This window comes from Symphalangus syndactylus, chromosome 12, assembly GCF_028878055.3.
Source record: "Symphalangus syndactylus isolate Jambi chromosome 12, NHGRI_mSymSyn1-v2.1_pri, whole genome shotgun sequence".
In the NCBI taxonomy this organism is placed as follows: Eukaryota; Metazoa; Chordata; class Mammalia; order Primates; family Hylobatidae; genus Symphalangus; species Symphalangus syndactylus.
The window spans coordinates 54842410-54986588 of record NC_072441.2 but is presented as its reverse complement, the minus strand read 5'-3'; the positions used below and the strand labels follow the sequence as shown (position 1 = coordinate 54986588).

At 39.3% G+C, this 144179-nt stretch overlaps 1 long non-coding RNA gene across 1 annotated transcript; it reads right to left on the bottom strand.

Moving 5' to 3' along the window:
- Positions 1–55079: 55079 nt before the first annotated feature.
- LOC134733751 (uncharacterized) lies at positions 55080–117891 on the bottom strand. Its single transcript, XR_010117362.1, has 6 exons — positions 117460–117891; positions 102691–102974; positions 93246–93398; positions 90215–90330; positions 66099–66230; positions 55080–55175 (listed from the first exon to the last, which is right to left on the bottom strand). It is a non-coding gene; the product is annotated as an uncharacterized lncRNA (long non-coding RNA).
- Between the last annotated feature and the right edge of the window lie 26288 nt (positions 117892–144179).

The window sequence follows — 144179 nt, the reverse complement described above, 5'->3', positions numbered from 1 at the left end:
ATTTTTAAGAGTCAATATCAGCTACTTAACAGTGATAGCAGCAAAGCCATTACTGTTGACTCTACTATCATTACTCAAAAGTATTGCTTTGCTATTAAACTATAGCTTTAGGGGATATTTAGACCTTTTACCCCTAAGCATCTCTCATAATTAATTCCATCTGAAAGATTTGCATCAAGCATAATTTAAAATCTGCAGGCTCTATTCTCTCCTGGTGCAGAAGCATAACTCCCATTAGCGCTAATGAAAGCTATCTGTACATCTCAAGCAGTGTACCTCACTAAGTGTTTAAGAACCAAAATGTTTTATGCCCTGTGAGAAAAGCAACATCACAGAGAATCTGTACAATTCAACACAGTTAAAATGCAAAGTGTGCATTGTATTCCAAATGACAGTGTTTCTTAAAAAGTGTGTCAATTTTCCATCAAAAAAAAGAGCAGAGCTCTCATACACCCACTGGAAAAAAAGAATTTCCAACTTTGAACATACAGAAAAGACAAGACATATCTCTATTTCCAAAAAGAAAGTTTAGAGCCTGTGATTGTTATCTTGCTTTTTTTGTGAGGGGAGAGAGGAGTATTTATGTTTTAAGTGTATTTGTATACTACTTTATGTATAGTAACTCTTTCGCCTAAATTCAGAAACTCATCAAGTCTTAATGCAAGCTCTATACCTCCTTTAGTTTATTAGAAGGTTGGATTTGTGTGTGTGTGTAAATTCATCACTAAAAGCCAGTCATTGTCCATCTCATTTGCACTTAACTGCTACTTTTATTTTTGTTTTTTCTGGACAGTATGCTGCTGGGTTTCTCCACAGAATATCCCCAGATCAAACTCCCAGCAGCCTGCAGCTGTTCTTCTAATGGCATCACCTTGGAACCTCCTTCTACACATTTTTCTGTCTAGTTTGTGAGTTTGTTTGGAATATCAAAATCCCTGGATTGCTGTAAGAATAAATCTGTTCAGTCTCCCATACCCCTCCATTAATGAAACAAAGGAGCTATTTAATGTTTTCCTGAAAACACAGAAATAATCCTGAGGAAGATTAAAGGATTTCATCATATTTTGGAATCAAAGGGTTGTTCCAAAAACCGGGATAGTTTCCAAGTTTTGATGTGGGAAAATTTGGTTATCACAACATTATCACTAAGGCTGTATGCTGAAAAAACATTGATATAAAGCAACATCACTGCTGATTAAACACTATTAGCATATTCAGTTGGAAACACAAATGTAAACAGATTTTTCAATGTTTGCATCAAGTACAATTACAATATTCATCTTTACACAGGAGTGAGTAGGGACTCAAAGACAGCAGAAAAGATAGCATGCACATCAAAAAATGTGTAAATGAATGTTTAAAGTGGCTTAGAAGGTCTTATCTTTAAAATAAACAACTAGTTAAGTCCTTTTGTTTCGTTTTGTTTTGTTTTGTTAACAGCTTGTAGCTATTATGCGCTTGTGATCTTGCCAAATGGAATGTGGCTGGGAGCATATGTTTAATAAAAATGAGTGTGAGCACACCCACAAACACACACACACACAAAACATTAAAGCAACACCACGGTTTACTTTTAAAATGACAAGATGCACGGCGCTTTGGGAACTGAGGCAGCTCTCTATTTTAACTCTCCACATTATGTTCAGGCACTTGGAGCCTGAGTACATCTCAGCAAAGGAAAATAAGGATGCCTTATTTAAGAACTGACAAGCAGGCCAAAGCAGTTACTTTTGTTTGTCCAGAAGTTTTTTCCTTGTCTTTTTCCCAGCTTTTAATTTCATACATTTTCAGGATGCCAGAAACTCAAGTAAGTTGTGTTTAATTGGTCTTCCCTGCACTGACCCTACCAAGCTCAGATCCATTTATAATTCACTTTTGCAACCATTCAGACCCTACTATAGATATTCTGTGCCTACAGCTTCATCTTAATCTTCCCTCCCCTAAATTCCTAATTTGTTTACTATAATTTCATTATATTTATTGTTGTAAGCCACCTCACTTTTTTATGAAGTAAGATTGGCTATAAATAAATAAATTTCGGCCAGGCACCATGGCTCACGCCTGTAATTCAACACTTTGGGAGGCCAAGGCGGGCAGATCACTTGAGGTCAGGAATTTGAGACCAGCCTGGCCAACATGGTGAAACCCCATTTCTACTAAAAATACAAAAATTAGCTGGGCGTGGTGGTGCACACCTGTAATCCCAGCTACTTGGGAGGCTGAGGCAGAAGAATCACTTGAACCCAGGAGGCAGAGGTTGCAGATTGCTCCATAGCACTTCAGCCTAGGCAGCAGAGCGAGACTCCATCTCAAATAAATAAATAAATAAATTTCCAGTATGCATTTAAGTTTATGGAGAAAGATATTAAGATAATGTTAAAGTCCATGTTTACATTAGACTGAAGTTATTCTTTATCCTATGTTCTGTGGGCATCAAGGATGGAGCACCAGAATGAGAAAGAGCCTGGGAGTCAGAAATCTGAATTCATAACCAAATTTTCTTTATGAGAAAAGAAAAACAGCCCAGAGCAGTTAGAGTACCTGAGGTAAGCAAAATTTATCAGTCCCAGACAGACAAGAGTGTGTGACTTCAGTCATGTGAGAGGAAGGGGGTGGCCACCATGCCCTGGGGCAATTGTTTATAGACATTTTGTTCTTGAGTAGCTGCTTTACCCATTATCTTCATGCTCTTGGAATTTGTGATACAAAGAGCAATATGTATATAGCCAGTCAATAGCCTATGTTATTTTAATATAAATTCTTGGTAAAAAACTTAGGAGTTGCCACTTTTTTTTTACCTTTTGCTTACCTCAGGCTGCAGGTTGGACAAGCTTGTTCTAGGCCTTTTCTGGATCTAGGAGAGATTAAATGAGAGCCTGACATCTTTTAAGATCTGAAAAGAGACACCATTTATTCTCTCTGAGGACTGCTGCTTTTGAGGCTTCATCTCTACAACAAGATCCATTGCCTCCACAACCTCCTTATCTTAACTCAGGCTTTCCTTTCTACTGACTTCAAGTCTTGACACAATAGCTTAACTTTCTCCACCAACTGTTGACTAAAGAACCTCTAAAACCCACCTTGGACTTGTAAGCCCCCTCTTGGAGATGTCCCACCTTTCCAGACCAAACCAATGCATACCTCCCACATGTTGACTTATGATTTTATCTGCAATTTCTGTCTCCCTGAAATAAACTGTAACCCAACTTCCTCAGACAACTTTTTCAGGACCACTTGAGATTGTGTAACCCCAAGCCTCAGTCACTTATATTGGCTCAGAATAAACCTCTTTAAATATCTTTTGGTAGAAGTTGTTTTTTTCCATCATCAGGTGTTTCTCTGAGTTCTGTGAGCTACTTTTGCAAATTAATCAAACCTGAGGAGGGGATCGTGGTAACCCTGATTTGCAGCTGATCAGAAGCACAGGCCACATTCTGGGTCTTGTGATTGACATCTGAAGTGGGGGACAATTTTATGGGACTGAGCCCTCAACCTGTGGAATCCAACTCTATTTCCAAGCAGGTAGTGTCAGAATTGGATTGAATTAGAGGACACCCAGTGGGGTGTCCCGCAGTCTGCTAGAGAATTACTTGGTCTGTGAGGAAATACTTCCACCCATCTGGTGTTAGAAGTGTATTGAGTGACTATGTAAGAGAGAGGAAAAAACACCTTGTTTTTTTCCTTCATCAAGTTGGTGTGAGAGTAGAGAGTAGAAAAAAAATTGGCTTTTCCAATATATCTTACTCTCTTCCATGAACCCTGAAAGTTCTGAGGAATACTATTGAAAACCTGTAAAAATATATAATCTCAATAGAATCACTTTGATGGAAATTATTTTATTCTAAGTATATTTAGAACAGGGGTGGTAGTCAAATCATTTAGCATAGTAATATTTGCACCAACCAGTTAGAACAGAGTTCAGCTAAAACCAACCAGTAACCTATGCCCCCATCCACCAGGTTAAAATTAGTGAAGAGAGAGGCAAGACACCCTAGGGTGTTTCAGGGCATACTGGAGTCATGCCATCCCCATTAACAGAGGACAATGTGATTTTTGTGGGGAGATATTGAAACTACAAGAAATGTAGGACCTATCTGATATTAACCTATCATACCCCAAACTCATGTTATATAAGAAAATATTTATGTAAGATAGTATTAAGCAATAATACACAACGGGAGAGAACAAAAATCATCTGGCTTCATTGTATGGCAAATGATTATGGAGAGCAGCTTGTACATAATTACTGCCCTAGATATTAGATATTCCACAGATTATTTGGACAGTACTTAACACCACAATTCATTGGGAGGCAATTGTGTTGGGAAATACTGTCTATAACACTAAGTAATTTCAATCAAATGTCGGTTGATGGTTGATATATTCTCTACCCACAATGAACAAGGCCTGGGGTACACCAAAGCAGGACTTTGAAAGGTGACCTTGCTATTGTTTTTCATAATCTGATATGGAGTATTCCTCTTGTTGACTGCTTGTGGGTTTGTCTTCTTTATAAATTATCATGCTTCATCTTGTCAGTGATTATGTCCCAGACTTCTTGAGATATGAGGCTAAGCATGCCCCGGGGAACAAACTAGAATGAAAAATCTGGTGGCTGGGTGTGATGCTTAATTTTATGTGACAACTTGACTGGGCCACAATGTGCCCAGACATTTGATCAATATTATTCCGGTTGTATCTGTAAGGGTGTTTCTGGATGAGATTAACATTTTAATCAGTAGACTGAATAAAGCATGTTGCTCTCCCCAATGTAAGTGAGGAGAGCAATCTATTGCAAACCTAAATAGATTAAAAGGCAGAGTAAGAAAGGATTCTTTTTCTGTGCTTGACCATCTTCAAGCTGGGACATTGGTCTTCTCCTGCCTTTAGACTCAGATGCACACTGGAACTTATACCATCATCTCCCCTTGCTCTGGACTTCTCAGCCTCCATCATGATGTGAACCAACTCCTTATAATATATATAAAATATAGTACAGAGGTATACATTCATTAATAATGTGTTATTAATGATTATCAATATATTATAGCACATAATATAATATGCAATATCAAATTTTATATTATTTTAGATTTTACATAAATGTTTCATATAAATAATATTTATAAAATATGTTATATTATATACATTATATATTTTAAATTACATTATTTTATATAATATAAACAGATACATACACATCTTATTGGTTCTGCTTCTCTGGAGTATCCCAACAAATACACTGAGGTTATTTACAATTGCACTCTGGATTTTTCAGCTAAACTTGTACTAGGGGTTCTAAAAAAGGAAGCTTTGTCTTTTTATTCATTGGGTCTCAGACATTCAGGATGTTTGTCTTGAGATCATTTATATGAAAATGCTTAGTAAACTACATCCTTTGTCAACACCATTATTTTTTATGTATCCTTAATAGGGATTTCTTTTAAAAATTCTAATGAGGAATTAAAAAAAAACTTTTCTAATGAAGAAAATAGTAGCTAAAAATTAAGACTAGATAGCTTTTCTAATATAAGATGATGAATATTTTACATAAAAACTCACCCAAATTATTGTGACTACACTAATCAATTAGCTGAAGAGTTATCAAGCCTCCAGCATAGTTTATGACATATAAACAAGGCCTGAGTTGTAGGGGATGGAGAAGACACCTAAAACTAAAATACTTGGTACTCTCAGCTAACTTGTACTTAGCCTATTTCCCAAGAAATATTGGGAATATTTGGGGCGCCAAAATTTGGTCCATTCAAGGCCAAGAAAATTATGAACAAAACACGAGGAAATCTCAGGACACTAACAATACTTGTGGTAATTTTAAAAATATGTTTACACATTCTTTGATATTCTTCCCTTCAAGAAGGACAGCCTAATTTTCTTCCCATTGAATGTGGGTAGACTTAGTAATGTGTCTAATGAATAGAATATAGCTGAAATAATGGTATATCACTGCTAAAATTAGTTTTAAAAAGACTGAAGCTTTTTATAATTTGAATCAGTCTCTCTCTCTCTCTCTCTCTCTCTCTTTCTGTCTCTCATATATCACTCACTATGGGTGAAGCTAGCTGCCATGTTGCTTGAACTACTCCAGAGAAAGAGATGCACATAGTGAAGAACTGACGTCTCCTGACAACAACCATGTGAGTGAGCCTGGAAGTGGATTCTTCAATCCCTTCAAATGGCTACAACTCCAGCTAACATCTTGACTGCAACCACATGGGAGACAGTAAGTCAGAAGTTACTACCTATGACACTCTGATTCCTGACCTTCAGAACTGTGTGAGATAATAAATGTTTATTGTTCCAAGATACTAATTTTGAGGATTATTTATTGCATGGCAATAGATAACTAATACAATTATTTGAGTCATCAGCTGCTCCTAGATTTGGGCAAAATATTTCAGGTTTAATAAATTTCCCATCACATTTAAAATATCTTTATTCTCACAAAATCAAATAGTTTAAAAATGAACTCTTATTTTAAGATTTTACCTATTTCTAATTTCTTTGAATTAATAGGTACAGAAAAATATTCCTAGTCCCGTTAAGACTTAACACATGGGCAGGAAGTATTCTTAACCACAATATAACCTAACACAGGAAGAGGATATTATTGGCAGGTTTCAATTCTCAGCCCCTGGAGTGAACAAACTATAAGGTGGGCCTCATGACCCCCAATTCCTGATATTCATGCCTTGTGACCCATGACTTGCTCTTAACCGGTTGAATAATGCAAAGGTGATGGGATAAGAATATAATATTCCTCTTGCTAAACTTTGTCCCTTGTTAACTTTAAGGAAGAAAACACCTTGGTTGAGTGGCAAGACACTATAGTCTCCAGCTGATAGCCAGCAAGAAACTGAAGTCCTCAGTCCAGCTACCCACTAGGAATGAATGCTGCCAGTAATCCTGTGCACTTAGAAGCAGATCGTTCTGCAATTGGACATCGGGTGAGACTGTAGCCTCAACCAAAATTGTGATTATAATACTGTGAGACCCTGAAGCAGGGGACCCAGTTAAGCCACTCCTAGATTTCCTAGATCCCACAGAAAGCATGAGGTAACAAATGTGTGTTATTTTAAGCCCCCAAATTTGTGGTAATACTGGTACACAGCAGCAGAAAACTAACACAGTAACCCATTAGATCATGCATCTTCCTAAGATGAAAGATAGGGCATTATCTGTGCATTCAGTTCCATACTGCTGGATGACTTGTTTTAGTTGTGTGTGGACCTTCTGATGGTAATTATTCCAACACCAAAAAGGGTCAGATTTGCTTATTCTTTTGGTGGAAAATGCATTTATTGGATCATTTGATGGGACGGTGACCCCCCCACACACACAGCATTTAAGCCTCTAAATACCGTATATTTGATCACTGAAAAATGGAAATACTAACTGAAGGATAGTCATCAAACCTTGTAGTCCATTCATGATAAGGAAGTCAAGGCTATCCAAATTTAACCAAGAGAAAAGAGCTCATTCCCAAACTAAACCAATGAGCCTGCAATACCAGATACGGGGGTATAAGACAAGTAACCTAATTGCATCATTTCTTTTTGTTGTTGTTGTTTCCTGGATATTTTAGTTGTATGAGAGATTCTGGAGAGGTCTGTAGGAATGTAAGTACAATAGTCTTCTAGGACAGCATGCAATCGATCTCATATGCCAGTATCCTAAGCATTTGGTACCACCACCTGTCTAATTTCAGGATGCTCTCCTGCAAGTCTCACAGGCTCAATGGCATTGTCTAGCTGTCCTTATATACTTTGAACCATTTATTGTAGGATTTTCTAGTTTTGGGGCTTTTGTAAAGTATAAATTGAAGAAGCTTGGTGGCAGAGGAAAGCTGTCCAAAATTCTCTTTCAATGGTTAACAGTTTGAAAGAAGTTTTTTAAATTGAGACCAGTTTTTCTCATTCTTAAGTTAAATTAATCTAAATACGTGTTTTCTTCTGAGAATAAAAATTAAAGGACCAAACTGGACCTTGTGTGATTTCAGGGACTATTCCAAAGGCAGCCATTAAACTACCAAGACAAGATATCTCTAAAAAATTGACAGATATAGTCAATAAGCTTTTGTGTTACAAGCCCAATACCTACCAATGATTTGTAATAACCTACCAATGATTTATTTTTGGCTGCTATACCCAAAGGCGTTGTCATACAGAATGGCAGTGTCTTAATACCACTCATCCAGAATGGTCCTGTGCCAGGTGATGAAATTTGTCATATAGCAATCATCAGGTAGATCTAAAGCAAAAAACTTAGGTTTGTATAAGTGGCACGCTTTTCTTATAAGATCTGAAACAGCGAAACAGCCTCTGAACATATATCATCTGTTCTCTAGCTCTTTTTCAACCTATAACTCTAGGAAAGTTCTATGGCAAAGTCTAGCTTCTGTGAAGGGTCCCAGTTGTAGTCTCTTTGGGGAAAAGAACCTGCATTTGTAGGTATAATGGACATAGGGACTGTTAACAGCAATTACCTCTACAAAGTCAGACCAGATGAGAGAAAACAGTACAGTCAAGAAAACTTTTCTAATATGCTCATATCTGCATCATTTATGATATGATATTTTGGCTGAAACAAATTAAGAAACCAGTAAGTGTAAGATATTACATCTTTAAAATGTGACATTTCCTTATTTATGACTAAGTAAAACTATACCTTATAGGTGACTTGTTTTTTCTTCATTTCCTATCCCTATTCTAGTCAATAGAGTCTGTTTATATGTGTATGCAGATCACAGTGGCTCTTCAACTAAAACATTGAAGTAATGGAGGAAAAGATGTTTTCTAAGCTTAAAATAAGCATGTAATTATTCAATTCCACTACTCAATTTTCAAGTATAGACACATATTGGAAGCTCAATTTTCACCAAGAATTTTTTTTTCTGTTGAAGCTCTTTCTGGACGTGTTTAGTCTTCTGCTCTCTAAACATGAATATTCAAAGAAAACACTTTTGTGTTGTCACAGCTTTTTATGGAAAATGACTGGTCTTCAATTATCACAGAGCAAAACCCTGTAGACACTTAATAATAACATACTTAAGATAGTAGGTTTTAAATCCAACAACAACAACTGTTTAAAAATAAGGGACTACTCTTCAAGCACATTTAGACAGAGGTGTGTGAAGTCCAGATAAGAGATAGGAACTCTAGCGCCATCTAGCAAATATGCTGGGGAACATCACCAACTTTCTCTACTAAGACCTAACAGCGAGGTTAAGTGTCCTTCAGTTCTATGTTGATGGTTGGCCTTGGAAATCCCATGTAAGCATTCCTTAGCCTTTCCAGAATTCTGAACTTGCTATATAGTTCTTTAAAAGGCAAAGGAGAAAACAGTTTACAACTGCATCAGGCCTGGTAAAGAAATGTGTCTTAGCAAATAAACACGAGCTAACTATAAATCTGATAATACATAAATGTTTTCACCCTCGTAAAAGTGGTGGTATCATTCCATTTCTTGACAAAGACATAATTATGCTAAATTTGCTAATTTGTAATCTAAGCTATTTTTAGTAATTAAAGTAACGAAGAAAAGAAACATTTTCCTTTGCCAGCTTCCCATACAGCACACACACACACACACACACACACGCACACTTTCATATTTTTAATACATACTCATATGTATTGTTTGTCAAGCTAGCCAAATCTCAACTACACAGTAATTTCCAAGCAAAAGTATGTATTTAAGTACAAGTCTGAACAAAATGAGCTGAACTCAGAAATCTCTTGACCTTCACCTTCCAAAACCTTAATGTCTAAATAAATGTCATCAAGCATATGAAATGTAGAACCTGATACTTTACTGCTAAAATTTCTAGAGCAGGAGGGTGTAAACACGTTTTAATGATGAAATTCCAAGTGTCATAATCCCCAATAGAGTTCAATAACAACATAAAAAGTGTCACTTTATAATAGACAAGACATGAATGAATGAATGAATGAATGAATGAATGAATAGAAGAATTAATAAATAAAATTTCCATCCACCTGTTATCAGCCACAGAAAAGATTCCAAAAATGAGATTAACTTGTTGCTTTCTGCTTATAAAGGGCTGCTTCAAAAAATTCACTGTGCTTGGAGCCTTCGAAAAGCTTGTATGATGTTGCTTTCACTGTCACTGCTTACCAGAAGCAAGAAAAATACGGGTAAATAATACTACCTTCTGGGACCAGAACATATATCCTTTCACATCCTCAAATAGAGATGTGGAAGATGCTTCTACATTATAGATGTGCAAAATTAGATGCCATTTGTGTCAGTCAGGATGTGATCAAGGAAGAAGAATTTGAACAGAAAATGTTTAATATAAATGTTACTAACTTCAACAGGAGATTGGCTAGGAAGAAGCAAATGAAACTCTAAGGAATACAGAAAGACTATGTAAAAGAAGCAGCTGTGACTCTTACGACAGAGCTAGTACCCCTAAGGAAGAATCTCCCTCTAGTAGAGCTGAGATCCAGACCCCACTGGAGAGGGTGAAGTTGTGGCTCATTGGATGGCAGAGAAGTTGCTGAGGTGCTGTACCAGGAGAACTTGCTAGAAAGCTGCCCTCTGGGTTGCTGAGGAAACCATCCATAGAGTGAAACCTTGCTGGTGGCTCTACTATGAAGCCACCTGAAGGAGTGCCAGGAGAAGCTGCTGGCCACTGGGTGTCAGAGAAGCCATTCATGCTATAGGAGCTTAGTACTACAGAAGTTGCACATGTGACAAGAGCCAAACCTTGGAAAATCCACTTGTGCCACAAAGATCTGGAAAGAGGAGCACACGGGAGGCAGCAAGAGAAACTCCTTTCTTCTTTAGTGTCCCTCCAGCACCCTTCACTGACAAATCTCAACATTGTGCCAACTGGCAAACAGGGCCCAGCTTCACTATCACAGAGCAGGCATTGAAGGGTAGACTTGGAGCTGAGAGGCAATGAATTGGTACCTAGCACACCATTCTTTGTGTGTACCTGGTGTCACACATCGTGCTTTAAAAATTGCTTATTCTCTGCTAACTGGTTTCCTCAAACTTAATTTTCACAAGAGGTTTCTCAATGTTTAGCTTAGTCTCCACTTTTCAATCTGTAGGCCACCACCAGATTAATTTCCCTAAACCACCATTTCACCTTGTCCTTATGCTGCTCAAAAGCTAAAAATACAAAAAAATTGGCCGGGTGTGGTGGGGGGCGCCTGTAGTCCCAGCTACTCAGAGAGGCTGAGGCAGGAGAATGGCGTGAACCTGGGAGGCGGAGCTTGCAGTGAGCCGAGATTTTGCCACTGCACTCCAGCCTGGGCAACAGAGCGAGACTCCATCTCAAAAAAAAAAAAAAATAAAAAAAGCCTTCAATAGATTCATACTGCCTGGAGTAGTGACCCCAAACTTCTTGAGTATAAAAACCCCTTTGCAATATCAACGATTTTGTATAGCCCACCACATAATAGCAGGTTTACTATTAGAACACTTTAATTAAAAAAATAAATCTTAAAAGTGCTATAATAAATTTCGAAATATGCAATTAATCTGTATTCTGCTAAGTCACATTATCAACAGGTAACAATAGACAGTAGCTCACATATGTATAGAACATATCAATTTAATCTCTGGGCTATGCTTGGTATTCCCGTGGATCAGAGTTCCTTACAATATTAACTCCAGGGTACCCAGAGATCCGAGGCCCACAAGTTGGGAAGTCACTGAACTAAAATCAATTCCAAACCTCTCAGCTCAGTATTGAGCTTTTCACACTCTGGTCCAATCTACTTTTCTAACCATATCATTCACTGACTTCTCACATCACTCCAGTTAAATTACTATAATCACTGCCCTGACCACATGTAGGGCTACCCTAAGCCTAAAATATACTTCTTTATCCTTCCTCTTTATCTATCCAATTCTTACCTTTCTTCAAAGCCCACGTTATACCCCTCTTCCAGGTGATTTTTCTTGGCCACTGTACCAGATGTGTCCGATTCTCAGACTCTCACTGAACATCTAAATTATCTCCTGTGTGGAAGAGGATGAAATCCTGAAAATGATACTTTCCAGGCTTTCCTCAGCAGGGCATTATTGTAATCTATCATTTATTCATATTGCTTTATGCACACTTATTCAAGAACTGAAATCAGAGGCAAGCAAGCCATTTTCCCCTGGCAGACCTGTAGGTAGATAAATGGGCACTTTCAGCTGGTAAATATGGGGTTTGGCCTACAGCATTCCCTTCTCTATGCACCATTTGCACTTTGCACATAACTCTATCACATCACTTATCACATTGTATTTTAATTATTAGTTTATCTGGTTATTCTCCTTACCAGACTGAGAACTCAACAAGAGTAAAAATGATCCTCCTGAATGGCTACTATCAAAAAGAAACAACATAACAAATATTGGTGAGGAGGTGAAAAAATTGTGCAACATTTCAAAATTGTAAAATTGTGCAAGTGTGCATGGTTGATAGAAATGCAAAATAGTGCTGCTGCTGTGGAAAACAATATGTTAGTTAAAATATAATTACTATATGATTCAACAATTCTACTTCTAGGTATATACCCAAAAGAATTGAAAGCAGGTTCTGGTAGAGATATATGTACACTCATGTTCCTAGTAATATTATTCAAAATAACTAAAATATGGAAGCAAGCCAAGTGTCTGTGAACAGGTGAATAAGTAAAATGTGGTATATAGATACAGCGAAATATTATACAGGAAGGAATTATTATTCCAGAAGGAAATTCTGGCATAAGCTACCACATGGATGAGCCACATGGATGAGGACATTATGTTAAGTGAATCAAGTTAGTCACAAAAAGATAAACATTGTATGATCCCAATTATACCAGGTAAGAGCAATCAAAATCATGGGATCAGACAGTAGAATGATGGTTACAAGGGGTTGAGGGAAGCAGGGAATGAAGAGTTACTGTTACATAGGTGAGAGTTTCAATTTTACAAGATGAAAGGGTTAGGAAGATGTATGGTGGTGGTGTTGCATATTATGAACATATTTAGTATTATTGACCTGAACACATGAAAGTGGCTAAGTTGGTAAACTTTGCTGTTTGTGTGTGTGTGTGTGTTTCTTTGTTTGTTTGTTTTGATGGAGTCTTGCTCTGTCGCCAGGCTGGAGTACAGTGGCGCGATCTTGGCTCACTGCAACCTCCACCTCCTGGGTTCAAGCGATTCCCCTGCCTCAGCCTCCCAAGTAGCTGGGATTACAGGCACGCACCACCACGCCCAGCTAATTTTTTGTATTTTAGTAGAGACAGGGTTTCACCGTGTTAGCCAGGATGGTCTCAATCTCCTGACCTTGTGATCCACCCACCTCAGCATCCCAAAGTGCTGGGATTACAGGTGTGAGCCACCACACCCAGCTGTTATTTGTATTTTACCACAGTAAAATCACAATAAATTTTTTAAAAGTGTTAAGAAAAAGTCAGCCGCTATTTTTAAATTTCAACTTTTATTTTAGATTCAGAAGGTATATGTGCCGGTTTGTTACCTGAGTATATTGATGGGTATATTGTGTGATGCTGAGGTTTGAGATATGAATGATCTCATTACTCAGTTAGTGAGTATGCCACACAATAGTTGGTTCTGCAACCCTCTTAAGTTAATTATTTTATATGGTGAAAGGTGGGGATCCAGTCTCATTTTATCCAGTTATCTAAGCACCACTTATTGAATAGAGAGTCCTTTCTCTACTGCATGTATTTGTCAACTTTGTTGATTACATGTCCATAGGTGTGCAGCTTTATTTCTGGGTTCTCTATTCTTTTCTATTTGTCTATGTGTCTGTTTAACTATGGGTATCATGCTATTTAGGTTATTGCAGCCTTATTGTATAGTTTGAAGTTGGGTAATGTGATGCCTCTGGCTTTATTCTTTTTGCTTAGAATTGCTTTGGCTATTTAGGCTCTTTTTTGGTTTCATATGAATTTTAGAATGGTTTTTTTCTAATTCTGTGAAAAATGATCTTGGTAGTTTACTAGGAATAGTATTTCATCCATAGATTGTTGTGGACAGTATGGCCATTTTAACGATATTGATTCTTCTAATCCATGAGTACGGAATGTTTTTCCATTTGTTTGTGTAAACTGTAATTTATTTCAACGGTGTTTTATAGTCCTCCTTGTAGAGATCTTTGACACCTTGATTAGATGTATTCCTGGGTATTTTTGTGTGTGTGCGACTATTATAAATGGATTATGTTCTTGATTTAGCTCTTAGCTTGAAGGTTATTTATGTATAGAAGTGCTACTGATTTTTGTACATCGATTTTTTTATCCTGAAACTTTACTAAATTGTTTATCAGTTCCAGGAGACTTTTGGTGGAGTCTTTAGGATTTTCTACATACAGAATCATATTGTCAGTGAAGAGAGATAGTTTGACTTCTTCTTTTCCTATTTGGATGCTTTTACTTTCTCTTGTCTGATTGCTTAAGTGGGCTGATTCTATATTGAGATTATCAGCAGTAGTTTTTCTTTGTTCCCTGCACTTCTAGGTTTCTTAAAAGCCAGTAGCAGCAATACTTACATCCACTCCACATCTCATCCAACATTTCTGTAATCCCATTAAGCTCCTTTCTACTTAAAATATCTATAGTAGCTTTCACTCCTTGGAATTGTGATGCAGAGTTACCAGATAAACAGAGTTGTTTACTGCTTATGTTAGTTATGTTTCCATATGCATTTAGGTTATCTCCACAACTGAACTTCTTAAAGAAAAGACTGTGTTTTATAGTTCTTTATGTGCAGTACAGAATCTTCTCTTGCAAGCGGTTTTTCAACAAATAATTAATGATTTTATTTGATTAAATATAGGTATAAATAAGATTGAGATGAAGGCATACTAGACTGACATCTTAGAAAAAGTTGGGCAAAATTTCAAACTTGCAAGTCAATATTTAGAATTTCAATGGTTTAGGATTTTTTCAACGATCCTTCCCCTTCCCATTCCTCAGTAAACTAATTTACCTATTTTGAATCAAGTTGATGACTTCCATTCTAAGTATTTGTCACCATTTTTGGATGGGCAACTTCAGGTCAACTAAGCCATCACAGCAATTCCTCCTCCACTTTTTGTTCCTAAGCATTTCATATTCTTCCATGTTTAATCTCCTTGCCTCTATTTAATCTCTCGTAACTGCCCTTAAAAGTCTACCTTTCACCCTTTTTTCTTTCTACCATCAGGTATAAAATAATACGAAAAAAATATACTTTTAAAATGTGAAGAAAGATAAAGCTTTTATCCTTAAGCTACAAATATATCTTTTCCTATTTCTGTAAATCTAACTGCAGTGGGTTGAATAGTGACCCCCTCCCCAAATTCATATCTACTTGGAAACTAGAATATGAGCTTGTTTGGAAATAGGGTCTTTGCAGTTATAGTTAATGACCTCAAGATGAAATCATCCTGGATTTGGGGTAGGCCCTCTATCTCATGACTGGTGTCTTTATAAGAAGAGGAGACGATACAGAGAGACAAAGAAGAGAAGGTCATGTGAAGACCAAGGCAGAGATGGGAGTAAGCGTGCCATAAGCCAGTGCCTGGGGCCACCAAAAACTGGAGAGGTGAGGAAGGAGTCCCCCTTAGAACTTTCAGGGGAAGTATGGCTCTGCAAACACCTTGATTTTTTTACTTGAAGCCTTTTGAACTGTGAGACAACAAATGTCTGTTGTTTAAGCCACCCAGTTTGTGACACTTTTTTACAGCAGCCCTAGAAAACTAGTATACTACCATAGCTGTTACTTTTGATGAAAGTCAACATAAGCGTTATAGACATAAATAAATGTATTAAGTTGTAAAGAATTTGACATCATTGTACATGTGGCTAAGTAAGAAATAGTCATCATACATACCCTCTTCTTTTTTTAAGACCACGCTTAAGGATGTTAATAAAGTGTCTCCTGCTGAAAGGACTTACTAGTTTATAGTTTATTAGGAAAGTCAATTTAACATTTAACATTTAGAAGCTGCTTTCAAAGACAAAATTATCTTGGTAAAAATTAAGCCATTTTCTACATTCTAAAGATAAAATTTTAGTAATTATTTTTAAAGCCTGAAAATTTAGTGAAGACATAATTCTTCTTTCCCTTGAGCAATAGAAAAGTTGGGGGGAAGAAAAACATTTTACAACCTATGAGCATGCTCACTTCTCCTCTTGAAAATGTCACGCATTCTGAGGATTATATTCTAAGGGATGCTATAGAACACAAATTTCCAGGCAGAGTTAATCACGCCCTTCCCAGTGCCTCCTGTACTGTGTACTCCATATGCACCTCTACTACATCACTTACCACATTATACTGTTATTATTGGTTACCTGATTGTCCTCCCAATAGACTGAGAACTCCACAAGGGTGGGAGTGTATATAAGTCATCTTCACACTCCCAGGCCCTGGCACCACGCTTGGCAGTGCTTGGTGCTTGATAAATGCTGAACTAATTAAACTTGTTAACCTTGCTCTATTCATAACAGAATAGAAACATTTAAAACATATTGCAAAATTGCAGCTCTGAAATTGAACATTTATCCTCGAAGCAGATGCAGCAGACATTTTTATTTACAAAGTATATTTTATGTACAGCCATTTTCTCAAAAGAAAGCAGCAAGACTAGGCAATTAATAATGCAGACTTAATGAAGGAAATGTTCGCAAGTTCCTGCAGCCTGATATTCATCAGAAAGATATAGCAGCTTGGTGGTAGCAAGTCCAAGACATTTTTCCTCTTCACGTGCCATCCTACCATAAAGCAGTTTTCAAGAACAGTGGTAACGTGTGTGGAAGAGAATGAGTTTTATCTAAAAGTCACACAAGCCAGAGGTTAAATTTTGCAAATTCCCTGGCCTAGAGTCATAACCACATTCCACATCCTCTACATTTAATATTGATAATGTATATGTAAACATTCTAAGGTAATTCTAGAGTTTTTCTAAATAGAGTTTGCTATGTCAAGGGAACACAGACTCTAGCTGGTATGCATACCTCTGAGCTCATATCACCAGTCTAATTTTAGGCTAATGGCTTTAGGGAGCAAAACAATTTCTGTGGGGTGGCGGGGGGGACCCTGAAAAGTGAAGAAATTGGGAAAGTCAGAACAGGAACCCCAATGAAACATATCAACAATTTTGGCTTCAGGAGTTTGACTAGAAGAGATAGGGTTTAAAATAAAGACTTCCCTGGCTTTCCAGTTTGCGGTAGGCAGCCCCTAAAATGGCCCCAATGAGCCCTGACTCCTAGGACCCAAGCCCTTTTGTAGTTGTCTTCCCTTGAGTGTGAACTGGACCTAGTGGTTCTTTTGTAACAAATAAAATACAGCAACAGTGACTGCATGTCACTTCTGAGATTCCGTTATGTCCATCCTGAGCTGCCCTCCCTCGCTCTCTTGCTCACTCACTCCAGAGACATCCAGTGGTCACATTATGCACTGTCCTGCAGAGCATCCCATGTGGCTGGGAACCCAGGCCCTCAGTCCAACAGCCCACCAGGAAATGAATCCAGCCAACAACCAGGTGAGTGAGCTTGGAAGAGTATCCTCTCCTGATTAAACCTTGAGATGACTGCAGCCCTGGCCACCATTTTGATTTCAGCCTTATGACAGACCCTGATCCAGAGGTCCCCAGGGAAGTCACACAAAGACTCCTGACCCACAGACTCTGAGATAATAAATATTAGTTTATTTAAACCATCAAGTCTTGGAGTAACTTGTTACACAGCAGTAGTAACTAATACATACAGCTCAAATCCCATTTCTAATATTAAGGATGGTCTTACTTTTCAAAACACATATTCTGATTTTTCTTTGTGTCAAAAGGCTGCCAGACCCCTTGGATGAGGGTAGAGACCACTGTTTTAGGAGATAAGTACTGTTTTGGATGTGCAAACTCAGAAAGCAAATCATTATAATCAAGATCTAGGCTGTCTCCTTTCCAAAAAGGCCAATCAAAGAGAATGTGGCAAAACTGACCCTCGGACAGTCTCCCCAAGGCCAGAAAAGCCCATCCACTCATCACCTTATGACCAGTAGTGAAAAAAAAAGTATTTTGTTCTTTAAACACCTGTGTGTTTTTGAATTATTTTCAATGCAATGGTTTATATGGGAACTGGAAAGTAATAAGAAGTGCCTCTCTATTGCTTCTGAATCACCAGAGATGCTCTCTACATGCACAAAATTAATACTAAGCATTTATTCTGTGGAGAAACATAATTGCCAGGCTGCTACAAGATAACGTAAAATGTTTCAGCTTCTATTCATTGCTTACTGATTTCCCCAAAAGATTTCCCTTTTGCTCAAACTTTCCTATACAACAGAGTACTTTATTAGATAATGTTTACTAATAAACTGAAGGCAACAGTGACTATTAAAAAAGATAAAGTGTTCAATTAGAATAGCTTAATTAAAATAGGATAGCTTTTAAAATGGGATATCTGATAGCAATGTCAAATGTTCATTCAAAATAAGACATCACACATTTGGTTCTTTCCAGATTTAACTAGATAAGCTGAACAACAAGGCTTATACGTAGATAGATTCTTGGTCTCTAGACCTTCACAAATAATGCTGATAATTTCTGCTTATAATGAGAAATATCATATTAGGATACTCATTCAAAACAAACGTGTTTAGGTCTTTCAACCTGAGGTACCACCGTGGCATTTTTTGTTAATGGTTCTCAAGTAGGGGAAACAAGCAGAACTCATCATTTGTTTCCCGGGGAAACAAACCAATTCCAACACTTTTCAATGTTTAGAGTAAAAAGCGACCTCTACTCGACAGTTTGAAACAGTTTTCAGAGATGTTCTTGGAATTCAGTTTCATTTTACATTTCACTGTTTTGAAATTGTCTCCTATTAAAGAAACTCATTAAAGACATCTCTTTTCTCTGCACTGTGGTTCAAATGAACTCGCTGAAGGTAAAGTTAAAATCTGAAGGAATCTGAAGTGACAGAGACATGTAAGTATTTAACTAGGTAAATACTGTCTTATTCCCTTCCTAAATCAAATAGAATTGGCCAAGTTCAGTTGAGGCCTGCAGGTGCAAACACGGAAAAATGTGAAATCCCTGATGGTATGCCCTGGACTGAGGAAAACTCATGTAATCTAACAGATATCACATCAGTGAACACATTTGATTTGGCTTTTTTATTTTCAGCTTTTATTTTAGATTTAGGGGGTACATGTGCAGGTTTGTTACCTGGATGTATTTTATGATCCTGAGGTTTGGGATACTAATGATCTTGTTACCCAGGTCCTGAGCATAGTACCCAACAGTTTTGTTTTTCAACCCTTGCCTCCCACTGGCCTTCCCCCATCTAGTAGTTCCCCATGTCTATTACTGCCATCTTAATGTCCACAGGTTCTCAATATTTAGCTCCCACATATAAGTGAGAACATGTGGTATTTGGTTTTCTGTTCCTGCATTAATTTGCTTAGGATAAAGGCCTCCAACTGCGTCCATGTTCCTGAAAAGAACATGATTTCATTCTTTTATATGGTTCCATAGTATTCTACATATACCACTTCTTTTTTAAAAATATCCAATCCACAGTTGATGGCCCCCTAGGTTGATTCCATGTCTTTGTTATTGTGAATAGTGCTGCAATAAACATCCAAATACATGTGTGTCTTTTTGGTAGAATTATTTTTTTCTTTCTTTTTTTTTTTTTTTTTTGAGACAGGGTCTTGCCTTGTCACTCAGGCTGGAGTTCAGTGGCACGATCTCAGCTCTGCAACCTCCACCTCCAGGGCTCAAGCGATTCTCGTGCCTCAGACTCCAGAGTAGCTGGGATTATAGGTGTGCACCACCACACCCAGCTAATTTTCGTATTTTTAGTAGAGACGAGGTTTCAGCATGTTGGCCAGGCTGGTCTGAAACTCTTGACCTCAAGTGATCCGCCCACCTCGGCCTCCCAAAGTGCTGGGATTATAGATGTGAGCCACCATGCCTGGCTGAATTTTTTTGTTATTATTTTGCATGTATACCAGCAATGGGATTATTGGGTCAAATGGTAATCCTGTTTTAAATTATTCGAGAAATCTCCAAACTGCTTTCCACAGTGGCTGAGCTAACTTACATTCCCACCAACAGTATCATGTGTTCCCCTTTCTCCACAGCTTGCCAACATCTGTTGTTTTTTGACTTTTTAATAACAGCCATCCTGACTGGTGAGAGATGGAATCTCATTGTGGTTTTGATTTCAGTCCTCTGATAATTAGTGATGTTGAGCATTTTTTCATGTTTGTTGGCTGCTTGTATGTCTTCTTTTGAGAAGTGTCTGTTTATGTCTTTTGTCCATTTTTAATGGGATTATTTGTTTATTTGCTTGTTCAATTTTTGAAGTTCCTGATAGATTCTGGACATTAGATCTTTGTCAGTTGTATAGTTTGTACATATTTTCTGCCATACTCTGTTGATAGTTTCTTCTGCTATGCAGAAGCTCTTTAGTTTAATTAGGTCTGACTTGTCAATTTTTGTTTTCTTTACAATTGCTTTTAAGGACTCGGTCATAAATTCTTCCCCAAGGCCGATGTCCAGAATGGTGTTTCCTACATTTTCTTTTAGGACTTTCACAGTTTGAGGTCTTACATTTAAATCTTTAATCCATCTTGAGTTAACTATTGTATATGATGAAAGATAGGGTTCTGGTTTCATTCTTCTATGTATGGCTAGCCTGCTATCCTGGAACAGCATTTACTAAATAGTGAGTCCTTTCCCCATTGCATATTTTTTTGGTCAACTTTGTCCAAGATTGGATGTTTGTAGGTGTGTAGCTTTATTTCTGGGTTCTCTATTCTTTATTTCTGTCTTTTTTTTTTTTTTTTTTAACCAGTACCATGCTGTTTTAATTACTGTAGCCTTATAGTATAGTTTGAAGTTGGGTAATGTGATACCTCTGGCTTTGTTCTTTTTGCTCAGGATTCCTTTGCCTATTTGGGCTTTTTCTTGGTTCCATACGAATTTTACAATAGCATTTTCTAATTTTGTAAAAAATGATGCTGGTAGTGATAGGAATAGCATCAAATCTGCAGATTGCCTTGGGCAATATGGTGATTTGGCCTATTTTAGAGGAGATCAAGGAGCAATTATCTACAGTGATGCTAGGATCCAAAATCACTCAACCTAGTCTAGAAAGGAAATAAATGCCTACAATAATCCTAGGTAGATCAGAGTTGATGAAACCACATTAGTCTTGTACACCACTGTGTCCTCAGAAGCTTGAGAAGTGCATGGCACATAGTGGATGCTCAGAAATTATTTGTTAAATGAATGGATTAATTGAATGAATGAACCAGAAATATCAGGCAAGTAAATCTTATTGCCCAGACAATACTTAACTATATCTGTTGTTTATGGACCCTCAAGTTAGTTGATTTATTGATTTATTTAGTCAGTGTGTTCATCACCCACATCTTTATACCTCCACCTGCACACCTACATATGTTCCTAACATGAGTTGAAACAGTCTCCCCAGTCTGAATATTCTAATAAACAAATGAGCATTTGGCAGTGGGATTAAACACTGAGGTGACCCTCCTGCCCCTTGAGCCACTTCCAAATATCAGCTCAAGAGAAATCTTTTCTTTTTTTTATATACTGCAATTTTATTTCAATCGCACAAATGAAGTTGAATTATTATATACATTTTCTGTCACATACATGACAGTTGTGTCATTATTAGAGATTTCAGTAATTAAAATGGGAAACAGAAGCTTAAGTTATTTACCTTATCAAAACTATGTTCCTTGGAACCACATTATTATGATGGTTTTTGTGCTCTTGTACATTGGATGTCTTAAGCTAAGACTTAAGGGGATCCTTTAGGGGATCCTTTCTAATTACAGGAAGGTTTAGGGGATCCTTTCTAATTACAGGAAGGTACTACTTTCCTCAACATTGTGATTTGACCTGTGACAAATCTGTACTATACACTATGTAAATGGCAAACAAGTCAATCGCAAACAAACTGAATGTACAAATCTTAGTACTGGTGCTGAAATCTCTTCAGAATAGTCATCATGATTTGAAAGTTTATTAAAAAATTTGCAAGCATCAAGTGTCAATCAAAACTGAAGATGAAACACTAATGAATGTTGAAGAGAAATCTTTTCTAAGGAGCCTTTCCTATCCTCTCCATCCCATAAAACTCATTCCTCCCTTCTTCATATTTCCCCTCTATTCTGCATATACATAAACATTTTTAACTGTAAAATATAACATGCAGAAAAGTATATAAAATATTTCTGTACAGCTTCACAAATTACAGCAATGCACAGCTTAACAAAGTATAACAAATTGCACAGTTTTACAAATTGTAGTTAAGTAGATCCATGTGTAAACCCACTAAGGTTAAAATATGGAGCTTCATCAGCATCACAGTATGCCCCCTCTCTGTCTCTTCCTGATCTCAAACTCCTTCCTGCCCTTGGGGTAACCTCATCCTGACTATTAATGACGATTTGTCCTTGCTTTGCTCTATGTTTTGCCATATGAGCAGGAATCCCTAATCAATGTGTTTTACTTCTGTTTCATCTTGCTTCTTTGTGGAGCACTATGTTTCTGGAATTTGCATATGCTGCATAGAGCTGTAGTGTGTTCATTTTCATTGCTGAATGTATCCTATTACATGAATAAGCAGTTTGTCTATTCATTTTACCGTCAATGGGTGTTTTGGCAGGTTTCCATATAAGGCCATTATGAGCAATACTGCATATTCTTGTCAAGTGTATCAAAGTGCACATAAGTATGCATTTCAATAATAGGGATATCTCTGAGAGAAGAATTTCTGATTGCATTTCTGCACTTTACTAAATAAAGCCAAAACAGTTTCCAATGTTTATGTCAATGTACAATTCCACCAGTTTTTGAAAGCTTTTATCACTCCACATTCTTTCACTGGTATTCTCAAACTTGAAATTTTCTCCAATCCAATATGTATCTAGTGTTTTCTCACTGAGGTTTTGATATGACTTTGATGATTCCCAGTGAGTTCGAACACCATTTTAAATGTACATCCATCATTTTGATTCATTTTTATTTCTTCATTTGTGAAAATTTCTGCGTGTATTCCTATTGGATTTGCAAGATTTTATTTTTTACTAAAATTTTATTGAAATTAAATTAAATCTATAGTTCAATTTAAGAAATAGTGAAATTTTGACCAATTTAAGTTGTAGAATCATCACTATTTTGTATTTCTCCATTTATTCTGTCTCTTTAAATTTATTTTAATGAAGTTTCACAGTTTCTCTAGAGATTCGTTTCTAAGTATTTGTTTTTTCATTCAGTTGCACAGAATGTCTTATTTAAACTTTAGTTTCTGTTTGTTTCTAGGGTTTGCAAACAATTACCTTTGCATATTGGTTTTTAGAGCTACATTGCTGAACTATTTTATTCTTATTATTAATCTGTTGATCATCCTAAATTTTCTATATACAATATTATGTCATTCAAACATAATGAAAATGTCATTTTTTAAGTTTCAAATTTATATAGGCTTTGTTTTGTTGTTGTTGTTGTTGTTGTTGTTGTTTGAGACAGAGTCTCGCTCTGTCTGTCGCCCAGGCTGGAGTGCAGTGGCGCAATCTCGGCTCACTGCAAGCTCCGCCTCCTGGGTTCACGCCATTCTCCTGCCTCAGCCTCTCCGAGTAGCTGGGACTACAGGCGCCCGCCACCACGCCCGGCTAATTTTTTGTATTTTTAGTAGAGACGGGGTTTCACCGTGGTCTCGATCTCCTGACCTTGTGATCAGCCCACCTCGGCCTCCCAAAGTGCTGGGATTACAAGCGTGAGCCACCGCGCCTGGCCTGTTGCTGTTGTTTTGCTGTTGTTTGTTTGCTTTTCCTTACTGTATTGAATAAGATCTCCAGGAAAGAATGTTGTACAGAGGTAGTGGTAGTGAGTAACCTATCTTGACCTCAAATACATGGTAAAATTCAACAAAGCTTCAGCATTAAAAATAATTTAAGCATTAAACATGATGTGCTAGCCTGGTGTGGTGGCTCATACCTGTAATCCCAGCACTTTGGGAGGCTGAGGCAGGCAGATCATTTGAGGTCAGGAGTTTGAGACCAGCCTGGCCAACATGGTGAAACCCTGTCTCTATTAAAAACACAAAAATTAGCCAGGCATGATGGCACAGGCCTGTAATCCCAGCCACTCAGGAGGCTGAGGCATGAGATTCGCTTGAACCCAGCAGGCAGAGGTTGCCGTGAGCCAAGATCTCGCCACTGCACTCCAGCCTGGGCAAGAGAGCGAGACTCAGTTAAAAAAAGAAAGAAAAAAAAAAAAACCTGATGTGCTGTACATATTTACTAACTACTTTTTGTCAAATAAATGAAGTTCCGCTTCACTCTTATTTTGCTGAGTTTTACTTAATTTAGTAAAGATACTGAATTTGAACAAATATCTCTGTTCATCCACTAAAATTAAAATAGGGCTAAACATGGTGACTCACACCTATAATACCAGCACTTGGAGAGGCCACGGCGAGCAGATTGCTTGAGTCCCAGAGTTCAAGACCAGCCTGGGCAACAGGGTGAATCAACTCCATCTCTACAAAAAGTACAAAAATTAGGCAGGCATAGTGGTACATGCCTGTCATCCCAGCTACTCGGGAGGCTGAGGTGGGAGGATCGCTTGAGTCCCTGGATGTTGAGGCTGCAGTGAGCCATGATAGCATCACTCTATTCCAGTCTGGGCAACAGAGAAAGACCCTGTCTCAAAATAAATAAATAAATAAATAAATAAATAAATAAATAAATAAATAAATAAAATAGGATGTTTCCCTCACTCTTACCCTGTAATGCAATGAATTTTATTTATTTATTTATTTATTTATTTAATTTTATTTTTGAGGCAGTCTCGCTCTGCTGCCCAGGCTGGAATGCAATGGTTGCATCTCAGCTCACTGCAGCCTCAACCTCTGCAGGCTCACAAAATCCTCCCACCTCAGCCTCTCAAGTAGCTGGGTTACAGGCATGCACCACCACATCTGGCTAATTTTTTTATTTTTTGTAGAGATGGGGTTTCACCATGTCACCCAGACTGGTCTCAAACTCCCGGGCTCAAGTGATCCACCCTCCTCAGCCTCCCAAAGTGCTAGGATTACAGCTGTGAGCCACCACACACAGCCAAACTTCATTAATCTTCTATATCAGCCTCATGTTCCTTGCATAAATTCAACTTTGTCATAATACATTAGCCCTTTTATGTGCTGCTGTATTAGATTTACTAATATTTTGTTTAGGATATTTTCATCCATGTTTATAGGAGACATTTACCTATACTTTAATTTTCTTATATCCTTCTTGAGATTCGTTATTAAACAAATATATCATTTTATGATAGCCTCATAAAATGAATTGGGGAGACTAATCTTTGGATTCTCTGGACGTTTGTGCAAGATTAGCACTATTTGTATCCCAAAAGCAAGAGAACACAATAATTAATCCATCTAGACATGACATTTTCTCTATGGAAAGTTTTTAAATTATCTTTTCAATTTTTTTAGTAGTTATATGACTTCACATTTTCTATTTCTTATGTCCATTTTAATAAACTGTCATTTTCTAGGAACATGTTCCTTTCATTCAAATTTTCACATTTTTGTCACAAAGGTATTCATAATATAATATCTTATTATTATCTTTTTTGAGACTGCAAGGTATGCAGTAATATCCTATTTTTGATTCCTGATCATTGTTATTCACACTTTATTTTCTATGATTGGTCCTTGGGGGGGAAAGGAAGACAGACAAAGATTGGAATGGAACTTCTTTAATTTGATGTTTTTAACTATATCTAATAAACAGCTACAGCACGTGGTGTATAATGGATTTGGAAGACCTCCATTGTATACTGTGTGCTCCCAGCTTCTGTCATGGTCTCAGCTTACGTGTTAGAGAAATAACTGCTATAATCTTTAACACATAGTTAAAGCTGAAAGACAGCTAGCATTACTCCCTTTCTCTTTTTCTAATTATCTCTTTTCAATTCCTTCTCATACAAAACAGAACTAACACTTTCTTTTCCAGGAAAGCTTGTAGGGCCTCACTGATAAAACAACTTCACTCAAACAAGGAGGCTGAAGCCCTTGACGACTATCTTGTCCACCAGCTAATTGACCCATACCCTATGCCTGTGATATGCATAAAGCCACAGGATGCCAATCAGCAAAGTCAGTGGAAAGCTGGGAAATTATAGGTTAGAACTACGTGAAATTTGTGTGGAAGTAGATGATGATAAGTCCTGCTGTAGCACACAGATGAAGTAATCTGAACATACTTTCCACAGGGGTTTTGTCACTATTGTTTGTGTAAATTGTAAATGTATAACCACTTGTTTTATTATTTTTCATCACTTTAATTTAGAGTAAACTGTATTGGCAGCAATTCATTCAGAAGAATGGAACTGCATGTTTAATGAAAAAGTAATTACTCCATATCTATCTCTGAGAAAGTTAATGATGATTGTGTAACTTGCAAAAAAAAAAAAAAAAGTTTTCAACATTTACCATGCACCATGAAGGCTGTAGTGATATTGCTGAACACATAAAAAGGCACAAATCTGCTGAAGAATTATCAGCATCAATTTTGAAAGTAGCTAAGAAGACTTAGTCAGAAACTATCAATTCAACATGTGCAGCTGCAGAAAGTGCATCTACACAAGACTGTGGGGCATATCTTTTCATTTAAAGTAAATGCCTGTTCTAAATTAATTTTATTCATTTTGATTTCAGGCTTTTTTTTATGAGACAGCATCTCACTCTGTTGCCCAGGCTGGAGTGCAGGGGTGAGATCATAGCCCACTGCAGCCTCCTGGGCTCACGTGATCCTCCCACCTAAGCCTCCCAAAGCATTGAGATTATAGGCATGAGCCACTGCACCTGACCATATTATGAGTATGAAACTCTAAACCTACGAGATATTTTATTATTTTTTTATTTAGCCAATATTAATTCAGATTTACCAAATATTTGCTCTATTGTTTTTATTCTTCTCTTTATCTCTGGCTTTCTATGATTTTTTTCTTCTATTTAGTGAACACTCTTTAGTATTTCCTTTACTGTTGGTCTACTCGTGGCAAACTATCTTGGTTTTGCTTTATTTCAAGATGATTATTCGAAGACATTTTCACTACGTATAGAATTTGAAGTTGGCTACTATCTCAACGCATTAAAGGCATTATTTTAGGATCTTCAAGCTTCCATCAATGCTGTTGAGAGGTCAGTTCTCAGTTGTTTTAAAGGAAAGTTGTCTTTTTTTCCCTGCTAATACAAGTTAAACTTGTTTCTCCTTTTTCTTGATTTTTGGAAGTTTCACTCCGATATGTCTAGGTATGGGTTTCTTTTTATTTAGCATGCTTAATATAAGCATGTTGGGGTTTTGAATCTTTGTATTTCATTAGTTGCAGAAAATTCTCACTCATTGGTTCTTCAGATATTCTATCTGCCACATTTTCTCTCTCTCCTTTCCTGCTTGAAATCCAGTTAAATTTTTCACTGTGTCCTCTATATCAACGACCCAGTCCTCAATATTTTTCACAAATTGCCCGGTCTGTACTTCATCGTAACAAATTTCTTCTGCCACACCATCCAGTGCACTAATCTTCTCATCAGTTCTATCTAATCTACTATTACACTCATTCACTGTGTTCTTTAATTATTGAAATTAGGTCTAGAATTCATACTGTATATGTGCTATTAGTCTTTAGAATGTTCAGTTATCTATCACCATTTTTATACTTGATGCTTATTTCCTGAGTAGTAATCATAGTTGTCTCATAGTCTGTGTCTGATATTTTCAGTACAGGTTGAGTATCCCTTATCTTAAATGCTTGGGATAGGAAGTGTTTTCAATTTTTTACTTGTTGCATTTTAAAATATTTGCATATACATAATGAGATGTCTTGGGGATTTATTTATGTTTCTCACATACCTTAAACATCTATCCTGAAGGTAATTTTATACAATTTTATTTTATTTTTTTGAGAAAGGGTCACACTCTGTCGCCCAGGCTGGAGTGCAGTGGCATGATTATGGTTCACCGCAGCGTCAACCTCCTGGACTCAAGCAATCCTCCTGCCTCCCAAGTAGCTAGGACTACAGGTGCGCCCTACCACACTCAGTTAATTTTTGTATATTTTGTAGAGATGGGGTCTCACTATGTTGCCCAGGCTGGCCTCGAACTCCTGGGCTCAAGCAATCTTCCTGCCTCAGCCTCCCAAAGTGCTGGGATTACAGGCGTGAGCCACCTAGACTGAGAAGGACTTATTTTACAGCTTAGCTAATCACCTCTGCCTTTAAGTTCTAAGGTCATACGGGCTGGATCCACATCTCATAGATCCCTTTGTCCCCCACAGATGGCACATAATAGGTTTTCAATTCATGTTTGCTAAAGTAATGAATTGGGCATTAGCTAAGTCCTGCAGGGCAATCTCCGGGGGCAAAATGGAAATTGAAAGGACAAATAAATGAGTGCGTGTGTTATTATGTTACAGTCCTGCTACCTTAGGCCAACCTTAAAAACTTTCGAAAAAAAGAAGAAACTGTATCTGCCACCAGGGGGCTCAGCTGTACACCTGTTTTGTTTTGCTCTGCCGTGGCAGGTGTACAGCTGGGAGCATGAAGCTGTCAGAATTCCTGACACAGAAGGCATCTGAAGGGTTAATGGTTCAAGAACTATGGATGACATAAAATATCCTGCTGGAGATCAGCTGTTGGGAACTTCTCCTTATAGGAATTGTCTTTAGGAGGAGCAGATGAAGTTTTAGAACAAAGAAGCTTCTTGGAATTATTTTCTCTCCCTCTTTGAGGGAGAAAGTGGTGTGTGCTAACTCACTTCTTAACTGAGAAGGGATAAGATTCTTGGATTTTCCTCAACCTCTCAATGAGTGGGAATAGAGATCCTGAAATGTAGTTCATGCCTAATTTAAATATATAAATGATACTAAAATCACATTCCCAGCTAGGAATATAGCAACCAGGGTAAAAAAGTTGCAGCCATAACCCCCTTTTACATACATTTGAAACTTTCTTGTCCTTGAAACACTTCCTCGGCCAGGCATGGTGGCTCATGCCTCTAATCCAAGCACTTCGGGAGGCTGAGGCAGGCGGATCACTTGAGGTTAAGAGTCCAAGACCAGCCTGGCCAACATGGTGAAACCCTGTCTCTACTAAAAATACAAAAATTAGCTGGGCATGGTGGGGTGCACCTGTAATCCCAGCCATTCAGGAGGTTGAGGCAGGAGAATAGCTTTAACCCCGGAGGAGGAAGTTGCAGTGAGCTGAGATCAGGCCACTGCACTCCAGCCTGGGCAACAGAGCAAGACCTTGTCTTGAAAATAAAAAATAAAAAAACTCTTCCTCATCCACGATTCAACTTTAACTCACAACCTCTCTGACATACTGTTTTACAGAAAAGCAAATGGAGACCCAGAGATAGTGAGTTGTTCTCCATCAGACATTCAGCAAATGAGAGCTGGAACTAGAATCTGCACGTTCTTTCTCTTAGTCCAGCAGCACTTTGCAGGGAAGGAAATAAATCAGAAATTATGTGATACTGAGGAAAGGCAATAGAATGCTTCTTGAAAGATGAGGACTTTGAGGTGAGCTTGAGGGAAAGAATATTCACAAATGTCGGAGGAATAAAGCTTGAGTATGCAAGAAATATAAGATCACTATCACCAAGACGGAATTTCTATTTTTAGCCCCCATCCCACCAGGTGGCATATACGATTAAATTACAGTTTTCTCCTCCTCTTTCCGAGGTTGATTTAATATAGGGAAGGGAAAGCCTACAGGATGTCAAGGCTGTGGGCTGGGGCAGGAAGTGTGTAGAAAGTTGTTCTCATCTCTCCACACTAGCATCTGCTGAGATGCCTTCTTTCCTGTGACTTCAGGAAGAACACCCCTACATATTCTCTCTTTCTCTTCCCTCCCACCTTCTTCTCTCATTTTGTGCATCTCCTGAGGGCATAGAAAACATTTGGCTGCTTCCTACATGGTGCAAAAGAACTCAACAAGCCACCATCTCTCCTACTTCTACACTAAGCCTGCAGTACAAGACTCTGTAAACATGATTAACTTTCCATCTCACCCAGGAAGTAAGGCACAAGCTTTCTCTGCTGTGATCCCCAAACCCATATGGGGATCCATCATTATTCCTCCATTAGGATTCAGCCCCAAGAGGCTGGGAGGAGTGTCGGACCTGTCTCAGAGACACATCGGCAATGTCCTGTGATTCTCTCCTGATTTGTTTTCTCTCTCTCATCCCATAGAATCTTTACCTATCTGAATATCAGAAAACTGCCTCTGATGCACAGCATATTCTTCCAAATCTATCACTTAGGGCCTAAATTCTGTCCACTGCAGGGCTAAGGTCTCTAGTGCCCAAGTCCAAATTTTCACAATTCACAAACCAAGAACTTCACTGTTATTCTCAGAGCTGTGCTCTAAAGATCCTCTCTGGAGCTGAAGAATGACCTTGAGTAAATGTAAGGAAGTCAAGAGTTCAAGGTAATGTAAAGGGAGATAGAGAGACATATGACAAATCAGTCAATATATTTATTGGACTATATTAAGCTTATAGTTAGATACTGTGCTCTGCAGAATCTCAAGAAACAGTTACAGGAGCTTCCTGGGAGCTGAACATGTGGAGGTTCCGGGGGGGGGGGGTGGCATGCCCAGGGAGGGCATGAAAGCTCTTTGCCCTGTTAGCACTAGGGAATGTATCTGAGTCACACGGCACCAAAGTATGTTACTAGCAGCGAATCCTTATGGGTCAATTCTTGCCTCCTCAGAAGAAAGAATTTGATGGAGGAGCAGAAGGCAGAGTGAGAGACCAAGGCAAGTTTTAGAGCAGAAGTGAAAGTTTATTAAAAAGCTTTAGCACAGGAATGAAAGGATGTAAAGTACATTTGGAAGAGGGCCAAGCCGTCGAGTTGAGAGATGAAGTGCGCAGTTTGACCTTTGACTTGGGGTTTTATACGTTGGCATGCTTCCGAGGTCTGCATCTCTTCTCCCGGGATTCTTCTCTTGAGGTAGGCTGTCCACATTCATAGCCTGCCAGCACTTGTGAGGGGCCGCATGCTCTGTGTTTACCGTTTAGAGTTGTGCGCATGTTCCCTTACCAGTCAAATGTCCTAGAAGGTCATTTACCAGTTAAACTCCGCCGTTTTGCCTCTTAGTACACAGGCTTGAGCTCACTCGCCCAACTCCTGATATCTTATCGAGAAGCTGCTGATCACTAATTTCAGATGTTTATATCTATTGGGAGACTGCCTTTCCCTGGCACTGGCTGTGCCAATTATGATTTTAGAGATACAGTTTAACAACTGCCTGACCATCACCTGGTGGTCCCCTGACACTCCTGGTGGAGCGGGAGGGGACCTCTCTTGCCCAGCTTATGTCTGAGTAGCTGCCTACTGTAACAGCCTCTTACCCCATACCTCACCTTACGTGTCTCTTCATATGTATCCTTTGCAATATCCTTTATAATAAACCAAGTAACATAAATGTCTCCCTGAGTTCTGTGAGCTGCTTCAACAAATTAATTGAATCAAAAAGGGGAGTTGTTAGAACCCCAATCTGAAGACAGTTGGTCAGAAATTCCAGAAGCCCAGATTTGTGACTAGTGTGTGTGTTGGGGGCATGCTGTCTTGGGGAGCCCTCAACCTGTGGGATCTGACACTATCTCAGCGTAGATAGTGACAGAACTGAAAGATAGTATCAGAACTGAATTAGAATACTGGTATCAGCTGGTATTCACTGCTTGGCGTGTGGGGGAAATACCCCCACACATTTAGTCACAGAAGTCTTCTTCTGTGTTGATGATTGTTGTGGCATGAGAGTGAAACCACCTTTGCAAAAATTATAACTCAGTGAATTAGTACAGTGAAAGAGATCTGACCCGACTCCATCTTGCTTCTAACCTCCAAGCTGTCCTTGTTCATCCCTGGGCGTAGGCCAAACTAACTTTGGGAGGGAATTAGTTTATAGTTTAATTTTGAAACAAAGATAATAACAATCATTTCCCAAAACAAACCCCCTTCCTGCCTGGGAACTAGACTGCCTTTATGGGACTTACAAATTAGCCACACAATTAGAACTTATGGTTAGGGGTCATGCAGCCGGAAGCTGTAAAATTCTCAACCTCCCCAAATTATTCCTGGGGATAACATCACTATTGTAAAACCTAGCATCACCAGTGCTTGAGATATTTTGCCGACACTGCACTCAATGGATCAGCTGACAACACCCAGATCAATAAATTGTCTCATCTGGCCTTGTGACCCCCACCCAGGAACTGACTCAGCACAAGATGACAGCTTCAACTCCTTATGATTTCATCTCTGACCCAACCAATCAGCACTTCAACTCACTGATCTCCTACCCACCAAATTATCCCCAAGTCTCTGGGAGGCTGATTTCAGAAATAATAAAACTTTGGTCTCCCGTACAGCCAGGGCTGCATGAATTAAACTCTTTCTCTATTGCAATTCCCCTGTCTTGATAAATCAGCTCTGTCTAGGCAGCAAGTAAGGAGAACTCATTGGGCAGTTACAAAAGTAGAGAAAAACATGGTTGGAGATAGTTTTTCCCTAAACAATTGGTGTCAGTGAAGTGGGATTTGCTGGAAAGGCCCTTGTTCACGGAAACATGTGGTTTGAGAAAAGAAAGGACAAAGGGTGGAAGGTGAGGAATTTTTTTTTTAATATACTTTAAGTTCCAGGATACATGTGCACAAAGTGCAGGTTTGATATATAGGTACGCATGTGCCATGTTGGTTTGCTGCACCCATCAACTCGTATTTACATTAGGTATTTCTCCTAATGCTATCCCTCCCCTACTCCCCACCCCACAACAGGCCCTGGTGTGTGATGTTCCCTGCCCTGTCCAAGTTTTATTGTTCAATTCCCACCTATGAGTCAGAAAAATGCGGTGTTTGGTTTTCTGTCTTTGTGATAGTTTGCTGAGAATGATGGTTTCCAGCTTCATTCATGTCCCTACAAAGGACATGAACTCATCCTTTTCATGGCTGCACAGTATTCCATGGTGTATACATGCCACATTTTCTTAATCCATTCTATCATTGATGGACATTTGGGTTGGTTCCAAGTCTTTGCTATTGTGAATAATGCCACAATAAACATACGTGTGTGTGTGTCTTTATAGTAGCATGATTTATAATCCTTCGGGTATATACTCAGTAATGGGATCGCTGGGTCAAATGGTATTTCTAGTTCTAGATCCTTGAGGAATCACCACACTGTCTTCCACAATGGTTGAACTAATTTACACTCCCATCGACAGTGTAAAAGCATTCCTATTTCTCCACATCCGGTGAGGAATTTTTGATTCCTGGGTGGCAGCCTGGTCACCTATGGTATGAAGCCACAGCTGTGTTAAGATCAGTTACTAAAAGTAAAAGTTACCAGTGGAATTTAGAGATGGACTCAATTCCCCAGGAGTTGGTTCATTGGATGCATAAAGAAATGCAAACTAATAAGAAAAAAATCAAAATAATCCCTTGGTTATTATTATCTGTGAGAGCTAAAATGAAATTAAAAGAGACTACTGGGTCAGGTCTTAATGCTACACCAAGGTGAGATTTCAGTCAGCCTGAGCCTCAAAGCTGCCCCTCAAGAGCAGAATTACACAGGGACAACAGAAAGCACCTCTGAGAACTATAGTTCCCAAGAAAGTAGTAAATGTGAAGAAAGGGCAAGATCAAGTAACTACTGAAAAGAGAGGTTACAGTGTGAGGTAATTGTTCCATTATGTAGATCAGCATCATTGTCTTCCTGAGGAACCTTTACTAAAGTAGATTATGAGAGCAATTAATTTTGAGGAAGTATCTTTGGTTTTAAGTGCTGCAGACTGGAAGAGCATATTTGGGTTGATGCAGGACCCACAGCTCACTATTGAACAATCGCAGGTGGGTATCTGTGATCCAGACATACAGGAGGTTATTCCTGAGGGAACAGTCAGCCTGATGGACTGGATACAAGCCACTGTGAAGTCTGTTTACCCTGAAAAGGGGAACTGTCCAACTCCACCTGTAAATGCCAAGTGGAGCACCCAAGATGAAGCAACTGATTTCCTTCATGTGCAAGCCACATGAGACTGGCTTTATGATGACAGGGAGATTCACCCACTAAATATGCCCATTACCAAGGTCATGGTAAATGCTGTGGTTAAGGGGGCCTCTTCTACATGGGGTGCCATGTGACTTTACACTTTCATACTGGAACAGTTCCAGAAGCCTTATCACATTTGCTGCCTCAGCTTCCCCTCATGGGTCTTACAGATGCTAAGAAAAACATTAGGCTAATTAACAAAAGAATAGAAAAAGGCAAAAGAGAGAGTCAAAGGCCTCATCGCAGGAAGGCGAACATGTTTAAATGGTTTTAAAAAATAAGATGAGGCTGGGCGTGGTGGCTCACACCTGTAATCCCAGCATTTTGGGAGGCAGAGGTGGGTGGATCACGAGGTCAGGAGTTCGAGACAAGCCTGACCAACATGGTAAAACCCCATCTCTACTAAAAATACAAAAATTAACTGGGTGTGGTGGCACACGCCTGTAGTCCCAGCTACCTCAGGAGGCTGAGGCAGGAGAATCACTTGAACCCAGGAGGCAGAGGTTACAGTGAGCCGAGATTGCACCATTGCACTCCAGCCTGGGCGACAGAGCAAGACTTCATCTCAAAAAAAAAAAAAAAGAAAACATTGATGGGGTGAAACTAAGAAGAAAAAGAAAGGGGGAGTCATGGGACTTGTCCCAGCAGAGTGGAAATCTTTAGATGACTATTAAGAAATGAAATGAATAAAATGAAAATTGTTGGTGTTAGAACAAAGGTCTTAATACAACACTATAGAAGGTTGAGTAGACCAAGGGAGGTGTTTCTGGTCCCTCAACATTAAAGGGCCCCAAATGAGTTTGCTGTTTCTCTCAGTTTAGAGAAGTTTTAAAAGCTGGAATGCACAGATTGCAATGAAAAAATTGCAGTGAAAAAATCTGACCTGAAAAGGCCCAGGGTCCTTTGGCTCAACTCTTGGCTGTTGATATGGTGATATGGTTTGGCTCTGTGTCACCACCCAAATCTCATCACATTGAGGGAGGGACCTGTAATCCCCATTGTTGAGAGAGAGAGGTGATTGGATCACGGGGGCAGTTTTCCCCATGCTGTTCTCATGATAGTGAGTGAATTCTCATGAGATCTGATGGTTTTTTAAGTGTTTGACAGTTCCTCCTTCACGAGCTCTCTTTCTCCTGCCGCCTTATGAAGAAGGTGCCTGCTTCTCCTTCTCCTTCCGCCATGATTGAAAATTTCCTGTGTGGCCACGTGGAACTGTGAGTCAATTAAACCTCCTTTCTTTATAAATTACCCAGTCTTGGGTATTTCTTTATAGTAGTATGAGAATGAATGAATACAGCTGGGGACTCAAAGCCTTTTGCACAACAAAGGGTAAAATGATCTGGGGATGCGGAAGAGAAGTTTCTGAAGCTAGAATATAAAATCCATTGCTTGATAGAATTGTGAAAGTTGGTATATTTGAGCATCTTCATGTGAAGTGGTTGCATCTCTTTTATCTGATTTTATCATGGGAATGAACATTGTATCTGATTGGGGAATGTTTCCCTTACCTGGTACTATAAAACAGAAGGCATGTAAATTCACCCTTCCAGCAATACTAATTGGATATGCTAAATGAGAACCAGATTACCCAAGCCAACACAGTGCACAGTAGAAGCTAGAGTGCTGATAGGGACAAATACATAATTTCATAATCCTCAAGTATTTCCTGGGGCTTATGGCAAAAGCCTCTGAACACCTCGCAGCCACAACTACTGGGATTTGGACTAGAGGATTTCCTCTTGAGGGTCATTTACTGCCTTCCTATGAAACATTAGCTAAAGCTACCTCTATGCCACCTAAAATACCCATGCTGTCCCAGATGATGTCAGAGAAACATTCTAATGTGAATGGCAGTGCCCAGAAGAGTTCCATAATAAAATGGAAATGATTTATAGAAGATCATGCTACATGGGGAATGCAAACAGGAGCTACTCTTGAGCAGGAAGTTTCTTTTTCCCTAGGACTGACTCTGGAACTGTGTAAGAAACTGCTAGTGCCTGATAAACCCAGTGCTGGGTAAACAGCTCTCTACTCATCAACCAAGAGCTGCTTGGTTCATGGATAGCAATTCCAAGGTAAATGAACACCATTCTGTTTGGAATGCTGCTATTTTGATCAAATAAGGTAAAAATAGATGTGCTCGATGGGCTGAATTGCATGCCGTTTTTCTAACAGTGATGGAAACATTGAAAAATGGCAGAACCCTCTATATTTGGGTTTTTACTGTCTCATGAGCGTGACCAATAGCCTGGTCATACACTCACACAAGAGTGCAAAACTTGGTCTATTACAGGGATGCCCATAATGGAGCATGGCCCAATGGGAATTTGAGGGGTGTATTAGAGTAAGTCAGTACCCATCAGAAGAAATCCTTTCCCGGTTTAGATAGTGACTAGAATCAACAAACAGAATTCTCTGTGTGCTCCCTGAAGGTGGCCAACTGGGTCCACAAAATGAGTGGATATGGGGATATTGTAGAAGGGAAGAGATGGGCTGAATCTAGACGTGCTCCTTTTGCATCCTCTCAGGCATAACATGCCAGGAAGTGTTAGCAGCAGCAAACTGATTCTTGCCTCCTCAGAGGAAAGAATTCAGCTGAGGGGTATAAGGCAGAGTGAGAAGTGGAGGCAAGTTTTAGAGCAGGAGTAAGAGTTTATTAAAAAGTTTTAGAGCAGAAGCAGAAAGAAATAATGAGCAGAGTAAACAGACATCCCACAGAGTGAGAGAAAATCCTTGCAAACTATGCATCTGACAAAGGACTAATATCCAGAATCTACAAAGGAACTCAAACCAATCAGCAAGAAAAAAAAAACCCAAATAATTCCATTAAAAAGTAGGCTAAGGACATGAATAGATAATTCTCCAGATAAGATATACAAATGGCCAACAAACATATGAAAAAATGCTCAACATCACTAATGATCAGGGAAATGCAAATCAAAACCACAATGTGATACTGCCTTACTCCTGCAAGAATGGCCATAATCAAAAAATCAAAAAATAACAGATGTTGGCATGGATATGGTGAGAAGGGGATACATTTACACTGTTGGTGGGAATGCAAACTGCTATAATCACTATGGAGAACACTATGGAGATTCCTTAAAGAACTAAAGGTATTTGATCCAGCAATTCCACCACTAGGTATCTACCCGAAGGGAAAAAGAGGTCATTATATGAAAAAGACACATGCGCAAGCATGTTTGAAGCAGCACAGTTCTCAAACACAAAAATATGGAACCAACCCAAATGCCCATCAATCAACAAATAAAGAAAATATGGTATATCACATTCTTGTAATGTCAGCTACTCAGGAAGCTGAAGCATGGGAATAGCTTGAACCCTGGAGGTGGAGGCTGCAGTGAGCCAAAATCACGCCACTGCACTCCTGCCTGGGCGATAGAGTGAGACCCTGTCAAAAAAAAATAAAAGAAAGGAAAGAATAAAATGTGGTATATATGTATATATATATGCCATGGAATACTACTCAGCCATAAAAATGAACAAAATAATGGCATTTGCAGCAACTTGGATGGAGCTGGAGACCATTATTCCAAGTGAAGTAACTCAGGAATGGAAAACCAAACATTGTACTTCTCATTATAAGTGGGAGATAAGCTATGAGGATGCAAAGGCATAAGAATGACACAGTAGACTTTAGGGACTTGGCAGGGGGCAAGGGAAGGATGGGAGGGGATGAGAAATAAAAAACTACACATTGAGTGCAGGGTACACTGCTTAGGTAATGGGTGCACCAAAATCTCAGCAATCACACCTAAAGAACTTATCCATTTAACCAAACACCACCTGTTCACCAAAAACTATTGAACTCAATTTTTTTTAAACAGTTTAACAGCAAGATCGAAAGAAAGTAAAGTGTCCAGGCGTGGTGGCTCACACCTGTAATCCCAGCACTTTGGAAGGCTGAGGCAGGCGGATCACCTGAGGTCAGGAGTTCAAAACCAGCCTGGCCAACATGGCAAAACCCCATCTCTACTAAAAATACAAAAATTATCTGGGCGCGGTGGTGGGCACCTGCAATCCCAGCTACTCGGGAGGCTGAGGCAGGAGAATCGTTTGGACCTGGAAGGTGGAGGTTGCAGTGAGCCTAGATCATGCCGTTGCACTCCAGCCTGGGTGACAGTATGAGACTCTGTAAAAAAGAAAAGAAAGTAAAGTACACTTGGAAAAGGGCCAAGTGGGCAACATGAGAGATCAAAGTGCCCTGTTCGGCTCTTGATGTGGGGTTTTAGGCATTGGCGTGGTTCTGGGGATTCTACTTCCCCTCCCTTGATTTTTTCCTTGGGGTGGCTGTCCACATGCACAGAGGACTGCCAGCACTTGGGACAGACTACATGTGCCATGTGTTTACTTAAGTTGTGCGCATGCTCATTTCAGGCACTTTTCCCTTACTGGTTGACTGTTCCTAGAGGAAGGTCATTTACCAGTTAAACTCCATTATTTTACCTCTTAGTGAGCACACTTGGGCCTGCTTGCCCAACTCCTGAGAGCTTATCAAGAAGCTGCTGATCACCAGCTTCAGGTGTTTTCTATTGGGAGATTGCCTTTCCCTGGCACTGGCTGTGACCAATTCTTATTTTAGAGAGACAGTTTAACAACTGCCTGACCATCACCTGATGGTCGCTTGGCATTTCTTGTGTGTGTGTGGGTGGGGAGGGCTCTCCTGCTCTGTTCATGTCTGACTACCTACTGTGACAGAAGAACTGTTCTGTTTCTCATCAAGGGAGACAGGGACTGCTGATGGCTATGGGGAAAATTCTCTGGTGGGAAGACCCAGAACATAGCTGGCAAGTAAAACTGATGCTGGTAGCCCTGGGGAGCTACAAATGTGTCTTGACAGGAATAGACACTGATTCCAGAGTGGGCTTTCCTTATCCAATGGAAATGAAAATGCTCAGAGTGCCACGAAAACAAAACAAAAAAACAGAAGATGTCACCTGGATGTGGATGGTCAACCACTATTTCTTCAGACCAAGGAACACACTGTACATCCCATGATGTCCAACAATAGGCAGAGAGATACCTTCCTTAGAATAATAGTTTGATAGAGAAGTAGATTGGACAACTGAAACATTGGTTTTCTAAAACAGGGGGAAGATAAAAGCATGAAGGGCAAGCTTACATGCTTTCAGGAATGTCTGCTCACATTCAACATGACTGGGACTAGACTGTCTCTGCTAGATTTTTTCTGGTTGACTGGAGAAGAAGGGGTGGAGAAGATGCTGGTATGACTACGCAATTCTTGCTGAGAGAGAATCACACTAGTATAATTACTATAATTTTTTCTTTCTTCCCCAGATCATCTCAAAAAAAAATTTAGGCTGGGCATGGGTGGTTCACGCCTGTAATCTCAGCACTTTGGAGAGATGAGGCAGGAGGACCACTTGAGCACCAGAGTGAGCACCAGAGTGAGCACCAGAGTTTAAGACCAGCCTGGGTAATATAGTGAGACCTCATCTCTATAAAATAATAATATTAATAATAATAACTTTTTTTTTTGAGACAGAGTCTGGCTCTGTCCCCCAGGCTGGAGTGCAGTGGCACCATCTCGGCTCACTGCAAGCTCTGCCTCCTGGGTTCACACCATTCTCCTGCCTCAGCCTCCCAAGTAGCTGGGACTATAGGCGCCCGCCACCACGCCCTGCTAATTTTTTTGTATTTTTTAGTAGAGACAGGGTTTCACTATGTTGGCCAGGATGGTCTCGAACCCCTGACCTCGTGATCCGCCCACCTCAGCCTCCCAAAGTGCTAGGATTACAGGCTATTATTCATTTTTGCTCCTCTACCTGATACACTAGTCCGAAGACTAGGGCTACAGTATACATGCTGAAACAGCAGAGATGATTTCTAAACAAAAAAACTTTAACTATGATTTTAAATCTTATGTCAAATTCCTTAAGGCCATGATGGGAGTGGGTTGTGCCTTCACCCCACGTAGCAAAATTGGGGCTAACAGTGAATGAATCCGTATTGCCTGGTGGTAAAAATAGCTCACTAGTTCTGCAGTTATGTAAACTGACCCTATCAGAATGGGAATAGACTAAGGAGGAACTACCTGCTAGACTTGTATTGCTACCTGCAATCTAGACCAGCACAGTGGCATTTCTAATGTCTTTCCCAAAGGTGAAAAGGTTTGGGTATTAATGGACAGAAGGGGAAACAGTAGCTGAGAGTAGGAAAATGAATATATAGGTTATTAATTGAAAAAAATTCAATGTTATGTTTTGTGAAAGGAAAATAAATCAGGACCTCAAAATCACTAGGCCAAAGGGAAAAGTCAATCCAGACACTGTATCAGGCAAACCTGCCTTCCATTTTATTCCTACATAAGACAGCTACAAAGATAAAAAAAAAAATAAACAAAAAAAAAAACAAAAAAAAAAAAACATAGCTCCCTCACAATTTGCCCACTAGAAAACTCTTTGTGGGCCTCAAGATCTTTACCCTAAAACAGTTCTGTTGAATTTCACCCTAACGATGTAACTTGATAGCTTATCCTTACAGGTACAGGACAAAGAACATAATTCAAAGTCATCCCTCTGCTCACCTGAGCCAAGTGCATATCTGATTGATTCTTCTGCCCTATGCTTATTGTATCTTATATAAAAATTCAGATTCACTGAGCTAGATGAATGCATAAGCAACTATTCTTCTACTCGCCTCTCATATGTGAACAGCTAATCAAAGACTCAAAAGAATGCAACCATTTGCCTCTCATCTACTCACATCTCTTTTTTTTTTTTAATTTTTTCACTTTAAGTTCCAGGATACATGTGCAGAATGTGCAGGTTTGTTACATAGGTATACATGTGCCATGGTGGTCTGCTGTACCTATCAACCCATTATCTAGGATTTAAGCCTCGCATGCATTGGGTATTTGTTCTAATGCTCTCCATCCCCCTGCCCCCCACCCTCTGTGTTGTTCCCCTCCCTGTGTCCATGTGTTCTCATTGTTCAACTCCCACTTATGTCTACTCATATCTTTCAAAAATTTCTTTCTCTTTCCCCAATAGCCACACTTTCCCCTTTAAATATTGAAGCCCTCAAAATCATCTTTGGAGAAAGGCACAGACTTGTCTCCTGGGCATGTGTCCTTAATCTTGGCAAAATAAACTTCTAAATTGATTGAGACCTGTCTCAGGTACTTTTTGGTTTACAGTCAACAACTCAAAAAGTCTCTGAGCAAGAGACGATATTGTCTCTTAGGTCAGTCATCCCAGATGCCTGAAACGGTGAGGTTGAATATTTACCGAGGCCACTCCTGCTTTTGGGACCTGACAAGACTGACAGGAAACCTGCAAACCTGGTTGATCTCATCCTGGGAGATACTCATACAATCTGATGAACTGGACTAATTATTAATGATTTTGTGTATATATATTTTTGATGTAAAGGATCCATGGTTGAAAACCAGGGGCTGGCCTGTGGTGTTATGATATTTAATGGTTTTCGTCCATGGTTCCTGGTTCATAACTCCCAGAGCCCTTGTCACAATCTTCTGTCACAATGTTGGGTGTGTTAGGCCTCAGGCACAGGCCTCAGGAAATAGAATCTTTCTTCTGCCCTCCTTTCACCTGCTCCAAGGCAGGACTCTAATGTTCCCCCATCTTTCCGATTGTGGGTGTTAAGACCCTCCCAGGAGAGAGTCCCACCCTGTACCCTAGGGGGAGGAATGCTGACATCATGGAGCTTCCATAAAAACCCAAGAGGGTAGGGTCAGCGAGCTACCAAGTAGCTGAACGTGTGGAGATCCCTGAAGGGTGGCACATCCAGGGAGGACATGAAAGCTCCCTGCCTCTTCCCCCATACCTCACCCTACAAGTCGCACCTTCATCTGTATCCTTTGCAATATCCTTTATAATAAACCAGCATATGTAAAAAAGAAAAAAAGAAAGAGGCCGGGCGTGGTGGCTCATGCCTGTAATCCTAGCACTTTGGGAGACCAAGGCGGGTGGATCACAAAGTCAGGAGTTTGAGACCAGCCTGGCTAACATAGTGAAACCCCGTCTCTACTAAAAATACAAAAATCAGCTGGGCATGGTGGCGGGTGCCTGTAATCGCAGCTACTCAGGAGGCTGAGGCAGGAGAATCACTTGAACCCGGGAGGCGAAGGTTGCAGTGAGCCAGGATCGCACCATTGCACTCCAGCCCAGGAGACAGTGCGAGACTCCAACTCAAAAAAAAAAAAGAAAGAAAGAAAGAAAAGAAGAAAGGGAGAAAGAGAGAAAGAGAAAGAAAGAAAGAAAGAAGGAAGGAAGGAAGGAAGGAAGGAAGGAAGGAAGGAAGGAAGGAAGGAAGGAAAGAAAGAAAAGAAAGAAAGAGAAAGAAAGAGAGAGAAAGAAAGAGAAGGAAAGAAAGAGAGAGAAAGAGAAAGAAAGAATGAAAGAAAGAGAGAGAGAGAAAGAAAGAAAAGAAAGAAAGAAAGAAAGAAAGAAAGAAAGAAAGAAAGAAAGAAAGAAAGAAAAAGAAAGAAAGAAAGAAAGAAAGAAAGAAAGAAAGAAAAAGAGCGGGCTATGTTTGTATAAAGATGTTTTTAAAATTATCACACTATTTGCTAATATAAACTTAGTGTACATAATATATTTATGAAAATAAACTACAAGGAAATCTGCTTTTGTGTTGTTAGGATGACTCTCTAGCTATTGAATCCCTGAAACCTTAAGAAGCAAATTACTGGAGGCCAGTCAAGTCCTCTGTGTGAGTCTCCAGGACTGGCTGAAGGAAGCTTTCACCCTGAGAAGTCATTCAGCTGACTGCATGGAGAGAGTGGTGGAAACGACCCAGGCTTGTCATCAAACCGACCTGGGCTTTCATCCCAGCACACCCTGCACTATCTGTGAGAAACCAAGAAAGTGACACAATTTCTCAGAGCTTGTTTCCTCAGACGTTACCAATAAAATGGGAGAAAAAAAAACTCCTTGGGATTATTAGAAAATCAATGACATATTATGTGCAGTAGAACCCAGCAAAGCACTGGAACAGAGTGAACAATAAATAATAAACAGAGTTGCCTGTCCTTGCCTTTCTTTTAACCAGCCTTCCAACCTCACAGACATGACTATGCCAGCTCATATTGAATCACATGCTCCACATCAGATACTCTGTGTCTGTATATGCAGGACTATGAAAAAGGTATGCTTTGTGCATATGTTTGATGCCCTTAATTGCAGCTTCTTCCAGACAGCTTCTCATCTTCCCCCGCCTTCTAATCTGGCCATACTTTAGAGGGTTCAAATTGGCTCTGACCCTAAAATAACTTACTTTTGCTTCTGATAGTCCATTTTTATGGAATATAATGGAGAGCTGGCAGCAGGTTGAGAATCTAACACAAGACTTAAAATGCTGCAGTTATCCATCAGTCACACTACAGAGCAGGTCACGCATAATAAACAGCTGCTTTATTAGCTTGATGGATTATGCAGCAAATACAAAATGACAGAAAGCAGCTACAGACCAGAAGCTGATGGGTCGCAGGAAAATGTGCTGGTGTGGGCCAATTCACGGATGCCATTGACAATCATGCCAGAGATCAATTCTGACCAGCACACATTTCTATACTGGGAAGCCCCTGGGACATTCCAAGTGCAAGAGCCATCCATCCCTGCAGGGAAGACAACCAGTATCCAGACCAAACTCTTCTGTCAGTTGGCTACAAAATCTACATTTCTCAATACTGACATGCTACTAAATAAACATGTAACATGAATAAAGATAAACTATTAAAAGCTTATTTTCATGTTAAATTAGCAAGGATATTTGGGGATTTGTTTCATGGCTTTAATCCAGGTATATTCCTCCCTCATCTTGTTTTGAAATAGACTAAAGTTCTGTTTCTGACTTTATCCTGGGAGCATTTGTTTGTGACATGCAGAAAATGGGAACTGAATAGCCAACAAGCCAAAAAGGGCAGACGATGCAAAGTCTATAAGGCAAAATCGAATGTGGGGAACAATCAGACGGCTCCAACTCCTCTCCTTCTGAGCACCACTGCATTTCCTGAAAGATCAAAAGCGCATCACCTATGCTGGCTTGAGAGTTGTAATCCTGACAAGCCAGCTAAACAATACACAAGTTTTTAAGTATATGCAAATGTACACTTGTTCCTCTACTAACCTTATTTTGCCTTCTTTTTTAAGAATACTTTTTCTTTTTTTCTCAGACAGGGTCTTGCTCTGCCACCCAGGCTGGAATGCAGCGGTGGGATCTCTGCTCACTGCAACCTCCACCTCTAGGGTTCAAGCAATTCTCCTGCCTCAGCCTCCTGAGTAGCTGGGATTACAGGCTGTTGCCACCACACCCAGCTAATATTTTTGTATTTTTAGTAGAGATGGGGTTTCACTATGTTGGCCAGACTGGTCTCAAACTCCTGACCTCAAGTGATCCACCAACCTCGACCTCCCAAATTGCTGGGATTACAGGTGTGAGCCACCACGCCCAGCCTAGAATATAATATTTTAATGTGATTCCATTTTATCCTATGCCATTGTGACTTTCTGATCCATAAGGATGTCACAGAAAAACATACTATTGAAAACATGAAATTATACGAGTATATGCTTAAGACTATGTCCAGCCAAATTACAGTTGATCATTTCATGGAAAAAAAAAAAAAAAGAAAGCTTTTGCTCGTTGATCTATGCTTTTTCCATCTTAAAATTCCTTACATTAGTATTTCAAGTCAATTTTTGTTTGTCTGCATAATCCGAGTAATTGCCACAATTTTCCATTTTACTTTGCAAATATTCATACATCAGGCATAACATTTTGCAATGATCTACCACAACCAGTTAAGTCTGTCTCTATAAACAGTAACTTTATTTTCTGAACCAAAAACAGGCCACCTGGGCTGCCAGGAGGGCAGAGTGCTTTACACCCAGCCCGTATCCCTGATTCACTCCCTTCTCCATCAAATAAGTATTCAAAACTGCCACTAGTATTATCTTTCTAAACTGGAAATCAAATCAAGTCACTCCCATGCTTCAAACCTCTTGATGTCTTCTCGTTTTCTGTAAGATAAAATCTAAACTTCTTCATTGGACAAGCAAACCTCCAAATAGCCGGGCTCAAGCCATCTCTTTCTGAAAAGAGAATCCACTTCATAAGCCCTTCCATCCAGCCATTCTCAACTTCTTGCCCCGGCTTAACACAGCCTTTTCCAGATTTCATATCTTTGTACCTGCTATTCTTTCTGTGGAAGTATTCTTACTCACTCCCAGTCCCCCTCACCCCCCATCCGTACACACACTCACTTCTACTTATTCTTCAAGACAGATTCCAATGTCTCCTCAGGGTATCTTTCCAAGACTTTCTCAGGCAGTTAGTCGTTTCTTAACAAGTTATTTGTGCCTATATCAAAGCACTCACAACATTTTATATCAATTTATCTATTTATGCATTTATGTCTCCTTCTAAGCTATAGCTCTCTACAGTTTTAAATAGACTATTTTGATGGATAACTCCAAATTATAACTGTCTGCTGGAAGCTGGAGACTATTTTTGCGTCAGGCTCATGACGTGAGTTCGATCAGGATCAAGGCCACCACTTGGGGGAGACGTTGTAAAGGGAGTACCAGCACTGGGGCAGGGGAGGGACAAAACAGTGATCTTTAATAATTTTTTGATAACTTTAATTTTTTAATGACTCTTCCAAACCTAAGATGATGAGCGTATGACAATAGAAATAGCCTCACAACAATCTTTTTGGTTCATCAGTAACCAGCAGCCATAAAGCCAGGGCTGCCATAAGGCTTCACTGCAGAGAAAGGCAGCATACTCCCAGCTAATTTATTAGGTTGAGACTCCACATTAGACACAGTCTGGGGTTAATAGCTGTGATTTTTCTATCTCTAAAAAGCTAATTACAAAAACCTATCATTCCCATTTTTGTTGGTAACTAAAGCAGTTCAAGAGGTATGCCTATTGGGGAAGTAGGAGAAGTTAGAGAGGGTTAATTGGGATAGTTGCTAATTCCAAAGAAGAAGAGGAAACAATAACAAAAATGCTTTCTTTTTCATTACAAAGAAGTTCTCTTTGAACTACAAATATAAGCTCTAGACAAAATGCATTGGCCCAAATATTTAGACTCCTGCTGACAGTCAGAGTCAACGGTGGACTGATGTCATGCCAACGGACATGCAGTGTGAGCCTTTAACTTAAGAGCGCTAGGGCTAATTAGACAGGAAAATTACACCATGCCACATCCAGTTCTGGAATGTGTATTTCCACTACAGAATAGATAACAACAATGTGTAGCAGCACATCTCACATCTTCAGACTTGATCTAAGACAAACAACAAAATACTTTAGGAATAATTCCTGAAGAACAGAATGGGATTCAGCCTTGTTTGCCTCTTCACAAACGCTTAAAAACAAAAAGGGCAAGCAAATCTTTTTTATATATTAATTTTCTTCCACTTTATTCACAAGTTATTTTTTCCCCTTCCTCCTATGGGGTAGGGGATGGTTAGTAAAACAATATGAATAAAAGTAAGCCTTCTCTGTTGAGTTTCTGGTATAGGTGCAGAACAGTGCCAACCTCTGTTCCTGGTACCTAGACACTGTGCCTAGTGTGGAAACTCCACACATGCACTCTCCAATGTCTGGGAAAGATGCCTCCCAGCTGACATAGACCAGTCTCTGCCTTGTCCATAGTCTGAAGCCAGTTTTGTCCTGAGTACCTCTCCTCACACAGAGGGAATTCTGATTTTATTTGGTTCTAAACCCCAGTTTGCTGCTAGCTGGAAAGACAAGAACTAGAATCCTGTGCCTCCTCTCCCTCTTTAGGAGCCTCTACACACTGCAGAGTTGCTAACACAGTTTTCCTAGAAGGAATTATCTAAACCAAACCTATGCCACCAAAAAAGCAGAGCAAAGGCTGGGTGCAGTGGCTCTCATCTGTAATCCCAGCAGTTTGGGAGCCAAAGGTGGGAGGATTTCTTGAGTCCAGGAGTTCAACACCAACCTGGACAACATAGCAAGACCCTGTCTCTAGAAAAAAATACAAAAATTAGCCAGGTGTGGTGGTGCGTGCTTGGCACCAGCTGCTTGGTGAGGCTGAGGTGGGAGGATTGCTTGAGCCCAGGAGTTCAAGGCTGCAGTGAGCTATGATCATGCTACTGCACTGAACCTGGGCAGCAGAGCAAGCCCCTGTCTCAGAAAAAAAACCAAATTCTTACAACCCCAATAATAAAAAGATAAATAACCCATTTTCTAAAAAAAAAAAAAAAAAAAAAAAAAGCAAAGCAAAGAGATAATCAGAAAATAAGTATCTAGAAGAAGGGAAGTATCCAAGAGCAGTGTTCACAGCATCTGATGAGAATTTCTTGTCATCTCCAGTCAAAATTTTAAAAATAACAGCTCCATCACAAAATTATTGTCTTTCCCTATCAGTACATTTGGAAAAACTAACAGACCTTGGTCCCCAGATGTTCATTCAACTGTGGAATTCAATTCATCAGAATCTCTACAATTTATGTTTTCTAACTATCTCTTTCTAGAATCATCGAAAGTCATTTAGTGCTGATATATGAACCAAATGAAAGTTGTTCTGAGACAACTATTACTCAGGCCAAATTACTTTAATGTCAACTATGTTAATAATAATAGCTTTTCAAGAAATCCTTTATGGAACAAATGACCTTGTGTTTTTGCTCATTGTTCCAGTGAAACAACTGAAACGCAAGTAAAATATACAGAGAAAGCTCTACAGATCATAGCACCATCTGCATCTCATGCCCATCCTGTTTCACTTCCTTCTCAAAATTATGGTTCTGCTTGACTTTTCCTAGTGATAAAAGTTAAAATAAAACCTGAAAATCAAATATGTAAACCCACGATTATTTATAGCTGCCCAATTTCTTATGACACAGATTTGATCCAGTTCTGCATGACTAAGAAAATTAAGCATGAAACACCTCTTTCAACAGACTTCTCAAGCACTGAGATGCTTTGCGGCAATTCAACACGTGTGTGCCTTCTCTTGGTAGGAAACAAGAAATACAAAGATAGATGGCATCACCTGAAAAGAAAAAAGCGAGGGCCTAGGTCTATGGAGGCAGTTTAATCACTTGCAAGCAGTTTATCATTCAACATAATAACACAGGCCCTAAAATGCCTGCTCTGACACTCTCATTTGTCCTGTGATAGACTGCTCACTGCATGGGAATTTAATATCCCCAATGCAATCAAACTTTGTAGTGCACAGAATTTGCCCATCATCTATAAGCTAGAAGTCACAGTACAACTCACTTCACTCACCAGGGCAGGATGCTGCAAGGGGCCACAGTCTGTCACCCACAGGTTGGTTCTCAACCCAGCTCCCACATAAGACTCATTTGTGAATGCCCAGACCCCACCTCAGAATGTATGAGGCCAGGGCATGGACGTTTTTTTTCTCAAAGCAGGTGATTCTATCATAGAGCTTTGTTGAGAATCACAAAGATTCAACATTTGACCTTTCAGCATGATTGCTGGTGGTGTTTTGAAATTTGGTTCAAGGGCAGAGAATACACTACCTTCCAGAAAACTAAGGCAGCCTCATTTGTGAGGCTACATAATAGTTTTCCTTGTAGGTGGGCAGGCCTCAGGGAGTTCTCTGATGGGGTATAAATCTCATTTTCCATAGAAACAAGCAGATCTCCTGGCTGTTCTGCTCCTGATTAGCCTGGCACAAAAAATCTCATGTCCCAGGCAAAGTAGATGTTATTATCATTAGTTTATAAAGAAATGGAAAATCTGAAAGGTAAAATGGCTTGCCTAGTTTCATACTGCTGGCTGAAAAGTGGCTGGCTCAAAGCAAAGATTACAATTTTCTATCCCTAAGTGTTTTCCTGATCTTAAAATGTATTGTCTACTGTGTTATCTTCCCACATGAATTAAATTTCAGGTTTAGGAAAATAGGATGTACCCTTTAAAAATAAAAAAATATATATTTTTTATTTTAGAGTTTATTTTGGAGCAACGATTTTCCAAGTGTAATCCCTGAACCAGCAATATGAGGATCACTTGGGAATTTATTAGAAATGCAAATTCTCATTTGGACCTAGAGAATCAGAAGGTTTGGGAATGGGGCCAGCTCACCAGGTCATTTAGATGCCTCCTAAAGTTGGAAAACAACTGTTTTTAACAAAAGCTAAACTGTTAAACTGTAAGCATTTTCCCCAAAACGTTGTTGAAGTAGAACTTATAAAAACACTTCTTAAAGTAACCCCAAGGGTAAAGCCAGAGAAAAGTAGTTTTGGCTACTTGATCGCCAGAGGTTGGGTCCTCTTGGCTACAAGATAATCATGAGACAATCCTGGGAAATCAGCCCTAAGTCATGTTTTTCTCTTCCTTGAGGAGAGAAGGCATTCAAGTAAAAGTTAAGACAGGCAGAAACAGTTTAAAAAAAAAAATGTTAAACAAAGAAAGATAATTCTCTGACAAGGAAGGTAACAGGGCTTAATTAGTCCCTTAAACTGGCAGGACATAGAGGAAAAGGCCCTGTGGAGAGAGGTAGACAGGTTTAACGAATCGATTTTCCTTTCCACTCAGGTACATGGCCAAATTCTCCAGCCTCCCTGGCAATAAAGTGTAGCCACATGACTGTGTTCTAACTGATGGAATGTGAGTGGAAGTGATGGAGGCTACTTCTAGCCTAGCACCCCAAAAGTATTTCATAATGCTCCCTTTCCACTCTCTGGCTGGCTGGAAGCAGAGAATTCAGCATAGGCCTCCACAGCTCCAAAAGACAGTGCAGCCACCAGATAGAGTTCATAAATCACCCCAGGGAGAACCACCCACCAAACACTTGCACAGAAATGCTGCATGAATGAGACTTAAGTTCCACTGGGCTAAGCCGGTGACATTTGTGCATTATTATAGACAGTGTATACCGTGTGGAACTTAAGTCTTTGCTAGAGTAATTAAAATAAATGCATATTTAGCCAAAGCAGCAACATTTTATTTCATTCTGAAACCTAAAACTCAAAATGGCTACAGAGCAGCAGCGATGAAATTCCCTAAGGATCAAAGTCAAAAAGTGCTCCATAAAGATCAGCCTCACACACGTGTGCCTTGTTTTTTCTCTAAGTCTTCCACAATGATGTAGGATTCCACTCATATTCTTGACCAGCTTGTCGTTTCAGAAATTTACCATCATATCCACATACTATAGAGGAAAGGTGATCTAGTCAGGGTTTTAATTCTAACCCTAATAACTGACCACAAATAACATGATGGATATGTTTGTGGAAATCATCACTTTTCTCCCAACTCCCACGTTTTGTGATGACTTCTCCCATTTTCCCTTGATGGCCTATGTCTTCCTCTAAGATTTCATATCTTGTGTTCAATATTTATTCATTAATTCCAAAATTATTTGTTAAAATCCAACTATTAGTCCAACTTTGTTAGTTACTCTGGGTACAATAGTGAACATAAGTTACATGTTGGCAAAACAGATATATGATTTTTTTCCATCTCTCCACAGCTTTTGACATGGGTGAAACTTCGCTTGGTTTTCATCACACAACCATCTCCTGGTTTACTTCTAGTCTCTGCAGTTTCTTCTTTCTCTAATTTACACAATCATTCTTCATTATTCAATAATTACATTGCATTAAATGATGAAACTTTCTCAAATTTCTGTCTTAACCTGTCTCTCCTTTCAATTTCTATATTCAGGCAATTATATCCATACCAATGGTTTCAATTTTCATCTATTTACACAAGAGTCACACTTGTTAATATTTCACTGGCAGAGACCTTTCCTGGGACTTCTAGATTCATATAACCACTTATACCAATTTTCTACTAAATGTCCCTGCTTGGCTATCTCAAAGGCACTTAGGCACAGCATAACGAAAAACTGAACTCATTGCATCTAGCCCCACACTACAGCTCCACACCTGGTTTTCTTCTAGTGTGACCATTATCAGTGAACAACAAGAGCTTCCACTCTGGTAAGCAAGCCAGAAATCTAGGAGTCATCCCTGACTCCTCCCTCTTTCTCACTCCTGATATTGACTCTAAAACCATACCTGGTCAATTTGACTTCCAAAATATCTTCCAAATCTGTTCACTGCATTATATCTCCTCTGTTATATCTTAATCCAAGCTGACCACATCTCTTGATTGAATTGTGGTAATAATTTTTCCATTTAAACCATGACTTGTCCATTCTCTACAATGCAAAATGATCTTTTACAAAGTGCAAATCTGCTCATTTTATTACTGATTAAAACTCACCTAGGGGCTTCCAGTCAATCTCAAGCTAAAGATCCAAATGCTTGACATTGTCTATAGGTTGCTGCCTTTGTCTGGATCCCACCTGCCTACCCAGCCTCATCTGAAGACCATCCTTTCACTTTCCCTCTGTTATACCACCACACTGGCTTTTTTACTTGAATAAGCATGTTCCCTTCAGCAATGTGGCCTTGAGACACAAACAGTCTCCTTGGACTCAAACAATCTCCCTACCCATCTTTTTTTAGCTCTTTTTTTTTTTTTTTACCTCTTCTTTTAGAGTTTATCTCACTGTGTTGCCCTTTATCAGGAATCCTAGTGTGACCTTCATTTTGTGGTCAATTATCTCTTTCTTAAGTCTCTCATCTCCATATTTATCATAGTTGTAAATTTTCATTCATTTGTAAGACTCTTTGATTAACGTCCATTTCTGTCACTAAACTACGAGCAGCCTATGAGAGCAGGAACCACGTCTGCTTTTATTCCACCTTTGTATCCTGAGTCTCACTCATTTAACAAATATTGTGAGGATATACTAATAACAAGACAGAGAAGTTTCCATCTGTTGTGGTACTTACACTGTTGTGATAGATAATGACAAATGCAAAGGACATGAGATGGAAGCCAACAGCTGGCACAATGCCAGGCTCATTATTAACATTCAGTAAGTATTTACTGACTGTTGTTACAGCCAGTTGGCAGATAAGCAGAGCTCAATGAAGAGCCACTAACCAAGGCTTCTCCTCTTCAGGCTATGAGAGATGCAGAGGGTGGGGAGAAACGAGTGACGTGAACGGTTTCGGTTGTAGTTGCTATTGACTGACAGATCTTCAGTGCTGCTTTCAAAGGAAGTAATGTGTGATGCATTGATTTTTGGAATTTCTATTGTGAGGCAGGGATGACTGGTCTTATTGACAAGAGTGATTCAGTAACTTGCAGACAACGAGACCCTGGTCAGGCTGAAGGAAAAGCTGCACCTGCTGTAACTATTACTGTTTTGCTCAAATTATAGCTGACTCCGAGACATTGCTTTGAACTAGGCACAGTAAAATTAAAACTGTTTTCTTGATTTAAGGTTGTCTTTTCAAAGTTAAGCTAAGTGTGTAAACAAATTCATAGTATCTTGAGGATACTTTGAACATAAAATATAATGTTCAAGTCTAGAATCATCTTATATCTTCTTCTTCCCAGCCCTTGGGTACTCTTGCAAATTGAAGTTGTCCTCAGTTATTTTTCTCCTCCTCTAACTCTAGAGTAACAATAAAATTTTATGCATCAAATGATAGATAAGAAATCCTCTTCCCCAGGCAGAAAATGAAATCAAAGCAAAGTATGTTACTCAAACCTTCAGCCTTTTTAAAAAGCAAATGTTTCTTCACAGGATGAACTAAAATATTTAAGGTTTGGAGAAAATAAGGTCTGAAAAATCCTTTAAAGTTGTTGTTCAATCGCATAAATAAATTATTCTACTGAATAACAGTTTTAAAACCATTAGTTCTCAGGTTTTTAAAAATGATTCTGTGTGTGTGTGTGTGTGTGTGTGTGTGTGTGTGTGTGTGTGGAAATTTTCTAAAGACTTTTTAAAGGGCCTGTGCATCTTTCATTTTGGAAGGTGACTCTTGATGACAGGACTTGAAGATGCTTCAGTTACTCCTGATCACTCTCATTAGTGAATTAATAATCACCCTTAAGTTAACCGAATTAACTTACTCAATGGCAGTGCCTTTGAGAAAGTTATTCTCCCTGAACCTCAACAACCTATCCTTAAGATGTTGATAATAATACTTCCCTTACATTTAGATAATGCTCAACAGCATCTAATATATCACCTACAGATAAAGGGTAACCAGAAAAGATAATTAATGTTACGATGCTGTCTTTACAAGAATAAGACTTCATAACTGAAGGAAGGCAGTAGGGAACGTGTTTAGAACAAATACACATCCCACAGTGTCCTGACATCTCCAGTCAGTTTATTCCTTGGGAGTGGGACTTAAGAAGTTTTTCCCCACACACCAGGATGTGTTGGAGGTGTGGGGAGAGGGAGAGCATCAGGATAAATAGCTAATGCATGTGGGGCTTAATACCTAGGTGATGGGTTAATAGATGCAGCAAACCACCATGGCACACGTTTACCTATGTAACAAATCTGCATGTCCTGCACATGCATCCTGGAACTTAAAATTAAATTAAATTTTAAAAGAAGTTGTTCCCCTTTCTAGCTGATCATCAGAATCACCTGGAGAGTATTTTTAAAAGTAAACATTTCAAGGGAATCTGATAGCCAGATTTGGAAGCACTGAGCTTGAGAATATACTATAATGACTAATATTCTGGAGCATTTTTCACATATTACTTCTTATAAAGCTCATAACAACTCATGACTTTTTAAGTGCCAAAGCACTTGTAAATATAAAGTATAATTATTTAAAATGAGAAATGGTGTTTTATTATGGGGAGGGGTTGTGTGTCCTGAGTGTTTTTATTATATAGTAAAACCAAATAAAAAAATATGGGCATCTGAAAAAAGATGTATAAGTGTCCACAGTATGTGTAGTGTGTGTATAGTACGTGTTTATAACAATATTAGAGCTATGTTAGCCCAATAAGACTTTGATGGCACTTCTTTTTTTGTTGTTGTTGTTGTTTGTTTTTAGGGTTTCAAAATGGTTGATCGAATTCAGGTTGAATGTTAAAGAAAATGTTTTAGTTTTAGGCTGGGTGCAGGGGTTCACACCTATAATCTCAGCACTTCGGGAGGCCAAGGTAAAAGGATCCCTTCAGCCCAGGAGTTTGAGATGAGCAACATGGTGAGACCTGATCTCTACAAAAAATTTAAAATTATTTGGGCATGGTCTTGCATACTTGTGGTCCCAGCTACTTGGGAGGCTGAGGCAAGAGGATTACTTGAGCTCAGGAGGTCACGGCTGGAGTGAACTGAGATCATGCTACTACTACATTCCAGTCTGGGCAACAGAGCAAGACTCTGTTCAAAGAAAAAAATAGTTTTCAATCTGAATTCTGGAAGAAAATTCCATCTGCTAAGCTGAAAGAAAACATCTATCTATTGAATCATTTAGGAAAACTACTATCATTCTTTAATTTTATATGTAGCATTTTGAACTATTCTAAAGGTGCTTATAATCAGAAATTGTTAAGGAATTCTTACCTTTCCTCTATAAAATATTTTTAGTTGTTGGTTGGTTTTACTTTAATAGTTCCCATTCTCCTAAATCACCACCTAAATCAGATTTCATTGTAGATGAGAGCACTTAGAAAAGAACAGAATTTAAAAATCTATGGTTTTTAGTGCATATGCTAAAAAACAAAATGTTTTATATGGTTATAGAATGAACTTTCATTTTTGAGTCTAGATTACGGGTTATAAGATAATTGCAATGGTTGTGTAAAATGTGCATATAAATGCACTGCCAGCTTTCAGAAAGATGTACATTATACCTCATCTAGAGAGTAGACAGTGACCATTTAAGGTCCAAGAGTAAAATACTCTTCTATTATATTCTTAACTCTGGATCCTAAAAATTAGAAAACAGAAATATCAAGAACATAAAAAGGACACATTCTCTGAGACTATAAGTAATTCACACAAAATAAATAAGATCATTTGGCACCTAGAAAACATTCTAGAAGCAATTAAGAGACAGTCCATTGAAAAGGTACTCACTGTGAAATTGGATGCTGACATTGTAAAGATGTTCAGAAGGTATTGCAGTGAGGTAGAAAACTGAAATAAGAGTTGAATTTTGGGCCAATGCAGGCACTACAAAAAGGAAAGTTAGAGGACAATATTTTATCAGTTTCTTAAGCCATGTCCAGTGAATAACATAGTCTAATTTTCTTTTTTAAAAATCCAAATTATGTAATCAAAAAAAATCTAGAAAACAGAATGAGACTTTACCAGGCTAATATTCATTGGTCAAAGTCATTTCCAAAGAACATTTTTTCTTTTTGCTCTAAGCCTGATTTTCACGCTATATTTGCTTATGCCATTTAGTTTCCTAAGTGGATACAGCCACAGAGAAACCTCAAATACAGTGAGCCAAAAATATCTCCCATTGTAAAGCAATATTAACTTTCCAAATTTCAAAACAATCTCTTGATAGTTTGCTTAGCATTAATAAACCTCTCAGAGATTGATTAAACAGAACATGTGAAAAGGGCCTTAGTAGTAACCATGACAACATACAGTAATCAAGAAGCACCACCTACATCTCCACAAACACACTCACACAATCATGCACACAAACATATACAAAGACCATCCTCAAATCTATGATGACCTCAGGAGATCTTCATATCTGGCCAAATTAAGCTTCATAAACAAAGAAGAGATAAGATCCTTTTCAGAGAAGCAAATGCTGAGGGAATTCATTACCACCAGACCTGCCTTAAAAGAGCTCCTCAAGGGAGCATCAAATATGCAAAGGAAAAATCATTACCAACCACTACAGAAACAAACTGAAGTACACAGACCAGTGACATTATGAAGCATACACATAAACAAGTTTGCAAAATAACCAGCTAGCACCAAAATGACAGGATCAAATCCATACATAATAATACTAAACTTAAATGTAAATAGGTTAAATGCCCCCAATTAAAAGACACAGAGTAGAAAGCTGGATAAAGAACCAGGACCCATTGGTATGCTGTCGTCAAGAGACCCATCTCACATGTAAAGACATATACGCTCAAAATAAAGGAATGGAGGAAAATTTACCAAGAAAATGGAAAACAGAAAAAAGCAAGGGTTGCAATCCTAGTTTCTGACAAAACAGACTTTAAACGAACAAAGATCAAAAGAGACAAAGAAGGGCATTACATAATGGTAAAGAGTTTCATTCAACAAGAAGAGCTAACTATCCTAAATACATATGCACCCAATACAAGAGCACCCAGATTCATAAAGCAAGTTCTTAGAGACCTTCAAAGAGACTTAAACACCCACATAATAATAGTGAGAGACTTTACTATCCCACTGAAAATATTACACAGATCAATAAGACAGAAAATTAACAAAGATATTCAGGACCTCAATTCAGCTCTGAATCAAAGGAACCTGATAGGTATCTACAGAACTCTGTACCCCAAAACAACAGAATATACTTCTTTCCATTGCCACATGTCACTTACTCTAAAATTGATCACATAATCATAGGTAAAACACTCCTCAGCAAATGCAAAAGAACTGAAATCATAACAGTCTCTTGGACCATGGTGCAATCCAATCAAATTAGAACTTAGGACTAAAAACTTCACTCAAAACCATACAAATTACTTGGAAATTGAGTAACCTGCTCCCGAAGTTCCTTTGAATGAAATTAAGGCAGAAATCCAGAAGTTCTTTGAAACTAATGAGAACAAAGTTACCACATACCAGAATCTCTGGGACACAGCTAAGGCAGTGTGAAGACGGCAGTTAATAGCACTAAATGCCCACATCAAAAAATTAGAAAGATGTCAAATTAACCTAACCTCACAATGGAAAGAATTAGAGATGGAAGAACAAATCAAACCCAAAGCTAGAAGAAGATGAGAAATAACAAAACTCAGAGCTGAAGTAAAGGAAATTGAGATGTGAAAAATTATTTAAAAGATCAAAAAACCTGGCAGGTGTTTTTTTGAAAAAATTAATAAAATAGGCTGCTAGGTAGGCTAATAAAGAAGAAAGGGGAATATGCAAATAAACACACTTAGAAATAACAAAAGGAATGTTACTACTGACCCCCACAGAAATAAAAGCAACCATCAGAAACTGCTATGAACATCCCTATGTAAACAAACTAGAAAACCTAGAAGAGACAGAAAAATTCCGGGACACAAACACCCTCCCAAGACTGAGCCAGGAAGAAATTGAATCTATGAACAGATCAATAACAAGTTCTGAAATTGAGGCAGTAATAAATAGCCTACCAACCAAAGAAGAAAAAAAAAAAGCACACACCAGACATATTCACAGATGAATTCTACCAGATGTACAAAGAGCGGTACAATTCCTACTGAAACTATTCCAAAAATTTAAAAATGAAGGACTCCTCGTTAACCCATTCTATGAGGCAAGCATCATCCTAATACCAAAACCTGTCAGAGACACAACAAAAAAAGAAAACTCCAGGGCAATATCCTTGATGAACATCAATGCAAAAATCCTCAACAAAATACTGGAAAACCAAATCCAGCAGCACATCAAAAAGCTTATCCACCACAGTCAAGTAGGCTTCATCCCCAGGATACAAGATTGCTTTAACATACACAAATCAATAAACGTGATTCATCACATAAACAGAACTAAAGACAAAAACCACATGATTATCTCAATAGATGCCGAAACAGCTTTCAATAAAATTCAACATCCCTTCATGTAAAAACTCCTGAAAAACTAGGTATTGAAGGAATATACCTCAAAATAATAAGAGCCATATATGACAAACGCACAGCCAACATCATACTGAATGGGCAAAAGCTGAAAGCATTCCCCTTGAATACTAGCACAAGACAAGGATGCCCTCTCTCACCACTCCTATTCAACATAGTGTTGGGAGTTCTGGCCAGGTCAATCGGGAAAGAGATAGAAATAAAGGGCATTCAAATAAAAAGACAGGAAATCAAACTATCCCTGTTTGCTTATGATATGATCCTATATCTAGAAAACCCCAGTGTCTCCCCACAAAAGCTTTTTAAGCTGACAAGAAACTTCAGCAAAGTCTCAGGATACAAAATCAATGTGCAAAAATTGCTGGCATTCTTATACACTAACAACAGTGAAGCTGAGAGCTTGAATAATTAAACTCCCATTCACAACTGCCACAAAAAGAATAAAATACCTAGGAATACAGGTAACAAAAGAGGTGAAAGATCTCTACAAGGAGAACTACAAACATTGCTCAAAGAAATCAAAGATGACACAAACAAATAAAAACATTTTATGCTCATGGATAGGAAGAATTAATACCACAAAAATAGTCATACTGCCCACAGCAATTTATAGATTCAATGCTATTCCCATTACACTACCATTAAACTATTCCTATTAAACTATTTTCCAATTAAGCTACCATTAAACTGTTTCCATTAAACTACCATTGACATTCTTCATAGAACTAGAGAAAACTATTTTAAAATTCATATGACACCAAAAAAGAGCCCAAATAGCCAAGGCAATCCTAAGCAAAAAGAACAGGACAAAAAACCAAACACCACATGTTCTCACTCATAGGCAGGAATTGAACAATGAGAACACATGGACACAGGAAGGGGAACATCACACACTAGGGACTGTTGTGGAGTGGGGGGAGGGGGGAGGGGTAGCATTGGGAGATATATCTAATGTTAAATGACGAGTTGATGGGTGCAGCACACCAACATGGCATATGTATACATATGTAACAAACCTGCACGTTGTACACATGTACCCTAAAACTTAAAGTATAATAATAATAAAAAAAAAAAGAACAAAGCTGGAGGCATCATGCTACCTGACTTCAAACTATACTACAGGCTACAGCAACCAAAACAGCATAGTACTGATACAAGAACAAACACATAGACCAATGCAAGAGAATAGAGAACCCAGAAATTAGACTGCACAGCTACAACCATCTGATCTTTGACAAACCTGACAAAAACAAGCAATGGAGAAAGGATTAACTATTCAATAAATGGTGCTAGGAGAACTGGCTAGCCAAATGCTGAAAACTGAAACTGGACCCCTTCCTTATACCATATACAAAAATTAACTCAAGATGGATTAAAGACTTAAATGTAAAACTGAAAACTATAAGAACTCTAGATGACAACCTAGGCAATACCATTCAGGACATAGGCACTGGCAAAGATTTCATGACAAAGATGCCATAAGCAATTGTAACAAAAATAAAAACTGACAAACGGGATTTAATTAAACTAAAGAGTTTCTGCACAGCAAAAGAAACTATCAACAGAATAAACATACAATCTACAGAATGGGAGAAATTTTTTGCAAACTATGCATCTGACTAAAGTCTAATATCCAGCATCAATAAGGAATATAAACAAATTTACAAGAAAAAAAACATGATCAAAAAGTGGGCAAAAGACATGAACAGACACTTCTCAAAAGAAGACATACATGTGGCCAAAAATCACATGAAGAAAAGCTCAACATCACCCATTATTAGAGAAATGCAAATCAAAACCACAATGAGATACCATCTCACACCAGTCAGAATGGTTATTATTAAAAAGTCAAAAGACTAACAGATGCTGGTGAGGTCGTGAATAAAAAGGAATGCTTATGCACTGTTGGGGGAGGTGTAAATTAGTTCAATCATTGTGGAAGACAGTGTGGCAAATCCTCAAGGACCTAAAGACAGAAATACCATTCAACCTAGTAAGCCCATTACTGGGTATATACCCAAAGGAATATAAATCATTCTGTTATAAAGACACATGCACATGTATGTTTATGACAACACTATTCACAATAGCAAAGACATGGAATCAACCCAAATGCCCCCCAATTATAGACTGGATAAAAAAAGTGTGGTACATATATACACCAGGAATACTATGCAGCCATAAAAAAATAAGATTATGTCCTTTGCAGGGACATAAATAAAGCTGGAGGCCATTATCCCTAGCAAACTAACACAGGAAAAGAAAACCAAATACTGCATGTTCTCAATTATAAATGGGAGCTCAGTGATGAGAAAATATGGACACACAGAGGGAAGCAACACACACTGGGGCCTATAGAAGGGTGGAAGCCAGGAGGAGGAAGAGAATCAGGAAAAACAACTATGGGTACTAGGCTTAATACATGGCTGATGAAATAATCTGTATAACAAGCCCCCAGGATGCACCTTTACCTAGGTAACAAACCTGCACATCCTGCACATGTACCTCTGAACTTAAAAGTTTTTTAAAAAAGATCCATACCAAGACCAATATCAAGGAACTTTTTCCCTATGTTTTCATGTAGCAGTTTTACAGATTAAGGTCTTATGTTTAAATCTTTAATCTATTTTGAGTTATTTTTGGGTATAGTGTAAAATAAAGGTCCAAATTCATTCTTTTGCATATGATATGCAGTTTTCCCAACACCATTTATTAAAGGAACTATCCTTTCCACATTGTGTATCCTTGTTGCCCTTGTCAAAGATTAGCTGATTGTATATGCATGGGTATATTTCTGGGCTGTTGATTCTATTGCATTGGTTTATCTGTCTTTTTTTTATGCCAGTACCATACTGTTTCAACTACTGTAGCTTTGTAATATCATTTGAAGTCAGGAAGTGTGATGCCTCCATCTTTGTTCTTTGCTCTTTGCTCTTTGCTCAAGATTGCCTTGACAATCTGAGGTCTTTTGTGACTCCATATGAAACCCATGAGATTCTGACACAGGTAGCATGATGGTTAATACTGTCAACTTGATTGGATTGAAGGATATAAAGTATTGATCCTGGGTGTGTCTGTGAGGGTGTTACCAAAAGAGATTAACATTTGTGTCAGTGGGCTGGAGAAGACAGATCCACTCTTAATCTGGTGGGCACAATCTAATCAGCTATGAGTGAATATAAAGCAGGCAGAAAAATATGAAAAGGAGAGACTGGCCTAGCCTCCCAGCCTACATCTTTCTTCTGTGCTGGATGCTTTCTGCCCTTGAAGGTTGGACTCCAAGTTCTTCAGTTTTGGGACTCAAACTGGCTCTTCTTGCTCCTCAGCCTGCAGACAGCCTACTGTGGGACCCCATGTTTGTGTAAGTTAATACTTAATAAACTCATATATATGTATATATAAAGTATATATACACACACACGTATATATATATAAAGTATATATACACACACACGTATATATATATAAAGTATATATACACACACACGTATATATATATTAAGTATATATACACACACACGTATATATATAAAGTATATATACACACACACGTATATATATATAAAGTATATATACACACACGTATATATATATTAAGTATATATACACACACACGTATATATATATATTAAGTATATATACACACACACGTATATATATTAAGTATATATACACACACATATATATTAAGTATATATACACACACACGTATATATATTAAGTATATATACACACACACGTATATATATTAAGTATATATACACACGTATATATATTAAGTATATATATACACACACGTATATATATTAAGTATATATATACACACACGTATATATATTAAGTATATATACACACACGTATATATATTAAGTATATATACACACACGTATATATATTAGGTATATACACACACGTATATATATTAGGTATATATATATATACACGTATATATATTAGGTATATATATATACACGTATATATATTAGGTATATATATATACACACACAGATGTATATATACATATAGGTATATATATATACAGATGTATATATACGTATGTGTATATATTAAGTATATACATATACTCCCATATATATACTGTCATACATATAGTCCCATATATATATATATATGCATACTTTGCAAAAAATTTCTCCCATTCTGTAGGTTGTCTGTTTACTCTGTTTACATATATATATATATATATATATACACACACGCATATATGAGATATATACCCTATTCTTTCTGTCCCTCTAAGAGAACCCTGGCAAATAAAGGCAGTCTGAGCAACACTCTTTGAAAATACTCCTATAATGAGTCCTACTCATCACAACACTTGGTGCAGTAGCAAGGTATGCAGCAGAGACCTACCAAATCACAATTCAGTTGAGGAAATTCCACATCCTTCACATCTATATCTGTGGACTCTATAGCTCTCTATTCAACTGAGCATTCCACATGACATAAAATTCAGTGAGAACATCAGCAGGGAGCCCCATAACCATTCTCTGTACTAACCTCAATTCCATTCTAATCTAGCCTAGAGGATAGTAGTCTAGACAAAAGTGTTCAGTGGGACTACCTTAAAAGAGAATGACTCAGTTTAGTCATGGTTTAAATTTCTACACACAGATCTTGAGTAGAAGGAATCCTTGACAGAAGCAATGGCAAATTTGGGTAAGGCATAGAATTTTTGCAATATCAAATTACTGAATTCAGGCATATTTCTCTATGGTCATTCCAGCCTTCCACAAGAATTAACCTGCCTCATTTTTATAATTGTAATGCATTAAGTTTGAAGCACAATATTTAAAGTTTCTGTGTAAAAATTTTACAGCAAAGGAAATTTTATGACAGAATTAGAAAAACATCCCCAATTACTTAATTTTAGAAGAGAAAGATTAAATTAGTACATCGAATTGAAAAACACTCTTTCAGCAGAAGTAATATTAAGAAATGAGAAGAATTTGGAATAAATGTATATGTCACTTATTATATGACAAGATCACATAAAAGTGATCATAAAATCTTGAGCTCCTGAAATATTCCTAATAATTTCAGCAGTTTTTACCCATAGTACATTTCACACCCTCACCACAATAGTGATCTGTTTGAAGTTTTACATTATCTACTGCTATATTTATACTATCCTTCAGCTGAATCAGAGTCAATATGAGAAGGTCAGGACAAAAATAAATACATAAATAAGACTAGAGGCATCTTGCCACATTTTTTCTTTGTATGGTTGATTATAACAAACAATATTTTTGAATTTTATGATGTAATAATAGTTCCCGTTAAAGGTATTTTATTCCATTTCTCCACACAAATCTCAGGCCCTTCACAATTCTTGACACACATAACTACCGTCATCATCACAATTGTCATATAAAAACTCATTATTTTCTTAGTTCTAAGATGCTTTTGATTATAAGACGCCTCATTGATTTCATAACAGCATGTGGCAGTGGATTAAGAAGGGGAGAAGACTTAAGGTACACATTTGATATGAAATATATTTTAATTTCAAATTAAATAACAGTTTATAAAAATGCCAAAGTCAAGCAAAAATGTTGTGTTCAATGTGACTGGTTAATCTAAAATCCTCAAAAATAATCTGACATTCTCGTTCATTCTTTTATTTGACAAATATTAATAGATCCCCTATTATATCACTATCCTAGGTGTTGGGAATATAGCATTAAAATAGAAAAGAATTTCAGCTCTCATGCAATTTTCATTATAGAGGAGAAATCAAATGATAAGCAAGATGAAAAGCAAAATACATAGTATAATGAACTATTGTTGGTGCTAAGAAAAAAATACAATAGAAAAGAGAATAGGAAATGTTGGAAGAGGGCATTAAACTTTTTAAAGAATAACTAAGAAGAGCTTCACTGAGAAAATGATAATTGAGTAACGACATAAAGAAAATCAAAGACCCAGCCTTAAGGATATCTGAGAGACCAACGTTCAATCAGAGAGAATTACAAATGCAACAATATTGCGATAGACGTGCTAAGAGGCCAGCATAACTAAATTAGATTGATTGAGGGGGAAAGCAGGAGTACATAAAGCCAGAGAGCTATTGATGGGGGGCTTTGAGGTGGCACAAATGAGAGAAAAATCATGTAGAACTTTGAGGTATTTGTAAGAATTCTGTGTTTTCAAGGCTGAGATGGGAAGTTAATGGATAGCTTTCAAAAGGGAAGAAATATAATACATCTACATTCTTCAGGTTCACCAGAGAAACAGAATCAATAGAATGTGTGTATATATGGAAAGATATTTATTTTAAGGAACTGGCTGACACAACTGTAGAGGTTTGGCAAGTCCAAAATCTGATAGGAGAGGCCAGCAGGCTGGGGACTCAGGAAAATGTTGCAATTCAAGTTGAAAGGCAATCTACTGTAGAACTAGTACAAGGCAATGTTGCAGATGAAGTCTGAGGCAGTCTGCTGGAGAATTTTCTCTTGCTAAGAGGAGGTCAGCCTTTTGTTCTATTTAGGCCTTTCACTGATCGGATAAGTCCCACCCACATTATAGTGAGCACTCTGCTTTACCACAAACTCCCCGATTTAAACTTACATTTCATCCAAAAACAAACCAAAAGAAACATCCAAAATGTTTAACTAAATATCTGGGCACCATGCCCCAGAGAAGTTAGCACATGAAATTAATCATTACAGCATCTAAAAAGATGAATGAAGGGGAGGAAAGAACAGAATTGCTCTGTCTGGTAAAGACAGCAGAATTGGCTCTTAAGGAGGGAAGTTATAGTTGGGTAAATCTAAGTTTCATATATTAAAAAATCTTTCATAAATAATTTATGGAAAAGCCTGTGCGACATTTGGAAAATATTACTCCGTTGTTAGGGGGCTGAACTAAGTGAACAGGTTCCTTTATTACTTGTCAATCTCATGATTCTGTGATTTGTTGAGGTAATGTACCTACAAGCAAAGTTAATCACAACTTTTCAAAATTTCTTACTCTCAAATGAAAACTTTTTTTCAGGTTTAGCCAAATGAATATCTTTCAGGGTAAATTCTGAAACTTGATTCTTAACTATAGCAATAACATACTAACTGCCTTAGCTCAGTTGACAAGCACTCAGCCCATAATATTCTGCTCTTGGCTCCTCAAAATTAATGTCCTCCATGTATGCAAAATACGTTCCTTCTATCCCAAAAGCCTCAAAAGGCTTAATTCATTCCATCTTCAACTCCGAAATTTAATGTTCAGACTTTAAATATCATCTAATCAGATATGGGATAAGACTTTAGGTACAATTCATCCTGAGGCAAAATTCCTCTGCAGCTGCGAATCTGTGATACCAGGAAACTTATGTGCTTACAAAATACGATGTAGTGGCAAGCATAGGATAGATATTCTCATCCAAAAGGGAGAAATAGGAAATGAGGAAGAGATTATGTGTCTCAAGCAAGTCTATAACCTAGCAAGGCAAATTCCATTTGCTCTTAAAGCTCAAGAATGATCCTTATTGGCTCAATGTCCACCCTTCCAGATCTTCAGGGGTGGCAGTGTCACCTCCTTGGCTCAGTGGAACTGCTTCGTTCCTTTGGCTGGACATGCCACTATGGTGGCCCTGCCTCCCTTTTTTTTTAAGGCAGAGTCTCACTCCTGTCGCTCTAGCTGGAGTATAATGGCACTATCGTGGCTTACTGCAGCTTCAACTTCCCAGGCTCAAGTGAGTCTCCCACCTCAGCTGCTCAGGTAGCTGAAACTACAGGGATGCACTACAATGCCCAGCTAATTTTTGAATTTTGTGAAGATGGGATTTCACCATGTTGCCCAGGCTGCTCTTGAACTCCTGGGCTCAAGTGATCCACCTGCTTTGGCCTTTGAAAGTGCTGGGATTACAGGCATGAGCCACTATGCCTGGCCACCCTGCCCTCTTAAACTGAGAAGGAAATGACTTTGCTGCCTGGGCCCGTGGGGGAAGTGGTAGCTACGATGATCTCTGAAATGCCTTTGGGGCCATTCTTCCCTTTCCTTGAAAAATAGCATAAATTCACAACCAAATAGCTCTATTTTCCTATTCTGTAGAATTCTAGAAGTTTAATGACTTTCCTTCATTCTGTCCTACTTTCACTGTCACCATTAGTTCAAATTGGCAGGGTCTCTGCTATTATAATCCAATCTCTATCCCTGGCTTCTACTGAGATGGCTGATTAAGGCCATGAGTCACACCCATAATCTCTATGTTAATCTCAGTCCTCCAGAGAAACAGAAAAAAATAAGATATATATATGGTGAGAGAGAGAAATTTAAGAAATTGACTTACATGATTACGATGGCTGAGAAGTCCCAATATTTGCAGTCAGCAAGCTGGAGACCCAGGAAAGTATAGATGCAGTCTAAATTTGAAGGCTTGAGAACCAGGAGAGTTGCTAATAGTGTAAATTCCAGTCCAAGTCTAAGTTCAAATTCAAAAGCAGGAGAAGACGGTCAGGCAGAGAGAGAGCAAATTTTCCTTACTTAGCCTTTTGTTGTATTTAGGTCTTCAGTGGAGTAGTTGCCAACACTGGTGAGGCAACACTGGTGAGAGCAATGTGCTTTACTCAGTCTACCAGTTCAAATATTAATTTCACCCACAGCCACCCTTACAGACATACCAAGAATTATGTTTAACCAAATATCCAGACCCCTGGCCCAGTCAAGTTGATACATAAAATTAATCATCACAATCTCTTTATCAAATTGTTGTTCAGCCACACCCTTAGTGCTAAGAATTTCCAAATCTCCAAATTCTAGTTTATTTTTGCTTGAAAATTTCTTCTTCAATTCATCTCTCCCTTCTTGCATTTTACCGTAAGCACTAAGGAGGGCCAAAGCAGCACCTTCAATACACAGCTTAGGAATCTTCTTTGCTAAATATCCAATGTCATCACACATAAATTCTACCTTCCACAATACATTAGAACACAAGTCAGCCAAGTTCTTTGCAAGTTTCTAATATGCTGTTTCTCTTTTCTTTCTGAGCCCTCACCAGAATGGCCTTTAATGTCCATATTCTGTCAACATTCTGTTCATGATTATTTATATATTCTCTAAGAAGATGGAAGCTTTCTCTCTAGCTCTCCTCATATCTTCCTGAGCCCTCACCAGAATCACCACTAAATGTCTGTTTTCCCACTAATAACCTCTTCACGGTAATCTCAGCTTTTTCTAGTGTACATCTGAAACTCTTCCAGTCTGTACCCAACACCCAGTTCTAAAACTACTTCACGTTTTTGCAGATTTGTTACAGCAACATTCCACTTCTCAGTAGTAAGATTCGTCTTAGTCAGTTCAGGCTGCTGTCACAAATATTAAAAACTTAGTTGTTTTAAACAACAGAAATTTATTTTCTAAGAGTTCTGGAGGCTAGAAGTCCCAGATTAAGGTCCCAGCCAATTGGGTTTCTGGTAAGAGCTCTGTTCTCAGCTTAAAAGTAACTGCCTTCTTGCTGTGTCCTCATGACAGAGAGAGTCTAAACTCGTGTCTCTTCTAATGACAACACCAGTCCTATTAAATCAGGATCCCACCTCATTTGGCTTTAATTACCTCCATAAAGGCCCTAACTCCAAATATAATCATATTGAGGATTGGGGCTACAACATGTATACTTTGGGGGAAACAAACATTCAGTCAATATCAATATTCTATCTCTATTTTTGCAAATTGCCAACTCAGTAGGACTCATATAAATATTATACCAAACAATTTACTATGATCATCAATGTGAAATGGATGCTAATACCTCTCCATTCCTAGTTTGTTTTTTGGTTGTTTGTTTCATTTCTGTAGGTTTTTGGGGAAGAGGTGGTGTGATGGTTAATATTTAGTGTCAACTTGACGGGGTTGAAGGATGCAAAGTATTATTCTGGGTTGTCTCTGTGTGTTGCCAAAGGAGATTAACATTTGAGTCAGTGGACTGGAAGAGGCAGACCCACCCTCAATCTGGGTGGGCATCATCTAATCAGCTGCCAGCATAAAAGCAGGCATGGAAAGAGCAGATTTGCTGAATCCTCAGGCCTCCCTCTTTCTCCCTTGCTGTATGCAGCCAGCCCTCAAACATCAGATTCCAAGTTCTTCAGCTTTTGGACTGTTTGACTTATACCAGTGGTTTGCCAAGAGCTCTAAGGCCTTTGGCCACAGACTGAAGGCTGCACTATGAGCTTCCCTACTTTTGAGGTTTGGGGACGTGGACTGGCTTCCTGGCTCCTCAGTTTGCAGGCATCCTATTGTGGGACTTCACCTTGTGATCGTGTGAATCAATTCTAATAAACTCCCCTCATATATTCATTTATCCAATTAGTTATGTCCCTTTAGAGAACTCTGACTAATACAGGTGGTGTTTGGTTACATGAATAAGTTCTTTAGTGATTTCTGAGATTTTGGTGCACCCATCACTCCAGCAGTATACACTGTACCCAATTTGTAGTCTTGTATCCCTCACCCCCATCCCACACTTTCCCCAAGTCCTCAAAGTCCATTGTTTCAGTCTTATGCCTTTGCATTCTCACAGCTTACCTCCCAATTATGAGTGAGAACATACAATGTTTGGTTTTCCATTCCTGAGTTACTTCACTTAGAATAATAGTCTCCAATCCCATCCAAGTTGCAAATGTCATTAATTCATTCCTTTTTATGGCCGAGTAGTATTCCATTGTGTGTGTGTGTGTGTGTGTGTGTGTGTGTGTGTGTGTGTGTATAACAATTTCTTAATCCACCAGTTGACTGATGGGCATTTGGGCTGGCTCTATATTTTTGCAATTGTGAATTGTGCTGCTATAAACATGCATGTGCAAGTATCTTTTTTGTACAATGACTTCTTTTCCTCTGGGTAGACACCTAGTAGTGGAATTGCTGGATCAAATGGTAGTTCTACTTTTAGTTTTTAAAGGAATCTCCATATTGTTTTCCATAGTGGTTGTACTAGTTTAAATTCCCACCAGCAGTGTAAAAGTGTTCCCTTTTCACCACATCCACGTCAACATCTGTTGTTTCTTCATTTTATTTTTATTATGGCCATTCTTGCAGGAAAAAAGATGGTATCACATTGTGGTTTTGATTTGCATTTCCCTGATAATTAGTAATGTTCAGGATTTTTTCATATGTTTGTTGGCCATACTTTGTACATCATATCTTTGTATATCTTCTCTTGAGAATTGTTTATTCATGTTCTCAGTCCAATTTTGATGAGATTTTTAAATTATTATTATTATACTTTGAGTTTTAGGGTACATGTGCACAATGTGCAGGTTTGTTACATATGTATCCATGTGCCATGTTGGTGTGCTGCACCCATTAACTCGTCATTTAGCATCAGGTATATCTCCTAATGCTGTCTCTCCCCCCTCCCCCCCACCCCACAACAGTCCCTGGAGTGTGATGTTCCCCTTCCTGTGTCCATGTGTTCTCATTGTTCAATTCCCAACTATGAGTGAGAATATGCGGTGTTTGGTTTTTTGTCCTTGTGATAGTTTACTGAGAATGATGGTTTCCAGTTTCATCCACGTCCCTATAAAGGACATGAACTCATCATTTTTTATGGCTGCATAGTATTCCATGGTGTATATGTGCCACATTTTCTTAATCCAGTCTATCATTATTGGACATTTGGGTTGGTTCCAAGTCTTTGCTATTGTGAATAGTGCCGCAATAAACATACGTGTGCATGTGTCTTTATAGCAGCACGATTTATAGTCCTTTGGGTATATACCCAGTAACGGGATGGCTGGGTCAAATGGTATTTCTAGTTCGAGATCCCTGAGGAATCGCCACACTGACTTCCACAATGCGTTGAACTAGTTTACAGTCCCACCAACAGTGTAAGTGTTCCCATTTCTCCACATCCTCTCCAGCACCTGCTGTTTCCTGACTTTTTAATGATCGCCATTCTAACTGGTGTGAGATGGTATCTCACTGTGGTTTTGATTTGCATTTCTCTGATGGCCAGTGATGATGAGCATTTTTTCATGTGTTTTTTGGCTGCATAAATGTCTTCTTTTGAGAAGTGTCTGTTCATGTCCTTTGCCCACTTGTTGATGGGGTTGTTTTTTTCTTGTAAATTTGTTTGAGTTCATTGTAGATTCTGGATATTAGCCCTTTGTCAGATGAGTAAGTTGCGAAAATTTTCTCCCATTTTGTAGGTTGCCTTTTCACTCTGATGGTAGTTTCTTTTGCTGTGCAGAAGCTCTTTAGTTTAATTAGATCCCATTTGTCAATTTTGGCTTTTGTTGCCATTGCTTTTAGTGTTTTAGACATGAAGTCCTTGCCCGTGCCTATGTCCTGAATGGTATTGCCTAGGTTTTCTTCTAAGGCTTTTATGGTTTTAGGTCTAACATGTAAGTCTTTAATCTATCTTGAATTAATTTTTGTATAAGATGTAAGGAAGGGATCAAGTTTCAGCTTTCTACATATGGCTAGCCAGTTTTCCCAGCACCATTTATTAAATAGGGAATCCTTATCCCATTGCTTGTTTTTGTCATGTTTGTCAAAGATCAGATAGTTGTAGATATGCGGCATTATTTCTGAGGGCTCTGTTCTGTTCCATTGATCTATGTCTCTGTTTTGGTACCAGTACCATGCTGTTTTGGTTACTGTAGCCTTATAGTATAGTTTGAAGTCAGGTAGCGTGATGCCTCCAGCTTTGTTCTTTTGGCTTAGGATTGACTTGGCGATGCGGGCTCTTTTTTGGTTCCATATGAACTTTAAAGTAGTTTTTTCCAATTCTGTGAAGAAGGTCATTGGTAGCTTGATGGGGATGGCATTGAATCTATAAATTACCTTGGGCAGTATGGCCATTTTCTTGAGAATTTGTTTGAGTTTCTTGTAGAATCTGGATATTAGTCCTTTGTCAGATGTATAGATTGGGAATCTTTTCTCCCACTCTATGGGTTGTCTGTTTACTCTGCTGTTTGTTTCTTGTGATGTGCAGATCTTTTAGTTTAATTAAGTCCCATCTATTTATCTTTGTCTTGTTGCATTTGCTTTTGGGTTCTTGCTCATGAAGTCTTTGCCTAAGCCAGTGTCTAGAAGGGTTTTTCCAATGTTATCTTCTAGAATTTTAATGGTTTCAGGTCTTAGATTTAAGTCCTTGATCCATCTTGAGTTGATTCTTATATAAGGTAAGAGATGAGGATCCAGTTTCCTTCTTCTACATGTGGTTTGCCAGTTATCCCAGCATCATTTGTTGAATAGAGTGTTCTTTCCCCACTTCAAGTTTTGGTTTGCTTTGTCGAAGATCAATTGGTTGTAAGTATCTGGGTTTGTTTCTGGGTTCTCTATTCTGTTCCATTGGTCTATGTGTCTATTTTTATACCAATACCATGCTGTTTTGGTGACTATGGCCTTATAGTATAGTTTGAAATCAGGCAATGTAATGCCTCCAGATTTGTTCCTTTTGATTAGCCTTGCTATGGCTACATGAGCCCTTTTTTGGTTCCATATGAATTTTAGAATTGTTTTTTCTTGTTCTGTGAAGAATGATGGTATTTTAATGGAAATTGCATCAAATGTGTAGATTGCTTCTGGCAGTATGGTCATTTTTATGATATCAATTCTGCCCATCCATGAGTGTAGGATGTGTTTCCATTTGTTTGTTTGGTCTATGATTTTTTTGCAGCAGTGTTTTGTAGTTTTCCTTGTAGAGGTCTTTTATCTCCTTGGTTAGATACATTCCTAAGTTTATTGATTGATTGATTGATTGATTGCAGCTATTGTACAAGGGTTTGAGTTCTTGATTTGATTCTCAGCTTGGTTGCTGTTGGTGTATAGCAGAGCTACTGATTTGTGTACATTAATTTTGTATCCTGAAACATTGCTGAATTCACTTATCACTTATAGGAGCTTTTTGGGGGAGTCTTTAGGGTTTTCTAGATATACAGTTATATTATCAGCAAACAGTGGCAGTTTGACTTCCTGTTTACAGGTTTGGATGTCTTTTATTTCTTTCTCTTATCTGATTTCTCTGGCTAGGACTTCCAGGTCTATGTTAATAAAAGTGGTGAGAGTGGGCATCCTTGTCTTGTTCCAGTTCTCAGGGGGAATGCTTTCAACTTTTCCCCATTTAGTATTATGTTGGCTGTAGGTTTTTCATAGATAGCTTTTATTACACTAAGGTATGTCCCTTGTATGCCGGTTTTGCCGAGGGTTTGAATCATAAAGTGATGCTAGAATTTGTCAATTGCTTTTTCTGCATTTATTGAGATGAAGGGTCATGTGATTTTTGTTTTTAGTCCTGTTTATGTGGTGTATCACATTTATTGACTTGCATATGTTAAGCCATCCCTGCATCCCTGGTATGAAACCCACTTGATCATGGTGGATTATCTTTTTGATATACTGTTGGATTTGGTTAGCTAGTATTTTGTTAATAACTTTTGTATCTACATTAACCAGGGATATTGGTCTGTAGTTTTCGTTTTTTGTTATGTCCTTTCCTTGTTTGGTATTAGGGTGATATTGGCTTCATAGAATAATTTAGGGGGGATTCCTCCTTTCTAGCTTGTGGAATAGTTTCAACAGGATTGGTACCAATTCTTCCTTGAATGTCTGATAGAATTCAGCTGTGAATCCATCTGGTCCTAAATTTTTTGTTGTTGTTGGTAATTTTTTTATTACCATTTCAATCTCACTGCTTGTTATTGGTCTTTTCTGGGTTTCTATTTCTTCCTGATTTAAGCTAGGAGGGTTGTATAGTTCATGGAATATATCCATCTCCTCTAGGTTTTCTAGTTTATGCATGTAAAGGTGTTCATAGTAGCCTTGAATGATCTTTTGCATTTCTGTGGTATCAGTTTTAATATCTCCTGTTTCATTTTTAATTGAGCTTATTTGGATATTCTCTCTTCTTTTCTTGGTTAATCTCACTAATGTTCTATCAATTTTATCTTTTAAAATAACCGGGTTTTTCTTTATTTATCTTTTGTATTTTTTTGTTTCAATTTCATTTAGTTCTGCTCTGTTCTTGGTTATTTGTTTTCTTTTGCTGCGTTTAAGTTTGGTTTGTTCTTGTTTCTGTCATTCCTTAAAGTGTGACCTTAGATTGTCTATTTGTGCACTTTCAGACTTAGCACCACCTTTGCTGTATCCCAGAGGTTTTGATGGGTTGTGTCACTATTATCATTCAGCTCAAAGAATGCTTTAATTTCTACCTTGATTTCATTGTTGACTCAACAATCATTCAGGAGCAGTTTATTTAATTTCCATGTATTTTCATGGTTTTGAAGGTTCCTTCTGAGTTGAGTTCCAATTTTATTTCACTGTGATCTGAGAGAGCTCTTGATATAATTTTGATTTTCTTAAATGTATTGAGACTTGTTTTGTGGCCTATCATATGGTCTATCTTGAAGAATATTCCATGTGCTGATGAATATAATGTGTATTTTTGTAGTTGTTGGGTATAATGCTCTGTAAATATCTGTTAAGTCCATTTGTTCCAGGGTATAGTTTAAATCCATTGTTTCTTTGTTGACTTTCTGTCTTGATGATCCATCTAGTGCTGTCAGTGGAGTACTGAAGTTCTCCACTATTAATGTATTGCTGTCTAGCTCATTTCTTAGGTCCAGTAGTAATTGTTTTATAAATTTGGGAGATCCAGCGTTATGTGTATATATATTTAGGATTGTGATATTTTCCTGTTGGACAAGCCTCTTTATCATTATATGTCCCTCTTCATCTTTTTTAACTGCTTTAAACCTTATTTTGCCTGATACAAGAATATCTACTCCCACTCACTTTTTATGTCCATTTGCATGAAATATCTTTTTCCACCCCTTTGCCTTAATTTTATGTGAGTCCTTATGTGTTAGGTGAGTCTCTTGAAGACAGCACATACTTGGTTGGTGAATTCCTATCCATTCTGCCATTCTGTATCTTTTAAGTGGAGTACTTAGGCCATTAACATTCAATGTTAGTATTGAGATGTGAGGGACTATTCTATTCATTATGTAATTTTTCCACCTTTTTAAACAAATTTATTGTGTTTTATAGGTCTGTGAGATTTATGCTCTAAAGAGGTTCTATTTTGGTGTATTTATGGGATTTGTTTCAATATTTAGTGCTCATTTTAGCAGTTCTAGTGCTGCCTTGATAGTGGTGAATTCTATCAGCATTTGTTAGTCTGAAAAAGACTGCATCTTTCCTTCATTTCTGAAGCTTAGTTTCATTAGATACACAGCTCTTTCCTGATAATTGTTTTGTTTAAGGAGGCTGAAGATAGGGCCCCAATCCTTTCTAGCTTATAAGATTTCTGCTGAGAAATCTGCTATTAATCTAATGATAGTGAGAGGTGACAGCATGCTGGCAGCCCTCACAGCCCTCATTCACTCTTGGCACCTCCTCTGCCTGGGCTCCCACTTTGGTGGCACTTGAGGAGCCCTTTAGCCTGCCGCTGCACTGTGGGAGCCCCTTTCTGGGCTGGCCAAGGCCGGAGCCGGCTCCCTCAGCTTGCGGGGAGGTGTGGAGGGAGAGGCGCCAGTGGGAACCGGGGCTGTGCATGGTGCTTTCGGGCCAGTGTGAGTTCCAGGTGGGTGTGGGCTCGGCAGACCCCGCACTCAGAGTGGCAGGCTGGCCCCACTGGCCCCGGGCAGTGAGGGGCTTAGCACCTGGGCCAGCAGCTGCTGTGCTCAATTTCTCGCCGGGCCTTAGCTGCCTTCCTGCAGGGCAGGGCTCAGGACTTGCAGCCTGCCATGCCTGAGCCTCCCCCCAACTCCATGGGCTCCTGTGTGGCCCAAGCCTCCCTGACGAGTGCCGCCCCCGCTCCATGGCGCCCAGTCCCATCAACCACCCAACAGCTGAGGAGTGTGGGTGAACAGCACGGGACTGGCAGGCAGCTCCACCTGCAGCCCTAGTGCGGGATCCACTGGGTGAAGCCAGCTGGGCTCCTGAGTCTGGTGGGGACATGGAGAACCTTTATGTCTAGCTCAGGGATTGTAAATACACCAATCGGCACTCTGTATCTAACTCAAGGTTTGTAAACACACCAACCAGCACCCTGTGTCTAGCTCAGGGTTTGTGAATGCACCAATTGGTACTCTGTATCTAGCTACTCTGGTGGGGACTTGGAAAACCTTTGTGTCAACACTCTGTATCTAGCTAATCTGGTGGAGAAGTGGAGAACCTTTGTGTCTAGCTCAGGGATTGTAAACGCACCAATCAGCACCCTGTCAAAACAGACCGCTCGGCTCTACCAATCAGCAGGATGTGGGTGGGGCCAGATAAGAGAATAAAAGCAGGCTGCCCGAGCCAGCAGTGGCAACCCACTCGGGTCACCTTCCACACTGTGGAAGCTTTGTTCTTTCGCTCTTTGCAATAAATCTTGCTGCTGCTCAATTTTTGGGTCCACACTGCCTGTATGAGCTGTAACACTCACCACGAAGGTCTGCAGCTTCACTCCTGAGCCAGGGAGACCACAAATCCACCAGGAGGAACAAACAACTCCAGATGCGCCACCTTAAGAGCTGTAACACTCACCGCGAGGGTCCGCGGCTTCATTCTTGAAGTCAGTGAGACCAAGAACTCACCAATTCCAGACACAATAGGTTTTTTTTTTATAGGTTACCTGGTGCTTTTGCCTCACAGCTTTTAAGATTCTTTCCTTCATCTTGACCTTAGATAACCTGTTAACTATGTGCCTAAGTGATGATCTTTTTGTGATAAATTTCCCAGGTATTGTTTGAGTTTCTTGTATTTGGATGTCTAAGTCTCTAGCAAGACTGGGGATGTTTTCCTCAATTATTCCTTCAAATATGTTTTCCAAACTTTTAGATTTCTCTTCTTCCTCAGAAACACCAATCATTCTTAGGTTTGGTCATTTAACATAATCCCAAACTTCTTGGAGGCTTTGTTCATTTTTTTCTTTGTCTTTGTTGGATTGTGTTAATTTGAAAACCTTGTCTTCAAGCTCTAAAGTTCTTTCTTCTGCTTGCTCAAGTCTATTGCTGAGACTTTCCAGTGCATTTTACATTTCTCTAAGTATGTCCTTTATTTCCAGAGGTTTTGATTGGTTATTTATGCCATCTATTTTACTGAAGATTTTTCCTTTCATATCTTGTATCTTTTTTTATTTCATTAAGTTGAACTTCATCTTTCTCTGATGTCTCCTTGACTAGCTTAGTAATCAACTTTCTGAATTCTTTTTCAGGTAAATCAGGGATTTCTTCTTGGCTTGGATCCATTGCTGATGAGCTAGTGTGATCTTTTGGATGTGCTAAAGAACCTTGTTTTGTCATATTACCAGAATTATTTTTCTGGTTCCTTCTCATTTGGGTAGCCTATGTCAGAGAGAAGATCTGGGGCTCAAGGGCTGCTGTTCAGATTCTTTTGTCCCACAGGGTGCTTCTTTGATGTAGTGCCATCTCCCTTTCCCTAGGGATGTGGCTTCCTCAGGGCAGAACTGTAGTGATTGTTATTTCTCTTCTGGATCTAGCCACCCAGCAGATCTACCAGGCTCCAGGCTGGTACTGGGGAATTTCTGCAGAGTCCTGTGATGTGATCCTTCTTCAGGTCTCTCAGCCATGGATAGCAGCACCTGCTTTGGTGGAGGTGGCAGGGGAGTGAAATTGACTCTGTGAGGGTTCTTAGTTGTAGTTTTATTTATTGTACTAGTTTTTTGCTGGTACACCTGCTTCCAGAAGGTGGAGCTTTCAAGAGAGCATCAGCTGCGGTAATACAGGGAGGATCAGGTGGTGGGCAGGGCCTTGGAACTCCCAAGAGAATATGTCCTTTGCCTTTGGATATCAGGGCGGGTAGAAAAAGACCATCATGTTGGGGCAGGGTTAGGCAGGTCTGAGCTCAGACTCTCCTTGGGTGGGGCTTGCTGTAGACACTGTTGGGAATGGGTGTGTGGTTCTCAGACCAATGGAGTTATGTTCCTAGGGGGATTATGACTGCCTCTGCCTTGTCTTGTAGGCACCAGGGAAGTGGGGGAAATCCAGCCGTTACAGGCCTCACCCAGCTCCCACTATCCCAAAGGCCAGTCTCACTCTTGCTGTGTCCCCCTCTTCAGCACTAAGTTTGTTTCCAGGCAGTGGGTGAACAGGGCTGATAACATGCTCCAGGCTACCAACCTCCCAGCTGTAAAAGCAAGCAGGGCTTTCAGGTTTCATGGCTCCCCACCTGCCACAGCTTCTGTGCTGTGTCTGCACTCCAGATTCACCCCTCCCTCAAGTTCCACCCAGGAAACTTTGTGTTCAGTTGAAGTTGTTACAGGGTTCAGCTGAAAGTTTTCTCCCTGTGGTCTTTTCCCAGTTCCTCTGGCAGCACTCTCCAAGGACCTCTGTGAGACAAAGTCAGAAATGGCTTCCCTGGGGACCAAGAGAGACACAGGGCTCTTCTCGCTGCTTCTTCTACCCTTGTATTTTGCTCAGCTCTCTAGAATTGTCTCAACCCAGGGTAAAGTCAAATCCTTCTCTTGTGATCTGGACCTTCAGGTTCCCCAGTGAGAGTGTGTGTTTGGGGGTGGATGATCCCCCTTTCACACTTTGGGCACTCAGAGTTTTTTCACTGTCTCTCGAGACCTGCAAGAGTGATTCACTTCCTTCAGAGGGTCTGTGAATTCTGTCAGCTTTCCTGGTATGTTCCTGTGATAGTTGTGGGAGCAAAAGTTCACGATGTGAGTCTCCACATGCTGCTCTGTCTGTCTGAATGGGAGCTGCAATTTAGTCCTGCCTCATATCTGCCATTTTCCCCAACCTGTCTCCATTTCTGTTTTTAGCAATATGAAGACTCACGGAGATAGAGTAGCCTAGACTTCAACCAGGTTGTCATTTCCAATCAATTATTTGTGGATACATTGAGCACTGTGCTGAGAGGCTCAGCTATAATGTCATGATCTGTGAGTAATGTCTGCCATGACTCTGATTATATATTTTCCACATACCTATCGTAAGTGTAAAGGGCTGTAAACCCAGACATTAATAATTATATCATTACTTTAGCCTGTTATTATTGTTTATATCAGCAAAAAACAAGGTAATAACTGTCCAATAATTGGGGGTAGGTTAGATAAGTTATATATAACATAGCAATATTTGACTATTAAAATATAATCTATACATTTATCAGATGATGTGAAAACATGTTTATGATTATTATGCAAAAAAATGAGTTTCAAGTTGTATAAAATATGATCACATTTTTCAAATGGATTGTTGAGATAGGATGTATGTTGAGACACTACATATGTAAATATAAAGCAGGTCAGAGCTCAGAGCTCTTCCTCATCTCTTTATTTTCTTTTCTACTGCTTCCTAGGAATTTTGTGTCTTGTTTTTTCTTATATTGTTGTTGTTGTTACAATTATTATTTCATTCTGTTTTGTTTTGTTTGTGCCTTTTTAAGGTAGGAAAAAAGAGTGAGAGAATCTGTTAGACTAGTAAAGTATTACATTTTTGCTATAAAAGGCATCAATATAATCAAAGGGTTTTTTTGCCTGTAAATGTTTAATTCTGAATTTTACAAAACATCCCTTCTAAATAAAGCACAGAATGAAAGGCCCTGACACCACCTTTTCAAGAGTGGAAACCAATAAACTAGCAGAGAGAAAAAAAATGGTAAAAAGGGAGCCCAGAGGGAGCCCATCTGAGGCAAACTCTGGATGATAACTCAGAGGAGAAAGTAAAGGACTGTTCTGTATCATCTTCCAAGCTTGGTACATCTTGAACATCTAGTAGTAAAGTTTTCTCAATGCATTTAGCCTTAATATCCTTCAAGATATCACTAGCATAACTAAAGGATATGTGTGCTTATGGGTGTGTTTTCAGAAAGAAAGTCAGAAATAATGTCTACCAAAGTGTTAACAGTAATTATCCAAGAGTAGTGACATTATGCATAGTTCTTAAATTATTTTTGCTTATTTATATTTTCTAACTTTTCTCTACAACAAACACGGAGAGTTTTAAATGAGATTTTTAAAATTATAGCTATGATTTTAAAAGAGGGAAAGAGAAAAATCATACAAAGGAGATTTCAGAAAAGAAGATTCCCATATTCTCCCATGTTTTCTTCTTCATGACAGGTAATAGAACATGCTCTTACTTCTGGAAACCGCAAAGCTGGAAGGGATCTTAGAGGTGATATGGTTCCTCCCTCCCATTTTATACATGAAAGAACTCAGGTCTGAGATGCTTAGTATTGCTCCCACTCAAGGTTCACAGCAGCAGAACAAAAAGTAATTTACATTTGTTGATTCTTAATTTAATACTTTTATAATGTGGCAGAAAAAACAGCATCATAAAAGTTTAAGATTCTACAGTGTCTCCAGTTAATTCCATCCAAAAATAAAAAATTAAAATAGGAGGTTTATTGGCCAATAACAAAAGAATGGAGGCAGCAAAGCTGGAAATATATGTCCAATCAACTTGGAGACATTGTCTTAAATTTATGGCCAGTCTTCTGGGATATATTGAATGGACATATAGCTATAAGCTACCCTCCTTAAACTAAACACTGCACTATATTCTTGCCCATTATAATAAGTTCCTCAGTGAAGCCTGCCCTGTGATTAGATCCTCCTCATCTCTCCCAAGAGAATAAGGCAAAAATATTATTAAAACCTTAGCTTTTTTCAGTGTCATCTCTTAAATACATCTGTTCCTGACTCATAGGCAGCATTTTCCTTTTATCTATTTCTTACCCATATGAATGAAGTCTTAAAGAAAATTTTACACTGATGCATGCCTCCAACTTGCCTCAGGTAAAATGAATGAGACAACATCTACACAGCACTTTGAGCTCCCCAGACAGGGACATCAGAAATGAGCAGTAGCCTTGCTCTTGTCAAAGATATCGACTGAGCCTGGCAAGACTCCAAACCATAGAATAACTTTCCTGATCCCTCATCTGTATCTCTCAACTAGATACAGAATTGAAAATAGGAACCAGTCATTTGGGGTAAAACATATGCTAAAATAGTTCTGCAGCGTGGGTAAGAAAAAGGGTGAGAGGTGCAAAGGGGAAGCTCTCTGAAAGCAGAGAGTATAATTAAGTCAACTTTCAAATTCAAATGTACTTCTTCCTTTCCCACATGTTCTAAATCAGACCTCTTTCCCATAGGGCTGCAGATGGTGCCTCTAGGGCTGGCTGTCACTGATCTCTGAAGGGTAAAACTGAACTGAAACCTACAAGCCTCACACCTGTGGGGTCAGCTTCATTAACAACTTTGACCTTTGCTCGTTTTTAAGAGCTGCCCCAACAAATATCGCTGCAAACAAGGTGCACCCTGACTCTTTGGTGATATATCACCTTCTCTTTTGCACCCTGACCCTTTGGTCATATATCACCTGACCCTTTGGTGATATATTACCTTCTTGGCAATCTAATTTTAAATCTCACTTCATGTTGATCCAGGACAGGGATCTTAAGTCAGTCTTGAACTCTCTTTGTAAAACCTGAGGGAAGTTTAACTACTAATTTACAACTTGGACCTCAATTAACATCTGTTTTTAAAAATCACTTACATTGCCACAAAATAATAGTTCTACCCTTCTCTGACAGATTTCATCACCTCAATTTTCCAACTTTGGACCTGACTACAGTTAAAGCATGAAAAAGCCACATTGCTAAGGCCAGTGATTGGTCACATCACACATAAATTATCATTTTCTACTGCAGGAATTGTCCCCATCTGTAGGAAAAACCTGGAGAATCCTGTAAATGGCAGAAATATTATAACAAATCTTTGGTGAATGGAGGAAAGTGGTGGAATTAAAGGTAGAATTATCAGAAATTACAAAAAAAAAAAAAAAAAAAAAAAAAAAAGGACTTGTGAGTCTTGTCCACAATACTTATCCCCATTTTACACAATAAAAAACCTAGACACGAAGAAGTTAACTTGCCCAACTTATATAACTAAATTATAAAGATTCCTATAAATACATTCTCAATATGTGAAGCACATTATACACTTTATTGAAGCATTTAGTATTTAGTGATTATCATTCTAACAATTTAGGAGAATATACTTTAAGAAATAAGGAGCAAAATCATTCATTTTGAGCAAGGCCTTGGGTTGGCAGTGAATCCAGATGACAGCTTTACTATTTAAGAACAGCTCTTTGAATTGCAGAAATAGTCCTTAATCACAGGACAAACTTGGCTCCAGGGTGGAAAAGATTTTTTTTTTTTTAATTCCAAATATCTATTAAGTACCTACTATGAACTAGTCCCCAGTACTGTGCTGATATGCCACAGATGTGCCCATCCTCTCTTTTTGCAAAATTCTGAAAATCTAATAAGGGTAGAGAAATAACCAACTTTTCTATTTTACTCTGCATTACAATTCAATGCAGAATAAAAACATTTCCAAATAGAGCTATAAGCGAGGAGCATTTGGAACCCCAAGGAAGGAGCATGATGACCCAGGAAAATGTCAAGAATTAGATATTGAACATTAGCCTTTCAGCCACAATCACACACAGGAGCACTGCCTTCCAAAATAAAGAATAAGATATGATTACAGGACTAAGCTGAACATAAAATTGGCCTCTAGATGGTCCTGGTGAGGTGAAAATGGCTAAAGGAAATTCATCAAGATTACCTGGAGAAAGTGGCCAGAGATACATTAAGGAGCAATAGGGTTTGGTGCCCAATAGTAAAGAAGAGCATGTACATTGGACGGCCAACGGGAAAGAAAAAAGGAGGGAAAACAAACAAAAAACAACATGGCCAAAGCTTTGTTTAAATAATTTAATCAGCAGCTTCAATTTGATTCAGAGATAAAGGGGGATGAAATGAAACAATGAGAAGGCCCAGAATAGAAAACTTGAGTAACATTATGATATCATCAGCATCAGTTTTCTAAGTGTTTACTATGCATAGGATGTTATGATTAGTGCGAAGTCTGCAAGGCAGATCTAAGGCAGCCTTTGCCTTCAAAGAACATTTAGTTTAGTTAGGGAAGCAGAAAAAATGCCAGAAGACGTCCATACAGATGCTAAATGGGAGTTATATCAAAATAAGTGCTTTGGGGCCAAGAGGCAAGGAAGACAGGAGTTAAGGTAAACAGGATGCCATAACTGAGGCTCAAGAGAGACAGGTAGGATATGGAACACTCTGTAGTGCAAGTAAAGAAGGAGTAACTTGAGATTATGTTAAAGTACTATAAACAAACCCAAACAAAGCGTAACATTCTGTGGGGCATAACATATTCACCCACAAACACTAAAACCATTTGGGCCCCAGAGGCTTTTCCAGGATGTGAAGTTGCCACCAGATTTTCAACAAGTAAACAACAATTTGTTGAAGGTATGTTGTACAAGCTAAGACAACCTTTTTGTCACTTATACTCACCAAACTTATACTATTCTGGCCAAAAATCAGGTTCCATTTTAGAAACTGGAGAACGATGCATCTGGTATGAGTGATACGATTAATTAGAAACATCTCCTATGGCAAAATGATTATCTATAAAACCATGCATTTCATGTTGAATGAATCAGATTGCATTTATATATTATAACTTTCAGAGAATGCCATATAGCTAGCATGGGGTGGGAGCGGTCATGTATTTAGAAAACGTGAAATCAATCTCTTTTGTTTAGAAAATGGCATAGAAAATTACTTTGTTCATTTAGAAACTGCTTTATGCAAATATGCATTGCACTTATGTAGTAAATAATTCATTTGGCTTCCAATGCAATCAAGATTCAGTCATCTCCCAAATATCCTACTTTTTGAAGTGCTAAATGTATTTCATGCTTTCCATTCAAAATGTAAATAAAATACCTATAAAAAAATTTAAAACCACTGTTTTTTAACAGAAATTACAAAGTACTAAAAATCATCTTAGTACTCTGTGCTTGGCAATGAATAAAACTGTTATGGTAAAGATATCTGGACAGAGGTGACAGTAAGCATTTACCATCAGTAGTAGACAGAATCATGCGCCCCCAAGATGTCAACATCCTAATCCCCTAAACTTTTGAATATATCGTCTGATATGGCAAAGGTGACTTTGCAGATATGATGAAGTTAAGGATCTCAAGCTGGGAAGATGATCCTGTATTATCCAAGTGGGCCCAATGTAATCACAAGGGCTCTTAGAGAGGCAGGAGGGTCAAAGTCAGAGAAGGAAATGTGACCGTGGAAAGCAAAGTCAGAATGAGGTGAAAGAGAGGCCACAACCTGAAGAATGCAGCCAGCCTCTAGAAGCTGGAAAAAGCAAGGAAACATTCTCCCCTGAGGTCTCCTAAGGGGACACAGCTCTGCTAATCCATTTTAGACTTCTAGCAATGTCCAGAAAACATTCTGTAAAAGACCAGACAGTGAATATTGTGGTTTTCTGGGTCATATGGTCCCTGTCGCTCCTAAATTCTGCTGCTATAGTGCAAAAGAAGCCATAGAAAATCTTAAAATGAATGGGCTGACAAGCTGTGTTCCAGTAAAACTGTATTTTTGAAAAGAGTGGTGGGTCAGCTTTGGCTTACAGTCTGACCCCTGAACTAAGTTATTGAAATCAACCAATAGTAACAGACAAGGTTAAAAAGTGCTCCATTAGAAAAAGGAGCACTTATACACTGTTGGTGGGAGTGTAAATTAGTTCAGCCACTGTGGAAGACAGTGTTGTGATTCCTCAAAGACCTAAAGATAGAACTACCATTAGATCCAGCAATCCCATTACTGGGTATATACCCAAAGGAATATAAATTGTTGTGTTATAAAGAAGACACTGCAGCTGGGTGCAGTGTCTCACACCTGTAATCCTAGGGCTTTGGAAGGCCAAGGTGGGCAGATGACTTGACGTCAGTTCAAGACCAGCCTGGCCAACATGGTGAAACCCAATCTTTACTAAAAATACAAAAATTAGCGGCATGCCTATCATCCCAGCTACTTAGGAGGCTGAGGCACAAGAATCACTTCAATCTGGGAGGCAGCGCCTGCAGTGAGCCGAGATCATGTCACTGCACTCCAGCCTCAGTAATAGAGACTCTGTCTCAAAGAAAAGACACATGCATATGTATGTTCACTGCAGCACTATTCACAGTAGCAAAGACATGGAATCAACCTAAATGCCTATCAATGATAGACTGGATAAAGAAAATGCAGTACATATACACCATGGAATACTATGCAGGCATAAAAAATAATAAGATCATGTCTTTTGCAGGGATAGGGGTGGAGCTGGGAGCCATTATCCTTAGCAAACTAATGCAGGAACAGAAAACCAAATACCTCATGTTCTCAGTTGTAAGTGGGAGCTAAATGATTACAACACATGGACACATAAAGGGGAACAACAGACACTGGGGCCCTATCAGAGGGTGTAGGGTGGGAAGAGGGAGAGGATCAGGAAAAATAACTAATGGGTACTAGGCTTAATACCTGGGTGATTAAATAATCCGTACAACAAAGCCCCATGACACAGGTTTACCTATGTAACAAACCTGAACATGTACGCCGTAACTTAAAATAAAAGTTAAAAAACAAGAGTTTCATGTATGGGAAGTATTGCAGCTCATGGATGGAGACTTTGCCTAAGCAAAAAATGAACCATGGGGACTTGACATCAATATATCAGACGAGTTTAAAAGATCAGTATGAGAGGTTTGGTGTATAAAATTAAAGATGCATTTATTGCCAGGCCTAGCCAAGGATCAGAGGGAATCTGAATTTGTTCCAGAATTGTATCTGTTAAAATGCGTTTCTCTCAGGGACTTTTATTCCCCATACTCCTTCCCACTCCACATCATCTCAGATTTACTCTGACAAGAACACTGTAAGTCTCAATAATTCTTTACTCTTAGTGTTGCTATGACAAAGCTTAATTTCAGCTCAGAGATTGGGCTTATAGCCAACATAGGGAGAAGGTTGGCATACGCTGCATATCTTCCTTTGTTCTTTGTATATAATTTAGTTTCAGCATTTTTCACTCTAGAGCATAGGAAATGTTTCAACTCCAATTATCTCCACAAAATGAAGGCTTCCCCTTCCCTTATTTTATAGTTCAGAGGGGACAGCATACCCAGTGTGATGGCAAAATATTTTTTAAAATAGGGGAAAAAACTCTCTGCAGTAAATGAGTTATTGACAAATAATTCCTTCCGATATTTTTTGTTGCTGCTCTACTCAAAATAAATCACATGAAGAGTTCAAGAGAACAATGCAAAGATTCTCATTTTAATTTCAGTCACTCTTCTAAAGCCCTGAGGTCATTGTAGAGTCCAAAATTGGGTGGAATAGTGACTCATCTTGCTCCCTACCACTACTCTGTTTCCAGGTGTTTCTCTGTCACTTTCCATCCACACTGCTGAACAAATCAGTCATTCAGTGAGAAGGCAGCATCGTCTATAATACATTTTCTGGGAGGGGTATTTATCTCATTTCCAGATAATGATAACTTTTCCACTGGCTTCTCTATTATGTCCTCATGTGCCTTCTTAGCGTTTCAGTTCCTTAATATGGTATTGAACAGGGAGAAGAATGAAAGGACGTGGTAGAGCTCTGTGAAATAGATGCATGTAAGGGACTGAGACACTTGCAAATGCACAGGAGAAGAGGAATCCCCTTACGTTCTAGCACATTAGAATGATGTCAGAGAAAGTGCAAACTTGTAAGACTGAATTGGGAAGGATTTGAGATTGTACCTATATCACAAAGACATGTTGAAAGGGTAGCAGTGCCCAAGCAGTCAATTTAGATTAAAACACAACTGCAATGACAGACATTCAATATAGAAGTCAATAGAGTTGGACTGATTGAAGTGACAAGTGCTTAAGGACTGAATCTTAAATCTTTTCTACCCATACAAAATTATATATATATATATATCTTTGTGTACGTGCGTGTGTGTGTGTATATATCTACGTGTGTGTGTGTGTGTGTGTGTGTGTGTGTGTGTATATATAGGCTTTCCTTAGATCGCAGGGAGCCCAGGGAGATGTGTTTGGATGCACATTTTAGTTTTCTCCTATACAGAATCTAACTTCATTAATGCTTTGATTCAATCAGCATTGACAAGTGATGAGTGACGGAAATATATATATATATATACACACACACACATACATATGTGTATATATACACCCATATATATAAGGATTAAAATAAGTTTATTAAAATCCTACACCTTATTTTATAATGGTATACAGGGATTATCTCAAACTATAAAAGTAGCTAGGGGTGACTTTTATCACTATATATTTCTATATTTCTATAAGTTCTTTAGTGAGTAATATAACTTTCAGATTAAAATATTGACATTAATAAAAATCTTCCATTTTTTTTCTTAAAAATAAGATCTCAGGAATGCCTCAAGTATCCTGCTGAGGAAAGACCATAAACAGAAAAAACAACTGCAAACAGGTGTCTTGTGCTTATGTAGGGAAAAAAAGGGAATCTCCCAAGCCTTAATCCTGTGCCCAGAATAAGTGCAGATGAAGCACAGGAAAACAAAGGGGGTCTTGGCCGACCTGAGAAGGGGCAGAGAGGAGTGGAAGCCCAGACACAGCGGGAAGAGGCAGGGGATGTCTTCAAGCCAGATGTGCCTGCTCATACTCTGCTCTCACTCCCCGCCCTCTAAGCCAGGAGTCCTCCCTCCCATCCAGCGTCCTTGGATTCTCTCCTAACTCACCATCTTAAAAGTCCTATGAACTTGGCCTGTAATCCCAGCACTTTGGGAGGCCGAGACGAGGGGATCATGTGGTCAAGAGATCAAGACCATCCTGGCCAATATGGTGAAACCCCAACTACTAAAAATACAAAAATTAGCTGACGTGGTGGCACACACCTGTAGTCCCAGCTACTCGGGAGGCTGAGGCAAAAGAATCGTTTGAACCTGGGAGGCAGAGCTTGCAGTGAGCCAAGATTTTACCACTGCACTCCAGCCTGGGGGACAGAGTGAGACTCCGTCTCAAAAAAAAAAAAAAAAAAAAGGTCCTGTGAACTTCTTCAGACTGAGATGTGACTGCTTTGGGTTAACCCCAACCAACGTGATGTAACAAGAGGATTGTTACAATTGTTACAAAGACCATTGTGAGGAAGGTCGCAAAAAGAAGAAAGGAAAAATTTGGAGAAGAAAGTATTTGGGGTGACACAGGGAGCCCTCTGGGACTGCTCTCTCCCTCCTATATGGACACACCTCTGTTAAAATAATGTAGGTGGTGCTTCAGAGTTCAAGTCCAGGAGCCAGATGGCCACAGTTCATATGCCTGGTTCTACCTCTTGCTAGCAGTGTAAACTTGGATAAGTCCTTGAGTTCATTTGCTCCAGAGCTAATCCATACAAAGTACTTTGAATAGTGCCTACCACATAGGACAGAGACAATAAATGTCTTCAATAATTATTATCACAACATGTACACAGTACACAGTTTCAATCGCCCAAGAGAAATGAGAATCCTTGAGAGTAGGACCCATGTCTGGTCATCTTTGAGCCTAGTTCACACAAGGTAATCCATAAATGCTGATTGAATCAAGGCGTTAATGAAGTTAGGTTCTGTGTGGGAGAAAACTAAAATGTGCATCCAAACACAACCTAAGGAAAGCCCAGTGCCACTTCCTCTGGAAAGTCTTCTCTGATGGGGTCCTAGCCAAAGCTAAGGGCCCTGATGGGAACCCCATCTGCACCCTGCACTTCTACCTTATGACCATTTATTGAAAACCCTTGTTTGATTCTTTTTCATCACAAGAGAAAGCTTCTTGAGAGCAGTAACCATGTCATTGATCATGAAATGTAATCACCACTTTTCCCCTAGTTCCTTGCACAATATTACTACATAGTAGATGTTCAATAATTATGTTTAAGTAAATAAAAATAATAATATTACAGTAAGTCCTCACTTAATGTCCTACACCGGTCCTTAAATAACTTTCTTTTGTTCAGTGTTGTTTCATTAAAACTGATGAGAAAAATGGCTTTGTAATACATCATTTCACTTAAAGTAACGGTTTCCAAGAACCTATCAATGACATTAAGGGAAAACTTCCTGTGCTATTATTTTGTAGAGTCTTATATTGTACAAAATACTCATCTAATTGTCATAGCTAGTGGTACTTTTATTAACCCCACTTTACATGCCAAAAAAAATCAAGGTTCACATGAATGTGCCACTGCTCTCCACCTGGGCGATAGGAGTAAAACCCTGTCACAAAAAGAAAAAGAAAAAAGTCAAGGCTCAGAAAGAGAAATTATTCTGCGGTCAAACACATATAGGATATAAACCCAGGTCTGTCTGGCTCAGAATTTACTCTATTACATGAACTCGTCTCTAAAGAGCTAGATCCAGGCTTACACACAGAAAACTAAAGGGAAAAGTAGTGTTCATATACAAACTCCTTTCAAGCTCTATTATTCATATTTTCCCAATCTAACTTTGTACTTTAATTAAATACTGAATTTGATGGGTAGGTTCTGTGTAAGTCTCATTGCTAAGGAACTCTGAACAAAGAAAACAGGTCAGCATATTTTAACAGTTCTGTTTTGAGCAATGTTGGTGACGATGGAAAAAAATCAATAGAGAAAACTGTGCATTAGGAAAGAAACACTGGGCTAATGGTAAATCAGAATGTTTTGAGCAAAAACCAGACAAAACTGGATTCTACTTATGCCTTTCCACCATTTAATTCTTCAAAATCCTTGAATTTTTTCAAGGGGAAATAATATGCATTGGTTTGAATGAGAGAGAGAACAGATGTAAACCATGTCTTGTAAATTTGAGTTTGTACCCAAGAACTTTAGTTCCCACATCCTTAGCTGCAGCCTTTGTGATTAGTGCTGTGAGAGTGCAAATATGTCCAGCAAGCTCTCAGCTTGCAAAAAAAGCTACTAGAGGGAGGTTCCAGAGAACTGAAATGATGAGGCTGGCACGTAAGAAAGGCTACAACCATCAGGGAGTTTTTGAAGTGCCCCAGGAATTTGACGGGTCTCTGAACTAGGGGAAAGAACACTGATTTCATTTTCATTGCTTTACAGTTACACTCCATAATGTGATGTGGTGTGTGTGAATGACTGCATGTGTGATTTTGTGTGTGATACGGTGTGCATGTGTATGTGATTGTATGTATATGATGTGGTATATATGTGATTAAGGCTTGTGATTATGTGTGTGTAAATATATTGAGGATCTATATCAGAGAGAGAAATCAATTACCCCTGTGTGCTTAGGTAGGAGAATAGACTGCAGCAAAAGATTCAAGAACACCCAGCAATGTACTGATGAGTGTGAGCAAAGCAGGAGTCCCAAAGCCAAATGATACAACCTTTTACTGCAGAAAACACAACTAGGCTTGATTAAAACAAAAATCTCACATAATTTATAGCAAAATGAGATACTGGTCTTTGTCTATCAATCTGGCAAAAGTTAAAAAAATTGATAATAGCTAGTGTGGGCAAGGTGTGGGAGACTTGACGTTTGTGTACATATCTGGTGGCAGTGTATTTAGTACACTGCTGGAGGGCCATTGGCAATATGTTCAACGTAAACTACACTCACTCTTTGATCCGGCAATTCCATGCTGTTGGAATTTATCATAGGAAATAAAAGGGTAAGTGTGGAAAGATGAAAGATGTAAGTGAAAAGACACTCCTTGCAGCACCATGTGTAACAGGAGCAACCTCATCAATGATAGTATTTACTTGTTGAATAAATAATAATACTTCTATTTGAAGGATGAGCTGTAGTGCTGTAGGTAATGATCCAGAAAGATGTCCAATATATTCACAGTGTTAAGGCAAAAGATAACCTTGCCATATGTTTTTGTTTCAAAAAAACAAAATTGTGTTAACATTTATAGAAAATATTTGGAATGATTAATAACAAAATATTAACAGTGGGTTATGATTGAAGGGGATGACACTGGGGATAGGGAGAGAATTTTACTTTCTATTCTATACATAATTATTTTTTTCCAAAAAAAGCATGTATTATGTCTATACTTGTGGGGAAATAACAGTAAGGATGTTTCTATTTAGAAACGAAGGAAGGAAGGAAGCTTTTGCAAATACCTATGGTAGAGCAGACCCAGTTCATATCTCTCCATTTCTGATCTGAGGCTAGGGCCAAATTTCCAGGCTATGCAACCAACTAAAAATTCAAATCACCAGATTTCTAAATCTGTTTTCCCATTGATTCGTAGCCTGTTATTTCCTGTGCAGCCTGTGTATCTGTAGCCATCTGGACAAAACAGAGCTGCTGCAGTAGACAAGCAAGGTAAGTCCTTTCCCAAAAGCCCACCTTGTGCTTGTGACAGATACAGGAAAAAGGAGAGCTTTGGTCACAGAGGGCCTTACAGATGGTTTAATTTTTTGGATAGTAAAAATGAAAGCAAGGACTACCTATGCTCTTACAACCAAACAATCAAAAGACATTATTAAGAAGGCATGCTATTTAGCATAGAAATGTACAGACCACCTTTTTATACATAGCAACAATATTTAGATTTTAAAGTGTATGTAGAATAATAAAAAAGTACCTACTTTCAACAATGCTGCAGTTCTATTCAATTGTTTTGGACTTTTCTGCCTGTGACTTGCTGAAATCGAGCCTTTCATCATTCATAGCATGTCTTCTCATAAAATACCATACTTCTCCTCTGTGCAAAAACATAGCTTCCATTACAAGAGAAAAGGCACCTTAAATCTTACAAACCATAAAAAATTTCATTTTGTGACACATTTTTAAAATTTATTATGAATTTAATATTTTTCCCTTGGCTTAACCATTTTCCAAGTGGATTTTTTTCAGTTTTTTAATCTTTAACCACTGCTATTTCCTAAAACATTTTCTCTTTCTTTACCTTCTCTTCTCTACCATCACTATTTCCTATTTCTTTGTAATCTACAAATAAAATCCTAAGTGTGTTAGATCTGTTCTATTTAAAATAATTCTTGGAGAAAAGCCCCTTGGAAATTAAGGAATTATACAGGCCAATACTGTGACTCATCTATCTTATACATTTCTCATTAAGAATATGAGTTCTTTTTGAAGTGGATACATCTAAATTTTTATGTTTCTTGTTGTATAACTATAAAAAACAAGCAAGGAAAGAGAAGGAAATATCTTTAGACAATGCAAATTAATTGCAGTTGAATCAGGAGTCCTAATTCTCAGTTACAACCAAGGTATTTTTAGGATTAATGCATATAATTTTTTTTTAATTCTGAAAATAGATCTTCCTATGAAGAGAAACAGGAATCCACTGCTGATGCTAATTTCTCTGAGAAGACTACTGGTCAGTTCTACCTGGCATGCAGCTTCCTTCTCTTTGACAACAACAAAGACTATTTTAATCTTCCTGGCATCAGCGCTTTGTCAGTAATCTGAAGGACAAGAGGATGCAGTAAAGCAACAATAAGTAACTGTGACCTCATATGTGGAGCCTAGAATTATAAAGAGTCAGAAATACACTCCATATTGTCATCTTTCTTTGTACGTGCTCATATGTGGGGCACATACAGATGGGCAAATCAGGTGCCAAGCAAAACAGATTACATATGATTCTGAATTAGGTACAGGTTTGTGACTTTGGTGGCTAACTCACTTGAATCTGACATGTAGCAGCTCTCAGCCTCAGTTTCCCTCAGATATTTGAAGCCTTATTGTAAAAGATTCAAACACTACAGAGGCTTCAGAAGTGCTAGACTCTTCCTTCACCTCTTACATTTTTATCCCCACACCGAACGAGGATTGAACTGTTAATAATTTGTTGGGTTTCTGTGAAGACCTTTTCTTCTTCTTCTTTTTTTTTTATTTGACAGGGTCTTGCTTTGTTGCCCAGGCTCTAGAGTGCAATAGCAAGATCTTGGCTCACTGCAACCTCTACCTCCCAGGCTCAAGGGATCCTCCCACCTCAGCCTGACAAGTCAAGTAGCTAGGACCACAGGCACACATCACCATGCCTAGCTAATTTTTTAACTTCAGAGTTGAGGTCTCACTTATTGCCCAGACTGGTCTCAAACTCCTGGGCTCCAGAGATCCTCCTGCTTCAGCCTCCCAAAGTGCTGTGATTACAGGAGTGAGCCACCAGTGTGGTGGTGGCTAGTCCTTTTTTTATGTTACCACTTGGATATAAATATAGAGAAAACTGTGATCTTCTTATTGTATTAATGGAGAAATAGAGCTTTGGTGATTATGGTAGATTACATGGTTGTTGCCTACTATTGGGTCCTCTTCTTAAAAGGATAGCACACATCCTTGTCTATTGCAGTATGATTTGCAGTTCCTCCCAATATGTACATGGAAATTTACATAGGCAATTTGAACTTCCCATCTGGATCTCAGAGAAGTCTGAAATAAAGTGATGTAAAAATTTGGGAGTTGTCATATGAATAATGGTGCTGTTCTCTAAATCAGGGAACCATGGAGATGGGCCAGCATCCCAGTTACTGTGACTATGTATAAATAAAAAGTGCTTTTCCTTCTACATTAACACTAAACACATCCTACTTCACTTCTGACACCAGATGTGTCAGGGGTCCCCCACACACCAAGCAATTCTCCAGCAGACACCAACTGGGTGTCCTATAATTTAACTCAGTTCTGACACTATCTCCTTGGAGTTAGAGTCAGATCCCACAGGTTAATGGCTCAGTCCCACAAGATTTCCCCCACTTCAGATGCCAATTGCATGTAGTAGGTTGTCACCTACACTTCTGAAAAACTAGCTATACATCAAGGTTCCCAAAACCCTCTTCTTCAATTTGCTAGAATGGCTCACAGAATTCAGTGAAACACACTTTCTGGTTTATTATATTAATTAAAAATATGATAAATGATACAGATGAGAATCCAGATGGAAGAGAAGCATAGGACAAGGTATGTGGGAAGGGCTGTGGCGCTTCTATGCCCTCTCTGGACACCATCCTCCAGGCACCTTCATGTGTTCAGCTATCTGGAAGCTCCCCAAACCCTGTTTTTTGAACTTTTATGGAAGCTGTATTACGTAGTCATAAATGATTACACTATTGGCAATTGGTGATCAATTCAGCCTTCAGCTCCTCTCCCCTACCTGGAGGTCCGGTGGTGGGGCTGGAAGTTCCAACCCTGTAATCACATGGTTGGTTCCTCTCGCAACTAGTCCCCAACCAAGGCTCTCCAGGATCCCACCCAGAGTCACCTCATTAGAACAAAAGATGTACCTTTCACTCAGGAAACACCGAGAGATTCAGACCTCAGTGTCAGATGCTCCTATCACTCAGGAAATTACAAAACATTTGGGAAACCTGTCTCAGAAGATTTGAGCTCTAACTCAAATATTAAAACAAAAGATTGTCCTAGCACCCCATCTCCAAGGGTATTAGAGGCTGTCTCAGGAACTGGAGGCAGAAACCAAATATGTATTTCTTATTATAAATCACAATACCCCAAAACTTAGTGCCTTAAAATAACAACTACATCGTGTCGTGTTCTCTCATGGTCTGGGATTTGACGGGCTCCAGCAGGGCCCTTCTCCCTCAGACTTTCTTACATGGTTTTAGGCAGAAGGTGGCTCGTTCACATGTCTGGTACCTGGGCCCAGAGAGACTGAGGCATCTGGTGGCCAGAGCAGCTGAGGATCCTCCCACATGTTTCTCTGTCTCCACGTTGTCTCTCTGCATGGTCTCTCCAGCAAGATCACTTCAGCTGTGTGTCTTCCATGACAGTTTAGGACTTCCAAGGTTCCTATGCCAAGAGAGTGACTCATCCATGAGCTGCATCCTCTTTATGGCCTCAGAAGTCCTATAGCATCACTTCTCCTGTACCCTTTTAGTACAAGCAGCAGGCCCCTTAACCAAAATTCAAGGGGAAAGAACACAGATCCCCATCTCTTTGTGGGAAGAGTATCTTATTTTAAGAAGCACATGGGGGATGGGATATATCTCTAGCATCTCTTTGGAATATATAATCTGCCACAACCAGATTTAGGAGACTAGTAAAATGGGTGATAGGGATATTGTCAAAATGCCTGTGAATTAAAAATTATTATTGCCATCGTTAAAATTACAACTTAAATATTTTCACCCAAACTACTGGTAAAAGTGGAAATGATGAGTCTAAAATTAAGCTATAATCAGGTATTTCTTTTTCATTAAGGGGAAGCATTTTACTCATCTTTATATCACTTTAATATGTATATTAATAAAGATTTACATGAATAAGTTCACTGATCTCTACTACTCAAAACTTTTTTCCTTATCTTTTCAGAAGTTGATTACTAAAAACATGTAAAGTTCAGTATAAATAAGATTAATGGGAAGACTTTATTAGAAATACATTGAGAAATTGTTCACAATAAACTTAATTTCCTTACCTTCTGGGAACACAGCAAACATTTAACAGGAGAAAACAGGTCTGTAAGCCAAGTTATTTATTCAGAAAGCTACAAGTTTCTGGGATTCGTGTACTGTACAAAAGCAAAATACACCATAGAGAATACAGCCATACATAAGAAAGTAATCAGGCAGAGACTTCTGTCAGCATTTCTGAATTATTTACAAATTGACCTCAGTTATTCTTTTAATGCAATTCAGAATATTCAGTTATAAAAATAGTCATGTTTTCAATAATGAAGATAAGAATACCTAAATCAAAATACTAATAAGGGATTTATAATTGCATGAAGGCTGACATGTAAATTCAGGGACAAAATTTCTAGTTATGAACTGTTCATGAGCTACTGATTTGTTGTACAAAAATTGCTACATCCACTCTATTGGATTAAAGTTAACTGAGCAATATAATGAGTCATTAATAGACACAGAAACCACTTTGCCAATATTGTCATGTTTGTTCAAATCCTAATGAAACAAAATAGATTTACTATTGAATGTAAAATCCTAATCTTTATATTGGTATTGTATAGAAGGCATATTTTTAAAAGAGCTAAACATCACATTATTTTCTATTTTTAAGTATTGATACCCGAATATTACGGGCATTTCATCTATTGGATAACAATAGGATAAATAAAAGTTTATTTGGTAATTAATCTAAGATACTGTGATTTTGCCCAAAAAAGTTCTAAAAATCATTTGCCAAACTCCCAGTCAGCTGGAAAATTTCACGCCTGGCAGACTTGTCTTAATGTCCCTTGAAAGCACAAGTGTTTGTTCATATATAACTAAAAGGTCTAGGATGAATCTTTCAGTGCAGTCAGAGTCAGCAACTCAGATAATGTCATCATAGCCTCTCTTTCACTGCCTGTATTGAATGTAGTCTCTCTCTCAGGGAGAGCCCTTCCAGTGTCCTAGCTTGAAACACTGGGGTTTGCTTTATAACACTTCAGCAAGCAGGTAAAGAGAAGAGGACAGAAGAGGGACGGGGAGAGGTGATGAGAGTGGAACAGAAGGGTCGGCGAGGGCAAGAGGAAGGAGGGAGGGAAACGGAAGTGGAGAGGGAGAGGAGAAAAGAAAGAAGAGCAGAGGAAAAAGAAAAAGACAAATGCAATAAATGTGGAAACATGATAACTGTTAAATCTGGGTGATAAGTATGAATATGTAGGGATTCATTATATTCTTCTCCCTGACACTTTAGGGTTTTTAAATTTTTCAAATCTTTTTAAATTTAAGTTTTAATTTATGAAGCATTGATCCAGAAAAATAAAGGACTAAATCAAGGAAGAAGAAAGCACATGACCAAGCAGAGGAGAGGTCCTGCACAGAAAAATGGTGTGGTCCAAAGATGACCGTGTGCAACAGCCCTGGAGGAGAGTAGACTGGAGTGGAAGGATCAATGAGCCACAGTGAAGCGACGCGGCAGTGAGGGCAGGAATCACTGACAGATTATCAGACATGATTAAACCATTTGGGGAAAGCTTCATAACTGTGTAGAGCAGACCGAATGGAGCATTTGGAAAAGATAAGAATAGGTCTAGGCCGGGCGCGGTGGCTCACGCTTGTAATCCCAGCACTTTGGGAGGCCGAGGTGGGCAGATCACGAGGTCAGGAGATCGAGACCACGGTGAAACCCCGTCTCTACTAAAAATACAAAAAATTAGCCGGGCGTGGTGGCGGGCGCCTGTAGTCCCAGCTACTTGGAGAGGCTGAGGCAGGAGAATGGCGTGAACCCGGGAGGAGGAGGTTGCAGTGAGCCGAGATTGCGCCACTGCACTCCAGCCTGGGCGACAGAACGAGACTCCGTCTCAAAAAAAAAAACAAAAAAAAAAAGAATAGGTCTATAGGAGACTAAGGAGCTAAAACACATAAAGCAGTTTTTGACTCCGAAAAAAGTTTTTAAGTAGTAAAAAAGAGACTACAGAGCATAATAAAGAGAATCATAGTATATTAGCAAGCCATTCAGTAAAATATATTTTCTATATAATCATGTAAGGACTGATATTTTGTTGCTGTTGCACTAAGATTGTGGCCTAATTAATTATAGTAGACAAAGGAAGGGAATAAATTTCGGCCAATGCATCTGTAATCTCAGCACTTTGGGAGGCTGAGGCAGGGGGATACCTTGAACCCAGGAGTTTGAGGCTGCAGTGAGCTATGATCATGACACTGCACTCCAGCCTGGGCAATAGAGTGAGACCCTGTTTCAAAAGAAAAAGAAAAAATTGGAGTAAGTGGTAGAGAGTTAAATCATCAGCTGTGATAAAAAGAAGTCAATAGAAAATGTCTAAAACTTTGGATTCAAGTAATTACAATATATTGAAATTAATATCAGAACAGAGAGTAAAAAGAGTTAAAAGCGGTCTACTCTGATGTGGAAGAAGTAGGGCAGAAACTGCCACTTTTCATTAGAATCCTTGGGTAATATTTGTAACTGTGCATGTATTGTACTGACAACATTTATTTAAGAGTAAAACTAAGTTTATGAACCAAGAAAAACCAAAATTTTAAGTAATTTTTAAAAATGTGTCCTTGGAAATGGCTGGTTCAGTTTTATCCTTTAGCTCAAGAGTTTGAAAAGTACCAAAGACACTGGGGAAAATGAGCCCTAATGTCTGCCTTTGACCCGGGAAAGGCAGGGTCTCCAACAGATCACCATTAGGCATCAGTAAGTTCAGGAAAGAAAGAATTCCCTGAGGGCTCTTAGTTATCTTGTCCCACGGTGGAGAATAAGGGTGGTCCTAAATGAAGATGTTATTCCAATAAACGAATCACTCAGCTTATAGAATAGCTTAGAAATCCATGGAAGTTTAATCGATTTGAATTAGGCTTTACAGACATAGTGTTATAATCTCAAGTATGCCTTTCTGAATCCTTTCAGGATTTTAGTAGCAATGGATCCAAGGGGTGGGAGTGGGAGCTTGGTGGAATAGAAAGCACTGAAATAGAAACCATGAGATCTGGTTTCTTACTCCAACTAAATATGCAACACTAGGATGTGACTTAAATGTTCTGAGCCATAGTTTGCTCGTTTTAATTCCCTTCAAGTTTGAAAATACTATGATTTGGAACTTGCTACCCATGAGAAATGCCATCGTATACAAATACAAAGTAGAAGCTTGAAATTCTTTTGTTTTGTCTTCCTTTTGAACTGTAGGCCCATTGTCTCATGTTTATTTGGAAATATGAATATTCAGGATTCATAAAGAGAATATATTGAACATGTAATAATCTCAGCATGAACAGTTGCAGACAAAAGCTAGAAAGGGTTCTTAGGGCCAAAATAGCAGAATACCTTGTCCTTTAGCTTCCAAGTGCATTCTGACATGAAAACACTCATAGAAAATGTAAAGGATAAGACAAAATAATGGCTCTTGAGAAGCTATTTGGATCATTACCACAGTCCATCTACTTGGCCTTGTGCTGCAGAGCCTCAGAAAAAAAAAAAATTATCCTGTTCATGTGTGTGACCAGACAGATGCAGAGCAGTAAAATAAGTCAACACAATGGTGCTAAACTTGGGGGCCACACTGACAATATTTCCAGACTTTGATTTCATGGTCTGTTTTGAGTTTCATAAGTATTTTCCTCATTTTGCCTGACCACCCACACTTCTTCTGCTCCCTGTAAGTCTCCACCTCTAAGCATGTACAGCATATGTACCTCCCTCCTCCATGTGTACAAACATTCATCACAAACAGAGTCCCGGCCATGTGTCAGGAGGAGATTTGAGGCATTATGAATGAAGACAGGAGTTGCAACCAAACATGCAGAAGACAAGCTCCAATGATATCTCACTGTCTGCTCACTTTTCACCAGCACTATCCAGAGAATAGTTTTTCTCCTTCTGCCTTTTAAGTCCCAAAGTTCTTTTTAATCTTTTTCTGTGATAGTGTTCCCCTGATGCCTTCTCTTGATTCAAGTCAAGCAGCATATGAAACTCCTCTGGCAAGATACCTGTTCAGTGGGTCAACTGGCATATCATACATATCATACTGCTGGAAATAAGAATATCAAGAAATCATAGAGGAGCTACTGCTTATTGAGGGCTTACTAAGAATCAGACATCCTCTAGCCTGCTGCCAGGTAAGACGTGACTTTGCTCCTCCTTTGCCTTCTGCCATGATTGTGAGGCCTCCTCAGCCACGTGGAACTGTGACTCAATTAAACCTCTTTCCTTTGTAAATTTAAAAAGAAAAATCAGACATGATGTTAGGTGACTATTACATAATACTTGTCTCATTATTCCATCTTTCAGATAATGAACTTGAAGCTCAGAATGGTTAAATCTCTTTGTCCAAGATCCCCCAAATAGAATGTGGCACACACAGGATCTGAACCCCTCTCTGTCAAGCTCCCAAAACCCCAGTGCTTGATTCTATGCCATTGTGGCAGCCACAAAAGGTGATGAGTCACTGCAGTAGCCTGCTTACTACACAAAACACACAGAGATAAGTGATGGTTTAAATGAGCTTCACATGACTTAGAGTGGTTCACAAACCATAGCAACATAAGAATCATCTTGAGAACTTGTTTTTAAAAAAAGTAGATTTTCAGGTTCTTCTCCAAGGCCCCTAACACAAACCTCTGGGGATAGAGCTTAGAAGATTAGCATCTTGAACAGTCTCCACCAGTGATTCTTAGCAGGTGGCCCTCACACCATACATTGAAAAACACCAGTTTAACAGCCCTTGGCAAGCTGTTTCTCTAATCCAGTGGTTCTCAAAGTGAGGTCCCCAAGCTAGCAGCACCTGGAAACTTTGTTAGAAATGCAAATTTTCAAGCCCTACCCCAGATCTACTGAAGCAGAAACCCTGGGACTGGGGCCCAACAATTTGGTTTAACAAGCCCTGAGGTGATTCTAATGCATATGAAAGTATGAGAACCAATGCTCTAACCTAATGTGATCTTGGCATTTTCAGGCCTGACCCACATTGCTAACACCATGGGAAAGCAGGCCTCCAAAACCTTCACGATTTTATCCAGGGGTCTCGACCAATCCCACCAACTCATCTCTCACCACAAACTCTAACCTCTTGCCATCCTCCTGGATTCTAACCTTGTCGTTTATTCTCTACCACCCTTCACCTGACATTCAGATTTATACATTTGGATCCATCCCTCTCTAATCATAATGTGGGTGGATAAAAACTTATCTAGTTCTCATGTCTCTCAGAGCAGGCCCCAGTGACATTTGCTTTGGTGAGCACCCTTGGCCCTAAATAGGGTATCCAATTATTCTGTTTCACCCCAGCTTCTTTTGAGAACTCTTGAACTTGACATTTGCAGACTCAGTCTATCATTGGTGGACTCTGTAGTCATGTTGTTTGTTGTTGATATAGTTTGGCTGTGTCCCCACCCAAATCTCATCTTGAATTCCCACGTATTGTTGGAGGGGCCCAGTGGGAGGTAATTGAATCATGGAGGCAGGTCTTTCCCATGCTGTTCTCATGATAGGAAATGGGTCTCACAAGATCTGATGGTTTTATAAACAGGAGTTTCTCTGCACAAGCTCCCTCCTTTCTCTCTTTGCCTGCCGCCATCTATGTAAGACGTGTCTTGCTCCTCCTTGCCTTCCACCATGATTGTGAGGCTTCTCCAGCCACGTGGAACTGTGAGTTTTCCATTAAACCTGTTTCCTTTGTAAATTGTCCAGTCTCCAGTATGTCTTTATCAGCAGCATGAAAAAGAACTAATACAGTAAATTGGTACCAGTAGAGTGGGGTGCTGCTGAAAAGATATCCAAAAATGTGGAAGTGGCTTTGGAACTGGGTAAAGGCAGGAGGGGTCAGAAAAAGACAAGAAAATGTAGGAAAGTTTGGAACTCCCTAGAGACTTGTTGAATGGCTTTGACCAAAATGCTGATAATGATATGGACAATGAAATCCAGACTGAGGTGGTCTCAGATGGAGATGAGGAACTTGTTGGGAACTGGAGCAAAGGTGACTCTTGTTATGTTTTAGCAAAGCGACTGGCAGCATTTTGCCCCTGTCCTAGAGATTTGTGGAACTTTGAACTTGGGAGGGATGATTTAGGGTATCTGGCAGAAGAAATTGTTAAGCAGCAAAGCATTCAAGAGGTGACTTGGGTGCTATTAAAGACATTCAGTTTTATAAGGGAAACAGAGCATAAAAGTTTGGAAAATTTGCATCCTGACAATGTGATGGAAAAGAAAATCCCATTTTCTGAGGAGAAATTCAAGCCAGCTGCAGAAATTTGCATATGTAACAAGGAGCCGAATGTTAATCCCTAGGACAATGGGGAAAATGTCTCCAGGGCATGTGAGAGGTCTTCACAGCAGCCCCTCTCATCACAGGCCTGGAGGCCTAGGAGGAAAAAGTGGTTTCGTGGGCTGAGCCCTGGGTCCTCATGTCATTTGCAGCCTAGGGACTTGGTGCCCTGTGTCCCAGTTGCTACAATTGTGGCTGAAAGGGTTCATTGCAGAGCTCAGGCCACGGCCTCAGAGTGTGGAAGCCCCAAGCCTTGGCAGCTTCCATGTGATGTTGAGCCTAAGAGTGCACACAAGTCAAGAACTGGGATTTGGGAACCTCTGCCTAGATTTCAGAGGATGTATGGAAACACCTGGATACCCAGGCAGAAGTTTGCTGCAGTGGCAGGGCCCTCATGGAGAACCACTACTAGGTCAGTGCAAAAAGGAAATGTGGGGTCAGAGCCCCCACACAGAGTCCCTACTGGGGCACCATCTAGTAGAGCTGTGAGAAGACAGCCACCATCTTCCAGACCCCAGAACAGTAGATCCACTGACAACTTGCATTGTGCGCCTGGAAAAGCCACAGACGCTCAATGCCAGCCTGTGAAAGCACCCAGAAGAGGGGCTATACCCTGCAAAGCCACAGGGGCAGAGCTGCCCAAGACTGATGGAACCTACCTCTTACATCAGCATGACCTGGATGTGAGACAGAGTCAAAGGAGACCATTTTGGAGCTTTAAGATTTGACTGCCCTGCTGGATTTCAGACTTGCATGGGGCCTGTAGCCCCTTTGTTTTGGCCAATTTCTCCCATTTGGAATGGCTGTATTTACCCAATGCCTGTACCCTCCATTCTATCTAGTAAGTAACTAACCTGCTTTGATTTTACAGGCTCATAGATGGAAGGGACTTGCCTTGTCTCAGAAGAGATTTCTGACTGTGGACTTTTGAGTTAACACTGAAATGAGCTGAGACTTTGGGAGACTATTGGGAAGGTATGACTGGTTTTGAAATGTGAAGATATGAGATTTGGGAGGGGCCAGGGGTGGAATGATATGATTTGGCTCTGTGTCCCCACCCAAATCTCATCTTGTAGCTCCCATAATTCCCACATGTTGTGGGAGGTACCCAGTGTGAGATGACTGAATCACGTGGGCAGGTCTTTAACATGCTGTTCTTGTGAAAATGAATGGATCTCATGCAATCTGAAGGTTTTAAAAACGGGAGTTTCTCTGCACAAGCTCTCTCTTTACCTGCCACCATCCAAGTAAGATGTGACTTGCTCCTTCTTGTCTTCCACCATGATTGTGAGGCTTCCCTAGCCATGTGAAACTGTGAGTTCTCCATTAAACCTCTTTCCTTTGTAAGTTGCCTGGTCTTGGGTATGCCTCTATCAGCAGCATGACAATGAACTAATACAGTTGTGTATCCAACATCTAGTCTCTCCTTCCCCATCCTCAGCAGAATTCCATTCCTGTTCAGATATCTACCCCATTTTTACTTTCAGAGAATATTACGCATCAGTCAATGTGCCAATTAGCATATGACCTAGGGATGAGTTTTGGCTAATAGATGAGCATATTATCTGTCCAATAGATGAAAAGGAATGAATTATATTACCTGCTTAGTGAAAAGGTTTTCCTCTTTCTCTTCTACTGGACATAAACAAGAAAAAAAACAGCTCCTGTTGCCATCTGCAACCATCTTGCTACCACAGGGGATCCACCCTTAGGATGGTACCCACACCAAGGCAGCAGAGTGGAGACAGATAAGATCCCAGGTCCTTGACAATGGCAATGAGCTCAAGATTGTACTGTTCTTGGGCCCACCCTGTCTTCTACCTCTGTACTTCCAGTTCTTGAGACAATAAATTCTCTTCATATTTAAACCAGTTCAAGTCAGAGTACTCTGGCATTTATAGCCAAAAACAATACTTCCCCATTAAAAAAAAAAATGTTCTTCAAGGCACCTAAATTTTGGTTTATTCTCTTCTGAATTCTGCCCAGCATCCCTTTGTTCACTGCATTCAGACTCCACATCTGCCTAGACAAAATCCCTTCCAGCAGCTGCCTTTTCTCTGATTTGCCAGATAAGTTATTGTGCTCTTTTGGCTTCTTCAATCTCCCAATACTTGTGTAATACAAATCTATCTCTTCTCAAGTTTCTTATTTTTCATAAACTCTTGCCTTTCTCTCAAAGCTCCTTTATACGTTGTAAATTATTCCTACATTTCTTAGAAGACCAATCAGTATTATCAACATAGAAATCATGGTCACAGTTTTATTTGACACTTCATGATTTGGGAAAGTAAAATATCTGAGACAATAATTGTTGGGTTGATCCAAATATAGAAATGCTGTAAGACAACACCACCTTCATTGGAAGATGAACCAAACTCTACCTGGGACTCCAAGCCCCCCACAGATACTCACATGTCTTTTATTGAAAATTGATGGCAGGGCATGGTGGCTCACACCTGTAATCCCAGCACTTTGGGAGGCCAAGATGGTTGGATCGCTTGTGCCCAGGAGTTTGAGGTTAGCCTGGGCAACATGGTGAAACCCAGCCTCTACAAAAATTAGCCAGGCATGGTGGCTCACACCTGCAGTCCCAGCTATTCAGCAGGCTGAGGTAGGAGGATCACTTAAGCCCAGGATGTGGAGGTTGCAAGAAGCCCAGATCGTGCCACTCTACTCCAGTCTGCATGACATAGACCCTGTCTCAAAAAATGAAAAACAAAAAAGGAAGATGAATGAGAGGTTGAGAGGTCATTTCCTTAATAATTTCCCCAATAAAAAAAGAATATTTTATTCACCAATAAAAAAGAATATTTTTATTTGGCAGTTTTAATTGCTTTTAGCAACAAAAGGTAGATAATTATGTTTTGTTCCGATTTGGGGAAGTTTTCTGTTTGGCATCCTCTTATTTTGGGAATCCTGTCTTGTGTCTCTAATATACAAACCTCTTTGCTAACCTAGGCTGGACAATGAAGCAGAGCATAATTTGAGACGGGAAATACTAAAATAAATTTCAACCAATGTGGCCTTGGAAATAATTAATGTCTTCTTTTGATCAGTTTTAGAAACTTTGGGGAGTAACACTAAGAGGCATTGTTTCTTCAGCTGAAATGCTCACCCATGGTTCAGAGCAGCAAGGAAAAGGAACCCATCAGATGGGGCTGTGGGATAGACTTCCCTGATGCTCTGATGATTTCTTCCCGAAAAAACACTGCAACAAGCCTCGCTGGGCTATTGAATCCCAGTGGATTTAAAAACAAATGTTAAGGACTACAAAAAAAAGAATATAAGGTAGAGGAATTTCCCAACCCTGTTAAGGCCCCACTAGGCCATCCTTCCCTGAGTTCTGCCTGAGAGTTATGGCCGTAGCTAACAATAAAGTTCCCTCCTGTTTCCACTGAGTTATGCTTTCTGTTTTATGTACCATTTGGGAGAATTTGGTTGAAGGGATGATCACAGTTTGGGGCTAATTTGGCACTTTTCTGGAATCCCTGTGGGTAATGGCATCTTAGAGCCAACCTAAAATTCCAACAATTGCCAAGACAAAGTCTATGTTAACAGGATACCACATAATCAAAAAATATATTGGAAAGTTGGAAAAACTTTTTAAAGTAATATATCTACCCCTTTCAAGTAAAATAGCAACTTTTGTTCAATAATGCCCTAAGTCATTACAACATCATAGATTCCTTATGAATTATCAGAGGAACTTGGGATTAGCTTCAGTCGTAAGAAAACGTAGTCATTTTCCTAGGGAATAGAATGGGTGCAGACTTTAGAGGAAGATATCTCTAGGTTTCAAACCTAAGGCTTCTCCACTAACTAACTGTATGGTTATTTATATTACCTCTCTGGGCATTAACATAATCATCCTAACATCCCAGAGTTGTTTTGGGAGTTTAATGAGATTACATTTATAAAGTGCATAGTTCAGTACAAAGTATGTTAAATGTAGTACATAAACATCTGTTCTTTTTCCTCCTTTACTCTTATTAAATTGAAAATATATACAAGGATCTGTATTAACCAGAATATTTTATTAATCAGATTACCTATTCCCCAGTTAAGGGTTATCATATAAAATAGTAAAATTTATTTACTAAAACTCTGGTATATCTATTAGAATATTCTTTTGTGTTGCAATACTTCATTCCCACTTTGCCTAAATAAGAAATTGGCTCTTTTCCATCCTTTCTTCATCCAGTCCATTCTTCATAGTTGAGTGTAGTTGCTGTGAATATCAATCAGTGACTCCATTGTGAGGTGAGCCCCATATGTGTGACAGAAGGTCCATCATTATTCATTTAACAAATCAATGTGCTGGGTGCTAGGAGATATAAATGGGTAACACATGGTCTTCACCCCAACCCACCTGCCCCAGAAAACCATATGTAGAGGGGATACAGGTATGTCTAGTGGCAACTGGAATTCAGTGTGTTAGCTGCTCTGATAGCATAAAGAAATAAGTCAGAAAAAGTTTTCTGGGGAAAGTGATGGTCACTTAATAAATGAGAAGAGAAAAGTGAGGCAAAGAGGAAGGAAAGGGTGTTCAAGGCAGAGGGAGAAGTGTGTGCAGAGGCTTCGAGTTAAAAGAGCATGGTGTATTCAAGAAACTAGAAGATGGTCAGTACAATTGAAGGTGAAAGATATCATTGGAAAGAGAAGAAAGGGTCATATAATGAAGGGCCTTGTAAATCATGTTTAAAAAAAGAGGATATTAGAAACTATTCAATGATTCTAAGCCAAGGATTGAATCATTTTTGCATTCAGAAAAATCAGAACAGAGAGAATGGAAATCAACACACGTGTTAAGTGATCAATTGATTTTCAACGAACATGTCAAGGTAATTCAACAGGATAGTCTTTTCAACATTGATGCTGGAGAAACTGGAAATTAAAAAAAAAAGCAAAATGAAAGCTGACTTTTACCTCAAAACCATACAAAAAGATTAATTTGAAGTAGATTGCAGACCTACACATAATAGCTGAAGGTATAAAACTCTTCAATATAGAAGAAAATTTTTATGATCTTGGGATAGGGCAAAATTTTCTAGGTAAGATGCAAAAATCAGGAACCCTAAAAGAAAAAGAATTATAAATTCCATGCAGTAGACTGAATAATGATCCCCCAAAAGTGTCCACATCCTGTCTCCAGAACCTGTGAATAGGTTACCTTACATGGCAAAAGGGACTTGACAGATGTTAATTGTGTTAAGGATTTTGAAATAGGGAGATTACTATGGGTTATCTGGGAAGGCCTAATGTAATCACAAGAGTCCTTGAAAGAGGGAGGCAGGAAGTCAGAGTCAGAGAAGGCACCTTTGACAAAAGAAGCCAAGGTCGGAGTGCTGTGGCATCTTGAGGCAAGGAATGCAGGCAACCATTAGCAGTGGGAAAAGGCAAGGCAATGGATTCTCTCCTGGAGTCTCCAGAAGGAATGCAGCCCTGCCAACTTAGATTGGTCTTCTGACCACTAGACCTTTAAGACAAATTGTGTTGTTTTAAGCCACTAAATTTGTGGTAATTTGTTACAGTAGCAATAAGGAGGAAACTAATACATTAGACATCAGCAAAATTAAAAGTCAATGTTAAGAAAATAAAAAGTCAATCTATAGACTGGTATAAAACAAATACAATGCATATATCTAATAACAGGCTTGTACGTAGAATATATGAAGAAATCTTACAATTCAATAAGACAACTCCATTTAAAAATGGGCAAAAAGTGCTAAGAGATGCTTCACAAAAGAAGAAACCTGGATAGCAATAAAGACATGAAAAGGTGCTCAAAATGATTAGTTATGGAAAATGAGAAATTAAAGCCACAATGAAATCTTACTGCACACGCATTTGAATGGTTAAAATCTAAAAGATTATAATACCAACTGCTGCCCAGAATGTGGTACAACTGGAACTCTCAGACAAAATTTGTAGGAATATAAAATGGTACAGCTACTTTGGAAAACACTTTGTCCATTTCTTATAAAGTTACTTGCATAGTTATCTACGGCCTAGCAATTCCACTCCTCAGAATTTACTCAAAAAAATTAAAAATGAAACGATATATCCATAGGGTTGTGTATACAAATATTCACAGTAAATTCATTCATTGCAGCCCAAAATTAGGAACAACCTAAATATTCAACAACTAGTGAACAGACACACAAAATGTGTTAAATGCATACCATGGAACACTTCTAAGCAATAAAAGGGAAGAAACTATTGATATATACAATATGAATGAATTTCAAAATATGAATGAATTTCAAAAGCATGATGCTAAATTTTAAAACAAAAGCCTACACAAAATAATATATACTGTATGATTCCAACTATATGAAATTCTAGAAAAGGGAAACTAATCTATAGTAACAGAAGATTGCTTGGGGCAGAAGGGTGGCAAATAATTAATTGCAAAAGCGGAGGAGGGAACTTTTTATAGGAATGGAAATATTCCGTATCTTAATTGCAGTGATGCTTACACTGATATATGCATTTGTATGTAAATAATAACCCAATGAAACTGATTTCTTTTAAAACATAATGATTAATAAAATGTTTGGAATTGGGAGGAATGAGTAAAAAAAAAAACCATCAAACTAAAGCGGGTATAAGGGGGTACCACAGCCAGAGCAGCAAGAACGGGGGTGGAGTCAGTATGCCCAGCGGCTATATGTGTTAATAGCGGAAGTCACCTTAAATGATCACTTAGAGTAGTTGAGCACACTGTATGATTCTGTTTATTGGGCAGATGGCAAGAGTAAAGTATTTTTCACTGTTCAATGTCTGATGAGAAGTTTTTAGCCAAGTCAATAATACATATTTAGGGGAAAGTAGATTTTGCATGGGACAATTTTATACTGTATGATGTCTTACACATCAAAGCACTGAACTGAATGGGCTTAATGAGAGAGCTACGTGGAGATATTGCCAACAGGAAAGAGCTTTCTAGAATTGTTTGAATAGTCATAACTCTACAACAAAAATAATCAAGAAGAAGAACACAGTCTTTGTCTGAGCCATGGGGATCCTCCACTTACTGTACCATTTCCCCTTTGAAAATGGATAGCCTTGGGTTGAAAGAGGCTTCCCACTGATTCTGCAGTAAGTAAATGAAGAAATAAATTATTTCTTATTGGTGTTTATCTGAACTGGCTCAAGGCAATGTTGGTATTGTACCCTGCAATGACAGTGGAAGAATTTGTACATAAGCTAAGCAGTTATGCATACATTACAATTAATCAGTGATGTCCTTAGGGATAATGATGCCCAGTTCTTTCATCAGAAGCTAAAAGAGTGTATTTGTATTCCTGCATGGCCCTTTCGACTAGGGGGTAGGTAGCCAAGCTACTGTTCTCTTGGAGATCTGCCTGTCAAGACTCAAGGTAATGACAAAAACCCTAGCAAACTTTCCTAATTATTCTTGTCTGACTTCTTACTGGCTGCTTTCAACCCATGAGTGAAGAGAAAGAGAAAGAGCATGTGGCTTCCTCTACTCACTCAGTCATTCATTTAACTAGCAAAAGAAAGTCAGATAACATTTACATTGAAATGGGCTGCCTCAGAATGTACTCAACAAGAGGTGTGCACCTAACCATCAGGACAGGGTGATTTAGGGAAGTGTGACAGAATGAGTTATGGCCCCCCAAATATGTCTGTGTCTTAAACACCAGGAAATGTAAATACATTGCTTTAAATGTAAAAATGGACTTTGCAGATATGATTAGGGTAGGAATCTTGAGATGGGAGATTATCCTGGATTATTTGAGTGAGCCCATATAAGAGGTCTGTATAACAGAAGGAAGTAGAGAAACAGTCAGAGAAGGAAATTGGCTGATAGAAGCAGACATTGAGTAATTTGCTTTGAAGATGAAGGAAGGGGCCACAAGCTAAGGTCTGAGAGCAGCCTCTGGAAGCTGGAAAAGGCAAAGAGACAGATTCTCCCAAAGAGCTTCCAGAAGAAATGCAGTTCTGTTAATGCCTTGATTTTAGTCTATAAGATCCACGTTCAGCTTCTGACCTCCAGAACTGTAAGACGATACATTTGTCTTGTTTCAAGCCACAAAATTTGTGGTAATTTGTTCTAGCAGCAATAGGAAACTAATAACAGGAGAAATCCTACATTCTATGAGGGTTAGACCAGGAGATATGTATGCATGATTCTAAATTACAAAATGTGAAGTGCTAATTGATTAAGACTACTTCAAATTCTGTGCCCAGCATGCTCTTCCAAACTCAAAACTCTGTCCCTCCTTCTTCTTAGTCATTGCTCTTGGTGTTCGTGTGCATGTGTGTGTGTGTGTTTTCTACAACCTACCTCCATTTACAAACCGATGAGAAGCGAGTCAAGATACAGAAACAGAAGCCACTTCTTTCCTATTTGCCCTCATTAGTTCTCTCCTTGCCCTACTTTGGCCACCAAACACTTATATGCATTCATTCACTACTTGTGTATCTGTTATGTGCTGTATCCTTGTATCCTCTGCCCTGTCTTCATGTAACTTACAGCCTCACTCCATACCCCCAACCCGTAGGGAACTCCCCATTCCCAAGAACGTACCTACTATTTCCATTACTTGAAACAACTGGCAATTTGGAACAGAAGCTAGCTAGCATTTCTTATGAAATCTAGAGAAGCAATGTTGGTGTCCCATTCTAAGTGGGATAGAGAATGGGCTTCTAAAGGGCCAGTCTCATGTGATTAATGTGAGTAATCATTAAGACATGAGTTCAGCTATGGGACAAAAATAAAAGTTTGATCACTGATGTTGCCTCTGGCAAATCTTGGCCAGAAGAGGGAGAATGTTAACCGAAAATAAAGTTCTAAGCTCCCCATCTGACTGAATGACCCTCCCCTCCTTGGCCAACAGGATTCCAAAGAAACCTGAAAAACTAGTTCAGGTCACGACAGGAAATGAGGATCAGGCATGCCTCATTACACTCTCCTGCTTTTAGAGTTTAGACACAACTGACCAATATTAACATGAAAACGGAGATCTTAAAACAGCCTCTTTGTAGCAATGACATACAAAATTCCAACCTGCCTCTGGTATAGCATCACAGGACAAACAGTAGACTCTGAAGGAAACCAAAGTATTTTATTCCCAAAGTATTTTATTTCTTTGACATATTTTGAAATGGCCCTGCAAAGCTGTTTCTTGTGGGGGAAATTTGCATTCTGTAAAGAATCTCTTTCCATGACTAGGTATTTTCTGGAGAGTCTGACGGCTTTTGAGGTGTGAACAGAGACATTCACCATATATTGTCTCTGAGGCCTGCTGCTTGGAGGTTTCATCTACTTGACAAGAGCCTTGGCTTTCAAAACCCCTTTTATCTGAACTTGAGCTGACTTCAACTCTTCAGGCAGCACTTAAGTCTTTCAACCAATTGCTAATTAGGAAATCTTTGAATCTACCTATGACCTGGAATCCCCATACCCCCTCTGCCCCCATCATGTCCCTTTTTTCCAGGCCAAACCAATATATACCTTATTCATATTGATTTATGTTTTTGCCTGTAACTTCTGTCTGTCTAAAATGTATAAAGCCAAGCTATAACTCAGCCACCCTGGGCACATGTTCTCAGAACTTCCTGAGGCTGTGTCATGGGCCATGGTGCTTAACCTTGGCAAAATAAACCTCTAAGTTGATTGAGGAAAAAAAAAGACAGGAGGGGTTTTTTTGTTGTTTAAAAAAAAGAAAAAGAATAGAGACATTAATTCAGCATTACTATGCAGCAGAAAGACTACATAAACATTCATTTTATCTTTTAGTGGCCTTGCAAATTGTTATTTTCTCTTTATAGATGAAGACACTGAAGCACAGAACTGTTAACTTGCCGAAGGTTACCCAACTAATAAAATGGCAGCACTAAGAACCAAACCCGGGTCCTCCCCAACATTTTTTTTAGCTAAGTAACAACTAACTCCACAAGAACATTGGGTAGAATGAAACACTTCCACATCCCCTTGTGTGGCCCATGGTTGGCCCCCTGCTCTTTGGTGCAGTCTCCAACTACTTCCTCCTAATTCCAACCCCACCTGCTATTTGAGGGTGCATTTGTTTCCTGTCAGTCAATGAGCAGGACATGGAAGCAATCTCATTTAGCACTTAGCAATTCAGTATTTTGTAATAAATGCAAGCTCTGTTGGGTTTTCCTCAGGCTCCAGCTCTGCCACCACTTTGTCAAGTCTCCCATCAAGCACAGGATGCAGAATGGAAAAACCGCTTCTCTGTGAGAAGCTGAGCCTCAAGGCCAGAGTCATTTCCATGGATGCCATCAACAGCTGCAGCTCCGTAGCCTGAATCAGGGATGACTTACAAATGAGGGCAGGCTATTTGCAGCTCTCCAATTCCACAATTCTCTATGATTCTCTCCTCTGGGATCAGCAGGCCAAGCATAAGCCCTGGAGAGAAATGACAAAATGAGTCTGGATGCCTGGGAGAGACCTTGAGGCCAACCTGAAAATGGCCTCCTATTTTCTTATTTATCTCAGAGAGACATCAAGAGAAATGCACTGCTCTTCCGAACCCCAGATTCCCAGAGGAGACAAAAAAACACACAAGTAACCATTGCTTAAAAATCAATTTTGAAATAGTGGCTCCACAAAATATTGAACACGCAATTTTATATTTCTTGATGAGTTGAGGTCAGAAAGTGTTACCATAATTGGTATATTGTATTTGCATCCCTAGAGTCTAAATGCGTGGGAATAGGGGTAGGGGAATTAAGAACTCTTGTTTCTATAGCTTGGTTTCCTGGCAGCTCGTTTATGCTTGATGACCAGACCCGTCCACATATGCGTGTGATGTTGTGCCTCACTAATGCTTCCTGACATGCTGTTGATTTAAGACTAAAATCCCTCACAATAGAGAATTTCACTGCACTTCAAAGGTTCAAAACTAATGATATGTTGAGGATAAGGATGCACAATGCATTTTATTCTTCTTTCTCCAACAGAGAACCAGGGGGAAAAAAAGTTATTTAAAGGCAAAGATAAGAAAAAGGCACTTTAATACAATTACAATTTCAAAGGGCTTGCCAAGAAAATATTTTCAGCTGCCAAGTCAGCAATTTTCCAAAGATTTCCTAACAGAAAGAAAGATTAATGGAAAAGAAATTATCAGGGAAATTTAACTATAGTTTAAAGACCAGCAGGTGATAAACAGCACAGTATTACTTTTTTATTCATTATTTGCCTCAGAGACACCCCCTAAAAATCTAACCAAACTGACAGACAGCAGCCCCGATCTGACCTTATGAATACCAAATCTGCACTAATAATCTCAGTCTGCACTTCTGTGCTTTGCCCCACCACATCCAGTAATGGTCTTCAAAGCACACAGCAGCACCCTCCCTGATTTGCAGATAACGCAATCTGGAGCTTCAGGAAACAAAAACCTTCCCAGAAACACAGGAAAGCCCTGTTAGGAGAAAAACACCTAAAGCCCTCCCTTCTTTCACTCTCACCCTACTCCTGACCTCTTCTTCCCCCACTCTCAATCCTCCATCACTAGCTTAACTCTTCTCTGACCTCCACCAAATGGATCCTTCGGTGAATCCAGACAATGGGAAATGGTGACCAGGTTTGAGCCATTGGTTTAATGTGACTCCTGAGTTTTCCTTGGAGATTTTAATTTCTGGACTTAAGATTTATACCTCAGGGCGATTTGGTAAACTTTTTTTTTTTTTTTTTTTTTTTTTGGGGGGGAGACAAGTGTCTCACTCTGTCACCTGAGCTGGAGTGCAGTGGCACAATCCCAGCTCACTGCAACCTCCGCCTCCTGGGTTCAAGTCATCCTCCTACCTCAGCCTCCTGAGTAGCTGGGACTACAGGTGCCTGCCACCATGCCTGGCTAATTTTTTTTATTTTTAGTAGAGACAGGGTTTCACTACGTTGCCCAGGCTGGTCTCGAATTCCTGAGCTCAGGCAATCTACCCAGCTCAGCCTCCCAAAGTGCTGGGATTATAGGTGTGAACCACAGCGCCTGGCCATGGTAAACATTTTTTATAGCAAAATGTGCAAGAATCTTGGCAAATTGCCATAGGAAATATAGGAGTTCTATTCCTGAGCTTATTAACTTTCAATTTACTCTACAGTAGCTTATCCAGTTTGTGTGTTATTTATATTTTAATTCTCCTCTCTCTATTTACCTTTTTAGCCATTTCAGTGTCTTCAAAACTTTCACGAGAGCATGGCAAGGAACATATTTCACCATTTTATAGTATGGAAAGAAATTTTAAATCCTAATTACTTCATCAGTTTGATACAATATATGGTGAGAAAGAAGTATAAATCACAGCTACAATTAAAATTGGAAAATTTTGTATTTTATTTATGTTGCTATTAACCTTTCAAACATTATTTATGAGGAGCCTACAATATGTAAAATATTGTAGAAAAAAATTACATGATAGAAGGGAAAACAGAAAAACATACATGGTTTGCAGATTGATAATCACATCTTATATTTGTTTAGTAGAATTTCCAAAGTGTTACTATTTATTCTTTCATATATATATTGAATGATATATGATTTATATATTAATATATATTTATTATTATATTATTTATTCCTTCAATAATATATATTGAATGTCTACTATGTATCAGACTCTGAGATAGGTTCTGTATATACCTTAAATTGCTCACTAGCAGCAATTTGAGTCTCATTATTTTCAAGAAAAAGTCCACTACCGCAGGGCACGGTGGCTCACACCTGTAATCCCAGGACTTTGGGAGGCCGAGGTGGGCAGATCATGAGGTTAGGAGATCAAGACCATCCTGGCTAACATGGTGAAACCCCATCTCTACTAAAAATACAAAAAAATTAGCCAGGCCTAGGGGCGTGCTCCTGTAGTCCCAGCTACTCAGGAGGCTGAGGCAGAAGAATCGCTTGAACCCGGGAGGCAGAGGTTGCAGTGAGCTGAGATCGCACCACTGCACTCTAGCCTAGGTGACAGAGCCAGATTGCATCTCAAAAAAAAAAAAAAAAAACAGAAAAGAAAAGGTCCACCACTTCATAGCTACCATTTTACTAAGTACTTATTATATGCTAGTACAATATTAGGTACTTTATTAACGATAAAGACAGCCAAAATTCATTGAGCTCATCAGATGCCAGGTATTGTGTTAAGAGACAATTCTCAAAGGTTCTTTTGCATTCTTACAAATCTTGTAAACAGAGGCCCCCTCGCTGTTTTTGTTCTGGGCTTTTTTTCTGATGTTTGTAGAACTACAAGCATTGAAAGATAAGAGATATCTTCTTCCCAATCAAATAAAAAGGTTTACTTACTGCCCATTATTTTAAAATGGGGTTCCTATCAATCAAGTGGTAGATAAAGAAAATCTGGCCTATATGTACCATGAAATACTACTCAGCCATAAAAAGGAATGAAATAATGGCATTCATAAGCAACCTAGATGGAATTGGAAACTACTATTCTAAGTGAAGTAACTCCGCAATGGAAAACCAAACATCGTACGTTCTCACTCATAATTGGGAGCTAAGCTATGAGGATGCAAATGCATAAGAATGATACAATGGACTTTGGGGACTCAGTGTAAATGGTGGGATAGTGGTAAGGGATAAAATACTACGAACAGGGTACAGTGTACATTACTTGGGTGATAGGTGCACCAAAATCTCAGAAATCACCACTAAATAACTTATTCATGTAACCAAACACCACTTGTTCCCCAAAAAACTATTGAAATAAAAGACAAATTTACAAAAAAAAAAAAAAGAAAAAGAAAGAAAAAAGATACATCAGGCATAAAAAAGTAAAAATAAATAAAAAATGGGGCTCCCTAAAGTCAGACTTTCTCTCTGTAACATAACCCCACTGCATGTGCAGGCATCATCTGGCCCTCCTCGCTTTGCCTTGTGGGAAGTGGAGCTCCAGTGACCAGCATAATTTCTGATCCTCTGGCTACCACTGTGGTTGTGAATAATAAAGTCATTTGTCTCTGACCTAGGAGTCTTGTGTCTTTTGGCAGCATCCATGGACATGTAGCAGGCTAACTTGTTAGCTTACAAGTAGGGTAAAACCTCAGATCCTTCTTAGTTCTTCACACTGCTAAGAATTTTACATATGTGATTTCCCTGAATTTTCTCAGCAACCTGTTCATATTATTTCCATTTTATAATAAAGATTCTCAGGCTTAGAGATGTTAAAGAACCTGCTAAAGGCCACATAGCTGTCTTCTCCCTCTCATTTCCCAATATTTTTTGTTCATAGTAAATGTCCTGATTCCAGCCCAGGTTGAAAGAGTCTAAGGGTACAAGGGTGAGAAATCCCTCTGAGATTCCTCAGAAGTATTGGAAACAAATGAAAACATATCTCATGCTCATGGATGGGTAGAATCAATATTATGAAAATGACCATACTACCGAAAGCAATCTACACATTCAATGCAATTTCCATCAAAATACCATCATCATTCTCCACAGAACTAGAAAAACTAATCCTAAAATTCATTTGGAACCAAAAAAAAAAAAAAACCAACCAACCCTAATAGCCAAAACAAGACTAAGCAAATAAAAAAACAAATCTAGAAGCATCACATTACCTGACTTCAAACTATACTACAAGGCTATAGTTACCAAAACAGTATGGTACTGGTATAAAAATAGGCATGTAGACCAATGGAACAGAATAGAGAATCCAGAAATAAAGCCAAATACTTACAGCTAACTGATCTTCAGCAAAGCAAACAAAAACATAAAGTGGGGAAACAACACCCTATCCAACAAATGGTGCTGGAATAACTGGCAAGCTACATGTAGAAGAAGGAAGCTGGATCTTCATCTCTCACCTTATACAAAAATAAACACAACATAGATCAGAAACTTAAGTCTAAGATCCAAAACCATAAAAATTCTAGAAGATAACATCCAAAAAAACTCCTCTAGATATTAGCTTAGGCAACGAGTTCATGACCAAGAACCCAAAAGCAATACAACAAAAACAAAGATAAATAGATGGGACCTAATTAAATTAAAAAGCTTCTGCACAGCAAAAGAAATAATCAACAGAGTGGGAGAAAATATTCACAAACTATGCATCTTGCAAAGCACTAATATTCAGAAGCTACAAGAAACTCAAACAAAGCAGCAAGAAAAGAGCAAGTAATCCCACCAACAAGTGGGTAAAGACATGAATAAACAATTCTCAAAAGAAGATATACAAATGGCCAACAAACATATGAAAAAATGCTCAACATCACTAATGATCATGGAAATGCATATCAAAACCACAATGAGATACCACTTTACTCCTGCAAGAATGGCCATACTTTAAAAGTGAAAAAAAAAAAAAAAAACAGATGTTGGAGTGGTTGTGGTGAAAAGGGAACACTTTTACACTGCTGCTGGGAATGTAAACTAGTACAACCACTATGGAAAACAGTATGGAGATTCCTTAAAGAACTAAAAGTAGAACTACTATTTGATCCAGCAATTCCACCACTGGGTATCTACCCAGAAGAAAAGAAGTCATTATCTAAAAAAGACACTTGCACGTGCATGTTTATAGCAACACAATTTGCAATTGCAAAAATATGGAACCAGCCTAAGTGCCTATCAACCAACAAGTGGATAAAGAAAATATGATATATATATATATATATATAAATATCCATACACACACACACCATGCAGTACCACTCAGCCATAAAAAGGAATGAAATTATGGCATTCACAGCAACCTGGATGGAGTTGGAGACCATTATTCTTTTTCATGCAACCAAACACCACCTGTTACTCCAACACTATTGAAATAAAAATACAAATAAGAAAAGAAATACCTCTGAGATAATACACTGACTAAGGTGCAGAAGCCAGTAGGCCTGGAAGGGAAGCAATGGGACTTTTCCCAGTGAAATGAGTTGTTTTGGCTCTGGAAGCCAAACCAAGCTTTGCACTCAACAGGACAGACTGGACTAAAGTACTGAGGCAGAGGAAGGTCGGAGAGAGTCATATTTTGGAAAGTGATTCTATTGAAAGAGATGTAATAGGGAAAGCATCAGAAAAGGCTTGAAGGAAAGGAAGGGAACCAAAGTCAGAGGAAGGAGAGATAGAGGCAGAGATAGAATCAGGGAGGCTATGATTGCAGCTCACCCAAAAACAAAATTTGCCCATCAGAGCTCAGAGTAAGGTGTCCTATCAAATGCTCCCAGATATGACTCATACTGAGAAATTTCTCTGTAAATAAACTAAACCTATCAGTTGCCAAATCTGTTAACCTAGAGTTGCTTTCCCATATGACTCAGAGAGGTGACAGAGGCCACATGAATGAGCTTCTAACTATCCTCTTAAACACAGATGTACTAGCCAAGAGAACAAGCGGTTGAACACTTCCAATGCTAAAAAGCATTGTGTGCAAAGAGAGGAACCCTGTTCTCATGAGAGAAAACAGACAGTAGGTCCCTAAAGATTTAGACTTCTGCCACTAGAAGACAGTTTGGCAGTCAGATAGGCAGAATGGATTATCAGCATAGCTTTCAGTAGGAAAACAGGGCATGCCATTCAATCAAATGATTTTCCTCAGATCTGATGGCCTAGTATGTCCAAAACTTGGATTGCACTCAGAGGTGAGCCAGAATCCTGAATACCATATTTAAAGTGATTTAACATTGGGAAAAAAAAGGACGTGGGGAGAGTTATGCAGCATCAGAAGGCACAGACTGCCAGTCTGCATCTGCCCAGATCCAAATGCATGGACAATTCTGATTTCTACACGTTAGACTTTTGTTGTGATCCTTCGGGAAAAACTCACAAGTGCTATTCATAGCCTTTGATCATATATGTATATATATATATATATATATATATATATATATATATATATATATATCGTGGCGAAATAGAAGTTATAATTTAGAAGTGCAGTTCAAGAGGTAAAGGTCAGACAATGCCCTAAAATACTGCTTAATACACACAGCACTGTGCAAAACTGCTGATACAGGAGAAATCACTATTGATTAAATCCTGGGCTTCAAATCCCTGCTAATGCCATAAAATTTAATGGATTACAAAGGGAACAGACAAAACACAAGGAAAACTATGGGAAGCACAGCTTCAGTGATTTCATTAACGCAAGTTCAGAAAATATACACTGTTTTTTCTTATTAAGCTAATCCTTTAAAGATCAGAGCAAAATGGCATCTTTATTTATACTTACCTAATGCAGCTTTCTATCCCCTCTTCTTGAGAATTTACTGTTCACATAAGGAATAGCCCTGGAGCCTTCAGGCCCTTTCCTTTATGGCCAGCATCATTTGGACTTTGAAAAGTTCAACAACCAAATGTCCCCACAGGCCTCCATCACACTCTCTGCCCTGTGCTATCAACGTGTCCAACAGCAGCAGTGGAGGGCCAGCTGGGGTCACCTCCAGCCTATTGTCATTCTCTGTGATTACGCAAGGCCTTAAAAGAGGCAATCATGGGCAGGTCTTGTTCTCTTTATGCTTTGCTTAGAGAAGAGGATGATTGCAAATGGTCTTCCCAACTCCTCTCAGAACACAGCAGAAGGACCATGCCACCCCATGATGGCAGTGTGTTGAATTGCCTCCCTTGCTTTCATCCTCCACACAGCTGCCAGGGTGACCCAACTGAAACAAGCCTCAACTGTGACTTCACCTTACAAACAAAATTTCTACTGAAAGGATCACAGAGAGGTCAATCAATGCATAGCCTAGAGAACCAGGCTCAGAAACAAACATGTATCAGGGGAGACAAGGCACAGCCAAGACTGGGCCACAGGAATGGTCTGCTTAGAACTTTGCTCTAGACACCACCACCTCTGGCAGTGCTACAGCTCACCACCATGCTCACACTTCTCCCTTCTCTCCCTCAGAACTTAAGGTCCCAGGCCACAGCATCCATCTGGCAGAGACAGGTCACATACCTGCCTCCAACCTGCCTGATAGCTGTAGGAGGGGATATCTATCCCTATAGGAAAGAATCCCTATAGGAAAGAATATCCACTTCCATGAACAGGAAGCATATGCAGATGCCAAGCAGCCACAAACTCAGAACTCTTCAATACATCTTCATTGCCTGCAGCATAAACTCCAAGCCTTTTAACTTGTCATAATTGTAGGGTGAGGATGCCTCCCAGTTTTCCTGACAGGGTCCTAGTTTTCCATTTTTGCCCTAGGATAATTATTAGTGAGACTGCTTTCACTCTCAAAAGTGATTTGGCTGGGTGCGGTGGCTCACGCCTGTAATCCCATCACTTTGGGAGGCCAAGACCAAGGCAGGAGGATCACTTGAGGCCAGGAGTTCAGGACCAGCCTGGCCAACATGGCAAAACTGCATCTCTATATTAAAAACACACACACACAAAATAGCCAGGCGTGGTGGCACAGGCCTATAGTCCCAGCTACTCAGGAGGCTGAGGCAGGAGAATTGCTTGAACCCAGGAGGCGGAGGTTGCAGTGAGCCAAGGTCACGCCACTGCACTCTAGCCTGGGTGACAGAGTAGGACTCTGTCTCAAAATAAAAAGCATCTGGGTTTAGAAAAATGGTACAGTCACCCTACCTTTAACACTCTTCATGATAAGGCACCTGCCTACCTTTCCAGCCTCACTCTTCATTATTCCCTGATTCAATTTTATCCACTAGCATAACAAAAATGCTTATGGTTCCTTACATTCAACATGTTGTTTTTACTTCCAAGTCTTTGCTCACATTTGCTTTCTGTCTGGAGTTTCCTTTACATTATGTCCATCCCATTCTTTAATATCCAAGTCTTTCTTGCATTAAATGGGTTATTGAGCTATATGCCCCTTCCCACTCATGATCTTCTGTCCACACATATATGGATCCTTGTGCTCATCAAGTTACATTGTGATCATCTATTTAGAAGCCTAGATGCTCCCTTACACTGTAAGTTGCTTGTGAGGAGGTGTGACTTGCTTGTCTTTGATCTTTCAGGACCTAGAACAGTGTCGGACACATGGAAGGTGGAGATCCCCAAAATAACTCATGAATGAATGAACCGTACAAATTTGAAATAAGAGATGAATTGGGGAAAGACCAGAGTAGGGTAGTAAGTGGAAAGAAGAAAGAGTCAAGAAAAATTATAAATGAGAGTGGCTTGAGTGGTCAGCACAGGAATTTGCTTCAAAGGTGGCTAGTAGTCCATATCCCAGGCCCCAGTCATTCTACGAATCAAGCTCCATGCTCAAAGGGGTTTGCTGATGGGTAGGATGGAGCAGGGTAGAAGAATACTGTACCCAACTGATTTGTTAGATTTTAGCGCAATACTCAGCCAAGATATGAGAGTACAGTAGACAGGTCCAGACCCTCGGGAGCTAGGCAGAATGTTGGCCTCTGCAGGGGAACTATGGTGCAATCCAGAGACAGGCCACATGCATAGGAGGATAAAAGAACCCCAAGGCCTGGGAGACTCATGCGTACCCCAGTTACACCAAAGATAACAAGCCGCCTAGAGCAAGACTACTTTATGATGTTCCAGCTGCCATGATCAAGTCTGACTTCAAGCCCTGACCAGATGAAGCTTCGGGTTAAAAAGCCACAGCATTCACCATCTAGTAGGCTGGCAAAGGCAGAGACTGTCACCTGCAATTAATGGCAACTGGGAGCAAAGCTTTAGAAAAACAAGATCTATTTGGAGGGGGCTGGAGCATCCATATGCTTACCCTCTGAAGAATCCAATGCATACGTTTTGGTCTATTAAACATGTTTATCTTCCTTCAAGGCAAAAAGGAACATCTGTCACTGAGCCCTTGTACTTAATTTCCATTGTGAACACTGGGCTTCACCAGACACCACAGTCAAATTACCGAAAGCAGAAAGCTCACAGGGCAGGGCGACAAGAAAAGGCCCACAGAATTGCCTTTCAAAGTTCAAAATGGGCTAGCACGTGTCCCCAGTGTGTATCCTCTGTCCTGCATTTTGTTATCTGAGCTGTGCTCCCTTGTTCATTTTGCTCTCTGTTTGGGCTTCTCTGGGAGCAAATTAGCACTTTTCTCTCTCACTTCTAACATTGGTGCTTCTTGTTGAGGAGGAACCAGAGACTGAAATGGTTAGGAGACTGCAAAAGAAACATGAAAAATTTGTTGATTGCTAGCTGAGCATCATGATAGGTTTTAACGTCACGCCGTGCACTAGTCTCAGCTCTCCCATTTGCTAGCTGCATGCTTTTGAATGAGCTTCATCCCAGAGCCTTTACGTAACTGACTTTGCATTGACACAGTTCTTAGCACATGGTAAACATGCAGTAACTATTAGCTGTTATATGAACTTGTACCCAAAGTGTACTGGGTAGTACTGGCCTCTAAGACATATAACTAGAGGGAGAACAATCCTTCCTCTACAAAGCTTTGGACTGCATGCACCTAGTTCTGTATCATCAATACTTTTTAAAATCAAACTCCAAAACCCAGACTCTAATACTTCCAGAGTCTGGAATGATAACCAGAGAACCATAATTTTGTCAGTAACTTTGCTTTAAGCCCCTGACATTTTAATAAACTTTCTGTTTCCCAGGATGTTTCTTTATTATTTTAGAAGCCTAACAGAAGGAAAGTAGCACCTCTAAGTACCTCCCTAACTTTCAAAGCTCCCGTGTGGGAAAAATCATAAACTCTTATTCAAAAGAGATGGTGTCTGGTTGGGCAGAACCAAGCTGTCTCACTGGCAAAATTCCATCTGCCTTGAATCATTTTTCTTTTTGGCCTGGAAAATTACAGATGATTAACTTGTCCTCTAATAAATACCAGCAAGGCTTTCCTACAGAAAAATGTAAACAGTTAATTTTGAACTATATTATAATTATTACAATCACCCTCATGCAAATTACAGAAATACATGCCATGAGCCTCAATTTCTCCACTCTAACTGAAAATGGACCAGTTTGAAGACAGTCAGACTGCAATAAGCACTTGTAGCCTGGCATATTTGGCTTCTCTCTGAGGTCTGCCTTCCCGCCCAGGCCACCATCTCCGACTTTCCTGTCTAGGACAGCCTAGACTCCTAGTCATTACATGTTTCTGCTACATATGATTCACCAGCACCTTTATGAAATCAGGGTCCTCTCCTGGGTCAGGACTCTGGAGTTTGCTGAAGATTCTATCTAGTTCTCTGGTCCCTAGTTTCTGACTTTTTAAAAAAAAATTATTATAGAAAAAAAATCGAATTACACAAAAATAGAGAACAAAGTATAATGAGTCCCTGTTTATCCATCACACAGCTTTCACAGTTATCATCATCTTGCTGATCTAGTCTACCTCCACCTTTTCTATTTCACTTGAAAATGCTAAAGAAAATTCCAGACTTTGTTTAATTTCACTTCGATAGGTAGCTTTAGTTTTTGAACACATACAATTTGAAATATCTTATGAGTTATGTTTGTCTTAGTAAATTCCTATTTTCTGACACTAACATTCTTGTTATGGCTCTTCTATCCTGGCATCCCCTCCAAGCTCCCTCTGCAGGACATCCTCCCTTTTCTAATGTCACCTTGTGTCCTGTCTCCTGTCTCCCATGGAGTAGACATCCTTTCAGCTTCCTTATCCCCCTCTGGACCCAAGAAAACCGACTTCCTAAATGTTGAGGGACTTAGAGGCCTTTTCCTGCTCACCTAACGTCTACCTTTTCCTCCTAAAAGCTTATCTTGTTGGAAACCCTTCATGGGACTAAGCCAGATTTGCAATTTAAGATGCTGAACTGCACAACAGGAGAGGTCAGGTGACAACAGAGTGGAAAAATCAGGAGAGGACTTGGAGAAAGAGCCAATGGACAATCTCCTTAATCCCTCCATCTCTTTATATGTCCTGTGATCTTTTTTGTCACTGCTTGGGCAGTTTCCTATTACAATTACACTGCATTTCAGCATCAGACAGCTCATCTCCTTTCCTTTTTAGGAGAAACTAGGGAGACACTGTCCTTCTACAGCCCCTGACCCAGCAGTTCCCCTGGCCTCTGGAGCTCCAGCCTGGCACCAGATCAACAAGGGCCTGCAGCCGGAAGACCCCTGAAGTTCTCTAAGGCTGTCTTTTCACTCACTACTAAAATAACTCCCCTTTCAGCAACAATATAAGTCATCCTGACAGCTCCAGGATTTATCTACAGAAAGGGTTTAGTGGTGACAATCAACCTGAAAAGGGAGCTATGGGACTGGCTGTGAAACTACATTTGCATAGCAGGTCCATGATTTATGGGTGGATTATATGTTCCAAATGAGTTTTTAAGATACTATATTTTTGTAAGGATATAATCCACATAATACATAACATTGTTTTAATTGTCTTTGTCAAAGGACGGGCGGTTCATGAAGATTGTGAAGGTAAAAGGCCCTAAATCGTCCCTTGACTACCACCATGTTTCCAGTCTTTCCTTAGACACTGAATATACTGAGCAAAAAGTAGTTTCTTCACTTCTCCCCCATCACATGGCATTTCCTCAGGGCTGAAGGCTATAAGCCAGCTTGGGGTAACACCATAATGGAGGTGCTGCTGAGCCTGCATTGTCTGAGGCAGATGCTTAGCAAGGGAAGCTCCTCACATTCACCCACGGATAGTGAAAAAACACCGGGGCTCAGGCCCAGCTCCCAGATTTACTGAATCAGACTCTCAAAGGCTGAGGCTCAAGCACAAGTATCACAAGCACCCCAGGTGATTCTGATGCATAGCCCTGGACAAGAGGCCTAGCCTAATAAGAAAAATCAGGTAACTCGAGTGGGGATACCTAGGTTCAAGCCACATCTCTGCCAAGTATTATTCACGTGGCTCAGAATAACTCACTAAACCCCGGGCACTTTTCTCATGAGTAAAATGAAGACAATAATAGTGCCTGCTCTGCCCTCCTCTAAGGTCATTATAAGGAGCAAATTAAATGATAGTTGTGACATGTCTGTAGCCCTTAAAGCTCTGCAGCTCTGTCCATTTGACCACTTCAGGGACCTGCACTCTCGCCATCCAAGGACTTGGAGGCCTTCCTTGTCTATGATCTCAGGAAAGCATGTGTTTCCCTTATCTCTGCTGGATCTCAGCTATTTCCATTGTATTAGTTCATTTTCATGCTGCTGATAAAGACATACCCAAAACTGGGAACAAAAAGAGGTTTAATTGGACTTATAGTTCCACATGGCTGGGGAGGCCTCAGAATCATGGCAGGAAGTATGGTGGCAGCAAGAGAAAATGAGAAAGAAGCAAAAGCAGAAACCCCTGATAAACCGATCAGATCTCGTGACACTTATTCACTATCATGAAATTAGCATGGGAAAGACTGACCCCCATGATTCAACTACTTACCCCTGGGTCCCTCCCACAACATGTGGGAATTCTAGGAGATATAATTCAAGTTGAGATTTGGGTGGGGACATGGCCAAACCATATCACTCTGCCCCTGGCCCCTCCAAATCTCATGTCCTCACATTTCAAAACCAATCATGCCTTCCCAGCAGTCCCCCAAAGTCTTAACTCATTTCAGCATTAACTCAAAAGTCCACAGTCCAAAGTCTTATCTGAGACAAGTCAAGTCCCTTCCACCTATGAGCCTGTAAAATCAAAAGGAAGCTAGTTACTTCCTGGACACAATGAGGGTGCAGATATCGGGTAAATACAGCAGTTCCAAATGGGAGAAATTAGCCAAAACAAAGGGGTAAGTTACAGGGCCCATGCAAGTCCAAAATCCAGTGGGGCAAATTTTAAAGCTCCAAAATGATCTCCTTTGACTCCAGGTCTCATATCCGGGTCACGCTGATGCAGAAACTTTCCTCTGGTCTTGGGCATCTCCGCCTTTGTGACTTCACAGGGTACAGCCTCCCTCCCAGCTGCTTTCATGGGCTGGCACTGAGTGTCTGCGGCTTTTCCGGGAGCATGGTGAAAGCTGTTGGTGGATCTACCATTCTGGGCTCAGAGGACGGTAGCCCTCTTCTCACAGCTCCACTAGGCAGTGCCCCAGTGGGGACTCTGTGTGGGGGCACCCACGCCACATTTCCCTTCTGCACTGCCCTAGTGGAGGTTCTCCATGAGGGCCCTGCCCCTGCAGCAAACTTTTGCCTGGGTATACAGGCGTTTCTATACATCTTCTGAAACCTAGGCGGAGGTTCTCAAACCTCAATTCTTGACTTCTGTGCACCTGCTGGCTCAACACCATGTGGAAGTTCCAGCTTTGTGTCATAACCTTATTCGGAGAGGCTTTGATCAATTTTCACTTCCACCAGATATTACACTGGTCCATTACATTGATGACATTATGCTGATTGGATCCAGTGAGCAAGAAACAGCAAACACACTAGACTTATTGGTGAGACATTTGTGTGCCAGAAGATGGGAAATAAATCTGACTAAAATCCAGGGATCTTCTACCTCAGTAAAAGTTCTAGGGGCCCAGTGGTGTGAGGCCTGTCGAGATACTCCTTCTAAGGTGAAGGATAAGTTGTTCATTTGGCTCCTCCTACAACCAAGAAAGAAGCACAATGCTGAGTGAGCCTACTTGGATTTTGGAGGCAACACATTCCTCATTTGGGTGTGTTACTCAGGCCTATTTATCAAGTGACCTGAAAGGCTGCCAGTTTTGAGTGGGATCCAGAACAGAAGAAGGCTCTGCAACAGGTCCGGGCTACTGTGCAAGCTGCTCTGTCACTTGAGCCATAAGACCCAGCAAATCCAATGGTGCTTGAGGTGTCAGTGGCAGATAGGGTTGCTGTTTGGAGCCTTTGGCAGGCTCCCATAGGTGAATCTCAACAGAAGCGTCTAGGATTTTGGAGCAAGGCCCTGCCATCTTCTGCAGATAACTACTCTCCTTTTGAGACAGCTCTTGGCCTGTAACTGGGCTTTGGTGGAAACTGAACGTTTGACTATGGGTCATCAAGTCACCATGCGACCTGAACTGCCTATCGTGAACTGAGAGCTTTCTGATCCAACTAACCATAAAGTGGGTCATGCACAGCAGCATTCCATCACCAAATGGAAGTGGTATATACGTGATCAGTCTTGGGCAGGTCCTGAAGGCACAAGTAAGTTACATAAGGAAGTGGCTCAAATTCCCATGTTCTCCACTCCTGCCACCCTGCCTTCTCTCCCCCAGCCTGCACAGATGGAATCATGGGAAGTTCCCTATGATCAGTTGACAGAGGAAGAGAAGACTAGGGTCCGGTTCACAGATGGTTCTGCACAATATGCAGGCACCACCTGAAAGTGGACAGCTGCAGTACTACAGCCCCTTTCTAGAACATTCCTGAAGGATAACGGTGAAGGGAAATCTTCCCAGTGGGCAGAATTTGGTTGTACAATTTTCATGGAAGGATAAATGGCCAGATGTGTGATTATATACTGATTCATGGGCAATAGCCAATGGTTTGACTGGATGGTCAGGGACTTGGAAGAAGCATGATTGGAAAATTGGTGACAAAGAAATTTGGGGAAGAGGTATGTGGCTGGACCCCTCTGAGTGGCCAAAAACTGTGAAGATACTTGTATGCCATTTGAGTGCATGCCGCATGCACCAAGGGGTGGCCTCAGCAGAGGAGGAGTTTAATAATCAAGTACATAGGATGCCCCGCTCTGTGGACACCACTCAGCCTCTTTCCCCTGTCATCACCCAATGGGCCCATGAACAAAGTAGCCATGGTAGCAGGGATGGAGGTTACACATGGACTCAGCAACATGAACTTCCACTCACGAAGGCTGACCTGGCTACAGCCACTGCTGAGTGCCCAATTTGCCAGCAGCAGAGACCAACACTGAGCCCTCAGCATGGCACCATTCCTTGGGGTGATCAGCCAGCTATCTGGTGGCAGGTTGATTATGCTAGACCTCTTTCATCATGGAAAGGGCAGAGGTTTGTCCTCGCTGGAATAGACACTTACTCCAGATATGGGTTTGCCCATCCTCCATGCAATGCTTCTGCCAAGACTACAATCCATGGTCTCATGGAATGCCTTATTCACTGTCATGGTATTCCACACAGCATTGCCTCTGACCAAGGCACTCACTTAGTGGCTAAAGAAGCATGGCAGTGGACTCATGCTCATGGAATTAACTGGTCTTACCATGTTCCCCATGATTCTGAAGCAGCTGGATTCATAGAACGGTGGAATGGCCTTTTGAAGTCACAATTGCAATGCCTACTAGATGACAATACTTTGCAGGGCTGAGGCAAAGTTCTCCAGAAGGCCGTGCATGCTCTGAATCAGCATCCAATATATGGTACTGTTTCTCCCGTTGCCAAGATTCACAGGTCCAGAAATCAAGCGGTGGAAGTGGCACCACTTACCATCACCCCCAGTGATCAACTAGCAAAATTTTTGCTTCCTGCTCCCGTGATCTTACGTTCTGCTGGCCTAGAAGTCTTAGTTCTAGAGGGAGGAACGCTGCCACCAGGAGACACAACAATTCCATTTAAATGGAAGTTAAGATTGCCACCTGGACACTTTGGGCCCCTCCTACCTTTAAGCCAACAGGCTAAGAAAGGAGTTACAGTGTTGGCTGGGGTGATTGACCCAGACTATCAAGATGAAATCAGTCTACTACTCTACAACGGAGGTAAGGAAGAGGATGCATGGAGTACAGGAGATCCATTAGGACATCCCTTAGTATTACCATGCCCTGAGATTAAGGTCAATGGGAAACTACAACAGCCCAATCCAGGCAGGACTATAAAAGGCCGAGACTCCCCAAGAATGAAGGTTTGGGTCACTCCACCAGTACAAAAACCACAACCTGCTGAGGTGCTAACTGAAGGCAAAGGGAATATAGAATGGGTAGTAGAAGAAGGTAGTTATCAATACCAGCTACGACCATGTGACCAGCTGCAGAAATGAGGACTGTAATTGTCATGACTATTTCCCCCTTCTTTTGCTAAAAACATGTTTGTGCATGTATATATACACTTGTACTAAGAAAAAAATCTTTATTTTATTTCCTTTTCTTTTATCATGTGACATAAGATTAACTTCATACCAGCATTGAAGTATTGTTAACTTTATGTAATAGTATTTGGGTTAGGGATTGGTGTGTTTCCGGTTGTACAAAGGATAGTTGTATTATGTTAGGCATAATTATGACTTTATTATTGTCTTTATTTGAAGATTATGCATGACCTCAGGAGATGCATATAGGTTCAAGTCAGCAAGGGGTGGACTTGTGATGGTTAGTACTGAGTGTCAACTTGATTAGATTGAAGGATACAAAGTATTGCTCCTGGGTGTGTCCGTAAGGGTGTTGCCAAAGGAGATTAACATTTGAGTCAGTGAGCTGGGAAAGGCAGATCCACCCTTAATCTGGTGAGCACAATCTAATCAGCTGCCAGTGAATATAAAGCAAGCAGAAAAACATGAAAAGGAGAGACGGACCCTAGCCTCCCGGCCTACATCTTCTCCTGTGCTGGATGCTTCCTGCCCTCAAACATCAGACTCCAAGTTCTTCAGTTTGGGGACTTGGACTGGCCCTCCTTGTCCCTCAGCTTGCAGACAGCCTATTGTGGGACCTTGTGATCCTGTGAGTTAATACTTAATAAACTCCTCTTTGTGTATATCCTATTAGTTCTGTCCCTTTAGAAAACCCTGACTAATACATCCATTGCAAGGAAAAGACATTCAATTGACCTCAAAAGATGAGTTTGTTTCTAAGCACAGATGTGGAGGAGAGCAGAACTAGAACTGGACCTGGAACTAGGAAGCCATCAGAAACTAAGGCAATTCTAGTGATCGTCAATTGTCTCTAGCACTTTCCTCTCGGTAATATAGTCTCTGGCAGGAAATCTTTGCCAGCCCCCACTTGTCCTCTCTTCATAACCCCACATGGACCCTCACCAACCTCATGGAGCTAATTCTACCTCTAAGAGCTTCTATGCATACTTTCAGCTTCAGCTACAGTCACCGACTATCTAATATTCTCAGTATTTTCCATTTCACACACCTGAAAGTAGAAATACAACTGGCATGGCAACCTCTATCTAATGTCAAGTCAATAATCTAATATGTCACTAGCCAATCATGGATCAAGTGCTCATCTCTGTCCAAATAATAGTTACAAAGTAGGCAGGGAAGGGAGGAGAACAGAATGGTCCTGGCAGCACAGGAAAGTCTGCTTAGCAGTGGCTACACACAGGTCTGTTTCACTGAGGAAGGACAGAGGGCCAGCAGCCTCCATGATTGCCATCTCTAATGTAATGCCTTAGTTCTTTCGTCCTCAGGTATAAAGCAATGAGACAAAATGTTCATTTTGGCTGTAATAAAATCACAAGATTACTTTCCTAGAGTGTGAGGTTATACAAGATTATAAACTATACCCAGGTCAGCAATTTCAGCCACAGTTAAAGCCCAGCTTTGAACTGCCTGGGCTTATTTAGAGCTCTTGAGCTCGAGATATCGATGTTCAGTCACTTCTGCTACCTCTTGTGCCTCCTGGAACCCAATGCTCCATTTCTGGTTCCTCTGTTTACCTCTGCCCTCTCTACTTCCTAAACGCAAGGAAACTCCTTCCTAAACTTCCCAAGCTATTGGGGATTGTTAGTCATGATCCACAAAGCTCAGTTAAGGATAAACACTAAATTCAAGTTTTCCTGGTTGTCTAAAGAATGCTCTTCCGATGGTGGCTCATACCTGTAATCCTAGCTCTTTGGGAGGCCGAGGCGGGAGGATCCCTTGAGGTCGGGAGTTCTAAACCAGCCTGGCCAACATGAAGGAACCCTGCCTCTAGTAAAAATACAAAAAAAATTTAGCCAGGCGTGGTGGCGGGCACCTGTAATCCCAGCTACTTGGGAGGCCGAGACAGGAGAATTGCTTGAACCTGGGAGGCAGAAGGTGCAGTGGGCCGAGATCACGCCACTGCACTCCAGCCTGCGGGACAGAATGAGACTCAGTCTCAAAAAAAAAAAAAAAAAAAAAAAAAATGTGCTTCTACAATCTCCAGTTTCTGCAAGTAACCTTCCCTTTCCCAGGCTTGGAAACAACTAAAGGCTCAGGTAACTATCCCAATATAATGCTATTTTCCCAGGCCACAGTGACCCCCTCATTAGTATTATACTGAAAACAACAAAAAAGCCTTTATCCATCATACTTTCACCTCCAGTTTGCCTCCTGTCCCCAAAACCCCAGTCTCCTGCAAGCTACTGTGGACTCCTGTTTGCTGGTCTATTGTCCCAACTATTGCTATTCTCTACTTTGCCACATGGTGGCACTGTTCTCTGACAGCTTCTCCTTTACTCCTGGTTTAAAAGATGATGATGTCAGATTTGTGAGAGTTTCTCCCTCAGTCTAGTGTTGGAATGAATATTGCGCTGTATCAAACTTCCAAATGCAGGCTTTTCTCTCTCTGTTTTTATGCCCCCCCTCTTTTAAGGATCCGGATAAAGGAATGTTTGAGCCTCATCTGCCTTCATTGAACTTAAAAGAGACTCCTCTCCTACTGAATGTGAACCAGGACCTAAAGACAGGATCCAGGCTCCTTGACTCACCTAACTTAAATTCAGTTCCCTGACTCCTGCTGGAAGATGTACATTCTGACATCCTCAGGTGCATCCTTTAGTCACAAGTCAAACTAAAACTACATCCAACTAAAAGGCTTCTGCGCAGCAAAGAAACAACGGTGTGAAGATACAATCTACTGGTTGGGGGGAAATATTTGCAAGCCATACATCTGATAAGGGGTTAGTATTCAAAATATATCGGAAACTTGAACAGCTCAATAGCAAAAAAAAAAAATTAAAAAATAGGCAAGGGACTGTAATAGACATTTCTCAAAAGAAGACATACAAATGGCCAACAGATATATTTAAAAATGCCCAACATCAATAATCATTAGGAAAGTGCAAACTAAAACCACAATGAGAAATCACCTCATACCTCTCAGAATTGCTATTATCAAAACAGGCAAAAGATAACAAGTGCTGCTGAAAATGTGGAAAAAAGGGAACCATTGTATACTGTTAGTGGGAATGTAAACAGCCCTTATGGAAAAACGTATGGAGGTTCCTCAAAAAACTAAAATTAGAATTACCAGGTGATCCAACAATCCCACTTCTGAGTATTTACCCAAAATTTAAGTCAGTTTTTTGAAGAGGTCTCTGCACGCTCATGTTCATTGCAACACTATTCACAATAGCCAAGTTATAGAATTGACATAGGTGTCCAACAACAGATGAATAGATAAAGCAGATGTAAATACACAATGAAATACTATTTAGCCTTGTAAAATAAGGAAATTCTGTCATTTTCAAAAATATGGATGTAATTAGACAGTGAAATAAGTCAGGCAGAGAAAAACAAAACAAATATTGCATGTTCTCATTCATATGGGGAATCTAAAATAATGAAACTCAAAGAAGCAGAGAGCAGAATGGTGATTACAAAGGCACGGGGTGTGGGGGCTGAAGAGGGAGTGGGAATGGGGAGATTATAGCCAAAGGGTGCAAAATCTCAGACAGGAATAATAAGTTTGGGTTTTTTTTTTAATCTAATGCATAGTGTGGTGAATATAGTTAATAAGAGTGTATTATACTTTTCAAAATTGCTGAGAGTAAATTTCAAAGGCTTTTACCGCACACACAAAAAATAACATTTGCAGCGATACATACATTAATTGGCTTGATTTAATTATTCCACATTGAATTCATAAATCATAATATGTTGTACCCCATAAATGTATACAATTATAAACTGTCAATTTACAATTTTTAACAAAGTCATTTGTGCCATTTTCCCCAGGGGGCTCCCCACTAGTGACCGCTGGGATATCCTCCCCTCCAGCTTTTCACCACCCTCAAGATCTCCCTCTACCCTCTCTTTGAGCATACAGGGAGAAGAGCTAGGTTTGGGGATCAGACCTGCAGCTAAATTCTGGTTCCACCCTTACTGGCCACTGGCCAAATTCTCCTTGCTAACTCGGTTTCCTTAGCTACAAAATGAGGATAACATTAGTAAACTTTAGAATTAAATGAGGTGTCATATGTAAAGCCGCTGACATAGTACTTGGTATATAGTAGATGCTCAGTAAATGCTAGTTCCCTTTTCTTGTCTCCTTTATTCAAGCCTGGCTCCTACATCCTAAAATCTTTGTTTGTCCAGGCTCCACGGCCCCTCAGTCTAATCCACTTTCCATATATAGCTCTATTTGTTTACTTATCTAAATAGCAGTAACCAATATGATACACAGAAGATAAAGGTTTGACTACAGGATTATGAGAAAATGCAAACTTGTTGTATTTTTTTAGGATACAGTTTTAAATGATAAGACCTATTATTATCCAAAATAATAGTGGCTTCAACAAGGTTAAAGTTTTTTCTCTCACAAACTGGACTCAGGTGGTAGTAGCTCTGCATGCAGGGACCCAGGCCCCTTTTATGTTGTCTCTTGTCTATCCTAGACTATTGCACTAGTCTGTATAGTACAAGGTGCCTGCTCCCATATCTGCATTGCAGCCATCAGAGAAAGGGAAAAGCACAGAAGAAGGGTAAGCCACCTCCCCCTTAGGACACACAAGAGTTGTACAGCTCTCACTTCCTTCATATTTAGAATTCAATCACTCAGCTCCAAGGAGGCTGAGAGGTCAAGGAGGCTGCTATGTGTCAGCTGAAAAGCCTATTACTATAGAGGAATGGGAGAAAACTGGCAGTTTCTGCCACAGAGCTAATTAGAAGTTTTTCTCCACCAAAACAAATAGCAAAGCCAGAATAATCCATGGAAGCCAAAAACTATCCAAGCTGCAAGTAATGACCCATTTGTTTCAAGCAAATCCATAAAGAAAATTTAACATCAGCCCCAAACACATATATAAATGACAAAGACTTTCAGCTAAATCAAGGGTATATGGCCATATAAGAAAACATTAAACATTTTATCCTATAAAATCACCAATCCTTAGAACTGGTGGGAATCTTAAAAGAGATTTAGTACAAACTTCTACTCTGTGCAAGAATTCCCTCTACAGTAATCTTGACTAAAGCTATCACCAAACATTTTCGGGTGATGACTTGAAGGTCCGCCGTTACTGGGAGTTGTGGGCAAAGGCAGAAAGAGGGAACCAACAGGAGACAAGGTTCAGAGCCTCCACTTGGGGCGCAAAGCCATGGGCAAGGCAAGATGTAAAACCCCAATCCCAGGATCAGCCGAAAGTACAAAACACAGAGGGGGGCAAGGGATTTTCATTGGTTCAGACCTAGAGGTAAGTTTGCAAAAAGGTCGTATCTTTCCTGCAACATAGTTTTGGAAGCCCCAGAATATACAATTTTGCCATAGGTGTCTATGACTAAAAAAGTAGCTCTGATAGGCTGGGCGCGGTGGCTCATACCTGTAATCCCAGCACTTTGGGAGGCCAAGGCAGGCGGATCACGAGGTCAGGAGATCAAGATCATGCTGGCTAACACGGTAAAACCCTGTCTCTACTAAAAATACAAAAAAAATAGCCGGGCGTGGTGGCGGGTGCCTGTAGTCCCAGCTACTTGGGAGGCTGAGGCAGGAGAATGACGTGAACCCGGGAGGCGGAGCTTGCAGTGAGCCGAGATCACGCCACTGCACTCCAGCCTGGGCTATAGAGCAAGACTCCGTGTCAAAAAAAAAAAAAAAAAAAAAAAAAAGTAGCTCTGATAATATTGAATTCAAAGGGCCTATAAGACATTTGGGTGGAGATTTCAAGTAAACACCTAGAAACGTCTATCTGGGGCTCAGGGATAATGTCAAAACTGGATATATTTAATTAGCTGCGCAAAGGTTAGGCAAGAAATAGAGTTCGAAGAGCAAAAAGATATAGAAGTAGGAGAAGCTGGGAAATAATCTTGCTTTTAGAGAATGGAAAGTAGAAATATTACAAAAGAAGAACGATGAAGAACAGTTTTTAAAATAAACAGAAGAAAGGAAGGAGAGATAGAAGAAGGAAGAAAAACAAGTGGCTCTCATATGAAGTCCATGGAAACTAAACTGTAATAGTCATTCTAAAACTGAGCAGCTGGGTCTGCTTTCTAGGGCATCATTTTGGGGTGGCGTTTGTTCTGCATGATGCTATGGATAAAAACTGGAAGGAGCGCCTAGCTCAGAAGGATTCCACATCCCTTTGTTTTGATGAAATTCCCCATCCTCCAAATCACAGGCTGGTTCCTACCCAGTTAAATTAATTACAGGGCCTCGAGGCTTTACCACAATGACTGAAGCTCAGGTGGGCTCATGACCCAAGCCAAGCCAGTATCAGTCTTTCCCTGAGGTCTTTTATAAAACTGGAATTAGAATAGAGAAGCTTTTCTCCTCATGCTCTGTGTTCTAAGAATGTGGCCCTGAAAGAGCCAGTGGACACATGGACACATCCCCTGCCCATGTATAAGCCTGAGCCAATAAAACCAAATAGCAAAGCAGAGAGGTACAGACAAAAGTGGAGTTAGAGTCCTGAGTGAAGGTGCTGTTTGACATCGGTGAAGGGTGTACATTCCCGCAGGATCCCTCCTTATGGGGCAAGGTATTCCCCAAGTGCCAGCCCAGTAAGGTTTCCTGAGGTCAAGCTTAGACCTATATTTGGACCACACAAGAAGTCATTTTTCGTATAGTTGAAGGATCTGCCCCATGTTTTAGAGGGGATACAGTTAAGAGAAGAAGGATCTCCTCCCTGAAGCTGATTAAATGAGTAAATAGGAGTTACCAGCAGGATACATAGGTGCTCAGGAAAATGGAATGTCACTAAGGTCACTGGCAGTGGAGGCAGCAGTCTGGTAATGAGGCAAGAAAACAGGATATGGAAAAAGGCAGTAGATGGCAAGAGGGCAGGTACAGAAATTGATACAACTGTGTTATTTGAAGTGGCAGGCTTATAAAAACATATAAATGATTTTAAACATTTATATGTTTTTAAAACATTAAAAATGTTTTAAACATAAGCATAAAATGCTTATAAAAATGTAAAAGATTTTATTTAGTCATATAAATGTCATATTACATGACAGAATAAAACAATTTATATGACAGAATAAAAATCTATGAAACATAAAATAATTCCCTGGAAATTTCCAAAGATGTTGGGAAAGAAAATTCAGCGAAACACTAGAATTCCTACAGGCAAGCATAATAATTCAAATATAAAAGGTTATTGTTGCGATTATAGCTTGGTAAGGGCTAGGATATACAGATAACAAGGAAAATGTTTCCAAGGGTTGGTGTAAGTGCGGTCTCATACTCTAGACAGAAAGACAAGGATGAAGATCAAGAAAATGTCACTGGATGGAATGACTTCTTTTATTAGTAACCTTCAAAAGAATTGTCGAAGTAAAATGATGGGGCAGAAAGCAAATGTCTTGACCTGGGCTTGAGACTTACACGTCAGAGAGGGTGCTTTAAGAAGCAAATGAGACCGGATACAGTGGCTCACACCTGTAATCCCAACACTTTGGGAGGCCGAGGCAGGTGGAGCATCTGGGGTCAGGAGTTCAAGACCAGCCTGACCAACATGGTAAAACCCTGTCTCTACTAAAAATACAAAATTAGCCAGCCATAGTGGCACATCCCTGTAATCCCAGCTACTTGGGAGGCCGAGGCAAGAGAATCGCTTGAACTCAGGAGGCAGAGGTTTCAGTGAGCTGAGATTGTGCCATGGCACTCCAGCCTGGGCAACAAGAGTGAAACTCCATCTCAGAAAAAACGAACGAACGAAAGAAAGAAAGAAAGAAAGAAAGAAAGAAAGAAAGAAAGAAAGAAAAGAAAGAAAGAAAGAAAGAGAAAGAACGAATGAAAGAAAGAAAGAAAGAAAGAAAGAAAGAAAGAAAGAAAGAAAGAAAGAAAGAAAGAAAAAGGAAGGAAGGAAGGAAGGAAGGAAGGAGCAAATGAGGTGACTTCTGATAAATCACAGCACAGAGCAGAGACAGGATGCCAGGAGCAAGGGATAAGTGGGGACAGAGGGAGAGTTGACAGAGAGGCAAACCAGGCAATAGACTCCTCCACTTGGGGCCACAGGAGGTGCCTGTTAGGAAAGAAGGGAGGAAAGACAGAAATCCGTCTGTGTCTCTGGTCAAGTGATCTTCATGAGTGGATGCTCACACTGCCATCCAACACCCACACTTAAATAAAGTGAGAGGCAGAGACAGCGCATCTTGTGTTCCCACCTTCCTCCTAGAAAGAACACACACATACAGAATTACCCAGAAGGCTCAGACAGCTTTGTGCTCACAGATACCAGTTATAAAATACTACATATGGGGGAATTATAAAGTTGGGCAATGGTCACTAGCTAAATGAATAAACAAAATGTATTATATACATACAATGAAATATTATTCTGCCTTAAAAAGGAAGTAAGTTTTTTGATACATGTTACAACATGGAGGAACTTTGAAGACATGCTAAGTGAAATATGCTAAACACAAAAGGACAAATATTGTATGGTTCCACTGACATGAGGTAGCTAGAATAGGCAAATTAATAGAGACAGAAATAAAATTGGACATTACCAGGGGCTAGATGGAAAATAGGGGAATTACTGCTTAATGGTTATAGAGTTTCTGTTTCAGTTGATGAAAAAGTTTTGGACATAATACCGATGATTACATAACATTGTAAAGATAATTACCCACTGAACTGTACACTTAAAATGATTAGAATGAAAAATATTATTTTATATATGTTTAACATGATAAAAATTATTTTAGGCAAGGCACAGTGCTCATGCCTATAATCCCAGCACTTTGGGAGGCCTGGGTAGGCGGATCACGAGGTCAGGAGTTCAAGGCCAACCTGGCAACATGGTGAAACCTCGTCTCTACTAAAAATACAAAAATTATGCAGGCGTGGTGGCAGGCACCTGCAATCTCAGCTACTCAGGAGGCTGAAGGAAAAGAATCACTTGAACCCAGAAGGCAGAAGTTGCAGTGAGCCAAGATTGTGCCATTGCACTCTAGCCTGGGCGACAGAGCAAGACTCTATCTCAAAAATATATATATATGTATATAATATATATAAAATATATAATATAATGTATATAATATATATAAACTATATAATATGTATATAGTTTATATATATTTATATAATATATATAATTTATATATTATACTTATAGATATAACATATATAAATATATTTATATTTTTAAGTTGAACATTGGATGTTGAGCCTCTAATTAACTAGTTTATCTCACTGCAGCATGAAAGGGCAAATGCATCAATAGCCAGACTTTCAGGAAGTCCCTGATAGGCATTGGATAGGCCAGCTCAGAGAATTTCTTTCTCTCTATACACTACCCTTTCTCCTTTCATCTTGTTCCATGGGCCTTTTAAACGTTCTGTTTCTTCTCAGAATTCTCTAGTGTCCTTCAGTTCCAAAGCTGCTATGTTTTTCCTTGACATAACTTCTAAGCCCACTCTTGCAAAGGTGTTTAGCCTCTGGCATGGCTTATGAAAATACAATCAATCTCACCTACCACCATTTCCAGCGCTTCATAGTAGGATGAAGGTGTCCCAAGGTAGAGTAGTGATTACAGTTTCTCCCTAAATAGCTTAGTAATTATTATAACACATAGCCTTTCCCATACTGCAAAAATTAACTGTCCTGGAAAAATGAACTTTCATTGGTTTTTCTTACACAATCATGGCTTACCTAATAGCATTATTCTTACATGATTTTGCTGGTATTTATCCTTTTCTTGACCTTCAGTTATGTTGTAATGATCTCTTTCATCACCTGAACCGACAGAAACCATTTCTCTTGTTTAACTCCTGAATGATTCACGTCGGGGTTGGGGAGTGAGATGGCAGAAAGAATGGGAAGGGCAAACGGTATATATATGCTTCCAAAATAAAATGATACATGAAAGTAAAAATACACGGGTTAATAATGGAGAAGAAATGAGATACTTTTTACGGTGAGTTGAGATGGTGTTGGAAAGATTGGCTGAAGATAAATAGAAATCTCAAGGTGGAAAAGAAGTCAAGAAGATCAGGTAGCATGGTCTCAATCATCTGTTAAGCCACACACTCTGGATATCACTGTTCAGCAAACTATGAATCCAAATTTTTCAATCTTGAAAGCAAAAAGAAGCATTTGTCCTTTATTAACATTAATTAAGCATTTATATGGAGTTTGTTTTGTTTTACAGTCAAGGTCTCACTCTGTCACTCAGGCTGGAGTACAGTGACATGATCTCAGTTCACTGCAGTCTTGAGCTCCTGGGCTCAAGTGAGCCTCCTGCTTCAGCCCCCTGAGGCTAAAGACTACAGCCTTCAAGCTGGGACTATAGGCACACATCAGCACACCTACCTAGAGACGGAGTCTCACTGTGTTGCCCAGGCTGGTCTTGAACTCTTGGCTTTAAGTGAGTCTCCCACCTTGGCCTCCCAAAGAGCTGGGACTACAGAAATGAGCCACCACTGGCCTAATTGAGCATTTATATGTAACATGCTAGTAAGGTGGAAAGAGAAAAAATATATTTGGCAAAGTCTGGCTCCTGAAGATCTCAATGGCTAGAAAAGGGGGAAGAGTAAAGAAATGACTTCTATGCCATCTAATAAGTGCAATAATAAAGATAGATATAAGCTGTTACATGAACATAAGAAAGGGAATACCTAGCTCTCCCTGAAGATGTCAGAAAAGGCTTTACACAGAGGTGACATTGGCTTTGCATTGAAGTATGAGGAGGAGTTTGCTAGGTAGAAAAGGAGTTCAGGACATAGTAAACAGAAAGAAGAATGTTAATAAGGGCAAATAATTGAAAGTTTAGTGTGTCAAAACAAGACTAGCAAAACGATTAGGGAACCAAAATCAGAGGTTTATGCAATGCTTCGGAAGGCAATTGTTTTGCTAGGAAAGCCAGAAACAGACTATGAAAGATTTGCAGGTTAAACTAGGATGCTGGGATAAACTTAATGGACATCAAAGAGCCAACAAAGTTCTAAGTATAATCGGCTCTATTTTTACATAAATCTGGTAGCAACATGGAGTGTGATTCAGAGTGCTGAGAGAAAGGTGAGACATTATCACAACAGTATAGGAGAAGTGAGGAGCAAAGCACCAAGGGTAACTAGGAGGAGAGCATCTTAGAAGACTGGAAGTTTGACTTAAAAAGCACACACTAGCAGATTGGAGGAAAAATAACAAAAAAACAAGACCCGTCAGTCTACTGTCTTCAAGAGACCCATCTCACACTTACTGATAACCACAGGCTGAAAGTAAAGGATTCACTGTTGTTGGTTTAAAGTCTGTTTTATCTGATATAAGAATAGTGACCTCTGCTCTCTTTTGTTTTCCATTTAGGATGGAGGTCATTGTTCTTATATCAGATAAAACAGACTTTAAACCACCAACAGAAAAAGGACAAAGAAGAACATTACACATTGATAAAGATTCAATTCAACAAGATTTAACTATCCTAAATATATATGTACTAAACACTGGAGAACCCAAATTCATTTCAAAAAATGCTTGTAGACCTACAAAAAGACTTAGTCACACAATAATAGTGGGAGACTTCAATACGCCACTGCCAACATTAGACAGCTCACTGACAGAAAACTAACAAAGAAAATCTTCACTTAAACTCAACACTTGACCAACTGGACCTAATACACGTCTACTGAATACTCCACCCATCAATCACAAATTATACATTCTTCTCATTGGCACACAGAACATACTCTAAGATAGACCACATGCTTAGCCATAAAACAAGTCCCAATAAATTCAAAAAAAATTGAAAGCACACCAGCCATACTCTCAAATCACAGTGAAATAACGACAGAAAACAATACCAAGATGATCTCTCAAAACCACACAATTACATGGGAATTAAACAGCTTTCCCCTGGATGACTTTTGGGTAAACAATGAAATCAAGGCAGAAAAAAATTCTCTGAAGTAAATGAAAACATAGACACAACACACTGAAATCTATGGGATGCAGCAAAAGCAGTGTTAAGAGGAAAGTTTATAGTGCTAAATACCCACCTCAAAAAGCTAGAAAGATCTCAAATCAACAATCTAATATCACACCTACAAGAACTAGAAAAGCAAGAGCAAACTAACCCCAAAGCTAGAAGAAGAAAATAAATAACTAAAATCAGAGCAAAACTGAATGAAATTGGCACACAAAAATCCATACAAAAAAACAACAAAACTAAAAGTTGGTTCCTTAAAAGGATAAACAAGATTGATAGAACACTAGCTAGATTAACAAACAAAAAAAAGAGAGAAAATCCAACAAAGCATAATCAGAAATTACAAAGGTGACATTATAACTGATCCCACAGAAATACAAAGGATCCTCAGAGACTATTATAAACACCTCTACTTACACAAACTAGAAAATCTAGAGGAAATGTGTAAATTCCAGGAAACACGCAATCTCCCAGGATTGAATCAGGAAGAAATTGAAACCCTGAACAGCCCAATATTGAGTTCCAAAATTGAATAAGTAATAAAAAACCTACCAACCAAAACATGCTCTGGACCAGATGGATTCACAGCCAAATTCTACCGGATATACAAAGAAGAACTGGTACCAATTCTACGGAAACCATTCCAAAAAATCAAGAAGGGAGGACTCCTACCTAACTCATTCTGTGAAGCCAGCATCACTCTGATATTAAACTGGCAAAAACAAAACAAAAAAAGGAAACTACAGACCAATATCCCTAATGAACACAGATGCAAAAATCCTCAACAAATACGAGCAAACCAAATCCAGCGGCAAGTCAGAAAGTTAATTCAGCATGATCAAGTAGGCTTCATTGCTGTGATATAAGGTTGGTTCGACATATACAAATCAATAAATGTGATTCAACACATAAACAGAATTAAAAACAAAGCCATATTATCATCTCAATAGATGCAGAAAAAGCTTTTGATAAAATCCAACATCCCTTCATGGTAAAAATCCTTAAAAATCCAGGAATCAGAGGAACATACCATAAAATAAGAGTCATCTATGACAAACCCACAGCCAACGTTGTATCGAATGGGCAAAAACTAGAAGCATTCACCTTGAGAACTGAAACAAGACAAGGATGCCCATTCCCACCACTCCTAGTCCACATAGTAATGGAAGTGCTAGCCACAGTAATCGCGCAAAAGAAAAAAAAAATGGTAATAAAAGGCATCCAAATAGGAAAAGCAAAAGTGAAACAAACTATCTCTCTTTGTGATAGAGTGATACACCTAGAAAACTCTAAGGACTCCACCAAAAGGCTCCTGGAAATGATAAACACTTTTGGTAAAGCTTCAGGACACAAAATCGATGTATGAAAGTCAGCAGTATTTCTATACACCACTAACATTTAAGCTGAGAGCCAAATCAGGAACACAATCTTATTTACAATAGCCACACACACAAACAAAAAAATACTTAGGAATATATCTAATCAAGGAGGTAACAGATCTCAACAAGGAAAACTATAAAACACTGTTGAAAGAAACAGATGACACAAACTGGAAAAACATTCCATGCTCATAGATGGGAAGAATCAATATCATTAAAATGGCCATATTTCCCATTCCATTTTTCCTGCAATCTCACCAACATCTGTTTTATTTTTTATTGTTTTAGTAATTTTTAAAGTAATAGCCATTTTGACTGGCATGTGATGGTATCTCATTATGGTTTTTTTCATATGCTTTTGGCTTCTCAAAAGAAGACATACAAGCTACTAACAAACATGAAAAAATGTGTAACATCACTAATCAGAGAAATGCAAATCAAAACCACCTTACTAGGTCAGCATAAGTAAGAGAATTAGTTGTTTATCTTAAGCGAATTAATGCAGGAAAAGAAAACTGTATACCACATGTTCTCACTTAGTGGGAGCTAAACATTGGGTAGTCACAGACATAAATATGGCAACAATAGAAACTGGGGACTACTGGAGGGAGAGGAGCGAGGGTCGAACAACCAACTATTGAGTAATATGCTCAGTATCTGAGTGACAGGATCATTCATACTCAAACTTCAGCATCACACAATGTACCCAGGTAACAAAGCTGTACATGTACCTCCTGAATCTAAAATAAAAGTTGGAAAAAAAGTTACTATAAAAAAGTTATTTTAAAAAGTTACTATAAAATTAAATTTTAAATAAAGAAGGCTGAAAGTTTGGACAGAACTTGAAAAGAGAAAACTCTTCTCTGAGAGAAGACTAAATTCAGCTCGGGTCATGGTGTGTTTGAGAGGATGATGTATTCATTAGACAGTTAAAAGGGGATATCATTAGACACAAATACCTTAATAAATTCAAAATTAGTGTATCTCAAATGCTTCTCTCGTCCTCCAGTTGGTGTCTTTTCCAAAAAGAAAATGAGCTTGATTTGGTATAAATTACTTTAAGTGGCATAGATGTCATGAAAATGGATGCAACAATGGGTAGTGACAATAGATGACAAAGAAGGACCGCCACTTTTTTTTTTGCAGTTTGCAAGCCATCTGCTTAACAATCTGTTTAATAATAAAAATCAATGGTTAGCCTAATTTTGCATCATTTTTAGAAATTATCTTTTGCCCTTTTTGGAAGATTAATACAACATTGCACATCTCTAAATGTCTTCATTTTGTTATTGACCATTATTCCTCAAAGATAAATGATGACAGTCTGGCTTCCCTGCATGTCTTCTCACAGCCCAGGGATATCATCCATCTGGGGTGGAGATTTGATCTTATTAAAAACAACTAATTCTCTTACTATTCTGACCTAGTGAGGATTGCCATTCCCTTTTAATATTACTTGTTTGGGCTTTCCAATCTGAAATTATTTTTGTGGGCAAAGAATATGAAAACAAAATAGGACTTAAATAGTTTTGCTTTCTCTTTGTAATTGACAGTCAGCATTACACCATCTGTTTCATTCAGGTCAGAAACATGCCTTGTTTTTTTGTCTCCAACATGTTAAATCAAAATTGAAATGTTGCTGTCTTTGGCATTTGTGGGAGTCTGGATACATATGTGCCTGCAGGTTTCCTAACACTGGTCTTATTGATTTCTGCCACTCTTTTGTATTCCCTCTTAGCCGTGGGTCCCTCCTTCTGTGTTTTGTGAATATGCTGCCTGTGGGTCCTTTATATAAACTTCTTTTTATATCCTCATTGAAGTCAGTTGTAATTGCAATGTCAGAGAAATGCTTTTTACACTGTGTTTTTTTGCCAGTTACTATTTTTAATAATGGAGCTGATACCTATCTTTCCTAATAATGGAGCTTTGTTTCATTCACTTCTATATTCCTAGGGCTTAGAACAGTGCCTGGCTTATAGTATATGTACATAGGACCACCCTGAGGCTGAATGATGTCCCCACAAAATACATATGTTGAAGTTCTAACCCCTAGTACTTTAGAATGTATCATATTTGGAGACAGGATCTTTACAGAGGCGATTAAATTAAAATGAAGCTATTAAAGTTATTAAGGGGGGTCCTAGTGCAATCTCACTTGTGGTCTTTTAAGAAGGGTAAATTTGGACACAGACATGTACAGAGGGAAGATGATGTGAAGACACAGAGAGAAGATGGCCATCTACATGCTAAGGAGAGAGGCCTGGCCTGGAACAGATCCTCCCTCATGATCATCAGAAAGAACCAATCTTGATGACACCTTGATCTTGGATTTTGAGCCTCAAGAACTGTGAGAAAATGAATTTTTGTTGTTCAAGCTACCCAGTCTGTGGTACTCTGTTGTGGCAGCCCTCACAAGCTAATATAGCACTGTACATATTCTTAATATGGGTTTGTTAAATTAATAATTAAATGGTATGGAACATTTTTGTAAGGACAAAAGGTAGTGTGCATTGTTGAACACTTATGCAGGAAAGAAACACAGATGATGATTTCTTAATGGAAACTTCAAAGTCAGCATGGAAGCAAGATGATTTGATGGGAGGGTGAAGGTACTAGTGCTTTGTATTTGTTGGATTACAGCTCCAAGCATCGCTATGGGAGCATCTCAAGATGAAACTGCTTTCTGTAAGATGATCAGCAAAAAGGATTCATCTTGGCTGTAAAGGTTTAGGAATTATGTACAGTTACTCCTGAAGTAGGAAGCTCAAGACTAATAAGGAATCTCCCAGCAACTGTCAGATTATGGTCCATCAATCTCGTTTCACCATTATGGTACCCAAAGCAACTGGATCAATAATTGTAAAGTCCAACTCTTTGTTGTCTTGGAAACAGGATGCCTTACTCCCGAATGGAACTGATCAATTTCTCAGCAATCAGATTGCAAACAATGCTCTGACTAGAATGTATACTTGTTAGTTTTCGGACACAGTAATTAGAATTCTAGGCAGGTTTTCCTATCACAGAAGATTAAGGAGACTTCACCAACACAAAGGACTGAGGTATTATATATTTGAAATTACTCATTTTTCTATTTCCTTTGTGGCTTCCCAAAGTCACAATTGCTTTCAATAAAGTTGCGTATTTAATTGGTTTCTCTGAAACTAGTAAGATTGGTTATTTCAATCTAAGAACTGAAGGTAATGATTATAAATACAGCATTTGAATCACTTGTCATGTATATACAATTTCTGAAAAAATTATAAACATATTTCTTATATTGAATCTTTTTGAAAACAGCAAAAATATTTTGTGAAAGGATTTAATTTTGAGGTGTTAAGCAATTTGCCTCAGTCCAATACAGGAGGTCATCAGTGAGAATTTGAATAAAGGAAAATGTTAATGAATCTGTTGGAAAGAAAAAATGAAGAAAACAGGTTTAAGGAAAATGTAAGTGCTCTTTAAAATAAGAAGGAATAATTTTAAAAGCAAAATAATTGGGGGAAAAGATTTCTTCCCTCCCTGAAAGCCTAGGATTGAAAGAATTATAATGAGTGAATAATTATGAGAAAGAGAGAACCAGTGTCCTTCCAAACATGTGTACCCATATTCTGCCTCGTTCTTCCTCTTATGTTAGAGGAAGTGACCCTCCTCCCAGGCCCATTCATGTACCCATGCTTTGGAAAACTCACTTTCCCTCATCTCTGGGACC